The 128,379-nt window shown below is 44.5% G+C and overlaps 1 protein-coding gene, 1 long non-coding RNA gene, 1 other non-coding gene and 3 pseudogenes across 9 annotated transcripts; 2 read left to right on the top strand and 4 right to left on the bottom strand.

The window, feature by feature from the left end:
* Positions 1-49,466: 49,466 nt before the first annotated feature.
* Positions 49,467-54,283, bottom strand: LOC100977055 (patr class I histocompatibility antigen, alpha chain E). Of its 5 annotated transcripts, XM_008959489.6 has the most exons (8): positions 54,072-54,283; positions 53,672-53,941; positions 53,152-53,427; positions 52,255-52,530; positions 52,014-52,130; positions 51,227-51,259; positions 51,078-51,122; positions 49,467-50,912 (listed from the first exon to the last, which is right to left on the bottom strand). In XM_008959489.6, the coding sequence occupies exons 1-7, from the start codon at positions 54,133-54,135 to the stop codon at positions 51,106-51,108; spliced, it is 1,053 nt and encodes a 350-aa protein (XP_008957737.2). In that variant the 5' UTR covers positions 54,136-54,283; the 3' UTR covers positions 49,467-50,912; positions 51,078-51,105. The 5 variants fall into 5 exon arrangements, with proteins under 5 accessions (XP_008957737.2, XP_063460844.1, XP_054969319.1 ...); XM_063604774.1 differs by having other exon boundaries at positions 49,467-51,122; positions 54,072-54,225; XM_055113344.3 differs by lacking the exon at positions 51,227-51,259 and having other exon boundaries at positions 54,072-54,225.
* Positions 54,284-56,785: 2,502 nt separating this feature from the next.
* LOC100977389 (GTP-binding nuclear protein Ran-like) lies at positions 56,786-57,730 on the bottom strand (annotated as a pseudogene).
* A 3,540-nt stretch (positions 57,731-61,270) lies between these two features.
* LOC129397940 (uncharacterized) lies at positions 61,271-83,457 on the top strand. 3 transcript variants are annotated; one of them, XR_010112416.1, is made up of 4 exons: positions 61,271-62,485; positions 77,837-80,982; positions 81,747-81,857; positions 83,040-83,457. It is a non-coding gene; the product is annotated as an uncharacterized LOC129397940 (transcript). The 3 variants fall into 3 exon arrangements; XR_008625588.2 differs by lacking the exon at positions 77,837-80,982 and having other exon boundaries at positions 61,281-62,485; XR_008625587.2 differs by lacking the exon at positions 61,271-62,485 and having other exon boundaries at positions 76,771-80,982.
* Positions 73,713-76,687, bottom strand: LOC100981689 (succinate--CoA ligase [ADP-forming] subunit beta, mitochondrial-like; annotated as a pseudogene).
* Positions 83,458-87,083: 3,626 nt separating the features above from the next.
* On the top strand, positions 87,084-93,118 carry LOC134730543 (uncharacterized). Its single transcript, XR_010112331.1, has 3 exons — positions 87,084-90,625; positions 90,735-91,411; positions 91,986-93,118. It is a non-coding gene; the product is annotated as an uncharacterized LOC134730543 (long non-coding RNA).
* A 31,722-nt stretch (positions 93,119-124,840) lies between these two features.
* Positions 124,841-128,379, bottom strand: part of LOC100982342 (MHC class I polypeptide-related sequence B-like) — a 4,641-nt pseudogene continuing 1,102 nt past the window's right edge.

Below are 128,379 nucleotides of genomic sequence, written 5' to 3'. Positions count from 1 at the left end.
TGGCCACATATTCCTTTAGGTTCATCTCCATTGGTCTCAGTGTGGACATAACCCCTGGAATTCACTCCAGTGCAAAGTTTAAATACCAGCATGAGAATGTACTTGAAGGTTTCCCAAAATGTGCTAGACAAGAGAAAAGGTCCCAGCTGAGAGAAAAATCCACCTGCCTCCCATCTGGGGCTCTTTGGCCTCACTGATAGAAAAGGAAAAGGGGCCCAAGCTAAGCTTACTTTGAGGGTTCATGATGTTCAGAGATGCTCAGGGGACTTCTCCGCTGCAGGAGGTGGGGTGAGGACATTGGATTCATTTCCTCAAAATGTGGAGAGAAAGGAGAAAAATCAGAATTCTATTTGTACCTCTGCTTCCTGTGCTGTTTATCTTTGCTTGTCTTTATCTTTTTCCACCTCAGGGGTTTCATCAGGGGTATTTGGGAGAGTCTAGGGGTGGGGATGAAGAATTGACTGGGAGCTGAGGAGGGGGGATTTTTATGCTGAAGACCTGGCAGGAGGCAACTCCTGACACCCCCACAGGGTTAGACTGTAAAACCTCTTCCATGACTTGCTGACTCTATAGGATAATAGCAACAGGAAAAGAACTGAGGGACGTGCAGATGAGGATGAATAGGGCCCCAACACCAGTGCCTGAGGCTGAGGTTAGAACTGACTACAAAGACACAGGAAACCAAGGGCCCAGTCTCCCCTCCACGCTGAAATACGCACCCTCTTGTCTGGGTCATGTCTACTATGTGAATACTTGACCATGGAGGTCTGGGGCTCTGGTGGCTTCCATAGCTGGCTAGTGTCTTGATGGAGAGAAATCAGGGCTTCTCTCATCCATGCTGGAATTTCATTTAGATGTCAACTTCCAAGCTTCCCTTTTTCCAGATGGGATTCTAGTCCTGCTTCTGGAACAGGGTAGCTGTGTGTGGTCCAGGATAGTTCAGTTATCTGGCCCTTTGTTCACTTCTTACAATCATTGATACAGTCAACAAAAATTGGTTAAAAACAATATATGCCAGACATATGTCCCTGAGTTCTGGGACAATAACCAAAATTGAATAAGGCAATATCCTACTCTCAAGCAATAGAGGGTAGGAATAGAATAATAATAATATAATACAATAGCTCTATAGCAGTATGTAAACTATAAAAGCATTATTTTACATGTTTCTATTGAACTATCATAACTAAATAAGATGGTTAGTACTATAATTATCCCAAGGATTCATTCACTCATAGAACATTTGTTGAGCAATTACTACCTGCCAGTCACTTCCAAGTGGTAAGTGAGATAGAAATGGTTCTTTGTGGCGCTCACAATTTATTGGAGAATGGAAACACAATTACAAAAAAAAGATGTGATAAGTTCTGGGAGAAGGGTGGTACAGGATCCTGTGGGGTAGTGGTGGCTCCATATAGGAGGGATATTGGGATACTGATGAGGAAGGAGTGGGGGACAGGGCTAGAAGCTGCATTAGTATAAAGTTATGTCAGACTGCCAAAACAAAACAAACACAAAAAATCAGTAGTCCGTGGTAAAGAATTGCTATAGGAACAGCCAGTAGGGGCAGTTAAGCTGGTCTTGGTGAATCAGGGGAAGCGTCCTAGAGGTACAGATGTCCATGCTGAGGCCAAATGCTGGACAGGAGTTAGCCAGACAGGGAAATTGCATTCTGGGCAGAGGAGACAGCAAAGGTCAAGAAACATGACAACTTTGGAAGACTAACTTGTTCAGAGGCAGAGGGTGCAAAGGAGAAATGAGGAAAGGTGAAGCTGGAGAGGTGGGCTTGGTCCAGCTCTTGCTGGGCCTTTTCAGCCGTGTTAAAGATTTAGACTGTATCCAGAGGGACGTTGAACTTTAAGCCTAAGACTGAAAAGGTGAGAATTGTGCCTTAGATCACTATGGTTGCAGTGTGGAGACTGGTTTGGAAAGGGGAGAAATCAGAGGCTTTTACAGCCATCCCAGGGAGAGAGAATGAACACCAGAATTAGGGTAATGGAAGATGGAAAGAAGAGAAATCGTTTTATGGGTTGCTCAGGAGATAGAATTGACATGTCTTGGGATTGTTTTGCCGTGTAGGGGAGAGAGACAAGTCAAGAGTATACATCCTGTTTCTGACTTGGCAACTGGGTGGGTCATGGGTCTGTTTCCTGAGACAGTTGTCTACAGCCATACCACCGTAAGCGCCCTAAATCTCATCAGAGACAGTTTATGCAAATGGAGCTTGGGGAAAGAGAGGTCGTGGCTGGAGACAGAGATTTGGGCATCATCAACATATAGGTGTGGGGAGCAGAGAAGGCTGAGGAAGAAAGCAGGAAACATAAAAAGGAGAGCAGGGGAAGGAACCAGTGAGACAGGAAAAACCTAGTAACGTGGTGTGATGAAGCTAGGGGAGGAAGGAAGGAAGGAAGGGCGGCGTGGAACGCTGCTGATGGGTGGTGGTGGGGAAAATGAACGAGTATCCACCAGCAACGAGAGGGGCCTCCATGGTCTTGGTGGGAGCATTTCTTTGGAGAGGTGGAATCAGAAGCCCCAGATGTCAGAGGGTTAAGGAATAATTTGGAGGAAAAGCGTAAAGGCAGTGGAGGTGAGGAGAGAATTTTCAAAATGTTTGGCAGTGATTGCAATGAAAGAAAAAAATGGAGGGAGCAGAGTATATGCAGTTGAGGAACTTTTTTAGTTTGGAGTGTGTTAACACGATGTTAGGAAGAAGGATCAAGTGAAGGAGAAAGGTGAAAATGCTGGAAGGTGGGGCTTAGTGATGAAACAAACCTTGGGGACAGGTGGGCGTGGTACTGAGAGTCCCAGTGAGGGAAGTGCCCTCAGGCAGGCGCCGGTGGCTTCTGTCACAGGAGGGAACAGCGCTGACATTCAGCTGGTTCGCACTGATACGGCTCAACCAGTTTGTTAAAACATGTCTGTTCCAGTGTCAGTAATATACTAGTAACTGCAATATGCAGTAAAAATTATAAATTCTAATACAAACTCAGTTCAAGCTAATTAAGAGATCGCAACAGCCGTTGGTAAATGGACTTCCCGCTGCATTTGAGAAGCTTTGCAGCGCCATCTGCCGGTGTCGTAGCATCACTGCAGGCTGAGAGGCTGCTTTGCGCCTTCGTCTTGAAGCACTCTGAAATTGCTTGTTTAAATTACCTTGGAATCATGGAGTTGCTACTGCTTCTGAATAGTTTAGCTTCTACTTTGATTTTATTGTTAGTGCATTGTCGTTCTTGTGTCAGTAGCAAGTTTCAGTGTTTTAATATTTACAAATACAAAAATTTTTAATAAAATATTAAAGCCAAACTTGAATGAAGAGACAACAAAGTTTGGATATGTTTCTTTATGTGCCTTTTGACATATCATAAATGAGAATCTTTTGATTCCTCAGGAGAACAAAGAAGAAATATTAATGAGCTGCAGCCAGGAATGTTTTCTGTTACTGTGTAAAAATCAGAATAATATGGAAATCATTTGCAACTTTTTATTTTGAAAAATTTCTAACATAGAAAAAGAACAATAAACACCCAAATACTGAAAGATTCAACAAATTCTACATTTTGCCATATTTGCTTTACTAGTTTTTGCCAGCTTCTGTATTAATCGATTTTTCTGTCTACTTATCCATTTTTTTTGTTGTCATTACCTTTTATTTTTAAAAATTTTAACCTTTAATTGTAAATTGGCAAATTATAGTTGTATATATTTATGGGGTACAAAGTGATGTTATGATTCATGAATACACTGTGGGATGATTAAATCAAGCAAATTAACATCTATCACTTTTTTTTTTTTTTGAGATGGAGTTTCACTCTTGTTGCCCAGGCTGGAGTGCAGTGGTGCAATCTCGGCTCACTGCAACTTCCGCCTCCTGGGTTCAAGTGATTCTTCTGCCTCAGCCTCTTGAGTAGCTGGCATTACAGGCGTCCGCCACCATGCCCGGCTAATTTTTTGTATTTTTAGTAGAGACGGGGTTTCACCATGTTGGCCAGGCTGGTCTCGAACTCCTGACCTCAGGTGATCCACCCACTTCCACCTCCCAAAGTGCTGGGATTACAGACGTGAGCCACTGCGCCCGGCCCAACATCTATCACTTTTAAATACTTACTTTTTTTGTGGTGAGAATGTTTGAAATTTACTCTCTACATTCAGAGGAGGGAACATGTTAAAAATGTAAAAAAGATATTTACCCTCAACACTTATGAAATGTACAAGAATTATTTACTATATTCACTTTGCTGTGCAGTATATCTCAAAGAAAAAGAAAAGCTTATTTTTCCAGTCCAATGAAGCTTTGTAACCTTTAACCATCATATCCCCATTTCCCCCAGACCCCCAGCCTCTGGTAACTACTATTCTGCTCTCTCCTCCTTTAAGTTCAATTGTTTTAGATTCCACTTATAAGTGAGAACATAAAGTATTTGTCTTTCTGTGCCTGGCTTACTTCACTTAGCATAATGTTCTCCAATTCCATTAACGCTGTCTCAAATGACAAAATTTCTTTTTAAAGGCTGAATAGCATTCCACGGTATATATACCATATTTTCTTTCTTTCTTTCTTTCTTTCTTTTTTTTTTTGAGACGGAGTCTCGCTCTGTCACCCAGGTTGGAGTGCACTGGTGCAATCTCAGCTCACTGCAAACTCCGCCTCCCAGGTTGAAGTGATTCTCCTGCCTCAGCCTCCAGAGTAGCTGGGACTACAGGCGCCTGCCACCATGCCCAGCTAATTCTTTTGTACTTTTAGTAGAGATGGGGTTTCACCGTGTTAGCCAGGATGCTCTCGATATCCTGACCTCGTGATCCGCCTGCCTCGACCTCCCAAAGTGCTGGGATTACAGGCATGAGCCACTGCGCCCGGCCTATATACTATATTTTCTTTATCCATTCATCTGCTGATGAACACTCGGTTTGACTATGTAACTTCACTGTGGTTAATAGTGCTGCAGCGAACATGAGAGTGCAGGTATCTCCTCGACATACTGATTTCAAATCTCTTTAGTAAATACCCAGATGCAAGATTGCTGGATCATATGGTAATTCTTTTTTTTTTTTTTTTTATTGAGATGGAGTTTCACTCTTGTTGCCCAGGCTGGAGTGCGATGGCACGGTCTCAGCTCACTGCAACCTCCGCCTCCCGGGTTCAAGCGGTTCTCCTGCCTCAGCCTCTCAAGTAGCTGGGATTACAGGCGCCCACCACCACGCCCAACTAATTTTTGTATTTTTAGTAGAAATGGGGTTTCACCATATTGGCCAGGCTGGTCTCGAACTCCCGACCTCAGGTGATCCGCTCACCTCGGCCTCCCAAAATGATGGGATTAGAGGTGTGAGCCACTGTGCCCAGCCCCATATGGTAATTCTATTTTTAGTTTTTTGAGGAACCTCCATACAGTTTTCCATAATAGCTGTACTAATTTACATTCCTACCAACAGTATACAAGTGTTGTCTTTTCTCAACCATTTGAACTTTTTTTTTTCTTTTTGAGATGGAGTTTTGCTCTGTCACCCAGGTTGGAGTGCAGTGGTGCAATCTTGGTTCACTGCAACCTCTGCCTCCCGGGTTCAAGTGATTCTCTTGCCTCAGCCTCCCCATTAGCTGGGACTACAGGTGTGCACCACCATGCCTGGCTAATTTTTGTATTTTTAGTGGAGACGAGATTACACCACGTTGGCCAAGGTGGCCTCAAACTCCTGACCTCAGGTGATCCGCCTGCTTCGGCCTCCCAAAGTGCTGGGATTGCACTGCACCCGGCCCTGAACCATTTGAAAGTTGGAGACATCAGCTGGGCATGGTGGCTTATACCTGTAATCCCAGTACTTTGGGAGGCCGAGGTAGGCGGATCACCTGAGGCCAGGAGTTGGAGACCAGCCTGGCCAACATGGTGAAACCCCATCTCTACTGAAAATACAAAAAATTAGCCGGGCATGGTGGTACATGCCTATGATCCCAGCTACTCAGGACGCTGAGGTGGGAAAATTGCTCAAACCTGGGAGGCGGAGGTTGCAGTGAGCCAAGATAGTGCCACTGCACTCTAGCCTGGGTGACAGAGCAAAACTCCATCTCAAAAAAAAAGAAACTGCAGACATCATGACCATTCACCCCTAAATACTTCATATACATCTCTTACACAATCATAATAGAATCATCATGTTTAATGAGTTAATAATTTTTAATGTCATCTAGCATTAAACTTCTCCAATTTGAATGCCTTTTATAGCATTTAATTTTTCCTAAGTATAATTACCAAATAAAAATTGTATAGATTTATGGTGTATAGCATGATGTTTTAATATATAGCTTTTAAAAAACTCCCAGAACAGGAACCAATCAAGTTTCAACATTGCATTTTTTTATGTCCTTTTCTCACCCCTTTCTTTTTAATCTACAATCATCCAGTTTTTTTCTTCTTGGAATTGGATCTTTGAGGATACTAGGGCAGTTGTCTTTTAGACTGTTCAACATTCTAGATTTGTCTTACTGTTTCTTTGATGTCACTTAATGTGTTCATCTGTCTCCCTGAGTTTTGAGGGGTTTTCCCCCAATTTCTTGGTTAGATTCAGGTTACCCAGTCTTGGGACTAATTCCTCAAACTTGCTATATATGTCACATTGCCTCACATCAGAAGGCATATGATATGAAGCCATCCCACAAGCAGTGATGCTAAGTATGATTGCTTGGTTAGGATGGACACGGTCAGATCTTTTCTGTAAAGGTTATGTTTCCCTCTTGGCAATTAGCAGGTCATCTGCATGGTTCTTTGACACTGTGTGTATATGCTGAAAAACTTTCTCTTATCGCCATCTACAGTGATTCTTGCTTGAATTGGTTATTTCATCAGAAATTACAAAAGGTGCTTTTCTAATTCTCCCACTTCTACATTTATAAGGGCATAATTACCTAGGAAGGAGCTTTCTTTCACCAACTGGAAAAAGTAGGGTCCTTCTCAAACTCCTGACCTCAAGTGATCCACCTGCCTCAGCCTCCCAAAGTGCTGGGATTACAGACATGAGCCACAGCGCCCGGCCAAAGTAGGGTCCTTCTAAAAGGCAAGGTAAATGCTTATTTCCCTTTACCAGTTTTCAGAATAAGGTATTGGTATGATATTAATCTCCAAAGGTAGAAAATTTATTTTTTTTTCTTTTTTTAAACTATAGATTTAGGGTTTTTATCCATTCAGTATTTCTTTTATTTTTTGAGACAGCATCACGGTCTGTTGCCCAGGCTGGAGTGCAGTGGCGCAATTACCACTCACTGCAGCCTCAACCTGCCAGGCTCAAGTGATCCTCCTACCTCAGCCTCCTGAGTAGCTGGGACCACAGGTGCATGCCACCACACCCAGATGATTTTTGTATTTTTTGTAGAGATGGGGTTTTGCCATGTTGCCTGAGATCAAGCGATCCACCTGCCTTGGCCTCCCAAAGTACTGGGACTACACCATGCCAGGTATCCATTTAATATTTCACAATTGGTTACAGTCATTATTTTTTTGTGCTCGAACTGTACCTTATGTGTCCAGTGGGAGCCTTTTTTTTTTTTTAATTTGAGATGGAGTCTCACTCTGTCACCAGGCTGGAGTGCAGTGGCACGATCTCGGCTCACTGCAACCTCCGCCTCCTGGGTTCAAGCAATTCTCCTGCCTCAGCCTCCCGAGTAGCTGGGATGACAGGTGCATGCCACCATGCCCAGCTAATTTTTGTATTTTTAGTACAGACGGGGTTTCATCTTATTGGCCAGAATGATCTAGATTGGGAGAGGGCCCCAGTGGGAGCCCTTTTAAGCTAACTCCTACATCCATTCTGACACACCCCAAAAGTTCTGTGAGCACTTGCTTGCTTTTGACACAACTAGATGTCCCAGGCACAATTTTTACTTTCCCAGCTCCAGATGTGGAATCAGCCATTTTTCTTTTTCTTTTTTCTTTCTTTCTTTCCTTTTTTTTCTTGAGACAGAGTCTCACTCTGTCACCCAGGCTGAAGTGTAGTGGCATGATCTCAGCTCACTGCAACCTCTGCCTCCGGAGTTCAAGTGATCCTCCCACCTCAGCCTCCTGAGTAACTGGGATTATAGGCATTGCCACTACGCCTGGCTAATTTTTGTATTTTTAGTAGAGATGGGGTTTCATTATGTTGGCCAGGCTGGTCTCAAACTCTTGGCCTCAAGTGATCTGCATCTGCCTGCCTTTAGCCTCCCAAATTGCTGGGATTACAGGCATGAGCCTCTGCACTTGGCCAAAATCAGCCATCTTTTTTTTTTTTTTTTTTTTTTTGAGGCCGAGTCTTGCTCTGTCGCCCAGGCTGGAATGCAGTGGCATGATCTCAGTGCACTGCAAGCTCTGTCCCCAGGTTCATGCCATTCTCCTGCCTCAGCCTCCCAAGTAGCTGGGACTACAGGTGCCCACCACCATGCCTGTCTACTTTTTTTGTATTTTTAGTAGAGACAGGGTTTCACTGTGTTCGCCAGGATGGTCTCGATCTCCTGACCTTGTGATCTGCCCGCCTCGGCCTCCCAAAGTGCTGGGATTACAGGCGTGAGCCACTGCACCCGGCCAAAATCAGCCATCTTTCTAAGGAACATTGATTCGTTTTAGTGAGGAATGGTCTTTAGTAACTACTCTTTAGTGCTGGGAGAGCTCGTTGCTACAGAGGTGTCATCGCTTTAAGTCACATTTAGGGTTTAAAAAAAATCATGAATTCATATTGGTATTTCCAATTCAAATTGTACATTATAGGTTTTTCCCTCTTCTTTGACTTTGTATTTATATATCTTTTATCAGGGCAATCGAAAGCCTTGGCTCTTAATACTCTTAATATATTTACCTATTTTTCTCTCCTACAATATACATAAAATCATCTTAAAATTGCATTGGGCCAGGCACGGTGGCTCATGCCTGTAATCCCAGCATTTTGGGAGGCTGAGGCGGGCGTTATCACTTGAGGTCAGTAGTTCGAGACCAGCCTGTCCAACATGGCAAAACCCCGTCCCTACTCAAAATACAAAAATTAGCTGGGTGTGGTGGTGGGCATCTGTAATCCCAGCTACTAGGGAGGCTGAGGCAGGAGAATAGCTTGAACTTGGGAAGTGGAGGTTGCAGTGAGCCAAGATTATGCCACTGCACTCCACTCGGGGTGACAGAGCAAGACTCCATCTCAAACAAACAAAAAAAATCGGCTGGGCATGATGCATTCATCTGTAGTCCCAGCTACTCAGGAGGCTGAGGTGGGTGGATCGCTTGAGCCCGAGAGATTGAGGCTGCTGTGAGCTATGATCGTGCCACTGCACTCTAGCCTGGGCAACAGAGCAAGATCTTGTCAAAAAAAAAAAAAAAATTGGGAAACAAAAACTTTTAGGGCTTCTGAAGTCACCCCATGAGTAACTGAGTGTGATGAGTGTAGGACTCCTGGTCCCAGCACCTGGTCTTATTTCTGTTTCTCAAACATGTCCTTTCCACCCCAAGACTTTTATCCCTTTTTGTTCCCTGGTCTGGAATACTCTGTCCCACCTACCCGCCACCTGTAGTCTTGCCACATCCAGTCTCTGCTGACATATTCCTCAGAGGGGAATATGTGCCTGATTCCCCTCCTTTCAACCTAGGCAAGGTGAGTTTCTCCTGCATGAGTTCCTCTATGGCCAATGAGCCTCACACAATTGAGTGTCTACCATCCACCCGCCAGCAAGGCCCCAAGACAGCACGTTTTCTTCCCTGTTGATCACTCTATTCTCAGTACCTATAACAGCACTGTATTAGTCAGGGTGTTCCAGAGAGTTAGAACCAATCGGATGAAAGAACTGTTTCATGCTATCATTGGGGTCGGCAAATCCAAAATCTGCAGAGCAGGCAGGCCAGCAGCAAAGAGTTGACGTTACAGCTCAGGTCCAAAGGCGGTGTGGAGGCAGAATTCCCTCTTCCTCAGGGACCTCAGTCTTTTTGTCTTAGGCCTTTGAATGATTGGATGAGGCCCACTCACATTGTGGAGGGCAGTCTGCTTTATTCAAAATGCACCAATTTGAAACATCCAAAATACCCTCACAAAACCATCCACAATGTTTGACCAAATATCTGAATACCATGGCTTAGCCAAGTTGACAAATAAAATTAACCATCACAAGTACCTAGCACAAATGCATAATTTTATGTCTATATGTATATATATTTTCTTATACATACATATGCATGCATACACATATTTATGATTATAAAAAGTATATATATCTATATATATAGAGAGAGAAATAAAGGAATGATCCATGTACCTTACAAATACACTAGAAACATAAATTCATAGATAGCAGCAGATCTCATTACGATGTTTAATTTTATGTGTCAACTTGTCTGGGCCATGGTGTCCAGATATTTAGTCAAACATTATTCTGGATGTTTCTGTGAAGGTGTTTTTGGATGAGATTTACATTTAAATTGATGAACTTTAAATATAATGAGGGTGGGCTTCATCCAATCAGTTGAAGACCTGGTTAGAACAAAAGGCTGTCCTCTCTCTTTTGTTCTGGTCAGAATTTTCCAGCACACCACCTTTGGACTTGAACTGCAACTCTTTCCTGTGTCTCCAGCCTGCTGGGCTCTCCTATCAGACTTTGGACTCACCAAGCCTCCACAATTTTGTGAACTAATTCCTTAAAATAAGTCACACTCTCTCTTTCTCTCTCTGCAAGTATGTATGTATGTATGTATGTATGTATGTATATTCTATTTCTCTGGAGAACCCTGACTAACTCAGAAAGCAAAAATGCCCTCTATGGCAGGGTGCACTGGCTCATGCCCGTAATCGTAGCACTTTGGGAGGCCGAGGCGGGCAGATCACCTGAGGTCAGGAGTTCAAGACCAGCCTGGCCAACATAGTGAAACTCCGTCTCTACTGAAAAAAAAACACACACACAAAAATTAGCCGGGCATGGTGGCAGGTGCCTATAATCCCAGCTACTCAGGAGGCTGAGGCAGGAGAATCGCTTGAACCTGGGGGGCGGAGGTTGCAGGGAGCCAAAAACGTGCCACTTCACTCCAGCCTGGGTGAGAGAGCGAAACTCCGTCTCAAAAAGAAAACCAAAACCAAAAATGCCGCCAATCACGTCTATGAGATAACCATTGTTAACTGTTTGTTCGGTGTTCCTGTATTCTCTCCCCCCACTTTTTCCTGTTTATATATCAGCAAAGATGGATGGAGGGGAAGATTGAAAAAAATGTTTCTTCCAGTTTATATTGTTCTGCAACTTTTATTATTTATTTATGATATGCTCATTTTCCCATGTCAATACATATAGATCTTTACAAAATGATACTGTGATATTCATTGTATATACACAGCCTACTTTAACTATTCTGGTACTCCCCCCACGGCCCCCCCCCCATTATTCACTAGTAGACATAATGCCTCAAAAAAAATTCTTGGGTGGGTGCCGTGGCTCACACCTCTAATCCCAGCACTTTGGGAGGCTGAGGCGGGCAGATTGCTTGAACCCAGATATTGGAAACCAGCCTGGGCAACATGGTGAAACCCTATCTCTACAAAAAATACAAAAATTAGGCTGGGCGCGGTGGCTCACACCTGTAATCCCAGCACTTTGGGAGGCTGAGGCAAGTGGATCACGAGGTCAGGAGTTCGAGACCAGCCTGGCCAACATGGTGAAACCCTGTCTCTTCTAAAAGTATGAAAATTAGCTGGGTGTGGTGGCATGCGCCTGTAGTCCCAGCTACTCAGGAGGCTGAGGCAGGAGAACTGCTTGAATCCAGGAGGCGGAGGTTGCCATGAGCTGAGATTGTGCCATTGCACTCCAGCCTGGGTGACAGAGCGAGACTCCATCTCAAAAAAAAAAAAAAAAATTAGCTGGGTGTGGTGGTGTATGCCTATAGTCCTAACTATTCGGGAAGCTGAGCGGGGAGGATTGCTTGAGCCTGGGAAGTTGAGGCTTCAATGAGCTGTGATTATGCTACTGTACCATGCCTGGGTGACAGCGAGACCCTGTCTCAGAAAACAAAACAAAACAAAACAAAACAAAAAACAAAAAAACCCCAAAAATTCTTGTACTTACTTTTTTGCACACTAGAGGGAGTGTTTCTATAAATTCCTAGTTGCTATGAATGGAATGTTTGTAGTCCCCTCAAACTGTATGTTGAAGCTCTCTAATTCCCAATGTGATAGTCTTTGGAGGTGGGGCCTGGGCTATAATGAGGTTTGGATAAAGTCATGGGGGCATAATGGGATTGGTGCCCTTATAAAGAGATGAAGAGAGGCTATTGCTCTCCCTGCCACAGCAAGGTGGTGGGATGGGCCGGGTGTGGTGGCTCACGTCTGTAATCCCAGCATCTGGGAGGCCGAGGTGGGAGGACTGCTTCAGCCCAGGAGTTCAAGACCAGCCTGGGCAACATAATGAGACCTCGTCTCTACAAAATTACAAAAATTTAGCTGGGTCTGGTGGCATGCACCTGTAGTCCCAGCTACTTGGGCGGCTGAGGTGGAAAGATCAGTTGAGCCCAGGAGGTTGAGGCTGCAGTGAGCCAAGCTTACACCATTGCACTCCAGCCACTTGGGTGACAGAGAAAACCCTCATCTGTTAAAAAAAAAAAAAAAAAAAGAAGAAAGAAGGAAGAAAGACAGAGAGAAAGAAAGAAAGAGAAAGAGAAAAAGAAAGAAAGAAAAAGAAGGAAAAGAAAGAAAATGAAGGTGGGACATCTGTGAACTGGGAACAGAAAAAGGACCTTCACCAAGCACCTTAACTGCCAGTGCCTTGATACCTGAACTTCCCAGCCCCATGAACTGTGAAAAATAAACCTCTGTTGTCTATAAGCCATCCAGGCTGTGGTGTTGTTATAGCAGCCCAAACTAACTAAGGCACTAATTTAAGTGGAAATGCTAAATCAAAGGTTATGAAAATGTTTAATATTAATAGGTACTAAATTACTTCCCCCAAAGGTGATAAGTTTACACTCTTATCAACAAGAGGTTAAAACATTGTTTTAAGCTGGGTGCAGTGGCTCATGCCTGTAATCCCAGCATTTTGGGAGGCCAAGGTTGATGGATCACTTGAGGTCAGGAGTTCGAGACCAGCCTGGCCAACATGGTGGAACCTCGTCTCTACTAAAAATACAAAAATTAGCCGGGCATGGTGGCGGGCGCCTGTAATCCCAGCTACTCAGGAGGCTGAGGCAGCAGAATCGCTTGAACCCAGGAGGCAGAGGTTTCGGTGGGCTGAGATCGCGCCACTGCACTCCACCCTGGGCGACAGAGTGAGACTCTGTCTAAAAAAAAAAAAAATGCTTTAATTTACTTTTACTATATGACTGGAGGGGTTGAAAATAATTTCATATTTATTGTTCAATTGAATTTATTCTTCTGTAAATTACTTATATCACTTATATGCTTTTAACAATATATCTTTTAAAATTAATTTGCAGTTGGTATATGATGGATATTACAATTCTACTGTATATGCTGATACTGTTGTAACCACCCAATCGGTTCATTTTGCCTGCTGCTCAGATAGAGCCAATTTATGAAGACAGGGGAATTGCAATAGAGAAAGAGTTTTATATACATAGAGCCAGTTAAACAGGAGACTGAAGTCTTATTATTACTTATATCAGTCTCCTCCCAAATTTGAAGGCTTTTTCAAGATAGTTTGGGTTGGGCATGGCAGCTTACAGCTGTAATCCCAGCAATTTTCGAGCCTGAGGTAGGAGGATTGCTTGAGTCCTTGAGTTTGAGATCAGCCTGGACAACACAGCAAGACACCATCTCTACAAAAAATTTAAAAATTAGCCAGGTGTGGTGGTGTACACCTGTAGTCCCAGTGACTTGGGAGGCTGGGCCAGGGAGGTTGAAGCTGCAGTGAGCCATGATTGCACCACTGCACTACAGCCTGGGCGACAGAGTGAAATACTGTCTCAAGAAAAAAAGAAAAAAAAAGATAGTTTGCTGGGCAGGTGGCTAGGGAATGGGTGCTGCTGATTGATTGGGATGCAATCATAGGGATGTGGAAAATGGTCCTCGTGCACTGAGTCCACTTCTGAGTGGGGCCACAGGACCGGTCTTGGATCTGGGTGGAGTCATCTGGTTTTCCAAAATGGAAAAGCCTGAGCTGGGCACAGTGGCTCATGCCTGTAACCCCAGCAGTTTGGGAGGCTGAGGCAGGAGGATCGCTTGAGTCCAGGAGTTTGAGACCAGCCTGAACAACAGAGCCAGACATCATGTCTACTAAAAATACAAAAACAAAACAAACAAACAAGCAAAAAACACCCCAGAACCAAAAAACAACAAAACTGGCCAGGCATGGTGGCATGCACCTGCAGTCCCAGCTACTTGGAAGGCTGAGGTGGAAGGTTCACTTGAGCCCAGGAGATAGAGACTGCAGTGAGCTATGATCACTGCACTCCAGCCTTGGTGACAGAGCAAGACCTTGTCTCAAAGCAAACAAAACAAAAAATAACTGCAAAGACATCTCAAAAGGCCACAGTGATATCATTTTACAGGACTAATTGGGGAAGTTACAAATCTTGTGACCTCTGAAACAATGGCGGGTAATTGTTTATCTAAGCCGGCATTCAGGCCCCTCTCATCCTCCCTAACCTGGTGGCCTTTCATCATTTTTACAGACAGGTTAGTTTTGGGAAGGGCTATTATCATTTAAACTATAAACGAAATTTCTCCCAAAGTTAGCTTGGCCTTTGCTCAGGAATGACTAAGTGCAATTTGGAGGCTAAAGGCAAGAAGGAGTTGGGTTAGATTGGATATCTTTCAATGTCATTATTTTCTCACTGTTACAATTTTTGCAAGGGTGGTTTCGGTGTTTTCATTTTTTTTTCCTTTGTTAAAGCTATATTGACACCTTCCTTCCATCTCCTCCTTGCATTCCCACAGCACATCCTCCAACAGAAGCCACAGACAACAGAAGAGAGCAGCTTCCCTGTGTGTCCCATACCCACCTCTCCACTTCTGCCACTGGGCATGGACTCCTTTTGATGAACAAGTTCCTCTCACCATGAACTCACTCTCTTCACACCTAGCTCTAGACCCATGGAAAAAGTCCTGCTGAGTCAAGTCAAGAAGTTCTTCTTTTTTTTTTTCTTTTTTTGAGACGGAGTTTCACTCTTGTTGCCCAGGCTGGAGTGCACTGGCGCAATCTCGGCTCACTGCAACCTCCGCGGCCTGAGTTCAGGTGATTCTCCTGCCTCAAGCTCCTGAGTAGCTGGGATTACAGGTGCCTGCCACCACGCCCGGCTAATTTTTTGTATTTTTAGTAGAGACGTTGTTTCACCATGTTGGCCAGGCTGGTCTCAAACTCCTGACCTCAGGTGATCCAACCGCCTCGGTCTCCGAAGTGCTTGGATTACGGGCGTGAGCCACCGCGCTGGGCCAAGTTCTTCCTGAGGACCCAAACCCTAGACACTCAAACCAGTGGTCTCTCTGTCTCTTCTGCACCCACTCCCACCATCGTGCCCTGGACCTCAACAGGGGTTATGCTGGGTGAGAGGCTGCTAGATGTTTAGAGACACTGAAATCCAGGGCATGACTGTGGCCAGGAAGAAAACAAGGGCAAGAGAAAGATGCTAGAGATCAACTTTCTTTTTCTTTATTCTTCCTAAGGATGAGTCCAGCAGCCAGGTCCTGGGTGACTTTGTCCATTTAGGCACATAAAAAATGGACCAACATGGAAATGTTCACACACTCCCTTATTAGATCAGTTAGGTTCACACAGAAAAAAACAAAAAAAGTTTCCTAAAAATTGTCACCACTATGATGACGCACTTGTTCTGTGTTTTTGTTTTCTTGTTTTATTTTGATTCTTTTCTTTTTTTGTAAGAGACAGGATCTCACTATGTTGCCCAGACTGGTCCCACACTTCTGGGCTGAAGTGATCCTGCCTGTTTCCCAAAGTTCTGAGATTACAGGTGTGAGCCACCAACCATGCCTGGCTTAATTTTTTTTTTTTTTTTTTGAGACGGAGTCTTGCTCTGTCGCCCAGGCTGGAGTGCAGTGGCACAATCTAGGCTCACTGCAAGCTCCGCCTCCTGGGTTCACGCCATTCTCCTGCCTTAGCCTCCTGAGTAGCTGGGACTACAGGCATCCACCACCACGCCAGGCTAATTTTTCATATTTTTAGTAGAGACGGGGTTTCACTGTGTTAGCCAGGATGGTCTCGATCTCCTGACCTCGTGATCCGTCCGCCTCGGCCTCCCAAAGTGCTGGGATTACAGGCGTGAGCCACCGCGCCCAGCCATCTTAATTCTTTTAGGGACAGTGTGAAGTAGACATTTTAACTCCATGGTAGAGGTGAGAAAACTGAGGCTTAGTAGCAATGCTTTAATTGGAAACATTTATTCACAAATAGATAAGACTCCAAAAAGAAAAAAAAAAGTGATTCATGCGATTAGTCCCCACTTCTCAGGGAAAACCCTACAAAACACCCGAGCTGCTGGCTACAAATGTCATGGGTTTATTTAATTTTCCACGTGGTTGTTTCTCCCTGGCCAGTGAACATTTCATTTAGCAGGGAGGCTGGATCTGGCCTGCCATCTGGCTTTCGTGGTGCACTTTAGACTCTGGAGTTTGACAACAGCTGTTGCACAACCATGCCAGGAGGCCACCAGTCTTGGGACAATGGTTTCTCATTAGTTTGCATAAGGTAGAACAGAAATATAGTAGCTGAGGGAAAACAAAAACTTTAAATAATTTAGGGATGGGATTTTCCTGGATGAGTCACATTTTAATGAGTATATCAATGATTCATTATGTATGAATGTTATGATGTGTGCAGAAGTTATTTCTTTTTTTTTTTCTTTTTTTTTTTTTTGAGACGGGGTTTCGCTCTGTTGCCCAGGCTGTAGTGCAGTGGCGCGATCTCGGCTCACTGCAAGGTTCACACCATTCTCCTGCCTCAGCCTCCCAAGTAGCTGGAACTACAGGCACCTGCCACCGCACCTGGCTAATTTTTTTTGTGTTTTTAATAGAGACGGGGCTTCACCGTGTTAGCCAGGATGGTCTCCATCTCCTGATCTCGTGATCCGCCCGCCCCAGACTCCCAAAGTGCTGGTATTACAGGCGTGAGCCACCGCGCCTGGTCTATGCACAAGTTATTTTTATCAGCTCTAACTGTCCTTAAGACCAAGTATCAACATGAACTCAACATAGAACCAGACCATCAAATGTCTGCATTACAAATTGTTAAAGCATCATTTTCAAAAATAATTAAGCATAATTAGTCATATTGCTCTCACTTGAAAGTATATAATTAATAATGTGATAAGGGCAAAATATTCTTTTTTCTTTTTCTTTTCTTTTTTTTTTTTTTCTTTTTTGAGACAGAGTCTCACTCTGTCGCCTAGGCTGGAGTGCAGTGGTGCGATCTCGGCTCACTGCAACCTCCGCCTCCCGGGTTCAAGCGATTCTTGTGCCTTAGTCTCCCGAGTAGCTGGGATTACAGGCACCCGCCACTACGCCCAGCTAATTTTTTGTATTTTTAGTAGAGACAGGGTTTCACCCTGTTGGCCAGGCTGGTCTTGAACTCCTGACCTCGTGATCTGCCCGCCTCGGCCTGCCAAAGTGCTAGGATTACAGGCGTCAGCCACCGCGCCCAGTCCTATTATTTGTATTTTGAATAAAAATTGTTATTTAAATTATTTTTCTTTATCATATCTTCTAAAATTTCTAATTAAAACACTTTATAATGTGCATAATGTATTGCTACAAAGCAACATACAGTTTAAAAAGTAGGGAAGATTTTTTTATTTTTTATTTTATTATACTTTAAGATCTAGGGTACATGTGCACAACATGCATGTTTGTTACATAGGTATACCTGTGCCATGGTGGTTTGCTGCACCCAACAACTTGTGATTGACATTAGGTAGTTCTCCTAATGCTATCCCTTCCCTAACCCCCAACCCCCTCCACAGGCCTCGGTGTGTGATGTTCCCTGCCCTGTGTCTGTGTATTCTCATTGTTCAACTCCCACTTATGAGTGAGAACATGTAGTGTTTGGTTTTCTGTCCTTGTGATAGTTTGCTGAGAATGATGGTTTCCAGCTTCATCCATGTCCCTGCAAAGGACATGAACTCATCCTTTTTTATGGCTGCATGGTATTCCACAGTGTATATGTGCCACATTTTCTTAATCCAGTCTATCATTGATGGACCTCTGGGTTGGTTCCAAGTCTTTGCTACTGTGACTAGTGCCGCAATAAACATACATGTGCATGTGTCCTTATCATGATTTATAATCCTTTGGATATATACCCAGTAATGGGATGGCTGGGTCAAATGGTATTTCTAGTTCTAGATCCTTGAGGAATCGCTGCATTGTCTTCCACAATGGTTGAACTGATTTACACTCCCACCAACAGTGTAAAAGTGTTCTTATTTCTCCACATCCTCTCCAGCATCTGTTGTTTCCTGACTTTTTAATGATCACCATTCTAACTGGCGTGAGATGGCATCTCATTGTGGTTTTGATTTGCATTTCTTTGGTGACCAGTGATGATGAGCATTTTTTCATATGTCTTTTGGCTGCATAAATGTCTTCTTTTGAGAAGTGTCTGTTCATATCCTTCGCCCACTTGTTGATGGGGTTGTTTGATTTTTTTGTTGTAAATTTGTTTAAGTTCTTTGTAGCTTCTGGATATTAGCCCTTTGCCAGATGGGTAGATTGCAAAATTTTTCCCCATTCTGTAGGTTGCCTGTTCACTCTGATGATAGTTTCTTTTGCTGTGCAGAAGCTCTTTAGTTTAATTAGATCCCATTTGTCTATTTTGGCTTTTGTTGCCATTGCTTTTGGTGTTTTAGTCATGAAGCATTTATCCATGCCTATGTCCTGAATGGTATTGCCTAGGTTTTCTTCTAGGGTTTTTATGGTTTTAGGTCTTACGTTTAAGCCTTTAATACATCTTGAGTTAATTTTTGTATAAGGTGTAAGGAAGGGATCCAGTTTCAGCTTTCTACATATGGCTAGCCAGTTTTCCCAGCACCATTTATTAAACAGGAAATCCTTTCCCCATGCTTGTTTTTGTCACGTTTGTCAAAGATCAGATGGTTGTAGATGTGTGGTGTTATTTCTGCGGCCTCTGTTCTGTTCCATTTGTCTATATATCTGTTTTGGTACCACTACCATGCTGTTTTGGTTACTGTAGTCTTATAGTATAGTTTGAAGTCAGGTTGCGTGCTGCCTCCAGCTTTGTTCTTTTTGCTTAGGATTGTCTTGGCAATGTGGGCTCTTTTTTTGTTCCATATGAACTTTAAAGTAGTTTTTTCCAATTCTGTGAAGAAAGTTATTGGTAGCTTGATGGGGATGGCATTGAATCTATAAATTACCTTGGGCAGTATGGCCATTTTCACGATATTGATTCTTCCTATCCATGAGCATAGAATGTTCTTCCGTTTGTTTGTCCTCTTTTATTTTGTTGAGCAGTGGTTTGTAGTTCTCCTTGAAGAGGTCTTTCACATCCCTTGTAAGTTGGATTCCTAGGTATTTTATTTTCTTTGTAGTAATTGTGAATGGGAGTCCATTCATGATTTGGCTCTCTGTTTGTCTGTTATTGGTATATAGGAATACTTGTGATTTTTGTGCAATGATTTTGTGTCCTGAGACTTTGCTGAAGTTGCTTATCAGCTTAAGGAGATTTTGGGCTGAGATGATGGGGTTTTCTAAATATACAGTCATGTCATCTGCAAACAGAGACAATTTGACTTCCTCTTTTCCTAATTGAATACCCTTTATTTCTTTCTCTTGCTTGATTGCCCTGGCCAGAACTTCCACCACTATGTTGACTAGGAGTGGTGAGAGAGGGCATCCTTGTCTTGTGCCAATTTTCAAAGGGAATGCTTCCAGTTTTTGCCCATTTAGTATGATATTGACTGTGGGTTTGTCATAAATAGCTCTTATTATTTTGAAATACGTCATCAATACATAGTTTATTGAGAGTTTTTAGCATGAAGGGCTGTTGAATTTTTGTCGAAGGCCTTTTCTACATCTATTGAGATAATCATGTGGTTTTTGTCATTGGTTCTGTTTATGTGATGGATTACATTTATTGATTTGCATATGTTGAACCAGCCTTGAATCCCAGGGATGAAGCCAGCTTGATCATGGTGGATAAGCTTTTTGATGTGTTGCTGGATTTCGTTTGCCAGTATTTTATTGAGGATTTTTGCATTGATGTTCATCAGGGATATTGGCTTAAATTTTCTTTTATTGTTGTGTCTCTGCCAGGCTTTGGTATCAGGATGATGCTGGTCTCATGAAATGAGTTAGGGAGGATTCTCTCTTTTTCTATTGATTGGAATAGTTTCCGAAGGAATGGTACCAACTCCTCTTTGTACCTCCAGTAGAATTTGGCTGTGAATCCGTCTGGTCCTGTACTTTTTTTGGTTGGTAGGCTATTAATTATTGCCTCAATTTCAGAGCCTGTTATTGGTCTATTCAGGGATTCAACTTCTTCCTGGTTTAGTCTTGGGAGGGTGTATGTGTCCAGGAATTTATTCATTTCTTCTAGATTTTCTAGTTTATTCGTGTAGAGGTGTTTATAGTATTCCTGATGGTAGTTTGTATTTCTGAGGGATTGGTGGTGATGTCCCCTTTATCATTTTTTATTGTGTCTATTTGATTCTTCTCTCTTTTCTTCTTTATTAGTCTTGCTAGCAGTCTATCAATTTTGTTGATCTTTTCAAAAAACCAGCTCCTAGATTCACTGATTTTTTGGAAGGGTTTTTTGTGTCTCTATCTCCATCAGTTCTGCTCTGATCTTAGTAGTTTCTTGCCTTCTGCTAGCTTTTGAATGTGTTTGCTCTTGCTTCTCTAGTTCTTTTAATTGTGATGTTAGGGTGTTGATTTTAGATCTTTCCTGCTTTCTCTTGTGGGCATTTAGTGCTCTAAATTTCCCTCTACACACTGCTTTAAATGTGTCCCAGAGATTCTGGTATGTTGTGTCTTTGTTCTCATTGGTTTCAAACAACATCTTTATTTCTGCCTTCATTTCATTATTTACCCAGTAGTCATTCAGGAGCAGGTAGTTCAATTTCCATGTAGTTGTGCAGTTTTGAGTGAATCTTAATCCTGGGTTCTAATTTGATTGCACTGTGGTCTGACACACAGTTTGTTGTGATTTCTGTTCTTTTATATTTGCTGAGGAGTGTTTTACTTCCAATTATGTGGTCAATTTTAGAATAAGTGTGATGTGGTGCTGAGAAGAATGTATATTCTGTTGATTTGGGGTGGAGAGTTCTGTAGATGTCTATTCGGTCCCCTTGGTCCAGAGCTGAGTTCAAGTCCCGGATATGCTTGTTAACCTTCTGTCTCATTGATCTGTCTAATATTGACAGTGGGGTATTAAAGTCTCCCATTATTACTGTGTGGGAGTCTAAATCTCTTTGTAGGTCTCTAAGGACTTGCTTTATGAATCTGGGTGCTCCTGTTTTGGGTGCATATGTATTTAGGATAGTTAGTTCTTCTTATTGAATTGATCCCTTTACCATTACGTAATGCCCTTCTTTCTCTCTTTTGATCTTTGTTGGTTTGAAATCTTTTTTTTTTTTTAGTCAGAAACGAGGATTGCAACCCCTGATTTTTTTTTGCTTTCCATTTGCTCGGTAGATCTTCCTCCATCCCTTTATTTTGAGCCTATTTGTATCTTTGCACATGAAATGGGTCTCCTGAATACAGTACAACGATGGGTCTTGACTTTTTATCCAATTTGTCAGTCTGTTTTTCAGTTGGGGCATTTAGCCTATTTACATTTAAGATTAATATTGTTATGTGTGAATTTGATCCTGTCACTATGATGTTAGCTGGTTATTTTGCCCATTAATTGATGCAGTTTCTTCATAGTGTCGATGGTCTTTACACTTTGGCATGTTTTTGCAGTGGCAGTGGCTGATACCAGTTGTTCCTTTCCATGGTTAGTGCTTCCTTCAGGAGCTCTTGTAAAGCAGGCCTGGTGGTGACAAAATCTCTCAACATTTGCTTGTCTGTAAAGGATTATATTTCTCCTTCACTTATGAAGCTTAGTTTGGCTGGATATGAAATTCTGGTTTGAAAATTCTTTTCTTAAAAATGTTGAATATTGGCCCCCACTCTCTTCTGGCTTGTAAGGTTTCTGCTGAGAGATCCGCTGTTAGTCTGATGGGCTCCCCTTTGTGGGTGACCCGAGCTTTCTCTCTGGCTGCCCTTAACATTTTTTCCTTCATTTCATCCTTGGTGAATCTGACAATTGTGTGTCTTGGGGTTGCTCTTCTTAAGGAGTATCTTTGTGGTGTTCTTTGTATTTCCTAAATTTGAATGTTTGCCTGCCTTGCTAGGTTAGGGAAGTTCTCCTGGATAACATCCTGAAGAATATTTTGTAACTTGGTTCCATTCTCCCCGTCACTTTCAGGTACACCAGTCAAATGTAGATTTGGTCTTTTCACATAGTCCCATATTTCTTGGAGGCTTTGTTCATTTCTTTTCATTCTTTTTTCTCTAATCTTGTCTTCTTGCTCTATTTCATTGAGTTGATCTTCAATCACTGATACCCTTTCTTCCACTTGACTGAATCGGCTACTGAAGCTTGTGCATGAGTCACGTAGTTCTCGTGCCATGGGTTTCAGCTCCATCAGGTCATTTAAGGTCTTCTCTATACCGTTTATTCTAGTTAGCCATTTGTCTAACCTTTTTTCAAGGTTTTCAGCTTCCTTGCGATGGGTTTGAACATCCTCCTTTAGCTCGGAGAAGTTTGTTATTACCAACCATCTGAAGCCTACTTCTGTCAACTTGTCAAACTCATTCTCCATCCAGTTTTGTTCCCTTGCTGGTGAGGAGCTGTGATCCTTTAGAGGAGAAGAGGCAATCTGGTTTTTGGAATTTTCAGCTTTTCTGCTCTGGTTTCTCCCCATCTTTGTGGTTTTTTCTACCTTTGGTCTTTGATGTTGGTGACCTACAGATGGGGTTTTGGTGTGGATGTCCTTTTTGTTGGTGTTGATGCTATTCCTTTCTGTTTGTTAGTTTTCCTTCTAACAGTCAGGACCCTCAGCTGCAGGTCTGTTGGAATTTGCTGGAGGTCCACTCCAGACCCTGTTTGCCTGGATATCACTAGCGGAGGCTGCAGAACAGCAAATATTGCTGCCTGATCCTTCCTCTGGAAGCTTTGTTCCAGAGGGGCACCTGCCCGTGTGAGGTGTCTGTTGGCCCCTACTGGGAGGTGTCTCCCAGTCAGGGTATACGGGGGTCAAGGACCGACTTGAGGAGGCAGTCTGTCCATTTTCGGAGCTCAAATGCCATGCTGGGAGAACCACTGCTCTCTTCAGAACTGTCAGACAGGGACGTTTAGGTCTGCCAAAGCTGTCTGCTGCCTTTTGTTCTGACATGCCCTGCCCACAGAGGTGGAATCTAGAGAGGCAGTAGGCCTTGCTGAGCTGCAGTGGGCTCCACCCAGTTCAAGCTTCCCGGCCTGTTTACACTGTGAGCATAAAACTGCCTACTCAAGCCTCAGGAATGGCGGACGCCCCCCCACCCCCCCAACAAGCTGCAGCATGGCAGGCCAATCTTAAGACTGCTGCACTGGCAGTAAGCAAGGATCCATGGGCATGAGCCCCACCGAGCCAGGCACGGGAGGGAATCTCCTGGTCTGTCAGTTGTGAAGACCATGGGAAAAGCCCAGTATTTGGGCAGAAGTGTACTGTTCCTCCAGGTACAGTCTGTCACGACTTCCCTTGGCTAGGAAAGGGAAATCCCCTAACCCCTTGCACTTCCCAGGTGAGGCGATGCCCTGCCCTGCTTTGGCTCGCCCTCCATGGGCTGCACCCACTGTCCAACTAGTCCCAGTGAGATGAACCAGGTACCTCAGCTGGAAACGCAGAAATCACCCATCTTCTGTGTTGGTCTTGCTGAGAGCTGCAGACCGGAGCTGTTCCTATTCCAGCAAGATGCTTTTAAAACCTTAGAGATGATGGATCCCAGACACCAAGCTTCTGGCTGTGGCTTGGCCTTTCTAAGTATTCAACAAGTCTGTCTTTTCTAAGTGTCTTTAAAGACCAGAAATACCTGTTTTTAACACACAGGATTGCAAAATTCAGAGGAGATTGGCGAGCATCCCTCTTGTCTGCCCCACATGTGTTTCTTTGCCAGAGGCCACCGTGGCAAGCAGGGGCCTGTGACTGCCCCAACCAAAATTTTGGAAAGTCATTCTGGCGCTACCAGATGCCCCGAGGTTCCCAGGTTGGAGTCTTTCTCTCCCACTGGGTTTCTCCTGCAACTCTTCCCAGCCCACTGGCCCCACTGCCAGAGCACACAGGAGTCTGGACACACACTGAGGGACAGCCTGACTCGCTACTGCTCTCTGCACGTGCTATATGAAAGGGTTCTTTTGAGAACAGAAACTGCAGTGACTGAGCAGGAAAGGGTGAAGGAGGAAAACCAGAGGTCGCATGCAGCCAACCAGGCATTACAAAAATGCCTTCTGGAAAAGTGCACTTGGAGTTGGTTTCCAGAGAAAATGAAAAGTCCCTCCAGAGAAATGTAAAGGCCAGAGAAACGAAGACTCAGAGAATGAAAAGGCCAACCCTGCTCATCCAGTAGCCCAGGGCTAGCCCAGACAGACCCATTCTCTTGTTGGGCTTATGACTCTGGGTGAGTCTCTCACCCTCACAGTCTTGGTTTCTTTCTCACCCCAAAGCCAATGTTAAACCTACAAATGAAAAAGAACACTTAAAAGGATGATCTGGGCCAGGTTCAGTGGCTCACACCTGTTATCCCAGCACTTTGGGAGGCTAAAGCGGGTGGATCTCTGGAGGTCAGGAGTTTGAGACCAGCCCGGCCAACCTGACAAAACTCTGTCTCTACTAAAAACACAAAAGTTAGCCAGGAGTGGTGTCGGGTACCTGTAATCCCAGCTACTTGGGAGGCTGAGGCTGGAGAATCACTTGAACCCAGCAGGCAGAGGTTGTAGTGAGCTGAGATCTGCCACTGCACTCCAGCCTGGGCAACAAGGGTGAAACTCTGTCTCGAAAAAAAAAAAAAGGATGATCAGCAACTTGGCAAATCGTAGCCATGTTTGTTAAGTGGAGGAAAAGTATTAAACATATTATGAAAACAGAAATGATAGTCATGTCAAACAAACAAACAAACATTACGTATGTAGGGAAAAAGATTGGCAACAAGTACACAAAAAATAAAGTTCTGTTTTGATATTCTGAATTTGAGTGGTTCCCCACACCCTCCACAATTTCCAAGTTTTATGAAACGTATTGTCTCCTTTAATTAAGGCTGCAGTAACCTCTACGCACATGATCCCCACTGCACTCTAAAACTTCCAATTAGGCCGGGCGTGGTGGCTCATTCCTGTAATCCCAGCACTGTGGGAGGCCTAGGTGGAGAGGATCGCTTGAGTCCAGGAGTTGGAGACCAGCCTGGGCAACATGCTGAAACCGTCTCTACAGTAAATACAAAAATTAGTGGGGCATGGTGGCACACACCTGTAGTTCCAGCTACTTGGGAGACTGAGACAAGAGGACTGCTTGATTCTGGGAGATCCAGGTTGTAGTGAACCAAGATCATGCTGTGTCCGGACTCGTTGGGTTCTTAGTCTCGCTGACTTCAAGAATGAAGCCGCGTACCCTCGCGGTGAGTGTTACAGTTCTTAAAGATGGTGTGTCCAGAGTTTGTTCCTTCAGATGTTCAGATGTGTCCAGAGTTTCTTCCTTCTGGTGGGTTCATGGTCTCACTGACTTCAGGAGTGAAGCTGCAGACTTCCGCGGTGAGTGTTATAGCTCTTAAAGGTGGCATATCTGGAGTTGTTCGTTCCTTCTGGTGGGTTCGTGGTCTTGCTGGCCTCAGGAGTGAAGCTGCAGACCTTCGCGGTGAGTGCTACAGTTCATAAAGGTGGTGCACCCTGAGTTGTTTGTTCCTCCCGTCTGGAGTTGTTTATCCCTCCCAGTGGGTTTGTGGTCTCGCTGGCTTAAGGAATGAAGCTGCAGACCTTCACAGTGAGTGTTAACAGTTCATAAAAGCAGCGTGGACGCAAAGAGTGAGGAGCAGTAAGATTTACTGCAAAAAGCAAAAGAACAAAGCAGCTTTTACAGTGTGGAAGAGGACCGGAGCACATTGCCACAGCTGGCTTGGGTGGCCTGCTTTTATTCCCCCATCCGGCCCCACCCACATCCTGCTGATTGTTGTATTTTACAGAGAGCTGATTGGTCCATTTTACGGAGAGCTGATTGGTTCATTTTACAGAGAGCTGATTGGTCCGTTTTGACAGAGTGCTTATTGGTGTGTTTACAATCCTTTAGCTAGACACAGAGTGCTGATTGGTGAGTTTACAATCCTTTAGCTAGACACAAAAGTTCTCTAAATCCCCACCAGATTAGCTAGACACAAGAGTGGTGATTGGTGCATTTACAAACTTTTAGCTAGACACAGAGTGCTGATTGGTGCGTTTACAATCCTTTACCTAGACACAGAGTGCTGATTGGTGCGTTTACAATCCTTTAGCTAGACACAGAGTGCTGATTGGTGCGTTTACAATCCTTTAGCTAGACACAGAGTGCTGATTGGTGCATTTACAATCCTTTAGCTAGACACAAAAGTTCTCCAAGTCCCCACCCGACCCAGAAGCCCAGCTGGCTTCACCTCTCAATGGCACTCCCGGGACTTTGCTGCGCCTAGCTGGGGCACTCCGGCAGCCCAAAGGGTGCTCCTCCCCCACCCCCCCCATCAAGCCCAGCAGGCGACGCCAACCTTGCCCCCAGTGCAGGGCCTGCCTAGCCCGCACCCACCCGGAACACCACTGGCCCGGGAGCACCACACGCAGCCCCTGTTCCCACTGGCGTCTCTCCCTCCACACCTCCCCCCAAGCAGAGGGAGCCAGCTCCGGCCTCAGCCAGCCCCAGAGAGGGGCCCCCACAGCACAGCGGTGGGCTGAAGGGCTCCTTGAGCCCGGCCAGAGCAGACACCGAGGCCAAGGAGGCGCCAAGAGCAAGCAAGGGCTGCTAGCAGGTTGTCACCTCTCAATGCCACTGCACTCTAGCCTGAGTAACAGAGCAGATCTGGTGTCAAAAAATAAAATAAAAAATAAAGAAAGAGACCAGGCACGGTGGCTCACGCCTGTAATCCCAGCACTTTGGGAGGCTGAGGTGGGCAGATCACGAGCTCAGGAGTTTGAGACCACCCTGGCCAACATGGCAAAACCTTGTCTCTACTAAAAGTACAAAAATTAGCTGGGCATGGTGGTGGGTGCTTGTATTGCCAGCTACTCAGGAGGCTGAGGCAGGAGAATCACTTGCATCTGGGAGGCAGAGGTTGCAGTGAACCCAGATCGCGCCACTGCACTGTAGCCTGGGCAACAAGAGTGCAACTTCGTCTCAAAAAAATAAATAAAGAAAAATAAAATGAAACCTCCAATTAAAAGGAGAAATTCAACCAGGTGCAGTGGCTCACGCCTGTATCCCAACACTTTGGGAGGCCAAGGTGGGTGGATCGCTTGAGGTCAGGAGTTCGAGACCAGCCTGACCAACATGGTGAAACCCCATCTCTACTAAAAATACAAAAAATTAGCTGGATGTGGTGGTGCACACCTGTAGTCCCAGCTACTTGGGAGGCTGAGGCAGGAGAATTGCTTAAACTTGGGGCGTGGAGGTAGCAGTGAGCCGAGATCACGCCATTGCATTCCAGCTTGGGTGACAGAGCGAGACTCAGTCACAAATAAATAAATAAATAGGCCAGGTGTGGTGGCTCACGCCTGTAATTCCAGCACTTTGGGAGGCCGAGGTGGGCGGATCACCTGAGGTCAGGAGTTCGAGACCAGCCTGACCAACATGGTGAAACCCCATGTCTACTAAAAATACACACACAGACACAAAATAGCCAAAATTAGCCAAAAAATTATAAATAAATAAAATAAAAAGATAAGTTCCACACTCGGGAGGCTGAGGCAGAAGACTCGCTTGAACCCAGGAGGTGGAGGCTGCAGTGAGCCGAGACCACGCCATTGCACTCCAGTCTGGGCGACAAAGCAAGACTCTGTCTCAAAAAAAAAAAAAAAAGACAAATTCAGCAGAAGCATTGCTTGAGTAACACGGAAACTCAGAACCAGGAAACTGAAGGCGGTTACTCCACATACATCTGGGGCAATAAGTGAGCTGTTCCAGCGCGGCTTACGCTGTGGGCGGAGGCGGGCAGGAAATTCACTTACAAGTCTGTGCCAGGAAACAGGAAGAAGGTGCCTCCTGTGATACAAGATACAGACGTAGTCTCCTATCCAGGAAACAGGGACAGAGCCGCAGACCAGATAAACATACGACCAACATTTTTCATTAAATATTCTCAACGGATTATTTACATTTTTTCTAGAAAAGTAAAATTTAAACCTGAATACATTTGATAACTATGGAATGTGAGCATTCACGTATGCTTGTGACCTGGTTCCTCTACGCTTCAGGGGTCGCCCTGGTCCCAAAGCGCTTCCTGCCGCTCCCACTTCCTCTGTTTTCACCGGAGGGGCAGCCACAGTTCTCGGCTGAGAGAAACTCGGTCGTTCTGTTTACCTCGTGAATGATTGGCTACAGATCCCAGAGAGGAAATAGGGACCCACCCCTCAGTTGTTATGCAATCTGGGGCGGAGTCCGGGGTCCATAGCCTTTCTGAGGGTAACCTGAGCGGGAGAAGTTGTTGCGCCTGATCTCAAACAGCCTTTCGCACGGAAAAGGATTCCTAAAAGTGGGGTTACTCCTCCACAGCAATAGCGTCCTTAAAATAGGGGCTCCCGGCTGGGCGCGGTGGCTCACGCCTGTAATCCCAGCACTTGGGAGGCCAAGACGGGCGGATCACCTGAGGTTGGGAGTTCGAGACCAGCCTGAACAACATGGAGAAACCCCCCTCTCTACTAAAAATACAAAACTAGCTGGGTGTGGTGGCGCATGCCTGTAATACAAGCTACTCGGGAGGCTGAGGCAGGAGAATCGCTTGAACCTGGGAGGCAGAAGTTGCGGTGAGCCGAGATGGCGCCATTGCACTATAGCCTGGGCAGCGGCAAGAGCGAAACTGCGTCTCAAAAACAAACAAACAAACAAACAAAAACTATATCTATATCTATCTATCTATCATCTATCTATCTATCTATCTATCTATCTATCTATCTATCTATCTAGGCTGCCGGTGAGGACGTGAGGCACGCGCCACTGAGCCACTGAGAATTTACCCCCCTGGGCAAGTCTGTGAGGCCAGGGCCCCTAGGGAAAAAAGCCTTTCCCAGATTTTAGGGCTCATATGCCTGCAGTGGGTTGGTAGGGATCGGGGAAGATGATGAGGTTGGGATAAGGAAGTGGTACCAATAGAAAGACTAAGCAAACCAAACCAAATCAAACTTTCCCCTTTCCATCCCTGTCCTCCTCTTTGCAATCCCATCTGGGTGGCTGAAGGCAGACCCCGACCAGAGCCATCCTTGCCGGCTTCTTTTGTCTTGCTCTGTGGGGAAACGAGTGAAGAAAAAAGCAGAAGGAAAGGCAAGTGAAATGGAGCCCTCTGTGAAGAACCACGACTAGGGTCACACAGGGCAAAATTCCTAGCCTTCCTTTGAGGAGTAGCCGTATTTCCATTTAAAAAGGACCCACTTTATGCAAGATTCAGGGCTGGGAATTGGTCCTTCCTGCCTCAAGAATTTCAAAGACTTCTAGAGGAGAGTGTCCAAAGACAGACAAGAAAGTGGCCAGTGCCCTGAAGAAAGTCGGGGGGTCCAGGGGAGTGTGAACCCTGAATATCTGAGACAGGTCTCAGTTAATTTAGAAAGTTTATGTTGTCAAGGTTGAGGATGTGTGTCGGTGACACAGCCTTAGGAAGTCCTAATGACATGTGCCCAAGTTGGTCAGGGCGCAGCTTGGTTTTATACATTTTAGGGAGACATGAGACATCAATCAACATATGTAAGATTAACATTGGTTTGGTCTGGAAAGGCGGGACAACTTGAAGCAATGGTGGGACAACTCCAAGTGGTGAGGGGGCTTCCAGGTCATAGGTAGATAAGAGACAAATGGTTACTTTCTTTTGAGTTTCTTTTTTTTTTTGAGATGGAGGCTCGCTCCTGTTGCACAGGCTGGAGTGCAGTGGTGCGATCTTGGCTCGTTGCAACCTCCACCTCCCAGGTTCAAGCGATTCTCATTCCTCAGCCTCCCGAATAGCTGGGATTACAGGCATGTGCCACCACGCTGAGCTAATTTTTGTATTTTTAGTAGAGATGGGGTTTCACCATGTTGGCCAGGCTGGTCTCGAACTCCTGGCCTCAGGTGATCCACCCGCCTCGGCCTCCCAAAGTGCTAGGATTACAGGTGTGAGCCACTGTGCCCGGCCTCTTTTGAGTTTCTGATTAGCCTCTCCAAAGGAGGCAATCAGATAGCATTTATCTCAGTGAGCAGAGGAATGACCGAATAGAATGAGACGTAGGTTTGCTCTCAGCAGTTCCCAACTTGACTTTTCCCTTTAGCTTAGTGATTTTTGGGCCCCAAGATTTATTTTCCTTTCACAGGTATCCCCTGTTCAGTTCAGACTGAACCTGAGGGGGTGTAGGGATGTACTCCAGGCTGGAGTGAAGTGGCATTATCTCGGCTCACTGCAACGTCTGCTTTCTAGGCTCAAGAGATCCTCCCAACTCAGCCTCCTGAGTAACTGGGATTTCAGGTGAGCACAACCATGCCCAGCTAATTTTTGTATTTTTAGTAGAGACGGGGTTTTGCCCTGTTTCCCAGGCTGGTCTGGAACTCCTGAACTCAGGTGATCCACCCACCTCGGCCTCCCAAAGTGCTGGGAATACAGGCGTCAGCCACTGTGCCCAGCCAAATTCTACGTCTTTTAAAAAATTAAGAGAAGAAATGAGTAAAATACACTTAAAGTTTTTCGTATGAAACTTATTTAGTGTTTCTGATGATTTGTTCTTGTGGATTGGACTTACAATCTGATGTGGTTCCTTTGTTTCAATGTAACTCTATCTTTTCCCTATCCTTTGTACCATTATTGTCATATGTGTGTGAGTGCATATATACACACACATTATCTTTAGATGTTACAAACCCAACACTGTAATTTTATAATTGTTGTTTTATGTAATTTCTTTTAAAACAGTTAAGAAATGAAAAGGAGCCAGGCATGGCAGTGTGCATCTGTAGTCCCAGCTACTCAGGAGGAGGCTGAGGTGAGAGGATCACTTGAGTCCAGGATTTGAGGCTGCAGTGAGCGATGGTCAAACCACTGCACTCCATCCTGGGTGAGAGAGTGAGACCTTGTCTCTCAAAAAAGAAAAAGAAAAAGAAGAGATTTGTAGTTTTTAGTTTTTAGTTTTTAAAAAATAATTACCAACATATTATTTTTTCTGATGCTGTTTGTTTCTTTTACAAATTTTACTTTTTTTAAATGTAATATTTTTGAGATGGAGTCTTGCTCTGTTGCCCGGGCTGGACTACAGTGGTGTGATCTTGGCTCACTGCAGACTCCACCTGCTGGGTTCAAGTGATTCTTGTGCCTCAGCCTCCCAAGTAGCTGGGATTACAGGTGTGCGCCACTGTGCCTAGCTACAAGTTTTATCTTTAATTGACATACAATAATTGTTTTTCATTGGATTGGGATTATTATCTGGTGTCATTTCTTCTCAGTCTGAAGAACTTAGTATTACATTAGTGTTTCTTGTAAGACATATCTGCAAGAGATAAATCTCCCTAGTCTTTGTTTATCTAAGAATATGTTCATGTTGGCTTCTCTTTTTGTTTTCTTTAGAATCAATTTTGGTTTTGGAGACAGAGTCTCGCTCTGTTGCCAGGCCGGAGTGTAGTGGCATGATCATGTCTCATTGCAACCTCAATCTCTCGGGCCTAAGAGAGCCTCCTGCCTCAGCCTCCTGAGTAGCTAGGACTACAGGTGTGCACTACCACACATGGCTAAATTTTTTTTTTTTTTTTTTTTTTTTTTTTTTGCAGAGACAGGGTCTTACTTTGTTGCCCAGGCTGGTCTTGAACTCCTGGGTTCAAGCGATCCTCCCACCTTGGCCTCCCAAAGTGCTGGGATTATGGGTGCAAACCACTGTCCCTGTACCGGTCTTCAGTTTTGAAGGATAATTTTTCTTGATGTAAAATTCTTGATTGCTAGCTACTCCCCACTAACCCCCAAATTTGCATATGTTACTGTCTTCTTTAATTTTTTTTTTTTTGAGACAGAGTCTTGCTCTGTTGCCCAGGCTGGAGTGCAGTGGCACAATCTTGGCTCACTGCAACCTCCGCCTCCCGGGTTCAAGCAATTCTCCTGCCTCAGCCTCCCGAGTAGCTGGGATTACAGGCATGTACCACCACACCCAGCTAATTTTTATATTCTTAGTAGAGATGGGGTTTCACCATGTTGGCCAGGCTGGTCTTGAACTCTTGACTTCGTGATCTGCCTGCCTCGGCCTCCCAAAGTGCTGGGATTATAGGCATGAGCCACGGCACCCAGCCCATGTTACAGCCTTCTAACCTCCATTGTTACTGATGAGAAGTTAGCTATTAAGATTATTGTGTCTGTGTGTATGAGTGTATTTGTATGAGATGAGTTTTTTCTCATTGCTTTTAAGATGTTATTTCTATTTTTGGCTGGTAATAGTTTCAGTATAATATATTAATATTTAGGTGCGAATCAATTTTTTTTTTTTTTTGAGACAGAGTCTCACTCCATTTCCAGGGCTGGAGTATAGTGGCACGATATTAGCTCATTGCAACCTCTGACTCCCTGGTTCAAGCAATTCTCCTGCCTCAGCCTCCCGAGTAGCTGGGATTACAGGTGTGCATCACCATGCCCAGCTAATTTTTGTATTTTTATTGAGACAGATTTCACCATGTTGGCCAGGCTGGTCTCGAACTCCTGACCTCAAATGATCCACACACCTCAGCCTCCCAAAGTGCAGGGATTACAGGCATGAGCCACCGTGCCTGGCCGACAATTTCTATTGACTGTTTCTCCCTGCAAATGGATTGCATTTTCCTATTGCTTTGCCCTTTTGTAACTTTTTTGGAAAACTGAAAATTTTAGACAATATATGCTAGCTCTGGATTCCAATTTCTTTCTCTTGGGGGTGAAGGTGGTTGTTGTTTTGTTTGTTTTTATAGTGACTCGCCTGTACTAATTCTGTGGAGTCCCTTTCCCTTGCAGTATGAGGGTTCAGATATTTTTATAGTGACTTGCCTGTACTAATTCAGTGGAGTCCTTTTCCCTTGCAGTATGCAGTATGAGGCTTCAGATATTTCTGCTCAGATATTTCTGCTCAGGTTCCTTTTTGTTTTTGAGACAGAGCTTCACTCTTGTTGCCCAGGCTAGAGTGCAACGGCGTGATCTCGGCTCACTGCAACCTCTGCCTCCTGGGTTCAAGCGATTCTCCTGCCTCAGCCCGTCCTTTTTTAATTCTTATTTTTATTTTTAAGCCTGAATTCTTAGGGGTTGCCCCTGGATCAGCATAGCTTAATGGTCAGCCAGTGATCTGTTAGAGTTTGTGCTTAAATGCCTTAAGCCAGTAAGGCTTCTAACCTTGCTGTTGGAGCTGTGTGTGATTTGGAGGGTACTTTCAAAGTTCAGAGAGTTTACAAGTGAGCCATGGCTTTCTCTTTATTTCTGAGACCTCATATTTAGTTGCAGGGAGGAGTAGCTTCCTATAGCCTTCTCGAGTCTCTCTTCTAAGCAGTTATAACCCTGTGTGCTGCACATAGCTTTTTAAACTACCAAAGTTAAATGGTATTTTACCAAGGCATTCTTTGTCTGTTTTGTTCCTTTGATTTCCCTTTTAAATTTCTGGCTAGTCTGCTATTTTGCTGCTTCTCCCAACCATTGTCATGACGCAGGCTAGCCACACCGTTAGGCTTTGCTAATGAATTCTTCTGTGAAAAAGGACTGCCACATCTTCCCATTTATTTATTTAATAATTTCTTTTATCAATATGGGCTAATGGATACTTATTTTATTCTATGGGTTATAATCCAATTCCATTATTACTTATTTTGTTGCTCAAATTGTTTCCACTTTAACTATTGGAATTCTTTCCAGTTGGCTCCTGTGTCCCTTTGATATGGTTCTCACCTTTTAATTGAGCACGTAAATACTTTCTGACATCATAGGATGCCCCAGTCCTACAATCGACCATTTCTCCAAGGAGCCAGAATGTTGTTTTGTTTTCAATTTAAATTTTTTTTGTGTAGAGATAGTGTCTCACTATGTTGCCCAGGCTAGCCTTGAAATCCTGGCCTCAAGCGATCCTCCTGCCTCAGCCTCCCAAAGTGCTAGTATTACAGGCGTGAACCACCATATCTGGCCTGTCAGATTCTTTTAATTTTTGGTTTTTAACTTTTTATTATTGAAAACTTAAAATTTATAAAAAATTAGAAAGAATAGCAAAGTGTTTCCATCACTCAGCTTCAACAATCATCCCTCCCTTAGAGAATCCTAGTAATCTGAACAGGAATGTGGATCAGCAAGGCCTGTTTAGGTGACTAAAGCAGTGAAAATTATCTCCATCAATTGTGTGGGATGAATTTTCAACAGCAACACCTATAGCAGAGAAAAGCAACAGCTTCTTTTCTGTTCTTAGCACTGAAGGGGACTACGAGTGTACCCTTTGGCTGTGGGGTGCTTAGACATTTCACAGGAAGCCTCAAGAGGTATTAGAATGGATCACTGGAAAAATAAAGTTGTGAATATATTTGTATCTTGGGTTTTTAGTGGAAGCTCACATTAGTTACAATTATGACAAAACCTATTCTCTGTACACCCAAGGGTCTTTTTTGGTCACAAGAGAATATTTTCAAGGGGAATTTAAAAACATAAGAAACCACATTTACGCTGGGCACAGTGGCTCATGCCTGTAATCCCACCACTTTGGGAATCTGAGGCGGGCAGACCACTTGAGCCCAGGAGTTTGAGACCAGCCTGGCCAACATGGTGAAACCTCGTCTCTACCAAAAATACAAATAATAATAATAATAATAAAAATAAAGCAGGGCATGGTGGCGTGCACCTGTAGTCCCAGCTACTAGGGAGGCTGAGGTGGGTGGGAGAATTGCTTTAACTGGGGAGGCAGAGGTTGCAGTGAGCTGAGATTGTGCCACTGCACTCCAGCCTGGGTGACAGAGTGAGAGCCTGTCTAAAAAACAAACAAACAAAAAACCACGTTTAGTCTGAGGAACAGTACCTCGTGGTACATTGCCATAATTAGTTCCCAAGAGAAGATTTAGTGTCAGGCCCTGGAGAGGCCTGGAGCACTAATCAGGGAACAAAGGCTGGGGAGGGTGGGGGAAGGCCCAGCTAGATCTTTCGTTCCTGATCTTCTTTCTCACGATCCAAAGAGATGTACTTATTAATTTTTGTCATTATGTCTGTTAAGTATTTTTAAATTCACTGGTTCTCTCTCATTTTTTTTTTTTTAGCTTTAACTTCTGCTACAGTTTACCACAACTTCCTGGTTCCTCCCCTTTGTGGTCACAAAAACATTTCCTAGTTGAGATACATTTTCTTGACTTGAGTCTCCTTTCTCTGGTTCATTTGGTGGCTTTATCAACTCTATGCATAGTGAGGTTTTAAGTCTTTATAAAGATCATTGGCACATGAGGGGGTCTGCAGCCTACTGTCCTATTTACTCAGTTTGGTGTTATTCTACTATATTTGTGATGTCAGGAGCCACACTGTCTGGAAATGATGCTGGGAGGTCATTCTGGGTTGCCTGAAAAACAAACTCATTAGAACCTGGGGCTCCCTCTTCTTCCAGTGAGTGGGGTTTCCAAAAGTTAGAATCCAGTGGAACCAGGGGTGTTTTTCTCACTCCTGGCAGAGGGACGTGTGACTAGCCATGGGCCCCTAGATCTCCAGTTCCTGGGTAGCTTGTATTTTTGAACATCTCCTGTGTATTATCATTACAGCATAAAAATTGTCCTAAAATAAGTGGCTTAAAACAACACACCCTTATTATCTCACAATATTTGAAGGACAGCAATTCAATACAGCATAGCTGGATCCTCTCTTCAGGGCCCCTCAAGGCTGCAATCATAGTTGGGGTCTTCCCTGAAGACTCAACTAGGAAAGGATGAGCTTCCAAGCTCACTAACTTAGTTGTTGGTAGGAAGCACGAAGGCTGGTAGGACTGAAGGTTTGGTTCCTCTTGAATGTTGAGTTGAGAGCACTCTCAGTTCCTCACCACATGGACCTCCTTAACATAGCAGCTTGATTACTTGAGTCAGTAAATGAGTCTGCTAGCAAGATAAAAGCCACAAACTCTTATTGCCTACTCATGGATATGATAGACTTTCACCTTTGTCATATTCCATTGGTTAGAATTAAGTGACAAGGTCCATACCAAACTCAAGGTGGGAAGGATTCCACAAAGACTTGAATACTAGGATGGGGGATCATTGGAGACCATCTTAGAAGTCAGGTTAGCACAACCTGTCAATAACTGACACTCTAATCAAGAGTGCTAGGTGCCTACGCTGTTTGTGTGCCTCTTCATTGATAAGGCTGCTCTCATGCTTGACTCATAATGGAGAGCAATAACACACTGCCACATCCCTCCCCTCCACCTGCATGTCCAGTAATGTGCCTGGTTTGCTCTTCTATGGAAAAATAAAAGGAATCGGACTCATGCTTTCTCTTTACTTGCTGACACTGAATTGAAAATTCCCTCAAAAGCCTATTTCTTAACCCATAGCATGCGATAGTCTGGCTTTTATCCTGAGCCCTGGTGAACAACAGGTGGTGACCCCAAGGGACCTGCTTTGCATGACAGCCTCACACCTGGTTTTCCTCTCAGTCCTCTCCCAGTCTCTCCTCTTTGCTTCATAAGTTTAGTTACACCCCGAACACTGTCTTTTGGCTATTTTATGGCTCCTGTTTGCAGCTTGAGGCACAGGTTATTCCTGCCCTTTGCCCACCGTCTGCTCCTGGGACCCCAGCCTGAGTGGAAGAGGTCTTGGAGTGTGGCTTGGACATTATTAATCAGGTTTTCTCCACACCAGCACACATACACACCCATGTGCACACAAACACACAGGCATGCCCCCCCACACACATGCATGTGCGTGCACACACACATGCATGTCAACACACACACACACACACACTTTGTTGTGGAATCTGGTGCCTGTGGTCTTATGTATTTTCGCAGGAATTTGTGCTTAATGGATATCCCGAGCAGTCTTCATTGGTTACCCACGCCCACTGTTATGCTTTATGAACAAACTCATGCATTCTTTCCTAAATAGACTGCATATTTCCTTTGCTTTTTCTTTTCTTTTCTTTCTTTCTTTCTTTCTTTTTTTTTTTTTTTTGAGACGGAGTCTTGCTCTGTTGCCCAGGCTGGAGTGCAATGGGGGGATCTTGGCTCACTACAACCTCCGCCTCCTGGCTTCAAGCGATTCTCCTGCCTCATCCTCCCAAGTACTTGGAATTACTGACGCCCTCTACCACGCCCGGCAAGTTTTGTATTTTTAGTAGAGACAGGGTTTCACTATGTTGGCCAGGCTGGTCTCAAACTCCTGACCTCAAGTGATCCACCTGCCTCGGCCTCCCAAAGTGCTGGGATTACACGCATAAGCCACGGCGCCTGGCCATTTTTTTTTTTTGTAAGAGACAGGGTCTCATCTCACTCTGTCACCCAGGCTAGAGTACAGTGGCATGATCACAGCTCTACTCTACTAAAAATACAAAAATTACGCCGGGCGCAGTGGCTCACACCTGTAATCCCAGCACTTTGGGAGGCCGAGGTGGGTGGATCACCTGAGATCGGGAGTTCAAGACCGGACTGACCAACATGGAGAAACCCTGCCTTGGCCGGGCACGGTGGCTCACGCCTGTAATCCCAGCCCTTTGGGAGGCCAAGGTGGGCTGATCACCTGAGGTCAGGAGTTTGAGACCAGCCTGGCCAACATGGTGAAACCCCGTCTCTATCAAAAATATAAAAATTAGCCAGGCACAGTGGCAGACGCCTGTAATCTCAGCTACTTGGGAGGCTGAGGCAGAAGAATCCCTTGAACCCGGGTGATGGAGTTTGCAGTGAGCCATCCTCACGAGATCGTGCCACTGCACTCCAGCCTGGGCAACAGAGCCAGACTCCATCCCAAAAAAAAAAAAAGAAAAAAAAGAAAACCCGTCTCTACTAAAAATACAAAATTAGCGAGGTGTGGTGGCACATCCCTATAATCCCAGCTACTTAGGAGGCTGAGGCAGGAATTGCTTGAACCTCGGAGGTGGAGGTTGCGGTGAACCAAGATTGCGCTATTGCACTCCAGCCTGGGCAACAAGAATGAAACTCCATCTCAAAACAAAAATAAAAATAAAAATACAAAAATTAGCCAGGCGTGGTGGCAGATGCCTGTAATCCCTGCTACTCAAGAGGCTGAGGTGGGAGGATTGCTTGAACTTGGGAGGCGGAGGTTGCAGTGAGCCGATATCCCGCCATTGCACTCCAGCCTGGGTGACAGCGTAAGACTCTGTCTCCAAAAAGAAAAGGGAATCCTACTTCCTGAGGGCCTCTGTTACTGTAATTTCTAAAAGTGCCCCACCTGACCCTTGAACCTAATCAACTCAATGTTAAAAGTCATAGCATAGTAGCTAATGCTCATATAGCCCTTTATGGCATTGTCTTACACACTGGCATCCAGCCAGTGTGCACTAGTACAGCCAATACTGATTGTTACAGAAAATAGAATGGTAATCGTGATAGGTGGTAAAATTAATAAGTACTAGAAATTCTAATATCTCATTAACTATTTGTCTTAGTCTATCACAGTGATCATCAATGGATGGGTCTCCTGCACTGCAGCATCTGAGAATCATTTATGGCACCACCGGCTGGTTCAGCCATGTCACCATTGTACATTCATTGTTTTGTGGTTTAGGAAAATCATCAGTTAATTATTATCCTCACACTGCTGTAACTTATAAATAGTATATTTGTTTGGCTTTTCCTTGTTTCTATTGTTATTGTGTTATTATTCATCTGGAAATAATAATTGTGCAGTGTTTTGATATCTATAAATTCAAGAACTTAGAATAGTAAACAGTAAGAGTGAAGTGACAAAGTTTAAATACATTTTATTTATTTATCTATTTACTTATTTTCTGAGATAGAGTCTTACTTTGTTGTCCAGGCTGGAGTGCAGTGGTGTGATCTCGGCTCACTGCAACTTCTGCCTCCCAGCTTCAAGCGATCTTCCTGCCTCAGTCTCCTGAGTAGCTGGGACTACAGGTGTGTGCCACCACACCCACCAAATTTTTATATTTTTATTTTTTATTTATTTTTTTTGAGACAGAAGGGTTTTTTCTTTTTTTTTTTTTGAGACAGAGTTTCACTTTTGTTGCCCAGGCTGGAGTGCAATGGCGAAATCTCAGCTCACTGCAACCTCTGCCTCCTGGGTTCAAGCAATTCTTCTGCCTCAGCCTCCCAAGTAGCTGGGACTACAGGCATGTACCACCACGCCTGGCTAGTTTTTTGTATTTTAGTGGAGACGGAGTTTCACGATGTTGGTCAGGCTGGTCTTGAACTCCTGACTTCAGGTGAGCCACCTGCCTTGGCCTCCCAAAGTGCTGGGATTACAGACATGAGCCACCGCGCCCAGCTGATTTTTGTATTTTTAGTAGAGATGGGGTTTCGTCATGTTGGCCAAGCTGGTTTCAAACTCCTGACCTCAGGTGATCCATCAGCTTCAGCCTCCCAAAGTGCTGGGATTACAGGCATAAGCCACAGCGCCAGGCCTACATACATTTTAAACACTGCTTTTAGATACTGTAAACATGACTCTTCTGAATCTGAGACAAATCATGAAACCAATGGTATTAATATTGAATCACAGCCTGGAACAACTGATATGCAAAAATTATGGCAGGTGGGAATGCTTTCAGTATTGCATAAGATTCAGTTCAAAGGAAACAGTAATTCACATTTCTAAAATTTAATTAAAAACCTGATAATTGGCCAGGTGTAGTGGCTCATGCCTGTAATCCCAGCACCTCGGGAGCTCAAGGTGAGTGAATCACCTGAGGTCGGGAGTTCGAGACCAGCCTGACCAACATGGAGAAACCCTGTCTCTACTAAAAATACAAAATTAGCCAGGCGTGGTGGTGCATGCCTGTAATCCTAGCTACTGGGGAGGCTGAGGCAGGAGAATCATTTGAACCCAGGAGGTGGAGGTTGCAGTGAGCTGAGATGGCGCCATTGCGCTCCAGCCTGGGCAACAAGAGCAAAACTCCATGTCAAAAAACAAACAAACAAAAAACCTCTGATAATTTTGACAAAACTCACAGGTAGCTGATTATTGCTTGAAATGTAAATATTAAATGAAAACGATATGCAAAGCACACATCTTGTGGATGTGTGAAAAGGTGAATGTTCTAGCATATTGTCGGTGCTCAGAATTCAGGGAAAAACTAGTAATAAGAAGAATTTGAAGAATATTATGAATGAGCTTCACATAATGAAGTCTTTGAAATAATAAATCCCCTGAAATACTTTGTATCATAAAAAGAACAAAACATTGAAAAAGTACCATTAGAATGCTAATATTACCTACTGTGTAATTAGTCTACTGCTAAATAGAGTCTTAAAAAAGGTTGTAAATAGTGCATATCATTGCAGTCTACATTAATGGTTACAATGGTCACAAAACGTATATCTACCATGATGAGACAACTTTTTAGTAAATTTATAAATCCAGGCAATCAATCATTACCAAGAAAGCTTCAATTATGTAACAAAAAAAATTTTTTTTTTTTTTTGAGACGGAGTCTCACTCTGTCACCTAGGCTGGAGTGCAGTGGCGCAATCTCAGCTCACTGCAAGCTCCACCTCCCAGGTTCACACCATTCTCCTGCCTCAGCCTCCCGAGTAGCTGGGACTACAGGCGCTTGCCACCATGCCCGGCTAATTGTTTGTATTTTTAGTAGAGACGGGGTTTCACTGTGTTAGCCAGGATGGTCTTGATCTCCTGACCTCGTGATCCGCACACCTTGGCCTCTCAAAGTGCTGGGATTACAGGTGTGAGCCACCACGCCCGGCCACAAAAATGTGTTTTTATTAGTGACTTAAATACTAAATTTCAGACTTATAAAATTGATGATTTTTGCTCATCTGAGGAACTGAAATGATGTATCAAGCTTACTTACTCATCAGTGCTCAAGAAAAGTGGTTTTGATGTGAAATGGTTACACAATGCTACAGATGGTTCTAGTATATGTCACAGAGAAAGTTCAGAGAAGCCAAAGTTTTAGAGAAGTCTCTATATGGCCAGGCACAATGGCTCATGCCTGTAATCCCAGCACTTTGGGAGGCCGAGGCAGGTGGATCATTTGAGGTCAGGAGTTTGAGACCAGCTTGGCCTACGTGGTGAAACCCCCTCTTTACTAAAAATACAAAAATTAGCTGGGCGTGGTGGCATGTGCCTGCAATCCCAGCTACTCGGGAGGCTGAGGCAGGAGAATTGCTTGAACCCGGGAGGTGGAGGTTGCAGTGAGCCAAGATCACGCCACTGCACTCCAGCCTGGGCGACAGAGCAAGACTCTGTCTCAAAAAAAGAAAAAAAAAAAGAAAGAAAAAGAATTTCAGACAGCAGTTTAAGGGCTAAAAAATCTTTAACATAGCTGCTAAAGTGAGAGAGGATTTGGCACCATGAACAATATAGTTGATTACATACGTCATAATATACTAACAATTTAATGGGGAAATTATCAGAAGCTTATACAAGGCTCTTTTGTCAAATCATGGCTAACATAGGCATATATCACTTAACCAATAATTACCACCTAAGAAATGCAAAAAATGTTTAAAAATCAATAAATAATTTGGAAATTGTTATAACTATTTAAGAAATTATTTGTGTTTCAACTGTGTCACTTGGTAAGTAGTTTTATAATCATTTAGTTAGGAAAGAAAAAAGGCATAGTTGGGAAAATTTTATTTATATATTAATTTCCATTACCATACCAGCTGTCAACTATTTTGAATAGTACTCTTGATCTCACATATAGTTTGCTTGTAGTAAGTATTGATTGAATGGTGTTTGATATAAATGAATGAAGATGACAGTCAGGACACCCAGGACAAGTGAAAGCAGGGCTGAAGGAGTGTAAGGGTTGCAGTATTTATTGTCTTTTAGCTGAAATATTTAGAAACAGAAAGGATAAGCGCACAGAGGAATAGCATAGCAGAAATCATGTGACTTTCTTATGTTAACCCTTCCCCTTGTCCAGACCCTATTTGTCCATATGGGCATCTCCATATAGAGACAAGACTCAGAAGGTTGGATAGCTATACTTCTTTGCCTCTGTTTTCAGGAAGCCAAGTCCTCTGTTCGCTTTGGTTGCCACCACTAACTTGGTGGCTGGGCTGCCCATGTGTAGGCGGATGTCTTGAAAATATCAAGTTCCCTAAGCAGCTTGAACTGCAGGGAGGCTCAGAGAGGGTAGACTTCCTGAGCTGCTGACTTACTGCGGGACTGACGCAGTAAGATTCCAGGCACTAGACAGAGCTAGTTAGGAAAGGAAACGTTTCCTGTTTGCCTCTGCGGGGAAAAAGAAACTACTCTTTGGACAGAGTCACCTGGCTCTAACACCAGAAAGGAAAGCGAGGCGGTGCATCCTCCAGAACAGCAGTAGGCAGGGCCACGGAGCATCCCACAGCCACCAGTGGGGCTGTCCTGCTGTTCTTGCAGTAGTGCCCTGTCTCCCAGAATCTCCCCTTGGTGCTATCTCCACCCTGCCTGAAAGTAGTGAGGAGGATGATGGGGAGAGAGTCAGACAGGCTGGGGTTGGGAAGAGTGAGTGCCCTTGATTTTTCTCTTATCCAAATTCAACTTTCATTTTAGTTTTCCCTCCAATTCCTCAAAGCAAGCATCGCTACTCTTAATTTCTCATATGGAACTACTTAGGGGTGGCAAAAGCCTCATGGGACTGGTGGGGCTTCCTGTGCTTTTAATTGAAATGGTTTCTTTGTGGGTTCCCAAAGCTAAACTGTCCTTGGTCACACTGGAAGGAAATAAAGAAAAATAAGTATGATTATTGTACCAAGTAGTGGGATTACAGGTGAGGTTTTTCTTGTTTATTAGAAAATTCTTGGCCAGGCGCGGTGGCTCATGACTGTAATCCCAGCACTTTGGGAGCCCGAGGCGGGCAGATCACGAGGACAGGAGATTGAGACCATCCTGGCTAACACGGTGAAACCTCGTCTCTACTAAAAATACAAAAAATTTTCTGGGCGTGGTGGCATGCACCTGTAATCCCAGCTACTCAGGAGGCTGAGGCAGGAGAATGGCATGAACCCAGGAGGCAGAGTTTGCAGTGAGCAGAGGTTGTGCCATTGCACTCCAGCCTGGGCGACAGTGCGAGACTGTGTCTCAAAAAAAAGAAAAGAAAGAAAATTCTTTTCTTGTTGTTTTTATAGATGTGCAATAAAAACAATTGGGAGAAGAAAGAAGAGTTGACCTGGATTTTCATAATGCAAAGAAAATGGCACCCAAATTCCCACCACAAGGATTTACATGTATTATCCAATTCAATTCATTCAGAATTCGGTGCAGTCAGTCAGATAATTGTTATCCCAGCTTAACTGACAGATGTTAGGAATGAGACTTGAAAGTGCTCAGCCAGGCTGGGTGCGTTGGCTCACGCCTGTAATCCCAGCACTTTGGGAGGCCAAGGTGTGTGGATCACCTGAGGTCAGGAGTTCGAGACCAGCCTGACCAACATGGAGAAACCCCGTCTTTACTAAAGGTACAAAATCAGCCGGGGCGTGATGGCACATGCCTGTAATCCCAGCTACTCGGTAGGCTGAGGCAGGAGAATCACTTGAATCCAGGAGGTGGAGGTTGCAGTGAGCCAAGATCATGCCACTGCACTCCAGCCTGGGAAACAAGAGCGAAACTCTGTCTCAAAAAAAAAAAAAAAAAGAAAAAAAAAAGTGCTCAGCCAGGATCTCATACCAAGTCTGTGGTGGAGTGCCAAGAGCCAAGATGTCCTCTGCAGAAAGAATCACGTGTTTTTTTTTTGTTTTTTTTTTTATTTTTTATTTTTTGGTGGAGACGGGGTTTTGCCGTGTTGGCCGGGCTGGTCTCCAGCTCCTGACCGCGAGTGATCTGCCCGCCTCGGCCTCCCGAGATGCCGGGATTGCAGACGGAGTCTCGCTCACTCAGTGCTCAATCTTGCCCAGGCTGGAGTGCAGTGGCGTGATCTCGGCTGGCTACAGCCTCCACCTCCCAGCCGCCTGCCTTGGCCTCCCAAAGTGCCGAGATTGCAGCCTCTGCCCGGCCGCCACCCCGTCTGGGAAGTGAGGAGCATCTCTGCCTGGCCGCCATCGTCTGGGATGTGAGGTGCCCCTCTGCCCGGCCGCCACCCCGTCTGGGAAGTGAGGAGCATCTCTGCCTGGCCGCCCATCGTCTGGAATGTGAGGTGCCCCTCTGCCCGGCCGCCCAGTCTGGGAAGTGAGGGGCGCCTCTTCCCGGCCGTCATCCCGTCTAGAAAGTGAGGAGCGTCTCTGCCCGGCCGCCCATCGTCTGAGATGTGGGGAGCGCCTCTGCCTCGCCGCCCCATCTGGGAAGTGAGGAGCGTCTCTGCCTGGCCGCCATCATCTGGGATGCGAGGAGCCCCTCTGCCCGGCCGCCCAGTCTGGGAAGTGAGGAGTGCCTCTTCCCGGCCGACATCCCGTCTAGGAAGTGAGGAGCGTCTCTGCCCGGCCGCCCATCGTCTGAGATGTGGGGAGCGCCTCTGCCCCGCCGCCCCGTCTGGGATGTGAGGAGCGCCTCTGTCCAGCCGCGACCCTGTCTGGGAACTGAGGAGTGTCTCTGCCCGACCGCCACCCCGTCTGGGAGGTGAGGGGTGTCTCTGCCCGTCCGCCCCGTCTGAGAAGTGAGGAGCCCCTCCGCCCGGCAGCCACCCCGTCCAGGAGGTGGGGGGCAGCCCCCGCCCGGCCAGCCGCCCCGTCTGGGAAGTGAGGAGCCCCTCTGCCCGGCCGCCACCCCATCTGGGAGGTGTACCCAACAGCTCATTGAGAACGGGCCATGATGACGATGGCGGTTTTGTCGAATAGAAAAGGGGGAAGTGTGGGGAAAAGAAAGAGAGATCAGATTGTTACCGTGTCTGTGTGGAAAGAGGTGGACATGGGAGACTCCATTTTGTTCTGTACTGGGAGAGGTTCTTCTGCCTTGGGATGCTGTTGATCTATAGCCTTACCCCCAACCCCGTGCTCTCTGAAACATGTGCTGTGTCCACTCAGGGTTAAATGGATTAAGGGCGGTGCAAGATGTGCTTTGTTGAACAGATGCTTGAAGGCAGCATGCTCGTTAAGAGTCATCACCACCCCCTAATCTCAAGTACCCAGGGACACAAACACTGCTGAAGGCCGCAGGGTCCTCTGCCTAGGAAAACCAGAGACCCTTGTTCACATGTGTATCTGCTGACCTTCCCTCCACTATTGTCCTATGACCCTGCCAAATCCCCCTCTCCGAGAAACACCCAAGAATGATCAATAAATACCATAAAAAAAAAAAAAAAAGAATCACGTGTACTGGTTGAAACAGCACCAATAAACAATTTAGGCTCTGAGTTGGACACAGTTTGGTAAATACATGTTCCACAATGTTCCATAGTCTTTCAGTGTCCCATGGGATATTTGTTCCCCCATAGAAAGCATAGGTAGAGGTCCTTTACATACCCTGCAGGGACGCTGATTTGCATGGGGAGGGCTGGCACACAGCCTCTGCTGGGTATGAATAGTACAAACCTCTGGAGGCTGTGCTCTGTTCAGAACTTGGAGCTGGTTGGGGACCTCCAATGCCCTGTGCTGACGGCTGGCCTGGGGGCTTCTCCTCACTGGGGTCTTCTTTCAGTCTCTCAAGGTGGGCACAGTCTCTCCTGGACACACAGGCAATGGGCTGGACAAGCATCTCTTTCCTCTAAGGCCCAGTCACCAAGTATTCCCTCCAGGGGACCGGGTTTGGAAATTTTCACTACATATAACAGCCCTTCTGTTGCCTCATATTTTCTAACTCTGGCGTGGTGGTTCCCAGTCTCTTTACCACTGAGGAAGCATAGGTGATTTCTTCCCACCCTATGTTTCAAAATGGTTTTAACTACCAAACAAAATCCTCTAAGTGATCATTTGCCTTTCTTTCTTTCTTCCTTTCTTCCTTTCTTTCCTTCTTTCCTTCCTTCCTTCTTTCCTTTCTTTCTTTCTCTCTCTCTTTCTTTCTTCTTTCTTTCTCTCTCTCTCTCTCCTTCCTTCCTTCCTCCCTCCCTCCCTCTCTCTCTTTCTTTTCGAAGTGCAGTTTCGCTCTTGTTGCCCAGGCTGGAGTGCGACGGTGTGATCTTGGCTCACTGCGCAACCTCAGCCTCCTGGGTTCAAGCGATTCTCCTGCCTCAGCCTCCTGAGTAGCTAGGATTACAGGGATGTGCCACCACGCCCAGCTAATTTTTTATTTTTAGTAGAGACAGGGTTTCTGCATGTTGGTCAGGCTGGTCTTGAACTCCCAACCTCAGGTGATCAACCCGCCTCAGCCTCCCAAAGTGCTGGGATTACAGGCGTGAGCCACCGCACCCAGGCTTCATTTGCTTTCTTATACTGTTCATCAAGATATATTTAAGGTCAGCATGAAGACAAGGTTACATCATTTACAATATATGGAAGTAAGTCCCAGCACCCGTTAAGATCCTAGTCTGGGCTAGCTGGCTGAGAGGGGCTGTTAAAACTCTAGTAATAGGAATAGCTGTCTCCCTGTCATTCTGCTGCTATGGCAGATGCTTTTTTCCTCTAGGACCACTGACTTCTGGAGATCTACGATTCATAACCTTGTGGCTAGAAATGAGATGTCAAAAGAGGACAAGATCACTTGGGTTCCTCCTTCCCTTGGGTTCCCTCTCCTGGGCCAATTAAGAACAGGCACATGGAGAAAAGAACCCAGAATTATCCCATAATCACACAAAGATCTGTTCACATACGATGGCCCAAGGAGGCAGGGCCTGCCCATGAGTCACCATTATCTACATAATGCAGCCTAACTATCCTGTTTTGCTTTTAGCTATTCAAGACTTTTCCGACCATGGAGAAGTCCCGTGGCATGGGCTGTTTTCCCAACAGTATCTTGACTGAATCACTGAGTGTCATGCCAGAGGAGTGGGACCTGGTTGACCCCTCTTCCCTGGTGTCCAGGTGCCCAGGAACCCCTATGTGGTAGTGGGATCCAGATCTAAGAAAGCACAGCTCTTGTGTGGCCTCATGGGGAGTACGTGCCTCACTGGGCTGGTTCTAAATTGTTCCAGGGTCAAGCCAGGAGGCATAAAGAACCTGCTCTTTCATCTTCCAACATTTTTTTTCGGTAATAACCCAATTCCCTGATTAAAACATCTACAGTGGTGTCTTACATTTTTCAAAGCATAACTCAAACATTTTTTCCTTTAGAAAAACCTAAGTCTCCTAAAACAGGGGTTCCCAACCCCTGGGCCATGGACTGGTACCGGTCCATGGCCTGTTAGGAACTGGGCTGCACAGCAGGAGGTGAGTGGCAGGCGACCAAGCATTAGCGCCTGAGCTCTGCCTCCTGTCAGATCAGCAGTGGCGTTAGATTCTCATAGGAGTGTGAACCTTATTGTGAACTGTGCATGCGAGGGATCTAGGTTGCTCGCTCCTATGAGAATCTAATGCATGATGACCTGTCAGTGTCTCCCATCACCCTCAGATGGGACTGTCTAGTTGCAGGAAAACAAGCTCAGGGCTCCTACTGACTCTACATTATGGTGAGTTGTATAATTATTTCATTATGTATTATAATGTAATAATAGAAATAAAGTCCACAATACATGTAACGCGCTTGAATCATCCCGAAACCACCCCTCCGAAAAATTGTCTTCCATGAAACCGGTCCCTGATGCCAAAAATGTTGGGAACCACTGTCCTAGAAAACATAGTTTCCTCCTTGACTTTTGGCATTTTGTACGTTTCTTTCAGCACTAACCGCAATAGTTATCTTCAAGTCTGTTTATTCATTGTTACTAAATCTTAGATTCCTTCAGCGCAGGAACTTTTCTCGCCCCCTAGTCCCACCCTGGACCTCACAACATTCTTTGAACACAGGAAGGGTTCAATAAATATTTGTTAAAGATCCCTTGGAGTTTGGCTTAAAAAGATTTAAGATCTAAAACTGAGGAAGGCAGATCTTTGAGGTGAGGCAAACATAGCCTGCCGATATGGCAGGAAGTAGAAATGGGCAGACCAAGTAGAGAAGGAAAATAGTTCATCTTTCTGGGACACTAATAAGGAGTAGTATATAGGAGTGGGATAAAAAGTAGGATATAGGCGTCCAAATTTCCATCAAATCTATAGATGGATTTTCTTTGCATTAATTAAGACTTCTGGTGGAGCGTGGTGGCTCATGCCTATAATCCCAGCACTTTGGGAGGCCAAGGTGGGTGGATCACCTGAGATCAGGAGTTCGAGACCAGCTGGCCAACATGATGAAACTCTGTCTCTACTAAAAATACAAAAATTAGCTGGGAGTGGTAGCAGGTGCCTGTAATCCCAGCTACTTGGGAGGCTGAAGCAGGAGAATCACTTAAACCTGGGAGGCCAAGTTTGCAGTGAGCCAAGGTCATGCCATTGCACTCTAGCCTGGGTGACAAGAGTGAAATTCAGTCTCAAAAAAAAAAAAAAAAGAAGACTTCTTTGTTGTTGCTAAAATGCAAAGATTCTGGGCTTACGAAGAAACTAATACTCTAGTAGGAATGCTTGAAATAAAAATATCTACCACTAACTGAAACCTAAGTATCAGGTTGCCCATTTTGTGTTGCTGTAATAGAATACACAGACTGAGTAATTTATAAAGCAAAGCAGCCTATTTCATGGTTCTGAAGGATAAGAAGTCTAATATCAAGACCCCAGCATTTGTTGAGTCTTTTTGCTGTATCATCTCTTGGTAAAGGCAAGTGGGTGAGGGCAAGAGGTTGAACTTGCCTCAACCTCAAGCCCTTTTATAATCAGTATTAATCCATTCATAAAGTGGGAACCTCCATGGCCAGCCAGCCATTAGGCTTCACTTCCCGATATGGTTGCATTGTGGATTCAGTTTCCAACACATGCTTTTTGGAGGACACATTCAAACCACAGTACAGGTACTTTATATTAGCTTTATAATGACTCTCCCAAGAAAACAGTGCCACGTACAAGATGAGGAACTGGAGCCCAGACAGGTGAAGCCCCACCGCGTGTCACACAGGAAGAAATGGCAAAGTAAAAATTCACACCCAGGACTCCCTGGGCTTTCTCACCGCACATGTTGCCTTCTCACTGGATATCACCTGACAGAATGAGACTCAGGTGATTACAGGGATTCACCAGGAAAACGGGAAAGTTGGCATGACCAGAACTAGAACACGGGCCAGTGAATGCAGTTCTGGGTGGACCATGGCATTGGAAGCCAAAGGATAGCTTGAATGTGGTTAAAAAATTAAAAGAACAAGGCACAAAATGCACAAATCAAATACAATGATGCTCAAACACAGCTTTTATTTTACTTCAAAGTTTACCTCAGATCAGCCTGGGAAGGTGAGGGGAATGAAGCAGATGCTGTTAAAGGGTCATGGGAGAGAAAAGGTATCTGTGGGAAGAGAATAATCTCTTTTGACTTCATGTGCTGCCTCACAGACACACTGGAGCAGGGATTGGGCCCCCAAGGCCTCAGGTAGCCCCGTGCCTGCGGCTTTGCTGGGTGCAGCCTACGTGGCTGCTCGAATGGGTTGCAGGCTGGTGCCTAAAGCTTTCCCAAGGGGGCGCTGCATGCTGCCACTGACTCCACAGTTCTGGGGTCCTGATGGTGGTCAGGTCCTGCTCCCAGCGCTCCACAAGGCACTCTCTCCTGTGGCCTGGATCCACTAGACACTAGAGATTTCCCTGGTGGGGGCCCTCTGTGGCAGCTGCACCTCACATTTCCACTTGGCATCACTCTAGTGGAGGCTCTATGTGGGCTGGGCATGCTAGCTCAGTTCTCTTTTCCTCTTCTTATAAAGCCACCAGTCCCATTCCTGTGATAACCCATTAATCCATTAACCCATGAATGAAGGCACAGCCTTACGATCCAATTACATCTCAAAGGCCCCACCTTTCAGTATTGCCACATTAGGGATTAAGTCTCAACATGAGTGTTGGAGGGAACATTCAAACCACAGCAGTATGAAAACAATATTCAACTCCAAGGTATATGGTCAAGATTACAGGTGGTAAGGAATAGGCTAGAGAATAGGAATAGGCTAAATTTGCTAGAGATGTGCTGTGGAATTATCTGTATTTCTAGCTATGATCTTAGCTTCCTCAATTCCATTTCATTGCAAGAATATGAAAAATTAAATTGAGATCCAGGTTCTTTTTTTATTTTTTAACTTTTATTTTTTGAGATGGAGTTTCGCCTTGTCACCCAGGCTGGAGTGCAGTCGCACAATCCTGGCTCACTGCAACCTCCGCCTCCCGGGTTGACGCCATTCTCCTGCCTCCGCCTCCTGAGTAGCTGGGACTACAGGCCCCTGCCTCTGCGCCCAGCTAATTTTTTGTATTTTTTAGTAGAGACGGGGTTTCACCGTGTTAGCCAGGATGGTTTCGATCTCCTGACCTCGTGATCTGCCCTCCTCGGCCTCCCTAAGTGCTGGGATTACAGGCATGAGCTGCCCCACTCTGCCCAGGTTCTTATTTTTAATAGAAAAGAGAACAGGGAAGGAACACAGGTCAGTGTGAGGAAGGGGGTCATGGTAGACACAGAGGTGGACTGTTTCTCTACCTCCTCACATTGTGCTAACAGGGACACAGACAGATTCAGAGGCCCTTGCAAAAAGAGAAGCCAGAGTCCCCTAAGACACAAAGGGGAGGCGTGAGGAAATCCTGCATCTCAGTCACACACAAGGCAGCTGTGTATCTCAGTCGCACACAAGGCAGCTGTCTCAGGCTACAGAAGAAAATAGTCATGAACAAATTCAGGTCAGTCACGGTAAGTGATGACACTCTGAACAGCCCACCACACACTCAAAAATTCTGAATCAAAAAATCCCCACAACCCAGTCCTGTCCCCTCTGCCCCACCCTCCACCCACTTCAGACCCCCAGAATCTCACCTTTACAAGCTGTGAGAGACTCAGACCTCTAGGCACTGTCGCTCCCTGGGGTAGAACAAAAACAAGACCTGGTCAGAGCCCACAGGAGATGTGGTACAGGAGGAATTATAGGGTGGGTGAGCTCCTTCACGCTCCCACCCCGCACTTACACTCAGCCTTAGAGTAGCTCCGTCCTTTTCCACCTGTTGGAAGAAAATGTCCTGTGAGGGGCCAGGGAGGAGGCAGGGCCATAAGGTCCTAGAGGAACCTCCTAGTTTTGGATCCCAGAGAAGTTTCCAGAACTGTGACTACAGACCCAGGGCAGGATCAGGAAACGTGAAGAAAGCAGGTGTGGGTCCTGGACCAACTGCCCTTCTGAGGTCTGTCTTCAGCAGGGACCTTCCCCTGTGACCTGTGACTGCTGGGATCAGGTCCCCATCACCACAATCGTCAAGGTGATAAATCTGTCCTTCATTGTCACAGGTGCTTTACAAAAGAGTAGGTGCGGCTGGGTGCGGTGGCTCACGACTGTAATCCCAGCACTTTGGGAGGCTGAGGCAGGCAGATCACAAAGTCAGGAGTTCGAGACCAGCCTGGCCAACATAGTGAAACCCCCGTCTCCACTAAAAATACAAAAAAAAAAAAAATTAGCCGGGTGTGGTGGCACGCATGTGTAGTCCCAGCTACTAGAGAGGCTGAGGCAGGAGAATTGCTTGAACCTGGGAGGCGGAGGTTGCAGTGAGCTGAAACCACGCCATTGCACTCCAGCCTGGGTGACAGAGCCAAGACTCCGTCTCAAAAAAAAAGAGTAGGTGCTGGCACACAGGGCCCCAGGCTGGGTAGGCCCATGTGTGTGGATGGTGCTTCCCAGTAACGAGGCAGGACACACTTCTACCTAGGGCTTGAAACACCCAGTGGGACAAGAAAACTCAGACCCCACCCTTCTCCCTTCCCCACCTGAGCTCTTCTTCCTCCACATCACAGCAGCAACCACAGCTCCAGAGACCACAGATCCAAGGAGAACCAGGCCAGCAATGATGCCCACGATGGGGATGGTGGGCTGGGAAGCCGGCTCTGGGAAAAGAGGGGAACGTAAGGGGCCCTGACCCCCAGGCCTCAGCCCTGACCCTGCGGAAGGGCTCCAGAAGGGCTCCCGCTTTCCCTGAGAAGAGACATGACCTCCCATCCCCCTCCTTACTCCATCTCAGGGTGAGGGGCTCGGGTAGCCCCTCATGCTGCACATGGCACGTGTATCTCTGCTCCTCTCCAGAAGGCACCACCACAGCTGCCCACTTCTGGAAGGTTCCATCCCCTGCAGGCCTGGTGTCCACAAGCTCCGTGTCCTGGGTATGGCCCTCTCCATCCTGCTGCCAGGTCAGTGTGATCTCCGCAGGGTAGAAGCCCAGGGCCCAGCACCTCAGGGTGGCCTCATGGTCAGAGATGGGGTGGTGGGTCACGTGTGTCTTTGGGGGCTCTGAGGGGAAGAGTCAGAAAATTCAGGCACTTTGTATCTCTCATGGGACACTCCAGCAGCACCCATGTGACCATCCTGAGAAGGAAGAGGACAATTATAGTAGGAGAAGAGGACAAAACCTTGACACCAGCCTGGACTTAGGGATCTGGGATAGCCTCTTATTCGTTGGAAAGTTCTAGAATCGGGATGAGATAGCCCAGGGTAGAAGGTGAAAATGGATTTCTGGTCCTGGCCTGTGTGGATGCTGAGTGACTGAGAAAAACTGGAGTCAGACCTCCAAAAACTCTTGGTGTGGGGCTGAGAATCAGGCACGAGAGAAACTCCCCCGTGATTCCTAATACTGGGAGTCAAAGAGAACTGCTCATCAGTTCATTTGAAGGATGGAATCTCCAGCGAGACTAGATTCCTTAATTGCCCCTGAGAGAGGGCTGGCCCTTTAAGAGAGTCACTCTGTGGTATAGGATCTCCTGTACCTCAGGTGACAGCTCCCTCTCCTGATCCAAGGGAGGAGTGGTATTCTGGCCTCCATCCCTGTTTCTTCTACTGTTTGAGGTCTGTCAGCTGTGCGCACAGTCCTAGCCCAAGAAGGAGATGGGAGAGTAGCCCTGTGGACCCTCTTACCCAGGTGAAGCAGCGTCTCCTTCCCCTTCTCCAGGTATTTGTGGAGCCACTCCACGCATGTGTCTTCCAGGTAGGCTCTCTGGTGCTCCGCCTCACAGGCATCATTTGACTTTCGCTCGGAGATCTGAGCCGCCGTGTCCACCGCGGTCCAGGAGCGCAGGTCCTCATTCAGGGTGAGATAATCCTTGCCGTCGTAGGCGAACTGTTCATACCCGCGGAGGAAGCGCCCGTCGGGCCCCAGGTCGCAGCCATGCATCCACTGCAGGGTGTGAGACCCTGGCCCCGCCCCTTAGTCAGTCCCGCCCACCAAGCCCCGCCCCCGTCGCCACCACCCTGTGGGCATTTTGGCCTAAACTGAAAAAGAACCGGGTAAAGGCGCCTGAGACTCTCCTGGGTCGAGGGTCTGGGCGGGTTCCGCAGCCTTGGGGTGAATCTGGGACCCGAAGATTCGAGGGGACCCGCGCCGTCCGTGGGGGATGGGGAGGGGTCGTGACCTGCTCCCCTGGCCGGGGTCACTCACCGGCCTCGCTCTGATTGTAGTACCCGCGCAGGGTCCGCAGGTTCACTCGGAAAATCTGTGCGGTGTCCCTGGCGCTCCGTGTCTCCCGGTCCCAATACTCTGACCCCTCCTGCTCCATCCACGGCGCCCGCGGCACCATCCTCGGACTCGCGGCGTCGTTGTCGAAGCGCACGAACTGGGTGTCGTCCACGTAGCCCACAGAGATGAAGCGGGGCTCCCCGCGGCCGGGCCGGGACACGGAAGTGTGGAAATACTTCAAGGAGTGGGAGCCTGGGGGCGAGGAGGGGCTGAGATCGGCCCGACCCTCCACCCGGCGCGGCTCCCCGAGTCCTTCGCCCCCGCCGGGCCGGCCCCTCTCTACTCCCGGTAGAGGCCGTTTCCATCCCGACCCCGCACTCACCCGCCCAGGTCTGGGTAAGGGCCAGGGCCTCCGAGAGGAGTAGAAGGAGGGTTCCATCTACCATGATCCCAGCCTCTGAGTCCTGAAACCCTCTTGAGTCCGGATGTGGACTTTATAGTCGGGAGTTGTGGCGACGCTGATTGGCTTCTCTAGAAACCCGACACCCATTGGGAATGAGAACTGAGTCTGCGTCATGAGTATCCAGGAAGAAGGACACATGACCAGGTTACGAGAGGAACGGGAAACTGCAGAGTTTCCCAGCAATCAGCAGTTCTTAACCTTTTAGGTTTCGGTATCTCTGCACACTCTTAGAAATTAGTCCTGGCTGGGCGCGGTGGCTCACGCCTGTAATCTCAGCACTTTAGGAGGCCAAGGCGGGCTGATCACCTGAGGTTGGGAGTTCGAGACCAGCCTGACCAATATGGAGAAACCCTGTCTCTACTAAAAATCCAAAAAATTAGCCGGCGTGGTGGTGCATGGCTGTAATCCTGGCTACTTGGGAGGCTGAGGCAGGAGAATCACTTGAACCCAGGAGGAGGAGGTTGCGGTGAGCAAGATCGTGCCATTGCCCTCCAGCCTGGGCAACAAGAAAAAAGAAATTAGTGAGGACCCAAATAAATTTTGTTTCTGTGGATTGTATCAATTTTTATCATATATAAATTAAAAGATATTAAAACAAAATATTAAAAATATTAATTCATCTAAGAGAATATTAATAACCCATTACATGTTAATGGAAACAACTTTTTTTTTTTTTTGAGTCAGAGTCTTGCTCTGTCCCCAGCCTGGATTGCAGTGGCATGATCTCGGCTCACTGCAACCTCCTTCTCCTGGGTTCAAGCGATTCTCCTGCCTCAGCCTCCCGAGTAACTGGGACTACAGGTGTGTGCCACCACACCCAGCTAATTTTTGTGTTTTTAGTAGAGACGGGGTTTCACCATGTTGGCCAGGATGGTCTTGATCTCTTGACCGGAAATAACATATCTTTAATGAAAAAAACCTAATTTTTAATTTTTCCAAAATAAACAATGTATAGGCCGGGAACGGTGGCTCACGCCTGTAATCGCAGCATTTTGGTAGGCCGAGGCAGGCAGATCACGAGGTCAGGAGTTCAAGACTAACCTGGCCAACATGAGGAAACCCTGTCTCTACTAACAATACAAAAATTAGCCGGATGTGGTGGTGCGCGCCTGTAATTCCAGCTACTCTGGAGGCTGAGACAGGAGAATTGCTTGAACCCAAGAGGTGGTGGTTGCAGTGAGCCGAGATCACACCACTGCACTCCAGCCTGGGCGACAGAGTGCGATGTCTCGGGGAAAAAAACAAGAAACAAAAAACAAAAACAAAAGCAAAAAAACAGGATCTGCTTCAAGAAGTTGCCTTTGTAGTCAAACCAGCTGAGACTCGTTACAAGCAAGAGAGCCGGCCAAATGACTTCAAAAAGACCTCATGCTTCATTGTAATCCCGTTTCCAGGCTAAATTGCGCTCCCATCCATGCCATGACAGTTGACAATCTCCATGACAATGAGTAGAAGTCCTAAAAGGACCGAAAGGAAAGCGGTATTACCGGTTTGGAGAAGTTCACTGCCTGTTCCCATAAAACATATGAATATTCCTCCCCCTCACTTTTAATGCCCAACCCCTTCATTAGAGCAATCCTACATTTTAGCCCCCTCACCCCTCACTAGCCGCCTCACTAGTGGAGAAGTTGACTTGGCAGAGCTGCTCTCCTCTTTACAAGTCCTGTGCAGGAAATAAAGCTTGCTCTGCTTAAGGCTCACTTTTGGTTTCATGTATTGGCTCTGCGACTCCCAGTGAGGAAAGATCCCACCTTCTGCAGCTACCAAGATTTTTGGTAACAAGAAGAGTGATTATTTTTCATTTTCATAAGTGTTGTTCTTGCAAAATTTTGCAAGCATCATTCTTGGCTCATAGCATACATTCTCTTATGTATTTATTTTTAAATTTTTAACTTTTATTTTAGATACGGGGGTGGCCAGGCGCGGTGGCTCACGCCTGTAATCCCAGTCAGGAGTTCGAGACCAGCCGTATCAATATGGAGAAACCCCATCGCTACTAAAAATACAAAATTAGCTGGGGGTGGTGGCGCATGCCTGTAATCCCATCTACTCAGGAGGCTGAGGCAGGAGAATCGCTTGAACCCGGGAGGCGGAGGTCGCGATGAGCCGAGATCACGCCATTGCGCTCCAGCCTGAGCAACAAGAGTGAAATTGTCTCAAAAAAAAAAAAAAAAGAAAAAAATAGATACAGGGGGTACATGTGCCGGTTTGTTACACGGGTATGTTGTCTGATGCTGAGGTTTGGGGTATGGATCCTGTCACTCAGGTAGTGAACATAGTACCCACAGGTAGTTTTTCAACCCACGTCCCCACCCTCTCCACTCTAGTCGTCTACAGTGTCTGTTATACACATGTTTATGTCCATGTGTGCTCAGTGTTTAGCTCCCAATTATAAGTGAGAAGATGCAGTATTTGGTTTTCTTTTCCTGCATTAATTCACTTTGGATTATGGCCTCCAGCTGCATCCCAGCCATTCTCTTACTTTAATTGAAGTGTATATGTTAAAAAATCTAGCCTTACACAAATATTGAGTTGAAAAAGGAAGGATTTTGTTTTTTTTTTAGATATTTGAAATACAACTTTATTCTGATTCTAAATGAAAAGGAATGGGAATGACAGCAACAAACAAGATTTCACCACTGAATATTGTGATGTGACTGTAGCAGTCTATATTTGAAACTCAAGGAATCAACTGTGTTCCAAAACAGCTAAATATGCAGGTCCAAACAATGAAGGTATTTTTTGAACTGCCACATTCACTGCGAAGCCCACTCATCTCCTTCAGCATCCCACAGATGAAGCACATGTTCCGCTTAGCTAGATAATAATGAGGTGGCACACACGCTGCACCGCTGACATCACAGGACAGCTGCCTATAAAACTAGACTTCTGACGCTGGGCTCCAGCTTCATTCTCACAGGTCATCATCCTCGTCCGGGAGAGCAGTTGTCTGAGCAACCTCTAAGTCGTGCTCATACCGTGCTGCCAAAGCTGGGTTCATGACAACTTCTGGTGGGGCGAGAGCAGGCATGGCAACAAATTCCAAGTTAGGGTCTCCAATGAGCTTCCTAGCAAGCCAGAGGAAGGGCTTTTCAAAGTTATAGTTACTTTTGGCAGAAATGTCGTAGTACTGAAGATTCTTCTTTCGGTGGAAGACAATGGATTTCGCCTTCACTTTTGTCCTTAATATCCACTTTGTTGCCACTCAACACAGTGGGGGTGTTTTCACACACTCATACCAGATCTCTATGCCAGTTAGGCACATTCTTGTAAGTAACTCTCGATGTTACATCAAACACTATGATGGTACTCTGGGCTTGGATATAATAGCCATCTCTCAGTCCATCGAATTTCTCCAGGCCGGCTGTGTCCCATACATTGAACTTAATAGGTCCCCTGTTGGTATGGAACACTAGGGGATGAACCTCAACACCCAAGGTGGCTACATACTTCTTCTCAAATTCACCAGTCAAATGACGTTTCACGAAAGTCGTTTTTCCAGTACCACCATCACCAACCAATACAAGTTTGAATTGGACCTGGGGCTCTCCCTGCGCAGCCATCGCGGCATTCCTTCCAGAAGCGTCTCCATGCCCGTCTGACTCAGGAAGGAAGGATTATTATTGCTGTTGTTTAGAGACAGGGTCTCGCTCTGTCACCCAGGCTGGAGTGCAGTGGCACCATAATAGCTCACTGCAGCCTAGAACTCCTGGGCTCAAGGGATTCTCTCACCTCAGCCTTCCCAGTAGCTGGAACAACATGTGTGAGCTACCATGCCCGGACTGGGAGGATTATTTTTAACAGCTTTTCATGTAATTGTGGATATTCATATTTCACATTACATAAAAACTGTGCAAGTGGTGATTTCTTTTTTTTGAAAGCAAATAATCCATTTTTAATCCTTTTAAATTTTATTTATTTAAAACATTTTCAAATTTCAATAGTTTTTGGGGAAGAGGTGGTGTTTGTTTACATGGATAAGTTCTTTAGTGGTGATTTCCGAGATTTTGGCACATCCAGCACCTGATTAGTGTACACTGTACATAATGTGTAGTCTTGTATCCCTCAGCTCCCTCCCACCCTTCCCCCGCCAGTTCCCAAAGTCCATTGTATCATTCTTAAGCCTTTGTGTTCTCATAGCTTAGCTCCCACTTACAAGTGAGAACATACAATGCTTGGTTTTCCATTCTGGAGTTAATTCACTTAGAATAATGGTCTCCAACTCCATCCAGGTTGCTTTGAATGCCATTATTTCCTTTCTTTTTATGACTGTGTAGTATTCCATTATATATATCTATATCTATATATAGATATAGATATATATAGATATATATAAAATTACATTTTCTTTATCCATTCATTGATTGATGGGCATTTGGGCTGGTTCCATATTTTTGCAATCACCAGTTGTGCTGCTATCAATATGCTTGTTCAAGTATCTTCTTCTTTTTTCTTTTCTTTTCTTTTCTTTTTTTTTTTTTGAGACGGAGTCTCACTCTGTCGCCCAAGCTGGAGTGCAGTGGCATGATCTCGGCTCACTGCCACCTCCACCTCCTGGTTGACGCCATTCTCCTGCCTCAGCCTCCTGAGTAGCTGGGACCACAGGCACCTGCCACCACGCCCGGCTAATTTTTTGTATTTTTAGTAAAGACGGGGTTTCATCGTGTTAGCCAGGATGGTCTCGATCTCCTGACCTCGTGATCTGCCTGCCTCAGCCTCCCAAAGTGCTGGGATTACAGGCGTGAGCTACGGTGCCCGGCCATTAAGGGGATAAGTTTTAACAGTCCAGGTTCAAGGGTAGTGGAAGCTGAGGAATTGGAGGGAAAGGTAATTCAGCCAAAGGTGGATACAGAAGAACAGAGGAAAGAGAACAGGAAATCTCTCCTCTGGAGAGGAAAGAATCTGGGGCCCTAAAGCCTTGTTGTCCTTCCTTAACTGTTTGCTGGTCTCAGTTAATTTTGTGATAGAATCTTAGAGGGAGGCAATGTTTGAATCCCGAATGCACTATGAAACTTTGAAGTACCAAGTAAACTAAGCCTCCCATTCACATTGTTTAATTTTAGGACCATGGTCTTCTAGTTTTGTTTTAAGGAAGACAAGTTTGGGGAACTGAAAAGGCCCCAAGGACGGCCATTGAAGATCCAAATTAACTTTGGCGTACTCTACCCGTTGATTTCAAAACGTACACAGGAGAGGACCTTAATTTTTTTTCTTTCCTTATTTATTTTAATTTTTAAAAATAGAGATGAGCTCTTGCTATGTTGCCCAGGATGGTTTCAAACTCATGAGCTCAAGCGATCCTTCCACCTTGGTCTCCCAAGGTGCTGGGATTACAGGCATGAGCCACCGACCATAAATTTTGACCATATAGTTTACAGGAGTCCCAGAAGAGGGCCTATATTGGATGCTTTGGAATTTTGGCATCCTGTTCTGCCTCTTATTAATTTCTCGACAGCAAAAGAAAAATTCCATAATCCCTGTGAGGAAATGGTAGAGGTTGGAGCGATTTGTTTTTTAATAGTGTGCCTAGTATAGGATTTTTGTTTTTACTTAGTGGGCAGCCTGTGATCTAATTGTCCATCCTGTGACCATTTTCTCCAGATTTTTCTTGAGACTGGTGCGACCCCTAATGGCAATTTTGTTTATTCATGTACCAGTTTATCCTGACAACAGATAATTTCTCTTTGGGGAGACTGAAGTCTCTCATTGAATGGCGACAATAGCCCAAACAGCTTTTAAAGGGTCGACACATACCCATCTTTCTAGAAAGTAAATTTTGCTCTCAAAAGATGTTCAGAAACAGAGGCAAGAAATCAAGCAATGAACTCAGCATAAGTCTCTTCCAAAGGTAATCTTTCTTCAGGATCACTTCTGATACCAGATTTTTCAACCTAAAAAAAAAAAAAAGACATCAAAGAAATGTCCAAATATGTTGAGTTTATTTGGGAATGAGAATGAGGATTGTAACCTAGGGTGCACTGATGGATTGCCATTCTGGAAATATTAGCTTAGCCAGATGTAGTGGGTTGAATGGTGGTCCCCACAAAGATATGTTTCTGTCCTAGTCCCCAGAAGCTGTGAATGTCAAGTTGTTTGGAAAAAGGGTCTTTGCAGATGTAATTAAGCTGAGGATATTGAAATGAGGAGATCCTCCTGGATGACCTAGGTGGGCCCTAAATCCAATGACAAGTGTCTTCCTAACAGGTACACAGAAGAGAGAGTCAGAAGAGGAGAAGGCAATGTGAAGAAGGAGGCAGAGACTGGAGCAATGGGGCCACAAGCCAAAGAACGCTGACCAATGCCCTGCAGCTGCCAGAGCTGGAGGACTCAGGGAATGGATTTGCTCTTAGAGCCTTCAGAGGGAGTGAGGCCCTGCATATTGATTTTGCAGTTTGGGCCTCCAGAACTGTGAAAGAATAATTTTCTGTTGTTGTAAATTGCCAACTTTGAGGGCATTTGTTGTGGCAGCTACAGGAAGTTAAAATATGGATGGTCAACTTCAACATCAACAGTGGTACATCAAATGGATATAATCTTGATAATGTGTTTGGAGAACAGCACTTCACCTTATCTAAACATCCATAACCATAGTCTAACCATGATCTACACCCCAACTAAATTCAGTTTGAGGGACATTTTACAATATATCTGGTCAGTACTTCCCAATATTGTGAAAGGCATCAAAAATTAGGAAAATCTCAGGAATTGTCACAGACCAGAGGATGCCGTGGAGGCACGACAGAGACTAAATGTAGTGTGATATTCTCCATGGAATCCTGAAACACAGAAAGGACATTAGGGGAACGCTAATGAACTCCAAATAAAGTCTGCAGTTTAGTAATAATAAGGTATGAAAATGGCTTCATTAGCTGTGACAAATGGACCATAGTAATGAGAGATGTTAACATCAGGGGAAACTGACTGTGGAGCGGATGGCAACTCTGTACTACCATTGCAACTTTTATGTAAATTTAAAACTCTTCTAAAATAAAATTATCTAAAAGTAGCAGTCAGGAAAGGATTAAGGAGTGGAAGAAAAAAATGATCAACTTTCCATTTTCCTGGAGTGTTGCCATGAAAAGGCTGGAGGGAGGGTTTGCAAGGAGGGGTTGGAAACCTCAGAGACAGGCAGCTCCAGAGCCCTCCTCTGTTCCTAAGAGCCGGATCCCCGCGCAGTCCAGGGCTTCTCAGAAGGCCTTTCCACCCCCTGGACAACCCCAGCCCCACCTCATTGATACATCCTTTCTGGATCAACAATCTGTGTCTTACTCAGACCACCGCCCCGTCCTCTCCAGAGCGGCTCATCAGAACCCGAGCGCAGAGCGGCAGCGGCCCCGTGTGGCCGAAGGACTGAGGAGAGACACCCAGCTCTCCCGTCCCTTCCCCATCTGGGACCTCCCCATGTTCCCCTTCGGATCTCGGCAGAACAGGGCTCTGTGCACATGCGGGCGACCCCGTCCCGCGACAGGTGTTTCCTCCCAGTTAGTGGCAGTGGACTCTGACCTCAAGGCAGAGGGAGGTCTGCAGGCCCTAAGACCTGGTTCCCAGGTCTGGGTGGACCCCACAGACATACTGTGCTCCCAGTACGCAGCCTCTCAGTGTTTTTGGAATGAGGCCCTGGACTCCTGAGTCCCTGAAATTTGTTCTGCTGCTTCCAGAGAGGAAGATCCCTCCTCCCGGGAATCCCCTAGATGAGTCTCCAGCCCCAGCACGGAGGGACCTGGGAAGGACATGGCATCGGAGCTGGAGACTATATTGGGTTACAAGGATTTCTGGAATCAGACTGGGCTGAGCATTTGCCCCCAATCCATCGGGAACCCGAGGGCGGTTCCTCCGCCACTCCCCGGACCTCCAGGACCCAGGCATCTGAACCTATACCCTATTGGATCCTGGAGGGCGGCCCCTCCCCAGCCTTGAGAGTCCAGGATTCTGGCCCCACCCGAACCCTGAGAGTCCAGGACCCTGGCATCCGGCCTCTTCTTCCCATTTGCAACCTAAGCAGACAGGACCTGCTGTCTATATCCCTTAATCCTGGCCCCCTGCCATCTCCAATCCCTGATTAAAGGTCCTTGATTCTGGACTCAAATCTAATTTCTGGTCTTGTCGATTGTCCATGACGGTCGCCCACCAGGAGAGGCTCCCCAGCGCGAAACGTGCTGCAGCTGAGCGACAGCGGCGGATTTTGGCGTTTTGGCCCAGACTCCCTGCCTGAAGCGCCCCGGGACTCCGCCCTGGAGACTGCGCCCTGGAGGCTCCGTAGGGGTCTGTCTTCCTCTGCGGCAGGAGGGGGCGCACGGGGATTTCTGCCACTGAGGCTGCACTCACCACCCTGGGTAAGCCTCTCCCCACCGCTCCCCTGCGGACCTCAAAAATCATATATTGGGAAAATACCGACCTGTCAGCCCCAGACTCAACTTTAAGAGGTTCTGGTCTCTAGATTTATTCAGCCCCTAACTGTTGGTTGAGCATCTACTTTTCGTCAGGCGCTATTCTAGGCGCTTGGGTCAAATCCAAACAGGCACAAATCATGGCTCTCAAGGAATTTACCTTCGGTTGAAAGACATGGCCAATAAAAAGTCACTGAAGTCAACTACAGGGGTGTCCGAAAATAAAGGATGATTAAGAGAAAAGCAAGGCACGGAAGATGAAAGGAGCCAGGTGCAATTTGAAGTTATTATCATGAGAGTGAGATTTCCCGAGAGGCGCCATGCGAGCTGAGTCCTGAAGCAGATGAAGGAGGGAGCCCTGGGTTATTGGGAAGAAGGGTGTTCTAGAATCACCCTCTGCAGACGTGTGGCTCCGCCGGGGAAAGCACCCAGGCTGCGGCAGGAATGGGGCTGGGTAGGTTTCAGAAGGACTTCCTGAGGCTGGTTGCGGAGATCAGGGTTTGTGTTATCTCCTGACCACTTCCCACCAGTGCCTGGCACTTCATGAAACCCCGAGCTTGCCGGCAGGGTGAGGGGCCTGGTGTGTGGAGGAAGGCTGGGAGAGGAGGAGGCTAAGGTGGGTGCCAGCCTCGACTGTGTCTCTGTACTCTTTGTTTTCGGGACCCAGAGTTGGAAATGTAAGTGGTACTGATGTCTTCTGCAAATCCTAGAATCCCCGGAACTGGAAGAAATCTTGACATGGCAGGATGTAAAATTAAGGAATTTCTAAGCCCTGGAGGCTCTAAGGAATAATTTCAAGAAAGACTAAGTATGAGAAAAAAATGTTAAATATGCCAATAATCTTTTATACTGATTCCATGCTAAAATTATATTCTGGATGTATTGGGTTAAATAAAACATTGTTAAAAATAATTTCATTGATTACTTTTTACTTTTTAAAATGTGGCTACTAGAAAATTAAAGATTACCGATGTGGCTCACATTTGTGACTCATATTATAGCCTAATGGGTAGCACTGTTTTAGAAGGCTGGCAACTTTAGCTCTTATGTTTATATCTATTATTTGTATCAAATGAGTTTTTGGATATGGTGTTCCTCTTATTTCTTGTCATTTTTTTTCCAGCACCATTTGTTGAAAACACTATCCTTTCCCCTTAAAGCATTTTTCAGAGACATATATGTGTGGTTTTATTCATCTACTCTTTATTCTATTCCACCGATTCATGGCTATCCTTATGCCAATAACACAACCTTGATTCCTGGAGCTTTATAGTAAGTCTTGTAATCAGGTAGTGTGTATTTTCCAAGTTTCTTCTTTTTAAAAATTATTGTGGATATTCAAAGTCCTTCAGATTTCCATATAAATTGACAAATCAGCTTGGTAATTTCTTTTTTAAAAAAACCTGCCAGGATTTATTTTTATTTTTTTAAACTTTTAGGTTCAGCCCTGCCATGATTTTGATTGGAATTGCATTTAATCTACAGGTCATTTGTGGGAGACTTGGTACCTCAACAATACTGAATATTTCAATCTTTGAACATAGTATTTCTCTGCCCTTATTTATGTCTTCTTTATTTCTTTTTTTGGGGGTGGGGTTGTTTTGTTTTTTAATTTTTTTTATTTCAATAGGTTTTTGGGAGAACAGGTGGTGTTTGGTTACATGAATAAGTTCTTCAGTGTTGATTTCTGAGATTTTGGTGCACCCATCACTTGAGCAGCATACAATGTACCCAATGTGTAGTCTTTTATCTCTCACCTCCCTACCCCTCTTCCCCTGAGTCCTCAAAGTCCATTTTATCATTCTTATGCCTTTGCATCCTCATAGCTTAGCTACCATTTATGAGTGAGGACATACCATGTTTGATTTTCCATTCCTGAGTTACTTCACTTAGAATAATGGTCTCCATTTCCATCCAGGTTGCTGCGAATGCCATTATTTCATTCCTTTTTATGGCTCAGTAGTATTCCACGGTATACATATGCATCATTTTCTTTATCCTCTCGATGATTTATGGGCATTTGGGCTGGTTCCATATTTTTGCAATTGCAAATTGTGCTGTTATTAACATGTATATGCAGGCATCTTCTTTGTATAATGACTTCTTTTCCTCTGGGTAGATATCCAATGGTGGGATTGATGGATCAAACAGTAGATCTACTTTTAGTTATTTAAGGATTCTCCATACTGTTTTCCATAATTGTTGTACTAGTTTACATTCCCACCAGCAGTATAAAATTGTTCCCTTTTCGTCACATCCATGCCAACATCTATTTTTTTTTTGATATTTTGATTATGGTCATTCTTGCAGTAGTAAGGTGTTATTGCATTGTGGTTTTGATTTGCCTTTCCCTGATCATTAGTGATGTTGGGCATTTTTTTCATATGTTTGTTGGCTATTTGTATATTTCTTTTGAGAATTTTCTATTCATGTCCTTAGGGCATTTTTTGATGGGATTGTTTGTTTTGTTCTTTCTGATTTGTTTGAATTCTTCGTAGATTTTGGATATTAGTCCTTTGTCGGATGTGTAGACCGAAGATTTTCTTTCACTCTGTGTGTTGTCTGTTTACTCTGCTGATTGTTTCTTTGCTGTGCAGAGGCTTTTAGTCTAATTAAATCCCATCTATTTATCTTTGTTTTTGTTGCATTTGCTTTTGGGTTCCTGGTCATGAAGTCTTTGCCTAAGGCAATGTCTAGGAGGTTATTTTTTTATGTTGTCTTTTAAAATTTTTATGGTTTCATATCTTAGATTTAAGTCTTTGATCCACCTTGAGTTGATTTTTGTATAGGATGAGAGAAGAGAATCCGGTTTCATTCTTCTATATATGGCCTGCCAATTAACCCAGGACCATTTGTTGAATACGGTGTCCTTTCCCCAGTTTATGTTTTTGTTTGCTTTGTTGAAGTTCGGTTGACTATAAGTAATTGGTTTTATTTCTGGGTTCTCTATTCTGTTCCATTGGTCTATAGGCCTATTTTTATACCAGTACCATGCTGTTTTGGTGACTGCAGCCTTATAGTGTAGTTTGAAGTTGGTTAATGTAATGCCTCCAGATTTGTTCTTTTTGGTTAGTCTTACTTTGGCTATGCAGGGTCTTTTTTTGTTCCATATGAATTTTAGGATTATTTTTTCTAGTTCTGTGAAGAATGATGATGGTATTTTGATGAAAATTGCATTGAATTTGTAGATTTTTTTTGGCAGTATGGTCATTTTCACAATATTGATTCAACCCATCCATGAGCATGGGATGTGTTTCCATTTGTCTGTGTCATCTGTGATTACTTTCAGCAGCGTTTTGTAGTTTTCCTTGTAGAGATCTTTCACCTCCTTGGTTAAGTATATTCCTAAGTACTTTATTTTTGTCACAGCTAAAGTAAAAGGGGTTGAGTTCTTGATTTGATTCTCAGCTTGGTGGCTGTTGGTGTATAGCAGAGCTACTGATTTTTGTACAATAATTTTGTATCGTGAAACTGCTGAATTTGTTCACCCATTCTGGGAGACTTTTGGATGAGTCCTTAGGGTTTTCTAGGTATACAATCATGTCATCAACAAACAACGACAGTTTGACTTCCTTATGACCAATTTAGATGTGCTTTATTTCTTTCTCTTGTCTGATTGCTCTGGTTAGGACTTCCAGTACTATGTTGAATAGAAGTGGTGAAAGTGGGAATCCTTGACTTGTCCCAGTTCTCAGAGGGAATGGTTTCAACTTTCCCCCGTTCAGTATAATGTTGGCTCTGGGTTTGTCATAGATGCCTTTTATTTCCTTAAGGTATGTCCTTTCTATGCTGATTTTGCTGAGGGTTTTTTTTTTTTTTTTTTTGAGATGGAGTCTCGCTCTGTCGCCCAGGCTGGATGCAGTGGCACGATCTCGGCTCACCCGCCTCCTGGGTTCACGCCATTCTCCTGCCTTAGCCTCCCAAGTAGCTGGGACTAGAGGCGCCCACCACCATGCCCGGCTAATTTTTTGTATTTTTTTTGTAGAGACAGGGTTTCACTGCGTTAGCCAGTATGGTCTTGATCTCCTGACCTCATGATCCACCCCCCTCAGTCTTCCAAAGTGCTGGGATTAAAGGCGTTAGCCACCGTGCCCAACCCTGCTGAGGGTTTTAATCATAAAGCGATGCTGGATTTTGTGAAATGATTTTTCTGCATCTATTGAGATGATCATGTGATTTTTGTTTTTAATTCTGTTTATGTGGTGTATTACATTTATTGACTTTCATATGTTAAACCATCCTTGCATCTCTGGTAGGAAACCCACTTGATCATGGTGGATTATTGTTTTGATATGCTGTTGGATTCTGTTAGCTAGCATTTTTTTTTTTCTTCCAGATGGAGTTTTGCTCTTGTTGCCTAGGCTGGAATGCAATGGCAAGATCTCGGCTCACCCCAACCTCCGCCTCTTGGGCTCAAGCGATTCTCCTGCCTCAGCCTCCCAAGTAGCTGGGACTATAGGCATGCACCACCACGCCCAACTAATTTTGTATTTTTAGTAGAGATGGGGTTTCTCCATGTTGATCAGGCTGGTCTTGAACTCCTGGCCTCAAGTGATCAGCCCACCTTGGCCTCCCAAAGTGCTGGGATTATAGGTGTGAGCCACCGCGCCCGGCCACTAGTATGTTTTGAGGATTTTTGCATCTATGCTCATTAGGTATATTGGCCTGTAGTTTTGTTTTTTTTTGTTATGTCCTCTCCTGGTTTTGGTATTAGGGTGATACTGGTTTCATAGAATGATTTAGAGGGGATTCCCTCTTTCTCTACCTTTTGGAATAGTGTCAGTGGTATTGGTACCATTTTTTGAATGTCTGATAGAATTCCGCTGTGCATCCATCTGGTTCTGGGCTTTTTTGTTGTTGTTGTTGGTACCTTTTTTTTTTTTTTTTCTTTGAGGTGGAGTTTCACTCTTGTCGCCCAGGCTGGAGTGCAACAGCACGATCTCTGCTCACTACAACCTCCACTTCCTGGGTTCAAGTGATTCTCCTGCCTCAGCCTCCGGAGTAGCTGGGATTCCAGGCATGTACCACCCCCCCCGCCCGGCTAATATTTTTGTATTTTTAGAAGAGATGGATTTTCTCCATGTTGGTCAGGCTGGTCTCAAACTCCCGACCTCAGGTGATCTGCCCGCCTAGGCCTCCCAAAGTGCTGGGACTACAGGCGTGAACCACTGCGCCCGGCCGGTAACTTTTTAAATTACCATTTCAATCTCACTGCTTGTTATTGGCTTGTTCAGGGTTTCCATTTCTTCCTGGTTTAATCTAGGAGGGTTGTATATTTTCAGGAATTTATCCATGTCCTCTAGGTTTTCTAGTTTATATGCATAAAGGTGTTCATAGTAGCCTTGAATGATCTTTTGTATTTCTGTGGTATTGGTTGTAATATCTTCTGTTTTGTTTCTAATTGAGCTTATTTGAAACTTCTTCCTTCTTTTCTTGGTTAATCCTACTAATTGTCTATCAATTTGATTTATCTTTTCAAACAACTAGCTTTTTGTTTCATTTATCTTTTGTAATTTTTTGTTTCAATTTCATTTAGTTTTGCTCCGATCTAGGTTATTTTTTTTTATTCTGCTCGTTTGGGTTTGGTTTGTTCTTGTTTCTCTAGTTCCTGGAGGTGCGACCCTAGATTGTCTATTTGTGCTCTTTCAGACTTTTTGATGTAGGCATTTAATGCTATGAACTTTCCTCTTAGCACTGCTTTTTCTGTATCCCAGAGGTTTTGATAGGTTCGGTCACTATTATCTTTCAGTTCAAGGAATTTTTTTTTTTTTTTTTTTGAGACAGAGTCTTGCTCTGTCACCCAGGCTAGAGTGCAGTGGCACCATCTCGCCTCACTGCAATCTCCACCTCCCGGGTTCAAGCAAAGCAATTCTCCTGTCTCAGCCTCCTGAGTAGCTGGGATTACAGGTACCCACCACCACGCCAAGCTAATTTTTGTATTTTTAGTATAGACAAGGTTTCACCATATCGGTCAGGCTGCTCTCAAATCCCTGACCTCAGGTGATCCACCCACCTTGGCCTCCCAAAGTGTGGGGATTACAGGATTGAGCCACCACACAGGCCAGTTCAAAGAATTTTTGTATTTCCATCTTGATTGTATTGTTGATCCATTGATCATTCAGGAGCAGGTTACTTAATTTCCACGTATGTGCATGGTTTTGAGGGCTCCTTTTGGTGTTGATTTCCAATTTTATTCCACTGTGGTCTGAGAGAGTACCTGACATAATTTCAATTTTCTCAGATTTGTTAAGACTTGTTTTGTGGCCTATCATATAATTTATCTTGGAGAATGTTCCATGTACTAATGAATAGAATGTACATTCTGCAGTTGTTGGGTGGAGTGTTCTATAAATATCTGTTAAATCCATTTGTTCTAAGGTAGAGTTTAAGTCCATTGTTTCTTTGTTGACTTTCTATCTTGATGACCTGTCTAGTGCTGTCAGTAGAGTATTAACGTCCCCCACTATTGTTGTGTTGCCATCTATCTCATTTCTTAAGTCTAATAGTAATTGTTTTATAAATTTGGGAGCTCCAGTATTAGGTGCACATATATTTAGGATTGTGATATTTTCCTGTCGGACTAGTCCTTTTGTCATTATATAATGTCCCTCTTTGTCTTTTTAAACTGCTGTTGCTTTAAAGTCTATTTTTTCTGATAGAAGAATAGCTACTCCTGTTTGCTTTTGGTGCCCATTTGCATGGAACATCTTTTTCCATCACTTTATCTTCAGTTTATATGTGTCCTTATGTGTTAGGTGAGTCTCTTGAAGACAGCAAATACTTAGTTGGGGAATTCTTATCCATTTTGCAATTCTGTATCTTTCAAGTGGACCATTTAGGCCATTTCCGTTCAGTGTTAGTATTGAGATGTGGGGTACTATTCTATTCATTATGCTAGTTGTTGCCTAAATACCTTTTTTTTTTTTTGTAGTGTGATTGTTTTATAGGCCCTGTGAGATTTATGCTTTAAGCAGGTCACATTTTGGTATATTTCAAGATTTTGGTTCAAGATTTAGAACATCTTTTAGTAGTTCTTATAGTGCTGGCTTGTTAGGGGCAAATTCTCTCAGCATTTGTTTGTATGAAAAATACTTTATCTTTCCGCTGGGCACAGTGGCTCACGCCTGTAATCCCAGCACTTTGGGAGGCCAAGGCAGGCGGATTATGAGGTCAGGAGATGGAGAGCATCCTGGCTAACATGGTGAAACCCCATCTCTACTAAAAATACAAAAAATTAGCTGGGCGTGGTGGTGGGCGCCTGCAGTCCCAGCTACTTGGGAGGCTGAGGCAGGAGAATGGCATGAACCCAGGAGGTGGAGCTTGCAGTGAGCCGAGATTGTGCCACTGCACCCCAGCCTGGGTGACAGCAAGACTCCGTCTCAAAAAAAAAAAAAAAAGAAAAATACTTTATCTTTTCCTTCATCACTTTTACTGGATACAAAATTCTGGGTTGATAATTATTTTGTTTAAGTGTCTAAAGATTGGACCCCAATCCCTTCTAGCTTGTAGGGTTTCTGCTGATAAATCTGCTGTTAATCCGATAGGTTTTCCTTTACAGGTTACTTGATGCTTTTGCCTCACAACTCTTAAGATTCTTTCCTTCATCTTGACCCTAGATAACCTGATGACTATGTGTCTAGGTGATGATCTTTTTGAGATGAATTTCCCAGGTGTTCTTTGAGCTTCTTGTATTTGAATGTCCAGATCTGTAGCAAGGCCAGGGAAGTTTTCCTCAATTATTCCCTCAAATAAAATTTTCAAACTTTCAGATTTCTCTTCTTCCTCAGGAACACCAATTATTCTTAAGTTTGGTCATTTAACATGATCCCAAACTTCTTGGAGGCTTTGTTCATTTGATTCTTTTTTCTTTGTTTTTGTCAGAGTTAATTTGAAAGCCTTGTCTTAGAGCTCTGAAGTTCTTTCTTCTAGTTGTTTGATTCTATTGTTGAAACCTGCCATAGTATTTTGCACTTCTCTAAGGGTGTCCTTCATTTCCAGAAGTTGTGATTGTTTTTTATTTATGATATTTATTCTCTGAAGATTTTTCATCTATATTCTGTATTATTAAAAACTTTCTTTAGTTAGTTTTCACCTTTCTGTGGTGCTTCCTTAAGCAGCTTAATAATTCACCTTCTGAATTCTTTTTCTGGCAATTCAGAGATATCTTCTTGGTTTGGGTCCATTGCTGGTGAACTAGTGTGATCTTTTTGGGGTGTTGAAGAACTTTGCTTTGTCATATTACCAGAATTGTTTTTCTGGTTCCTTCTCATTTGGGAAGACGATGTCAGAGGAAAGATCTGGGACTCAAAGGCTCCTGTTCAGATTCTTTTGTCCCATGGGGTGATCCGTTGATGTGGTGCTCTCCCCTTCCCCTCGGGATGGGGCTTCCTGAGAGTTGGGCTGCAATTATTGTTATTGTTCTTCTGAGTCTAAACCACCGGCGAAGCTACTGGTCTCCAGGCTGATAATGGGGAGTGTCTGCAGAGTCCTGTGATGTGATCCATCATCAGGTCTCTTAGCCATGGATACCAGCACGTGCTCTGGTGGAGGTAGCAGGGAAGTGAAGTGGAGTCTCTGAGAATCCTTGGTTTTAGTTTTGTTTAATATGCTGATTTTCTCAAATGCTGGTCATGGTCAGACTCTCCTTGGGTGGGGCTTGCTGTGGTCACTGTGTGGGATGGGAGGCTGGTTCTCAGGCCAATGGAGTTATGGAGTGAGATTATGGCTGCCTCTGCTGCTTCGTACAGGTCACCAGGGAAGTGGGTGAAAGCCTGCAGTGACAGGCCTCACCCAGCTCCCATCTTGCTCCAGGCTATAAGCCTCCCTACTGAGAAAGCAGGCAGGGCTTTCAGGTCTCACCCCTCCCTGCCTGCCATGGCTTCTGTGCTCATATCTGCCTTTATCATTCACCCCTTCCACCCTTGATATTGCCCAGGAAAATTCACGCTTGGTCAAAATTATTACAAAGTTTTACTGGAAGCCTCCTTCTCCTTGTGGCCCTTCCCCAATTCCACTGTCTGCCCTCCCAAGGGACCGCTGTGAGATATAGTCAGTAATGGCTTCCCTGGGCTTCCCTAGGCCCAGGAGTGCCTACAGGGCTCTTCCCACTGCTTCTTCTACTTTCGTATTTCACTTGACTCTCTAAATTTGTTTCAGCTCTAGGTAAGGTTAAATACTTCTCCCGTGATTCAGATTTTCGGTTCCCCAGTGAGGATGTGTGTTTGGAGGCAGACTTTCCCTCTCTCACACTTTGGGAACTCACAGTTTTTCAGATGTCTCACAGAGTTTGCAGCGGCAAGTCACTTCTTTCAAAGGGTCTGTGAATTCTGTTGGTTTTCCTGATATGATCCTGCGGTGGTTCTTGAATTAAAAGTTCACGATGTGAGTCACCACATGCTGTTCTGTCTGCCCCAGGAAGGGCTGCAGTTAGTCCTGCCTCTTATCTTCCATTTTTCTCCAGATCTGTTTGTTTACTTTTTACTATTAGTGAAAATCTAGGGGAGCAAACATCATTGAAGTAATATGGTAAGCAGAAGAATGGGCCCCCAAAATGTCCATATCCTAAGCCTTGGAGCCTATGAAAATGTTCCCTAATGTGGCACACAGGACTTTGCCACTCACTCTGCAGGGCCAGACCTACAAGACCTTCTGGTCTCAATTGCAAAGTCGGTGAAAATGTCTTCAGAATATCTAAAAGCTGAATATCAGAATAGGGCTAATTCAAATCAAAATTGTGTGCTGTTCTAAATATATATCTTTAGCTTCCTTTTTTAAAAGTGTTTTTTCATTTCGGATGATATTGAAGACTAGTTTACATTTTTAATGTGCTTTATGGTCAGTGACTGGAAAGTTGAAACTGAAATGAGTCAGTTTAAAATTTTCATGTTTTACTCAATTCTATTCAAATTTCAATCACTTACTAGTTTATGTAACCGAATTATTCATGAGGTAAATTGCAGCTTAAAAAAATCAATCAGAAAGATAACCATTTCAAGAGTACACAAAATCATAATGCCCACTTCATATTCACAGTTTACAACTCTAAGTATACAACTTTAATTATGATTATTGTTATTATTATCATTATCATTATTTGAGACAGGGTCTCACTCTATCACCCAGGCTGGAGTACAGCGGCTGTGGCATGGTCCTGGCTCACTGCAGCCTTGACCTCTTGGGCTTAGGTGATCCTCTCATCTCAGCCTCCTGAGTAGCTGGGACTACAGGCATGTGCCACCAAGCCTGGCTAATTTTCTTGTATTTTGGTAGAGAAGGGGTTCTGTCAGGTATTCAGGCTGGTCTGGAACTGCTGGGCTCAAGGGATCTGCCCACCTCAGCCTCTCAAAGTGCTGGGATTACAAGCGTGAGCCACCGCTACCAGCCATCTGTAAGTATTAACCGCAGCTAGGCCGGGCGCGGTGGCTCATGCCTGTAATCCCAGCACTTTGGGAAGCCGAGGCAGGCGAATCATGAGGTCAGGGGATCGAGACCATCCTGGCTAACATGGTGAAACCCCATCTCTACTAAAAATACAAAAAATTAGCCAGGTGTGGTGGCGGGCACATGTAGTCCCAGCTACTCAGGAGGCTGAGGCAGGAGAATGGTGTGAACCCGGGAGGCTGAGCTTGCAGTGAGCCGAGATAGCACCACTGCACTCCAGCCTGGGTGATAGAGCGAGACTCCATCTCAAAAAACAAACAAACAAACATAAAAAAGCCCAGAGTATTAACACTTGCTTATGATGCAATTTGAGAGCAAACACTTTTTGTACTTTTAAATGAAATTGTGCTGGGAAATATAAGGCAAAAAAACTGGGAAAATTTGTTTTTGTTAACAGAAGATGATGCAATAAGGAATCCAGATGAAACATAAGACCAGTGTTTACAATTTCTCATAAAAAGTGTAATTGTCAGCTGTAGCGTCATAGCTAGCTAACAGCTTTTAAAAACATGTACAGCCAGCCAACAGTTCTCTAAAGCATGTTTATGCTGCACTAAAAGATCCCTGCTAAACATCAACTGTACTTAAATGGGTTTTACTGAAGTAGGACTTTCATGATACTTTTAAAAGCCAGTCGTTTAAAAAGTGAATATGATAGGGCTACAATAATAACATTACTATATTTTTCCCTTGGTTAATATGCCTTTATTTGAAACAAACCTACAGGTGCTTCTTAATACCATGGAATCATGAATACTTGCAGTTATCAGCGTTTCCTAATGATTAAAACAATGTTCACATAATTACAAAGTTACTTCATCAAAATACTTAGAAGTATTTTGATTTTCTGAGGAGTGTTTGAAAGCTCTGTTTATAAATAGTGATTGTTACATTTATTATGTATTTAGTGCTGAAGATAAACAGTTTTTACATAAAACAGTGTTTTAATATACTGGTCTACTAATGAGGCTAGTTATTAGATACACTGTATTTTAACACTGAAGAATAAAGCTTTATCTTCATATTAATTTTATTTGCAGGACTCTTATCAATGAAGAACTTTGTATCCAACAATAATAAACTGTCATATTGCAAGTTGCATTTTGTAGGAGAAGCAAAAAAGACTGGCTGTGACAAAATAAAGAAGATATTTGCATTACACATGCTTCTTACAAACAGTCCATTCTGAATGGTAGAATTAAATGCAAACCAAATGCTTTTAAATGTTTGTGTGCCTAGATGGCAACTACAATCTCCACACACTTAAAAGAGCAATAACACAGAATACAGTATCCTTAATGATTGTAGCACATTTAACACCTTCAGCCATCACTGGGTTTTCAGATCATATTGGCAATTGAAATTTCACATCCGCATGCGCTTGCTTCGCTTCACTATTTCAGAGAGCTTTACAAGCACTCTAGCAGCTTCCACCAAATCATCACAAGCAAGTATTTTAAGTCCACTGTCTGCTTTTAGTGCCTTAACATCATCAACTTGTGTACCTTGTAACTGTACCACAACAGGTATCTTAATTTCCAAACCTTTTACTGCCATGACTATACCCTTTGCTGTAATATCACAGTGCATGATTCCTCCACAAATGTTGACTAGAATAGCCAGTACCTTTTTAGCTGAAGTGATAGGCTTAAATGCTTCTGTTACTTGATGGACTGTAGCACCACCACCAACATCAAGGAAGTTAGCTGGAGTCTCTCCATGAAGTTTTATTATATCCATTGTGGCCATAGCCAAACCAGCACCATTTACTAGGCAGCCTATACTTCCATCGAGGCCAGTGTAGTTGAGATCTGCCTTAGCAGCATCTTTGTTCCTTTCATCTTCCTGGGTCCAGTCCTGTAGATCAAAGATTTTCTTTTGGCGATAGGCTGAATTAGAGTCAAAATTGATCTTTGCATCCATACACAATACAGCTCCATCTGAATCTTCCACCATTGAATTTATTTCTATCACGGTTGCATCGTATTTCAGAAAAAGGCTGTAAAGCTTGATCATGTTTTCTGCTGCTGAAGCCACAATATTAGATGGAAATCCCATCTTCTGTGCAAGCTGGAGAGCTTATTCCTCTTTGATACCTTCTACAATATCAATAGGTACTTTAATTATTGCTTCAGGAGTCTCAGCAGCAACATCTTCAATGTTGGCCCCACTATGTAAACTTCCTATTAATACAAGACCTTGAAATGACCTTTCCATTGTTTTTGCAAAGTAGCACTCTCTCTTGGGATATTTTCACTCACAGACCAATACCTGATTGCATATTCTGCCCTTTTCTCTCATTTGCTTGGTAAACAACTGTTTCCTAATCATTTGTGAAGGAACAGCTTTTGCTTCTTCTGGAGGGAAAACCATCTTCACCCCTCCTTTGAGGCCACTTTCAAATGTTCCTTTTCCTCTACCACCAGCTAAAACCTGTGCCTTCATCACAACATCTTTTGAACCCAATTTTTTGGCAATTGCATAAGCTTCATCTGGTCACTTTGCCACATATCCTTTGGGAACAGAGACACCAGTTTCTTGCAATAATTCCATACTCATGTATTCATGTAGTGAGAGATTCCTTTGCTGTTGCTGCTGTACTTGGAGTCCATGGTTATTAAACAATCCAGAACTTCCCAGAACCTGAGCAGCAGCCTGCAGTGTGGTCCAAAGGGTGGCGGCCACCAACAGCGGGCAGAAGAACATGGAGGCCACCATTTCTGAGTCTAACACTACTATTAATAAAAGTTACAGAAGAGATTATTGCTGTAGTTTTCCTCATAAACACCATCAAATTTCATTGCAGTTACAAAAAGTACAACCATGTTACTTTTTCTCTTACCAAATTTCATTGTCTTCCATGTCCGTAAAGTTTTTATTCAGTAGAAGATAATTCTTCCACTCTTTTCTGTAAGAATTCAAAGTATTTAAATGTGTAACTTCATACTATATTACCATGTTTTTCCCTTCTTGTTTCCACTATATATATATGTATATATATATATATGTATATATATATAAATATTTTTTTTTTTTTCAAAAAGGAAACCAGATGTCCACATTTTAAAGAAACCCTGCATGGGTTTGGACGATGAGAAGAAAAAATTTTAAAAAGCCTACAAAAAAGTTTCAGAGCTATAAAAGATTTTCATATGGCATGAAGTGATCTCCTGCTAGTCCAGAGTTCAAAAACACTCTAATGAAGTTCATTTATATATATTTTGTTTGCTTTTCATGGAATACTACATTTATTGAGGTGAAATCACCTGTTTTTTTTTTTAGCTATTTAAGTCAACAAGTGTACACAAGTGTTTTTCAATACAGTTATTAAAAATAGGAGACCAACTTGAATGTGCCAGATGGATTCCATTCAGTTGGGTTTCTAGAGTCATCAGGAAGAACATTAGAGAAAAGATTTCCTTAGTTGGTTTCTATAGCTTGATAGACCAAAAAACAAACAAACAAAACCTACTACAACAACAAACAGCAAAATTTTTGTCCATACGGAAATGGCTCATTCTTTTTTTGTCTTTTCTGATTTGACATCTGCCAAGGGAACACACTTAGGAACATATTTAGATGAAAAAGATTCTGCCATCCTGAACTCAGTGAGTTCTAATGGCCTGCCTGTAGCCCCTTTGACTGGTCTGCAGCAATTCTTGTTGGTGTAGATGCTTCATAGGGCAACATTTCCTTAAGAATATCCCTTTCTACTCTTCTTTATTCTGTTCCCCCCCCCCCACCCCAGTGGTCTCTTTGGAGTTTGGGGTATGTTTGAAAATTTACTGAGTTGCAGAATAGGAGCTGCATGCTTGAAATTTCCGGTCATCCTACTGACAACGAAGGTTTTGTGTCCTGAAGCCATTAGAGTTTCAGCTGTGGGAGCACCCTCTGAAATTACTGCACTGTCTATTGGAAAATGTTCTGGTTTCCACCCTCTTCCTTGGCCTTCTCCTCCGGTCTCTGGTAGACTCCCTACTCCAGGCCTGCAGAGCTCCGCCTTCTGAAGCTCCACTTGTGCGTTCAGCCTCAGTTATTCCAGCGTGAGAATAGCTCTGACTATCTCAAGTCTTCTTTTCTTCAGTGTTACTGGAGTCTTTGCTCTGCCCTTTAGTGGTTCTGTCTTCTCAAGCTTGATCTTTACACTTTAGTCTTCTTCGTTGTCACAGTATCTATTAGAACCTTTATTTCAATTCTGCCTTCCATTTTCTGCTGAAGATTAAATTGTTAATCCGCCGAGATGGGCGGATCCCTTGAGCTCAGGAGTTGGAGACCAGCCTGGACAACACGGGGAAACCTCGCCCCTACCAAAAATACGAAAAAAAAAAAAAAAAATGTAGCCAGGCGAGGTGGCGCATGCCTGTGGTTCTAGACACTCAGGAGGCTGAGGCACGAGAATCTCTTGAACCCGGGAGGCGGAGGCCGCAGTGAGCCGAGATCGCGCCACTGCACGCCAGCCTGGGCGACAGATGGTCCTCGTTCCTTCGGTTTCAAGGTTTTTTTCTCACATCGCTTCCTGGTTGTTCTCCAGTAGGACTAGGTTTCTCTTCATACCTCGCAAGCGGTTCCACGAGATCTTCATTAGTGAGCGCGGTTACCTCGAGATCAGCTTTATCTTTTGGTCTGAGTTGAACTGTTTTCTTCGTGGCTTTCCTGCTGCGGGTGGCCTGGCTCTGGAGCCAGCTGGGGGAGGCGGGGCCCTCGCTGTCGGCGCCGCGGCGGGGTAGAGGTAGCGGCGGGGTAGAGGTAGCGCCGAGTGCTGCAGGCGGAGCTGCGCGTCCTGGTCTCTGCGCAGCTCCGGGCCGGGAGCCTCACTTTAATGGCGACCAACTCACTCATCAACTTGTCTTTCGTCAGGACCCAGGAGTCTTCCAGGAACGCTGGCATATCCAGTAGCTGCGAGTCCCGCTCCCGGCAGCCTTCGCAGCCTCCGGTCCCGCCCGAGCTCGCCCGGGCCTCGCGGCTCCCGCCCCGGAGGAGCGCCGCGGAGCAGGGCAAAAACTCGCGGACACGAAGCCAGGCCAGACCCGACACAAAAGCCCCGGGGCTGAACGATGCAGACACCCGCGGCGAAGCCGGAAGCCCGCACCAACCCCAGCCCACACACTACAGGCCACTTATTTTATTTTATTCTTTTTAAAATGTGGGTTTCTGGTCTATGCAATTCACCTCGGTGTGACTCAGGAAGGACACTGGAAGTCCACTGATCCGCCCAGGACAGAACCACGTGTGTGTTTAGGAAAAGTGGCCTTCTGTTCTCCATCCCTAGGGGCTCACGGGATACCCTTAGAACAGACTGGCCACAGGAATTCCCAGTTAAGGCAGAAGGTTGACATGAGATCAGTGTTTCAGGATTAAGTTCTCACGAAGGGCAGAAAACTGGGAAGCCCATACTTTTCCACGTTAATCAATTGGTTCCATAAACATCATTCCATTTATGTTTTTGTGTTTTTTATTAATAATTCCTTTGAGCTTCACTGGGAGAGATAAGTATGACTGTGGAGCTCAGTTTTGTAAAGCATGGGGTGGCTAAGAAAGCGAAGTAACTGGCCCCAGAATCCCACAGTCACCCAGTGACCTTCAGCCCAAGAATCTGATGGCCACTGCTGCACTCCAAGGGAAAGGAGGCCATCTGGAGAGAAGAGAATTACAAGAATAAGAGTGCAGAGAGTGTCCCACAGTCTGAGATTCTTACAGAAGTACAGGAGGAAGCAAGTGTCCAAGTATCCAGAGTCCTGTGAAGTAGGGATTTCAGTCCTCAAAGCTACCCTCTCCCATCTGCCAAGTCTTCTGTGGACGTGCGTGGCTGTGCTTCCCTTCCCATTCCCTTTGGGCAGTGTGCTGTAGGTTTCCATGTGAGGGCCAGTACTCCTTGCCTCTCATCTCCCTCTCCATTTTGCCGCAAATGCAAGGGACCCCATACCCGCCTTTGCCCCAACCCTTGCCTCTCCTGGGGACATTCTTCCTGCTCAGTAGTGGGCCTTGTGAGGACCTGCAGGACAGCCTGAGTGGGAGCTACCCCAAGGGCCCAAGGAGTTCCAGGAACCCCATCTGCACTCACTCACCTCCCCACCAAGCGCCCCTGCATTCTTCCTGCACTGCACTCCAGGTGTTGACAGCTCCTGGGCAGGGTAGCAGCTTCCAGGGAGCCCAGGCTGAATGGAGCTTGAGAGCTGAGGTCCTCTGCTGGGGATTCACTGTTCCAAGAGGACAGGATTCTGCCTTTATGGGGGAAGGGCTGGATAGGAACCAGGAGACCAGTTACAGGCCCGTTGCTATCAATCCTGGGACCAGTTAATTGATCTGTGTTCAGTACAGGATAGCAAAAATGGACTTGACCTTTTCTCTGTGTAACTTTTTTCAGAAACCATCATGTCCAGCCTTCCTTCCCTGGGCACAGAGGAGACCTGCCTCAGGCGAAGTTCCTCTGTGGAATTAAAAAGTCTCTTGGGCTCAGCTCTCCCCAGGGGCCTTCAGAACTCACCAAGGATAGAGCTGCAGACCTCTGGTGGTCAAATAGGCACTAAAACCGATTACACCTACAAGTCAATTGCAAATCAATCTTTTTTCCTGTTGCACCTGTGCCCCTCACTTAGTCACCTGTCTTAGATGGAAGCTTCGGGCCCCTCCTGGGCCCCAACCCTGCGGTCCCCAGGTTCCCGGTTTTTCACGTCTAATCTCAATTGACCCCTTCCCCACACACCATGTTTGACCACCCAGTTCACAGAACGCCCCGGGCTTCCTAGTGGGCCAGGTCCTCCTTAGAGAGGCAAGAAAGTGGAGAGGGAGCGTGGTCGCCGAGCGCCTGCTGGGCAAACCCGAATCTGGGGCCTGACCTAGCCGGTAGCCGGTGACGGGGCCGGTGGTGGCTTGGAGACTCCTCTCTGGTCCTCTGCTCTTGGCCCCAGCCCCGCGCTCACAGCCATCTCCTGAAGACGCCAGTGCTGCGCCGTCTTGGCCACGCAGGGGAAGAGCGGACTGGACGGAAGCAGCGGACTCTGGGCGCTGTCAAGGTCACTGTTGTGAAAAGCCGGGAGACCAGATGTGGACACAGGGAGGCCTGGACCCGAGGCGCGGCTGGCCAGAGGCCTCGTGTCTGCCCCTCTTCACAGCTTCCTCCTCCCAGGGAAGCTCCCCGCGTATCCTCAAAGCAGAGAGTGGTTTCCAAACGGACTCCCACAGCGCCCAATTGGGCCATCCCGCCCCAGGCTGGAGGGTGGGTGCTCATGGGGTCGCCAGTCACCAAGGGCCCCACCTGAGCGCACCCGGTCTCTCCTCCAGGCTCGCCTGGGCCTCGAGGGCGGCGAGCAGCTCGGCTTTGAAGAAGGCTCCGGCCGGCGCTGCCCAACTCGGGCAGCCTTCCTGGCCCACCCAGGAGTTGAGTTTCAAGGCTTCCCGGAGAGGCCAGCCCAGATTCGCAGCGGAGAGTTTCTCAGGCTTCGGAGAGAAGCAGCCCTGGTTCCCTGCGCCCTGGGCCACCGCTGGGCGGGGCAGGAAGCCTCCCGGTCGCTTCCTCGCGGGAGCGACTACGAGCCGCGGAAACCAGTGGCCGCTCCACACTATTTAAGCTGAGGTTCCTCTGCCATGGCTGCGGTTTGCGGTTTCAGCTTCGTGTACCACTTAGTACTAATATTATTACTTAGTGAACTTAGTGCACTTAGTGCTCTAAGTTTACCAAGTTTACCACTTAGTGTACCTAGTCTACTTAATACAACACTTACTTAGTGTTTCAGCTTAGTGTAGAGAGGCTTCTTTCTTCCTTTTCTGGAGGAGTCAGTGGTTAGACGATTTCCGTGGTTAGAGCGTACCTGGTCTTTAGAAGACGACTTTGGTGTCCATTGCCAACCCCATCAGAGATCGCAGGCCTTTCCCCCTCAGTCCCAGCTCATCAGCAAAGGTCTGGGTGGCTGTCTCCAGAGGAGACTGAACGAGGTTGTCAAAGCGGCTGGATCAAAAGTGTTGCCATGTCGGATGGAGTGGTGTCCACGATGAACCTGAGCATGGTACGAGCATCTGGGGGTGTGGAATTGGGAGGGAAAGCTGGGGCCCCACAGTGTGAGGAAGGAGGCGCATGGTCAAACCAGATTGGGCAGAGTCCTCGGTATTTAGGAATCTCTAAATACTAAATACTAAATCTCTAAATACTAAATACTGAGCTGGGATGGAATTTCTGTGCTGGAGGCTAGTGGTGCAAACTCTTTTTCCGCATGAGTTTCAGTAAGGTTAGGCGGCGGTTTCTCATCTGCAGGCACAGGTGACTGACTGCCTTCAGCATGGGCCCATCTGTCCATCTCTCCTCCTAACCCTGATCTCATTACAGGAGAGGGAACTGGGTGCTAGAGGGTGGGGAATCCAGGATGTCAGAGGTGTCACACCTGGATAAAGCGTTTTGAAAACACAAGTCCCAGGGCTGATTATTGATTTTACCACATGCAGCCTGTTTTTATTTATGAAGTTTATTTTCTTTTCCCTTAACTTCCAATGATACACTATAATGTACATCAATGTCCTTAAAACGTATGTAGTCCTCTTCACCTAGTAACTATACTGATCCTCAAGTATCCATTCTCTAGTCAAGGGTTATACCTGTTTCTCCTACCCCACGGCAGTGCTGGGTCTGGTGTACCCCTCCCTCAGTATCACCTCCCCCTAAATAAGCACGTTTCCCTATAATTTCTTCCTTTTTCTCTATGCCTTCCCATCATGTTTGCACTCACTGTGAAGTAAGGAAACGCTTCCTAATTCTGTTATTCCTTCCTACTCTTAGGAGATTTCTTCCTCTGCGCTGAGGATCTCACTGTGCACCTCCAGCCCTGGGTCGTGGTGGGCTCTGGTGGCCACTGGAGTCTTTGGAGCTGCCTCCCTCTGGCTCTGCTGGGTGAGTGCTCTTCTGTCTTCTGTTTCTCCACTGATAAAAACAAATCAGAGAACATGTTCAGAATAACACTTCCAGAAAGGATGGTGTTGAGGGGGATCGGGAGTAGGGGAAGGAACTCCACTCCCTTGGATGAATTTAGAGACAATTTGTTACATTAATCTCTGGACAGGAGCCAAGACAGAGTCTAGAGTAAGCCAGGCTGCTCAGGTCAAATGTCCGAAGGCCTCCTCTTCTCCCGCCTCACATTTCAGTAGACTCAGTGCCAAGGGCTTGTCCTGGGGGCAGGTGGCCTCAGCCACAGTAAGTCCCTGAGATCCTGGACCACTGCGTGGAACCCTGTTCTCTGCATGAGGCAGGCTCCAGGTGCTACCTGCTTCCCTTTCATTTCCCCTGTTCCAAAACATGGTCTCCCCTCTACTCCCTCTCAATCCTTCCTAGCCACCAGCTTCCTGGCAAACAACCACATAGAAGCCTTTTACTTCGTATTTTGTTCTTTATCTTTATGTCTCTTGATAATATACATTTATGCCACTTCAAATGTTTCCATTTTAGATATTATGTATTGACTTTTCAATATCCCTTCAGTCCACAGTACCTTCCCCAGCACACACATTTTCATCCTCCTCGTGTAGGCAGGTGGAGATTTTGAGTGCATTGAGAGCCAGACTTAAAATTACTGACTTACGTGACTGCTACTCAGACCTGAGCCACATGTTAAACTCTCTTAGTTTTTCTTTCCGTACATGCTGAAGTTTTCAAGATTTGATAATTGCCTGGTATTTTCATTTTCTTACTTTCCATGAACCTTAAATGAATTCACCAACTGTTCCTTAGTTGAGTAAATGTCTTCTCAATACCTTTAAACTGATGTTGGCTGTTGTCAAGGTCATCTTCTTGGAGATGGCTTCCCCTCTGCTGTCCACCCACCCAGGTGACCCTCTTCCTTTCTGGTCCTGTTGCCCTTTCACCTTTTCATGGGTTGATGCCTGATTTCATACATCCCATATCTTGGTTTTTTTTTGTTCTTGTTGTTGGTTGATGTTGTTGTTGTTGTTATTTTTTGTATATTCCTTCCTCCTCTTTTTGGTATGTTCCCTCCTTCAGTTTTGTTATCCTTCAACTTTGCTATCAGGAGAAAATTTTTCATGCCTTGCAATATCTGAATTTCACCCTATTTTACAGGGTTGGATTCGGGCATCGAGGTCACCCCCAGCAGGAACAACTGGGGCCACTGGAGGATCCCCAAGGACACAGGTTGCCCTTTTCATGCAGGAAGAATCTGAATCGTTTCCATCCAATTTCCCTGGCATGCAGCAGAATACAACACAAGGGGCTGCGGTCTTCTCTGACTCTTAGGGCCCTTGGAAGATCCTGTTCTGCCCAAATCAGGGTGATTTGGGCCAGCATCCTTAGGGCTCTGGACTTTAGTTTCTATCCCTGGTTGATTGATTGACCATATAGGTGTCCTAACTCACATAGTTGAAAATCAGATGTAGTGAAAGTGCATTGAGACCAGAAACAATGTTATTGTCCTGAAATGCATGCCCAGAGAGCACTGAATAAATTTTTAAAACACCTGACCACAGCTGGCATTTCTGTTCTTTTCTAAACTATGGGACTGATCAAAAGAGAGAGGTGAGGTGGGGTGAGTGTGGGTCTTGGCCAGGAGAATGAAGGAGGGAGGGAGGGAGGGAAAGGCTGTGAGAAGTGGAAAGAGGGGTACAAAGGATGCAGGATGGTGTCACTTCAGGGAAGGGCCTGGGATTCCTAGTAAGTATGGAGGAGAGGTGGCACCTGAGATTATCTTTGGAAGCCCAGATGTAGCTGATCCCACAACTTGCTTCTCCTCCTGCCTGGACGTCTACACCAATGTGACTAGACACACAGTAGAAAAGAACTGGCACCTGATTCTCAGACTGGTACCATCTTCTACCCTCGAGTGTTTGTTTCATTCCTTTCCTCCCTGTTTCCCCACCCCAACCACCAAACTTATTGCTCCATTCTTCCAATATAATTCTATATCAGGGCACCACTGAGTTCAACGCAATGTGTCACAATTGCTGTGTTCTCCCTCTCCCAAGTGCATGATTCTCCGCACTGCAGGGCTGCTGCTGGAGGATGGGGCCGGGGCGGCATTGGCAATTCGGGACAATATCCTACTCTTTTCAGTGTTTCTTTCAGTTATATGAAGTTAAAAACCAGGTTTTGTGAGTGCTCACATAACATTTGTTTCTAGTGAAGGTGATTTTGTCTTTTTTTAAAATGTAGATAGTTGTTAGATTGGTATCTTTGTTGCATGGGGACGGTTAGTGAAGTCTTCTATCTAGCCATCTTGCTCCACCCCTCTCCCTAAAAAATTTTTAAATTTCTTTCCTAATGTCTTCATTGACCCACCAGGCATTCAGGAGCATATTGTTTAATTTCTATGTGTTTGTATAGTTTCCAAAATTCCTCTTGTTATTAATTTCCAGTTTTATTCCATTGTTGTCAGAGAAGATGCTTGATATTATTTCAATTTTTTGAATGTTCTAAGACTTGTTTTGTGACCAAATATTTGGCCTGTCTTTGAGAATGATCCATGTCCTGAGAAGAAATATGTGTATTCTGCAGCTCTTGGATGAAATATGCTGTAAATATCTATTAGATCCATTTAATGTACAGTGCAGATCAAGTCCAATGTTTCTTTGTTGCTTTTCTGTCTAAACGATCTGTCCTATGCTGAAACGGGGGCTGCTGAAGTCTCTGGCTATGATTGTACTGAGATCTATCTCTCTCTTTAGCTCTAATAATAATTGCTTTATACAGCTGGGTGCTCCAGTGTTGGGGTATGTATATTTATAGTTGTTATAGCATCTTACTGAATTGACCCCTTTATCATTATATAGTGACCTTCTTTGTCTCTTCTTATAGTTTTTATCTTAAAATCTATTTTGTCTGATATAGGTATAGCTACTCCTGCTCTTTTCTGGTTTCCATTGGCATGGCAGATCTTTTTCCATCCCTTTATTTTCAGTCTATGTGTGTCTTTATAGGTGAGTGTGTTTCTTGTAGGCAACAGATCATTGGGTCCCTTGGTTTTTTTTTTTTTTTTTTTTTTTTTTTTTTTTTTTTTTAATTCATTCCACCAATCCATATCTTTTGATTGGAGAGTTTAGACCATTTACGTTCAGTGTTATTATTGATAAAGAAGGAAATTTTCTTATTTGTTTTCTCGTTGTTTTGCATGTTTTCTCTTCCTTCTTTCCTTCCTTTATGTCTTCCTTTTAGTGAAGGTGATTCTCTGGTGATATGATTTAATTTCCTGTTGTTTATTTTTTGTATAGCTGTTGTATTTTTTATGATTTGAGATCACCAGGCTGCTTGCAGATATCTTATAACCATTATTTTAACCTGATAAAAACTTAACACTGCTTGTATAAACAAAAACTGAAAGATACGTAATAAAAATTCACACTTTAACTCCATCCTCTTTCTTTTTAACTTTTTGTTGTTTCTATTTATATCTTCTTATACTGTCTATGTCTTTTTATAGATGAGGATCTCACTCTGTCAGCCAGCCTGGAGTGCAGTGTCACAATCTCAGCTCACTGCAACCTCTGCCTCCGAAGCACAAGCAATCCTTTCACCTCAGCCTCCTAAGTAGGTGGTACCACAGACATGTGCCACCATAACCAGCTAATTTTTTCCATTTTTTTTAAAGAGACTGGGTTTTGCCATGTTGCCCAGGCTAGTCTGAAACTCCTGAGTTCAAATGATCTGTTCACTTCAGCCTCTCAAAGTCCTGGGATTACAGGCATGAGCCACTGCAGCTGGCCTTGTACTGTCTATGTGTTGAAAAGTCTTGTAGTTATTATTTTTTATTGGTTCACCTTTTATGCTTTCTACTTAAGACACGAGTAGTTTACACACCACAAATACAGCATTATAATATTCTGTGTTTTTCTGTGGCACCTGGTTCTTGACTGAAGAAATTACAAAGTGCCAATCTGGGTCTAAATGTAATCCATTTTCTGAAGTTAAGTGTCCCAAATATTTCTTCTGAGTTTTCACTAGCTGCAATTTTTCGTCAGAGACTTCATGATCTTTAGCAGTCAGTTGCTTTAACAGATGTACACCATTTTTTTCATAGGCTATCTGTGAAGCAGAGCAAAGAAGGCGGCCATCTATATATTGTAGTAAGGTGGAACCTTAAGGAGAAACTATCTCCTCCAAGTGTTCCTTTAATATTTGAAAAACACAGGAAGGGTTTTCAGTAAAAGCAGGAGGCATTACTGTCCAGGTGAATTGTTGGCCTTCCAAGGTAAAGGCCTGATCCACTGGATTACTGAAGAATGCACTTCATAGATCAATGACAGTGAAAAACCTCCTATCAATAGGTTGTGAGTTTAATGAGATATAGGGATTTGAAACCACTGATGTCTTGGAATCACTATGTAGTTTATTGCTCAGAATTCCTGAGCAAACCTTTAACCCCAGTTGTTTGGTTTTTAATAGGTAAAATTAGGGTGTTAGAAGGATGAGTACATGGAATAATGAGGCCTTGTTTTTTATGTCCTTCTGTAATAGGTTTAATGACTTATAACACCATCTGGTTTAAGTGGATATTGTTTGATATTAGGCAGGGGTTTTGATGGATCAAGCTGGATTTTTATAGGAGGTATACTATAAAGTTTGCCAATATCAACAGTTTTGCCTATACAGAGACAGGTATTAGATTCAGCAGTGAAAGGGTGTGATATAGTTTGTATATTTGTCCCCACCCCAATTTCATGTTGAATTGTAATCCCCAATGTTGGAGGTGGGTCTTGGTGGGAGGTGATTGGATCATGGGGGCACATTTCTCAGGAATGGTTTAGCACCGTCCCCTTGGTGCTGTCTTTGAAATAGTGAGAGCTGGTTGTTTAAAAGTGTGTGGCATCCTTCCCCTCCCACTCTCTCTTGTTCCTGCTTTTGCTATGTGACATGCCTGCTCCCCTATTGCCTTCTGCCATGATGGTAAGCTTCCTGTGACCTCATCAGAAGCTGATCAGATGCCCAGCACCGTGCTTCCCATAAAGCCTGCAGAACTGTGAGCCAATTAAACTCATTTTTCTTTATAAATTACCCAGTCTCATGTATTCTTTATAGCAATGCAAGAACAGCCTAACACAAGATAGCATTATTTTTGTTTTGTCAGTGGGAATGACATAACAAGTGGGGACATTCGGAGAGGCAGGGATTCCTGAGGTCAGGAATTCAAGATCAGCCTGGCCAACATGGTGAAGCCTCGTCTCTACTAAAAATACAAAAAATTAGCTGGGCATGGTGGTGGGCACCTGTAATCCCAGCTACTCGGGAGGCTGAGGCAGGATAATTGCTTGAACCCAGGAGGTGGAGGTTTCAGTGAGTCGAGACTGCACCACTGCACTCCAGCCTGGTGACAGAGTGAGACTTCATCTCAAAAAGAAAAAATTAAAAAAAAGTTTTTAAGCAGTTTTCTTAGTAGGGTCCTCAAGGCGACAGGCAGGTGATTTGTCAAATGGACAAGATCAGAAGTGCACATAGTTTCCCTAAATTGCTGGCTCTTTTACCAAGTTCAGCATGTTTTGAAGAAAAGCTATTCACAAACTTGGAATTAAAGTCTACTCAAGTAGATTTAACATCCATAGGTAATGCAGAAATTTCTTTCTTTTTTCTTTTCTTTTTTTTTTTTTAAGATGGAGTCTCACTCTGTCGGCAGGCTGTAGTGCAGTGGCTGGATCTGGGCTCACTGCAAGCTCCGCCTCCCGGATTCACACCATTCTCCTGCCTCAGCTTCCCAGAGTAGCTGGGACTACAGGCACCTGCCACCATGCTCAGCTAATTTTTTGTGTTTTTAGTAGAGATGAGGTTTCACCGTGCAAGCCAGGATGGTCTCAATCTCCTGACCTCGTGATCTGCCCGCCTCGACTTCCCAAAGTGCTGGGATTACCGGCGTGAGCCACCGCGTCCGGCCTAGTTTAGTTTTAAGAAAGACAAGTTTGGGGAACTCAAAAGACCCCAAGGATGGCCATTGAAGATCCAAATTAACTTTGCTATACTCTATCCATTGATTTTAAAAAGTACACAAGAGACGACCTTAATTTTTTTCTTTTCTTATTTATTTTTATTTTTTTTTTGACATGAAGTTTCCCTCTTTTCTCCCATGCTGGAGTGCAATGGCATGATCTCGGCTCACTGCAACCTCTGCCTCCCGAGTTCAAGCTGTACTCCTGCCGCAGCCTCCCGAGTAGCTGGGATTACAGGTATGCGCAACCACATCTGGCTGAATTTGTATTTTTATTAGACACGGGGTTTCTCCATGTTGGTCAGGTTGGCTTCCAACTCCCAAATTCAGGCGATCCGCTTGCCTGGGCCTCCCAAAATGCTGGGATTACAGGCGTGAGTCACCACGACCGGCCTTAATTTTTTAAAATATAGATGAACTCTTGCTATGTTGCCCAGGATGGTTTCAAACTCATGAGCTTAAGCGATCTTTCCACCTCGGCCTCCCAAGGTGCTGGGATTACAGGCATGAGCCACTGACCATAATTTTTGAACATATAGCTGACAGGAGTCCCAGAAGAGGGCCTATATTGGATGCTTTGGAGTTTTGGCATCCTGTTCTGCCTCTTATTAATTTCTCAACAGCAAAAGAAAAATTCTATAATCCCTGGGAGGAAATGGTAGGGGTTGGAGCGATTTGTTTTTTAATAGTGTGCCTAGCATAGGATTTTTGTTTTTACTTGATGTGCAGGCAGCCTGTGATCTAATTGTCTATCCTGTCACCATTTTCTCCAGAATTTTCCTGAGACTGGCACGCTGCCTAATGGCAATCTTGTTTATTCATGTACCACTTTATCCTGACAACAAAAAATTTCTCTTTGGGGAGACTGAAGTCTCACATAGAATGGTGACAACAGCCCAAACAGCTTTTAAGGAGTTGACTCATCCTCACCATTTTAGAAAGTAAATTTTGCTCTCAAAAGATGTTCAGAAGCAGAGGAAAAATCAAGCAACAAACTCAGTATAAGTCTCTTCCAAAGATAATCTTTCTTCAGCATCGTTTCTGACACTAGATTATTCAACCTAAAAAACATGACATTAGAAATGTCCAAATATGTTGAGTTTATTTGGGAATGAGAATGAGGATTGTAACCTAGGGTGCACTGATGGATTGCCATTCTGGAAATATTAGCTTAGCCAGATGTAGTGGGTTGAATGGTGGTCCCCACAAAGATATGTTTCTGTCCTAGTCCCCAGAAGCTGTGAATGTCAAGTTGTTTGGAAAAAGGGTCTTTGCAGATGTAATTAAGCTGAGGATATTGAAATGAGGAGATCCTCCTGGATGACCTAGGTGGGCCCTAAATCCAATGACAAGTGTCTTCCTAACAGGTACACAGAAGAGAGAGTCAGAAGAGGAGAAGGCAATGTGAAGAAGGAGGCAGAGACTGGAGCAATGGGGCCACAAGCCAAAGAACGCTGACCAATGCCCTGCAGCTGCCAGAGCTGGAGGACTCAAGGAATGGATTTGCTCTTAGAGCCTTCAGAGGGAGTGAGGCCCTGCATATTGATTTTGCAGTTTGGGCCTCCAGAACTGTGAAAGAATAATTTTCTGTTGTTGTAAATTGCCAACTTTGAGGGCATTTGTTGTGGCAGCTACAGGAAGCTAATATACGAGGTGATCAACTTCAACATCAACAGTGGTACATGAAATTGATATTCTATAACCTTGATAAGGTGTTTGGAGAATTGCACTTCACCTCATCTAAACAACCATAACCATAGTCTAACCATGATCTACATCCCAACTAAATTCAGTTTGAGGGACATTTTACAATATATCTGGTCAGTACTTCCAAATATTGTGAAGGGCATCAAAAATTAGGAAAATCTCAGGAATTGTCACAGACCAGAGGATGCCGCGGAGGCACGACGGAGACTAAATGTAGTGTGATATTCTCCATGGAATCCTGAAACACAGAAAGGACATTAGGGGAACGCTAATGAACTCCAAATAAAGTCTGCAGTTTAGTAATAATAAGGTATGAAAATGGCTTCATTAGCTGTGACAAATGGACCATAGTAATGAGAGATGTTACCACCAGGGGAAACTGACTGTGGAGCGGATGGCAACTCTGTACTACCATTGCAACTTTTATGTAAATATAAAACTCTTCTAAAATAAAATTATTTAAAAGTAGCAGTCAGGAAAGGATTAAGGAGTGGAAGAAAAAAATGATCAACTTTCCATTTTCCTGGAGTGTTGCCATGAAAAGGCTGGAGGGAGGGTTTGCAAGGAGGAGTTGGAAACCTCAGAGACAGGCAGCTCCAGAGCCCTCCTCTGTTCCGCAGAGCCAGAACCCCGCGCAGTCCAGGGCTTCTCAGAAGGCCTTTCCACCCCCTGGACAACCCCAGCCCCACCTCATTGATACATCCTTTCTGGATCAACAATCTGTGTCTTACTCAGACCACCGCCCCGTCCTCTCCAGAGCGGCTCATCAGAACCCGAGCGCAGAGCGGCAGCGCCCCGGTGTGGCCCAAGGACTGAGGACAGACACTCAGCTCCCCTTTCGCTTCCCCACCCGCGACTTCCACAGGGTCCCGTTCGGTTTCCAGCTGCAGAACAGGGCTCTGTGCACACGGGGGCGCCCTGCTCCCGTGTCGGTGTCTCCAAATCCTGGAGTACAGATGTTTCCTCCCAGTTACTGGCGGTGGAGTCTGATCTCAAGGCAGAGGGAGGTCTGCAGGCCCTAAGATCTGGTTCCCAGGTCTGCGTAACCCCACAGACATACTGTGCGCCCAGTACCCAATCTCTCAGTGTTTTTGGAATGAGGCCTTGGACTCCCGAGTCCCTGAAATTTGTTCTGCTGCTTCCAGGGAGGAAGATACCTCCTCGCCGGAATCCACTAGTTGATCCTCCAACCCTACTTTGGAGGGACCCAGGAAGGACATGGCGTTGGAGCTGGACCCAGGAAGAACATGGCGTCGGAGCTGTAACTATATTGGGTTACAAGGATGTCTGGGATCAGACTGGGCCGAGCATTTGCCCCCAATCCCTCGGTTACCGGAGGGAGGTCCCTCCGCGACTCCCCGGACCTCCAGGACCCAGGCATCTGAACCCACACCCTCCTGGAGCGGACCCTTCCCAGCCCCAGTCCAGGACCCCGAATCCCGCCCCTTCTTCCCCTTTGCGACCTAAGCAGACAGGACCTGCTGTCTACATCTCTTAGGCCTCGTCCCCTGCCATCTCCATTCCCTGATTAAAGGTTCTTGATCCCGGAACCAAATCTAATTTCTGGTCTCGTCTATTGTCCGCGACGATCACCGACCAGGAGAGGCTCCCCAGCCCCAAACAGGCTGCGGCTGAGCGACAGCGGCGGATTTTGGCGCTTTGGCCCTGACTCTCTCGCCGAAGCACCCCGCGACCCCTGCCTGGAGGCTGCGCAGGCAGCTGGGGGTCGGGCTTCGTCTGGGGCCTCGCAGGAGGAGCGGGGTCTGCAGCAGGAGGGGGCCCGCTGGGATTTCTGCCACTGAGGCTGCACTCGCCGCCCTGGGTAAGGCTCCCCCCAGCCCTCCCCTGTGGACCTCGCTGTGGTTCCTTTCCTATTCCCTTTGGGCAGTGTGCTGTAGGTTTCCATGTGAGGGCCAGTACTCCTTGCCTGTCATCTCACTCTCCAGTTTGCTGCAAAGTGCAAGCGACCCCATACCCGCCTTTGCCCCACCCCTTGCCTCTCCTGGGGACATTCGGCCTGCTCAGTAGTGGGCCTTGTAAGGACCTGCAGGACAGCCTGAGAGGGAGCTACCCCAAAGGCCCAAGGAGTTCCCGGAAACCCTCTGCACTCACTCACCTCCCCACCAAGCGCCCCTGCATTCTTCCTGCACTGCACTCCAGGTGTTGACAGCTCCTGGGCAGGGTAGCAGGTTCCAGGCAGCCCAGGCTGAGGTCCTCTGCTGGGGATTCACTGTTCCAAGAAGACAGGACTCTGACTTTATGGGGGAAGGGCTGGATAGGAACCAGGAGACCAGTTATAGGCCTGTTGCTATCAATCCTGGGACCAGTTAATTGATCTGTGTTCAGTACAGGATAGCAAAAATGGACTTGACCTTTTCTTATGTGAATATTTTCAGATACCCTCACTCCCAGCCTTCCTTCCCTGGGCACAGAGGAGACCTGCCTCAGGCGAAGTACCTCCGTGGAATTAAAAAGTATCTTGGGCTCAGCTCTCCTCAGGGGCCTTCAGAACTCACCAAGGATAAATGTGCAGACTTCTGGCGGTCACACAGGGACTAAAACCGATAAAATCCACAAGTCAATTGCGACTCAATCTTCCTTCCTCTTGCCGCAGTGTTCCTCACTTAGTCTTGGATGGAAGCTTCGGTCCTCTCCTGGGCCCCAACCTGCGGTCCCCAGGTTCCCCGTTTTTCACGTCTAATCTCAATTGACTCCCTCCTCCACACACCATTTTTGACCACCCAGTCCACAGAACGCCCCGGGCTTCCTAATGGGCCAGGTCCTCCTTAAGAGAGGCAGGGAGGTGGAGAGCGAGCATGGACGCCGAGCGCCTGCTGGGCAAACCCGAATCTGGGGCCTGACCTCGCCGCCGCCGGCAGCCGGTGAATATGTCGCAGGACCGGTGGTGGCTTGGCAGTCTTCTCCTGTCCTCTGCTCTTGGCCCCAGACCCGCGCTCACAGCCACCTCCTGAAGCCACCAGCTCTGCACCCTCTCGGCCACGCAGGGGAAGAGGGGACTGGACGGAAGCCGCGGACTCTCGGCGCTGTCAAGGTCACTGTTGTGAAAAGCCGGGAGACCTGATGTGGACACAGGGAGGCCTGGACCGGAGGCGCGGCTGACCAGAGGCTTCGCGTCTGCCCCTCTTCCTTCAGAGCCTCCTGCTCCCAGGGAAGCTCCGCGGGTGTTCTCAAAGCAGAGAGTGGTTTCCAAACGGACCCCCCAGCATCCGATTGGGCTATCCCGCCCCAGGCTGGAGGGTGGGGGCTCATGGGGTCGTCAGTCACCAAGGGCCCCACCTGAGAGGACCCGGTCTCTCCTCCAGGCTGCGCTGGGCCTCGAGGGAGGCGAGCAGCTCGGCTCTGAGGGGGGCCCCGGCCGGCGCTGCCCAACTCGGACAACCTTCCTGGCCCACCCGGGAGTTGAGTTTCAAGGCTTCCCGGAGAGGCCAGCCCGCATTCGCAGCGGAAGGTTTCTCAGGCCTCGAGCCTCGGAGAGAAGCAGCGCTGGTTCCCTGAGCCCGGGGCCACCGCTGGGCGGGAGCGCGCTTGGATCTTGCAGCAGCTAAAGCCTCGTGGGCTCCTCCTCGACTACAAGCCGCGGAAAACAAGTTGCAGCTCAGCACTATTTAAGTTGAGGTTTTTCTGTTATGCCTGCGGTTTGCTGTTTCAGCGCTTTGCTGTTTCAGCTTAGTGAAAGCTGAATGTACTTAGTACTTCAGCTTAGTTTTTCAGCTTAGTGTACTTAGAGAAGAGGCTTCTTCCTCTTTTGGTGGAATCAGTGGGTAGAGAGGAATTCCGTGGTTAGAGCCTACTTGGTCTTTAAGAGTCGACTATAATTTTGATTTTGATCCTCAACCACATTCGAGATCACAGTTCCCCGGTCAGTCTCAGCTCATCAGCAAAGGGTTTGGCGGCTCTCTCCAGAGGAGACTGAACGAGGATGTCAAAGCGGCTGGATCAAAAGTGTTCCCCTGTCGGATGGAGCGGTGTCCAGGATGAACCTGAGCATGGTACCAGCATTTGGGGGTGTGGAGTTGGGAGGGAAAGCCAAGGCCCCACAGTGTGAGGAAGGAGACTGGACAGAGCCCTCAGTGTTTAGGAATCTCTAAATACTAAATACTACATCTCTAAATACTAAATACTGAGCTGGGATGGAATCTCTGTGCTGGAGGCTAGTGGTGCAAACTGCAGTTTCTCATCTGCAGGCACAGATGACTGACTGCCTTCAGCATGGGCTCATCTGTCCATCTCTCCTCCTGACCCCGGTCTCATTACAGGAGAGGGAACTGGGTGCTAGAGGGTGGGGAATCCAGGACGTCAGCGGTGTCGCACCTGTATAAAGCATTTTGCAAACACAAGTCCCAGGGCTGACTATTGATTTTACCACATGCAGCCTGTTTTTATTTATGAATTTCCTTTCTTTTCCCTTAAATTCCAATGACAAAGTATAACGTAAATCAACGTCCTTAAAACGTATGTAATCCTCTTCATTTAGTAACTATTCTGACCTCAAGTATCCATTCTCTAGTCAAGGATTATACCTGTTTCTCCTAGCCCCCACCAGTGCTGGGTCTGTTGTACCCCTCCCGCAGTATCGCCTCCCCCTAAATAAGCACGTTTCCCTATAATTTCTTCCTTTTTCTCTATGCCTTCCCATCATGTTTGCACTTGCTGTGAAGTAAGGAAATGCTCCCCAATTCTGTTATTCCTTCCTACCCTTAGGAGATTTCTCCCTCTGTGCTGAGGATCTCACTATGCACCTCCAGCCCTGGGTCCTGGTGGGCTCTGGTGGCCACTGGAGTCCTTGGAGCTGCCTCCCTCTGGCTCTGCTGGGTGAGTGCTCTTCTATCCTGTCTTTCTCCACTGATAAAAACAAATCCGAGAACATGTTCAGAATAACACTTCCAGAAAGGATGGTGTTGAGGGGGATTGGGAGTAGGGGAAGGAACTCCACTCCCTTGGATTAATTTGGAGACAGTTTGTTACATTAATCTCTGGACAGGAAACAAGACAGAGCCTAGAGTAAGCCAGGCTGCTCAGGTAAAAGGTCCGAAGGCCTCCTCTTCTCCCTGCCCACATTTCAGTAGACTTAGTGCCAAGGGCTTGTCCTGGGGGCAGGTGGCCTCAGCCACAGTAAGTCCCTGAGATCCTGGACCACTGCGTGGAACCCTGTTCTCTGCATGAGGCAGGCTCCAGGTGCTACCTGCTTCCCTTTCATTTCCCCTGTTCTAAAACATGGTCTCCCCTCTACTCCCTCTCAATCCTTCCTAGCCACCAGCTTCCTGGCAAACAACCACATAGAAGCCTTTTACTTCATATGTTGTTCTTTATCTTTATGTCTCTTGATAATATACATTTATGCCACTTCAAATATTTCCATTTTAGATATTAAGTATTGACTTTTCAAAATCCCTTCAGTCCATAGTACCTTCCCCAGCACACACATTTTCATCCTCCTCGTGTAGGCAGGTGGAAATTTTGAGTGCATTGAGAGCCAGAGTTAAAATTACTGACTTATGTGACTGCTACTCAGACCTGAGCCACATGTTAAACTCTCTTAGTTTTTCTTTCCATACATGTTGATGTTTTCAGAGAATTGATAATTGCCCAGCATTTTCATTTTCTTACTTTCCATGAACCTTAACAAATGAATTCACCAACTGTCCCTTAGTTGAGTAAATGTCTTCTCCATACCTTTAAACTTATGGTGGCTCTTGTCAAGGTCATCTTCTTGGAGATGGCTTCCCCTCTGCTGTGCTGTCCACCCACCAAGGCGACCCTCTTCTTTTCTGGTCCTGTTGCCTTTTCGCCTTTTCACCTTTTCATGGGTTGATGCCTGATTCTATACATCCCACGTCTTGGTCTGTTTATTTTTGTTTTGTATTCTTTTTAATATATATTCCTTCCTTCTCTTCTTGGTATGTTCCCTCCTCTCCGAGTACATCCTTCAACTTTGCTATTGGGAGAAAATTTTTCATGCCTTGCAATGTCTGAATTTCTTCTTATTTTACAGGGTTGGATTCGGGAGTTGAGGTCATCCCCAGCAGGAGCAACTAGGGCCACTGGAGGATCCCCAAGGACACAGGTCACCATTTTCATGCAGGAAGAATCTGAATGGTTCCCACCCAGTTTCCTGGGCAGGCAGGAGAATCCAACACAAGGGGCTGCGGTCTTCTCTGACTCTTAGGGCCCTTGCAAGATCCTGTTCTGGGTGATTTAGCTGAAGGGCAGGGTGATTTGGGCAAGCATCCTCAGGGCTCTGGGCCTCAGTTTCCTTCACTTGGTGATGGGTTGATCAGATAGATGGCCTTCCCCACATAGCTGAAAATCAGATGTGGGGAAAGTGCATTGAGACCAGAAACAATGTTATTGTTCTCAAATACATGCCCAGAGAGCACGAAATAAATTTTTATTCAGCTGGCATTTCTGTTCCTTTCTGAACTATGGGACTGATCAAAAGAGAGAGGTTAGGTGAGGTGAGTGTGCGTCCTGGCCAGGAGAATGGAGGAGGGAGGGAAAGGCTGTGAGAAGAAGTGGAAAGAGAGGTACAAAGAATGCAGGATGGTGTCACTTCAGGGAAGGGCCTGGGATTCCTAGTAAGTATGGAGGAGAGGTGGCACCTGGGATTACCTTTGGAAGCCCACATGTAGCTGATCCCACCGTTTGCTCCTCCTCCTGCCTGGAAGTCTATGCCAACATGACTAGATGTACAGTAGAATGGAACTGGTGCTTGATTCTCAGACTGGCACCATCATCTACCCTCAAGAGTTTTTTTCATTCCCTTCCTCCCTGTTTCCCCACCCCAACTGCCAAACCCATTGCTCCATTCTTCCCATATAACTCTACCAGGTACCCACCTCTTGGGTTCTAGTCATGTCTGAAGAAGTCTTTTATTAATTTATTTCTTGTAGAGATAGGGTTTTGCATTGTTGTCCAGGCTGGTCTTGAACTCCCGGCCTCATCTCAGCCTACCATATTGCTAATATTATAGGTGTGAGCCACTGCTCCCAGTCTGTGTCTGACAATGTCTTGAGTGACTAAAAGGCATTTTCTTTCACTTTGTAGTCTTGGGCTTCCTTCAGTCTGCCTCTCTCCTCTTTTCCTTTGACCCCAGGCAGGCTTTGTCATTCCCTTCCTCCTCTGGGGTGCCCTCTGTGCTTCAGAGCAGCCCTGGTGAGAATCTGCAGGGCAACCTGCACACTAGCTGGCTGGGCTTCTGAGCCCCTCCACACTCACTCATATGCCTCTCCCACCTTCCTCCAGTGGTGAGATCGGGAATACAACTCACTGAGTCTCCAAGTCCAATGGATTTTCTATCCCAGGGATGAGCATCTCCTAGTCATCGTCTGTGAAGTAGAGGGAGGCTTCTGTTCCCTTCTGGGCTTCAATTCTGCACTTCCAGAGTTCCCCATTCTTCACGTTTAGTCACTCTACCTCCCTACACATATTTTTGGAATCAACCAACCAGGCTAGATGGACCAGCCATTCCCCAAAGTGAGAGCTGGCAGGGAAGTTCTTAAATAACGGTTTAGTTTTCCTATAGTGTGACAAAACTGGCTCCAAATGCCAAATGAAACCCCTTTAGTGCATGCCCCATGTGCTCAGAAATTTGCCTTATACTCCTTCACTCACACAGAAAAGCAAAGACAAAAATAAAATAACAAAATTCAATTTCCACAACTAAATTTCCCGTGTATTATTTTTCCCAACAGAGTTAATCAACAAGCCTGTGATACCTTAGGATCTACTGTGTTCTGTAAATCTAAAACACCACCTTACATTTGTAAGGCTAACATTTACAGAGCACTTGGTATGTCCAAGGCTCTAGTCTAATATCCAAGTGAATATTATCTGATTTGTTCCTTGTGATGATTTGATTTCTCAACATGACTGGGTCACGAAGGGGCCCAGATATTTGGCCAAACATTATTCTAGGTATTCCCATGAGTGTGTTCGAAAAATGATTTACATTTAAATCAGTGGAATTGACTAATGTGCATTGCCCTCCATAATGTGAGTGGGCCTCATCAGATCAATTGGAGATATATGTCTCCTATTCATTCTGCTTCTGTGGAGAGCCCTGATCAATACACTGTTCATAAGACCAGTGTTTTGGGGATTTATTAATTAATGGAGGCACACTGTGGTTACTTGCCTAGTAAGCTAGAAGAACACTAAACAGGAAGTGTAAGAGCCGAAATTGCTTTTTAGTAGAACTCAGTTTGAAGTTTCCTTGCAGTGGTGAGTGTGGAGATGGGTTCAGCAGGGTGGTCTGCAGTGGGTTTGCCAAGGGTCTCTGGGATTCCACTGGAATTTCTCTCCACTGAAGGGAGAGGCTTAGCGGGTGCCTCCAGTGCTCTCCAGAGGAAATTGGGTCAGTTTCATTAAGAGTTCCTCTCTGAAGAAGGGAACTATGATCCTGACCCTGGAACAGGCCCTGGAGTCTGAGGCATGAGGGAGAAGCCTAGATCTTGGAGAGGTGGACGAAGGACGAGGGGAATCATAAAGATGGGGCTTTGCCTTCAGCCAGAAGCATTCTGCAATCTCAGGGATGAATCTAAAGATGGAAGAGGGGGTTTCTGGGAATAGGAACCTTTGTTCAGTACCTATTTTGGGGGGTGAGGTGGGGTCCCACATGTTGAATCACAAGAAACAGATTCTATTTTATGACAGTATGATCTACCCATGGTCTTGTTCTTAAACTCTTGCAGATGCTGAGTCTCAATAGAGATGAGGAAACTGAGGGTCACATAGCTAGTGCTTGGATGGATTTACAAATGTAGGAAGCAGGTTTGACTGATCTTGGTGTGACACCTCCTTCTTTCATTGTTTTTCTGGGAGGAGTCTGATCTCTTTTCTTTTTTTGTGAGATATAAAATATATGCAGAAAAGTTACTTACAAATGTACACAATATTTAACTAGCGACTATGACCACACAAGCACCACCTAGGTCAAGAAGCACAGTTGTCCAGTGCCCCACAAATGCCTTGCTTGCCCCCTCCCATCACACTTCTTCCCTTTCCTAGCTCCATGAGTGACTGCCTTTCTGACCTCTGTGCTAACATTCTTTCCTGGCTATGTGTTTGCAAACACTGTGATTAAAAGATTGCTTCTCAATTTTGGTCTTGTTTTCCTTCTTCAGGTTGTGTCTCCCTTGAGCAGAAACTGTCGCTGCCCAAGGTGGGCTGCCGGTCTTGGTGGCTTCTAGTTCTTTTGGGAGTCTTCAGAACTGATTCTGTCTGGTTGTGACAGTGGGGTTTTTGTTTTTTGTTTTTTTTTTTTCCTGCTCAGGTCTCTGCTCTGCTACAAACCTTTATATGCTGTATGCTGATTTCTGTGTGAACTTAAGTGTTCATTTCTCTGGGATAAATGCCCTAGAGTGCAATGGCATGTTTAGTTTTTTGTTTTTTTTTTTTTTTTGCCATACTCTAGTTTCTAGAGTGGCTGTACCATTTTACATTCCCACCAGCAATGAGTGATTCAGCCATTTTCTCCACATCCAGCATGTGGTGTTATTTCTATTTCTTATTTTATTCATTCTGATAGGGGTGTAGTAATATCTCATAATGGTTTTAATTACATTTCCCCAATGATGAATCATATGGACCACTTTTTTTTTTTTTTTTGAGATGGAGTCTCGCTCTGTGGCCCCGGCTGGAGTGCAGTGGCGCGATCTCGGCTCACTGCAAGCTCCGCATATGGACCACATTTTTGTGTCCTCACTTCCCATCTACATATCCTTTTAAAGGAAATATTTGTCATGTGTTTTGTCCACTTTCCTATTTTATTGATTTTTTTAAACTGTTGAATTTTCAGTGTCTTTATATATTAAAAATGAAGTTTTTTTTTGTTTTTTTTGTTTTTTTAGGATACGTGGGAAGGTAGTTTGAAACTTTTAAGGTCACCCAAATCTGCTTTTCTTTCTCTTTTTTGGGGACAGATTCTGGATTCAAGATCCCCTCCAACAGTGAAAGCCATTTTCGTGGGCCCTGGGCCCAGGATACCCCAACCTGGTCGCATACCCCTTGGGATTTCCCAGCAGCGGGCTGCAGAATATAACGTCTAGGAGTGGGGTGTCCTCTCTCTCCGGGCTCTTGGAAGACGCTGCTCCGCCTTTGATCACCTGGATTTTTAACTATTCGAATCTAGCTGAAGATCTGTGTAGCCTGGGCAAGCCTCTGCAGAACCCTGGGCTTCAGTTTCCTTCTCTGGGCACTGGGGTGATCACAGGGTCTCCCTGACCAAACCTACAAATGGAAAGTTCTCCCGGAAAGCTCTTTGTAACCACAGATGGTGATGCAATGTAAACCCTTAGAATGACCTCCTAGGATCTAGCCGTAAACCCTGTTCAAATGCCACACTTCATCCTTAGTTCTGTCCCTTCTGGAATTCTTAAGCGAAAGAAGCCTGAGTAGGGATCAGTGGAGCAGGAGGAGGAAGGGAGGGGCTGGGAAGAAGAGAGCCAGGCGGGGAGCAGAGCGCGGCGGGGGTGGCCCGTGACTCACGCGGGGCAGGGCTCACCAGCGCCTCCAGGCTGCGCGCCTGCGGCCGGGTCTCCTCCCAGGTTCCCAGCCTGTTCCTTCACCCCATCTCTCTCTCTCTCTGTCTCTCTCCCTGCCTCCTTCCCTCCCTCCCTCTCTCTCTCTGAAATAATCGTTTCAATAAAATGCAAAAAAAGTATTCGATAAAATCCAGCATCCCTTTATGATTAAAAGCCTCAGCAAAATCAGCATAGAAGGGACATACCTTAAAGTAGTAAAAGCCCTCTATGACACACCCACAGCCAACCTTATACTGCACAGAGAAAAGATGAAAGCATTCCCCCTGAGAACTGGAACAAGACGAGGACGCCCACTTTCACCACTTCTATTCAACATAGTACTGGAAGTCCTAGCAAGTGGTAATTTCTTAAAGGTTAGATACAACCTGAAACCCTATCATTGACTATTTGTATTCTGTTATGTTAAAATAGATTGGTTTATCTTGCCCATTGAATGGATTTGTACTAATAATGAAAACAAACAAACAAAAACAAAGGCTACACTATGTATGCCCAGTAGTTACCATATTTAACAGTGCATATCTAGAGTGCTCATAGTTTTCAATCTCCCCCAAAATATATGGTGGGACTCTCAGATTGAATATATATTAAATTATCTTCATTGAGAAGTCACGGATTTGTCCACATGGGCCTTAGACACGTCCTTAAAACACAGCAAGCCCACGAAAGTCTAATTAATATGTATATGTATAAGTGGAGGGTACAGACATTAACCGAAACATGATTTATCGCCTCAACATTTTAAGTGTTCAAAAATGCCCATTGCCAGGGCTAATCATTGTCTATATTGCACTGGGATTCTGTTGTTATTGTTTGCTTTAACCAGGTGAATACAAGGAGAAGATAAGTACCCATTTTTCTCAAGACAAACTATTGGATATGACATATGTCGAGTATCCTGAAGGCTCTGTAGACATATTTTTTAAATTATAAAACAAGAGATTTAAACCTTAGAATTCTTTACCTGCTGCCCCTCCTCCCCTTGTATTCCAACAATTTTGTTTTCTTCACCCCTGGACTCCTCTTTCCTCATTGTCACAACCTAGGTGGAACTATACATGAAGTGTCTACAATTGGGCAGTGAAGAAGGATTCTGTAAGCATGACCTAAAAACAAACACCATAAAGAAGTATGAGGGTAGTTTTAAGTACTTATAAATTAAAAAACTTCTCTTTGGTAACCACAAACATAGATATATACAGACAGTTTCTCATAATCAACCTCAAAGACACATAAAACATTTATAGACAAAATAATAATGAGTCCGCAGCTTTCTTCCAAAGTCCACTAGGAACATATCCTAGTGGGTGAAGAAGTTGGGTTTATTACTGGTTGCTGAGTGCAAGAATAGGTGCTGTGAGCCATGTGGTGTTTTGGTAAGAGGGTGTTAGAAAGAAACTCTTAAAGGATTTGGGCTTTGGTTGGGTGATCCTGGGGAGGGTGAGGAAGTGGGCTTCACTCTAGATTGGGTACTCGTCAGGAAGCAGGGGCAATTCTGTAATTGAATGTCTCAACAAATCTTAGCTCTAGTGAGGGTGGACTAGAGCAGAATAAAGCTGTAATTGGTAGACAAGCATCAGCCCCTGGTATTAGTGGAGAGAGTGCTTAGACAAAATTATGAAGTGTTCTTGTTTTTCCTCACTTTATCATCATCTCAGAGTGAACTTTCTAATGTTGGTGTTTTGTGGTGATTGTGGTCCAATAGGAGAATAACATGGCTTAACAATGAACATTGGGCCAGCTTCATATAACAAGGAGTCCCAGCCATAACTGTCAGATCAGTTCCTAGATATCAGAAGCTTCTTGTTTTCTTTCTTAAATTCAACATTTAAAAATATCTACATCCCATTTGGAAAAGGATTAATGTATATTAGAGCATAATTTGGAATAGAAAATGCAAGTGTCAAATATAATAGTAATAAGTAAATGTCAACAAAATTAAAATGTGGATTAGGAAATGGGAGGGAAGTTTAATATATCTTAGCTTGGCAAAGATGAAAGTCAATGATAATAATATTGAGTGGAGAATAGGGGAAATTTACTGTCATAAAAGTTGATGGGATTAAATACTGGCATACAATTTCTAAAGAGTCAGGCATGTTGGCTTAATGCCTGTAATCCCAGCACTTTGGGAAGCCGAGGTGGGCAGATTGCTTGAGTCCAGGAGTTCCAGACCAGCCAGAGCAACATGGCGAAACCCCATCTCTACAAAAAATACAAAAAAAATTAGGCATGGTGGCACCCTCCTGTAGTCCCACGAGGATCGCCTGAGCCGGGGAGGTCAAGGCTACAGTGAGCTGTGATCACACCACTGCACTCCAGCCTGAGCAACAGAGTGAGACCCCGTCTCAAAGAAAAAACACCCCAATGTCTAAAGAGCATTTTTGGAAAATGTCTCAAGAAGATCATGTTGATGCAAAAAACTTATCTTCTAAAAATGTAGCCTAAGAAGAAAATCACACGTTTTAAAAAATATATAACAAGAATATTCCTTGAATTATTGTTTATAAAACAAAAGAATGAAAGCAACGTAAATAGTATAATCAATATGATGTTAGCTATGAATAGTGGACACTTAATATGTCTCAGTCAGTAATAATGTGTATAATACATAGACAATATATAATTTAATCATCAGAGAAAACCCATCAGGAATCTACTATTGGACTCAGAGAGGTTGAGGGGGTGGTGAAGCTGGATTGAAGCCAGGAGATCTTCTCTCAGACACCTAATTGACTCATCTTTTGTTGATGCTCTGCCAATAAGGTAGGTGAGTGTGACTCTGCACCCCACGCAAGTGAACCATTTCAATGTCCGTGAACATTCTATGACAGGCAGCTGCTAGGCTCAGAGCTCGGGAGGACAAAAGGGCACGTGTGACTTCACTGCCCACACCACACTAAAGTCTATCATCCGGTGTATATTTCAAGGTGAATCAAGATATTAGCTAGACATTGATGATAGAAGAAGAGCTAAAGTAAGATCTTGATGATATGGAGCTTGCACTGTCATGAGAGAGACGGACATTTAGCAAAAATTACCAAGATAAATGTGAAACCACTACATTTATGAATTCTGAGAGAAAATTTCATAATATCATGAAAGAAGATAACAAGGAGACCCAACAAGTCCCCTGCTACTATTATCAATAATATATAAAGGATGTAAGAAAATAAGTGGCATTTATGAAATAGGAACTCATTTATGTAAAATTATACACAAGAACGAGCTCTGGAAATTAAAAATGTGATTACAGAATCATAGAAATGAACAATTCATTAGATAATTTGGAAGACAAAAGTCATAATAAAATGGAAAAATGTTTGCAAAAAAGAAAGAAAAAGTGTAAGAACATTATACTATCAGGCCAAGTGTGGTGGCTCAAGCCTATAATCCTAGTGCTTTGGAGGCTAAGGAAAGAGAATTGCTTGAGCCCAGGAGTTCAAGACCAGCCAGGGCAACACAAGGAGACCCCGTATCAAACAAACAAACAAACAAACAAACAACAAAAAATGCAATGTTTCAAAAGACTACATGAAGAATAGACTCAGAGATTGTCCTATGAAGACTGCCATAGTATAGGGCAGTAGTTGCAGGGAGACATGGGATCAGAGATCAAGTGATAAATTTCGATGGGAAGATTTTGTTTTGATTTGTTTAGTCCAGTTTTGTTTGTTTTTTTGGGGGGAGATATTACAGCACGTCTGCCTGTAGAAATGATGGGCCAGTAGAGAGTGGAAATTGATGATATAGGGGAAGGAAGGATTGATCTTATGCTTGAGTGCAGGGGTGGTCTTAGGAGCGGGGATCATCCATCATCACTGGTGGGAAGGCTGAGGATACAAGTGCAGATTTGGGGATAGTAATGGGATGGTGATGCAGTTCTCACCTGGGTCCTCCTTTTTTTCCTGCGTGAAAGAGAAATAAATGTATAACCTAAAAATAGGGAGTGTGGAAGGAGTGGAGGGATGTGAGGGCAGAGAACAAAGTGAGAAACAGCCCCCTGAGGAATGGTAAGAGTGAACTGACCTGGGAGATGGCATTTGGAGAGTGCAGGGCTGTGGGCCACTGAGGTCTGTGGTCATAACTTTGGTGGTGGGAGAGAGAGAGAGAGAGAGAGAGAGAGAGAATGGCACACATCCAGTAATTGGGCAGCAGCAGGAAAATATATAACTGACTAGAAGGAAATGAAACCACAAATCTCTGCTGTAAGGATCATGGGATACTTTAAATTTGTAATTGATCATTTGAAATATTTAGTAATTTTTCTGCAGTGAATATATATTACATTATAATGAGAAAAAGTTATATTTACAAATTAAAAAGGGAATGTTGATGGGGAAAGTGTAGATAATTTAGAAATATCAAAGAGGATAGAACATACTGAAGGGAATAAAAATAATTGCCTCTTTCCCCAACCCAACTCGGATCCCCATACCAACTACTCACATGCTCTGTTTTTAGAGGGACTCAAAAGCCTGTTTTATCCCAAATGCTTTTTCATAGGGTGACATGGAACTTTAGGGTAAGACTTGGCCTCTAGAATTCACCATTCCCTAGAGAACATGGTGCCCTACAGAAGAAAATCATCATCACTAACGTTGTCATTAGCACCACAAATTGCAGTACCAGCAATTGTGTCAAATGTGTTACAAGCCCTATTGCTATTTAATTTAATTTTCACACAAAAGAAAGTATTTACAGACAAAGAACTGAGCTCTATGAAGCCTTAAATAGCTTTCTGTATGTCATGCTGATCAGAGCAGTCCCAGGATATCCAGGTCTGTCTGACTCGAAGACCCAGGTCCTTTAAGTAAATACATACTATTTTGGCTTTACAAGGAATGGGCAGTTTTTTGCACATGTGCCATATTCCGCTTCCTGTGCTGGTGTTTTGCATTCATTATTTCATATCATCCTTATCTAGCCCACACTATGCTCCACTAGGCTGGATGGACTTACAGCATCAGTGGATTCCCATTTTGGACCATGCAGATGATGTGAATTTCAGCTGCAGATCTTTGTGAAAAGGACCGGTTTTCTTATTCATCCCTACCCAGATAAGCTGTGTGTGTGTCTGTGTGTGTAGCTTAATGTAGATCTCCAATTAAAGTCAGTAGAGAGTGGAATAATCACTGGCTGATCAAGAATATACTCACAGTCCACAGCATGATTTACCTATCTCTGTACTGTTTTGCTCCCACTAACTGTAGCAAGTGCTGGATGCTCCTCACATGGCCAACAAGGTGTTCTTCTTCCCTAAGTCTGCAGCCCTCTTTCCTTGTCTACCCCAACCCCAAAATTCCAACTTTGTTCTGCCACTGCACCAAGTGCTTGCTTAAGGGCAGCAATTACCATTTTCCTAGCTCTTCATATCTTTAGAGTAGGCATCTTAAAGACAAAATATCCTCTCATGAGCAGATGCAAAGTGACACAGCACAGCACAGCACCAATTGATTATTGTGTAGAAACTCTCATCCAGTGAGTGAGAGGAGGGATGAAAAGGGTGAAAAGGGCAACCCCATCCTGCTATGTCCCATTGTTATTAATTGGGGATATTACTCCCAGTTTATATATTAAGAAACCAATGCTCAGTAATGAGGGTAATTTGTCCATAGTAATAAAAAAATGATAAAGGCCATGTTCAAATTCAGACCAATTTTATTTCAGGGCCCATGTTTCCTCCATACATCATCCCTTGCGGCCAAAGTCATTGGCAGCAGCCATTGAAGAGGCCTCAGGTGTAGGAATGTCCAGGGTTTCCCTTTTTTCTGAGACAGGGTCTTGCTCTGTCGCCCAGTCTGGAGTGCAGTGGTATGAACACAGCTCACCGCTGCTTTGACTTCTTGGGCTCAAGTGGTCCTCCTGCCTCAGCTTCCTGAGCAGCTGGGACCACAGGTATGCACTATCACGCCTTATTAATTTTTCTTTTTTAAGAGACAGGGTCTGCCATATTTCCCAGGCTGGAGTGCAGTGGCATGACTACAACTTACTGCAGTCTCAACCTACAACCTCAGCCTGCCAAGTAGTTGGGACCACAGGCACGTGTCACCACACTCAGCTAATTACAATTTTTTTTTTTTTTTTTGGTAAAGATGCAGTCTCCCTAAGTTGCCTAGGCTGGTCTTAAACTTCCAGGCTCAAGTGATACACCCTCCTCTATCTCCCAAAGTGCTGAGATTATAGGCATGAGACACTGTACCTGGCTACTACTGATTTTTGTATGTTGATTTTGTATTATGCAAATTTACTGAATTTGTTTAGCAGTTCTAATAGTTCTTTGGTGGAGTCTTGTAGATTTTTCCAAATATAAGATTATATCATCTGCAAACAAGGATAATTTGACTTCTATTTCTTTCTCTTGTCTGATTGCACTAGCTAGGGTTTCCAGTACTATGGTCAATAATGGTGGTGAAAGCAGGCAACCTTGTTGTGTTACTGATCTTAGAGGAAAGGCCTTCAATTTTTCCCCATTCATTTAGTATGATACTAGCTGTGGGTTTGTTGTACATAATGGCTTTTATTATGTTAAGGTATGTTCCTTCTATACTCAGTTTTTTGACAGTCTTTATCATGAAGGAATGTTGAATTTTATTGACTGTTTTTACAGCATCAATTGAAATGATTATATGGTTTTTGTCTTTCATTCTGTTGAATATGATGTATCACATTGATTGACTTGCATATTTTGAACCATCCTTGCATCCCTAGGATAAATCCCACTTGGTCATGAGGAATGATCTTTTTAATGTGTTGTCGATTTTTATTTGCTAGTATTTTGTTGAGGATTTTTGCAACAATATTTGTCAGTAATATTGGCCTATAGCTTCCTTTTTTTTGATGTGTCTCTGTCCGGTTTTGGTATCAGGGTAATACTGCCCTTGTAGGATGATTTTGGAAGTATTCCTTCCTGTATTTTTTGGAACAGTTTGAACAGGATTGGTATTAGTTTTTCTTTAAATGTTTGGTAGAATTCAGCAGTGAAGCCATCAGGGCTTTTCTTTGCTGGGAGACTTTTTGTTATGACTTTTATCTGATTACTTGCTATTGGTCTGTTCAGGTTTTGGATTTTGTTCACCAATCTTGGTAGGTTATATGTATCTAGGAATCTACCCATTTCTTCTAGGTTTTCCAATTTATTGGCATGTAGTTGCCCATAGTAGCCACTGATGATCCTTTGAATTTCTGCAGTATCAGTTGTAATGTCTCTTTTTTCATGTTTGATTTTATTTATTTGGGTCTTCTGTCTTTTTCTGTTAGTCTGGCTAATGATTTGTCAGTTTTGTTTAACTTTTCAAAAAACTTACTTTTTGTTTCATTGATCTTTGGTATTGTTTTCTTCATTTCAAACTCATTTACTTTTGTTCTGATCTTCATATTTCTTTTCTTCTACTAATTTTGGGTTTGGTTTTCCCTTGCTTTTCTAGCTATTTAAGATGCATTGTTGTATTGTTTATTTGAAGTTTTTCTTTTTTTTTTTGATGTAGCTACTTATAGCTATAAACTTCCCTCTTAGTATTACTTTCACTGTATCCCTTAGGTTTTGGTATGTTGCATTTCCATTATCATTTATTTTCAGAATTTTTTCAATTTCTCTTTCTATAAATAAATGAATACATATATATTCTACATATATATTTTTTCCTTTTTAATTTTATTTATTTTTATTATACTTTAAGTTCTAGAGTACAAGTGCACAATGTGCAGGTTTGTTACATAGGTATACATGTTGGTTTGCTGCACCCATTAACTCGTCATTTACATTAGGTATTTCTCCTAATGCTATCCCTCTCCCAGCCCCCTCTCCATGACTGTCCCCAGTGTGTGATGTTTGCCGCCCTGTGTCCAAGTGTTCTCATTGTTCAGTTTCCACCTATGAGTGAGAACATGCAGTGTTTGGTTTTCTGTCCTTGTGATAGTTTCCTCAGAATGATGGTTTCCAACTTCATCCATGTCCCTGCAAAGGACATGAACTCATCCTTTTTTATGGCTGCTTAGTATTCCATGGTGTATATGTGCCACATTTTCTTAATCCAGTCTATCATTGATGGACATTTGGGTTGGTGTCAAGTCTTTGCTATTGTGAATAGTGCCACAATAAACATATGTGTGCATGTGTCTTTATAGTAGCCTGATTTATAATCCTTTGGGTATATACCCAGTAATGGGATCACTGGGTCAAATGGTATTTCTAGTTCTAGATCCTTGAGGAATTGCCACACTGACTTGTACAATGGTTGAACTAGTTTACACTCCCACTGACAGTGTAAAAGTGATCCTATTTCTCCACACCCTCTCCAGTATCTGTTGTTTCCTGACTTTTTAATATCACCATTCTAACTGGCATGAATGCTATCTCATTGTGGTTTTGATTTGCATTTCTCTGATGACCAGTGATGATGAGCATTTTTTCATGTGTCTATTGGCTGCATAAATGTCTTCTTTTGAGAAGTGTCTGTTTATATCCTTGGCCCACTTTTTGATGGGGTTGTTTGTTTTTTTCTTGTAAATTTGTTTAAGTTCTTTGTAGATTCTGGATATTAGCCCTTTGTCAGATGGGTAGATTGCAAAATTTTTCTCCCATTCTATAGGTTGCTTGTTCACTCTGATGTTAGTTTCTTTTACTGTGCAGAAGCTCTTTAGTTTAATTAGATCCCATTTGTCTATTTTGGCTTTTGTTGCCGTTGCTTTCGGTGTTTTAGTCATGAAGTCCTTGCCCATGCCTATGTCCTGAACGGTATTGCCTAGGTTTTCTTCTAGGGTTTTTATGGTTTTAGGTCTAACATTTAATTCTTTAATCCATCTTGAATTAATTTTTGTATAAGGTGTAAGGAAGGGATCCTGTTTCAGCTTTCTACATATGGCTAGCCAGTTTTCCCAGCACCATTTATTAAATACAGAATCATTTCCCCATTTCTTGTTTTTGTCAGGTTTGTCAAAGATCAGATGGCTGTAGATGTGTGGTGTCATTTCTGAGGCCTCTGTTCTGTTCCATTGGTCTATATCTCTGTTTTGGTACCAGTACCATGCTGTTGTGGTTACTGTAGCCTTGTAGTATAGTTTGAAGTCAGGTAGCGTGATGCCTCCAGCTTTGTTCTTTTGGCTTAGGATTGTATTGGCAATGCAGGCTTTTTTTTTGGATCCATATGAACTTTAAAGTAGCTTTTTCCAATTCTGTGAAGAAAGTCATTGGTAGCTTGATGGGGATGGCATTGAAAGTGTAAATTACCTTGGGCAGTATGGCCATTTTCACGATATTGATTTTTCCTATCCATGAGCATGGAATGTTCTTCCATTTGTTTGTGTCCTCTTTTATTTTGTTGAGCAGTGGTTTGTAGTTCTCCTTGAAGAGGTCCTTCATATCCTTTGTAAGTTGGATTCCTAGGTATTTTATTCTCTTTGCAGCAATCGTGAATGGGAGTTCACTCATGATTTGGCTCTCTGTCTGTTATTGCTGTACAGAAATGCTTGTGATTCTTGCACATTGATTTTATATCCTGAGACTTTGCTGAAGTTGCTTATCAGCTTAAGGAGATTTTGGGCTGAGATGATGGGGTTTTCTAGATATACAATCATGTCATCTGCAAACAGGGACAATTTGACTTCCTCTTTTCCTAACTGAATACCCTTTATTTCTTTCTCTTGCCTGATTGCCCTGGCCAGAACTTCCAACATTATGTTGAATAGGAGTGGCGAGAGACGGCATCCCTGTCTTGGGCCAGTTTTTAAAGGGAATACTTCCAGTTTTTGCCCATTCAGTATGATATTGACTGTGGGTTTGTCATAAATAGCTCTTATTATTTTGAGATACGTTTCATCAATATCTAGTGTATTGAGAGTTTTTAGCATGAAGGGCTGTTGAATTTTGTTGAAGGCCTTTTCTGCATCTATTGAGATAATCATGTGGTTTTTGTCATTGGTTCAGTTTATGTGATGGATTATGTTTATTGATTTGCATATGTTGAACCAGCCTTGCATCCCAGGGACAAAGCCAACTTGATTGCAATGGATAAACTTTTTGATGTGCTGCTGGATTCAGTTTGCCAGTATTTTATTGAGGATTTTCGCATTGATGTTCATCAGGGATATTGGTCTAAAATTCTTTTTTTTGTTGTTGTGTCTCTGCCAGGCTTTGGTATCAGAATGATGCTGGCCTCATAAAATGAGTTAGGGAGGATTCCCTTTATTCTATTGATTGGAATCGTTTCAGAAGGAATGGTACCAGCTCCTCCTTGTACCTCTGGTAGAATTTGGCTGTGAATCCGTCTGGTCCTGGACTTTTTTTGGTTGGTAAGCTATTAATTATTGACTCAATTTCAGAGCCTGTTATTGGTCTATTCAGAGATTCAACTTCTTCCTGGTTTAGTCTCAGGAGGGTGTATGTGTTGAGGAATTTATCCATTTCTTCTAGATTTTCTAGTTTATTTGCGTAGAGGTGTTTATAGTATTCTCTGATGGTAGTCTGTATATCTGTGGGATCGGTGGTGATATCCCCTTTATCATTTTTTATTGTGTCTATTTGATTCTTCTCTCTTTTCTTCTTTATTAGTCTTGCTAGCGGTCTATCAATTTTGTTGATCTTTTCAAAAAACCACCTCCTGGATTCATTGATTTTTTGAAGGGTTTTTTATGTCTCTATCTCCTTAAGTTCTGCTCTGATCTTACTTATTTCTTGCCTTCTGCTATCTTTTGAATGTAAAGTTTGCTCTTGCTTCTCTAGTTCTTTTAATCGTGATGTTAGGGTGTCAATTTTAGATCTTTCCTGCTTTCTCTTGTGGGCATTTAGTGCTATAAATTTCCCTCTACACATTGCTTTAAATGTGTCCCAGAGATTCTGGTATGCTGTGTCTTTGTTCTCATTGGTTTCAAAGAACATCTTTATTTGTGCCTTCATTTCATTATGTACCCAGTAGTCATTCAGGAGCAGGTTGTTCAGTTTCCATGTAGTTGAGCGGTTTTGAGTGAGTTTGTTAATCCTGAGTTCTAGTTTGGTTGCACTGTGGTCTGAGCAACAGTTTATTATAATTTCTGTTCTTTTACATTTGCTGAGAAGTGCTTTACTTCCAACTATGTGGTCAATTTTGGAATAAGTGCGGTGTGGTGCTGAGAAGAATGTACATTCTGTTGATTTGGGGTGGAGAGTTCTGTAGATGTCTATTAGGTCCGCTTGGTGCAGAACTGAGTTCAATTCCTGGATATCCTTGCTAACTTTCTGTCTCGTTGATCTGTCTAATGTTGACAGTGGGGTGTTAAAGTCTCCCATTATTATTGTGTGGGAGTCTAAGTCTCTTTGTAGGTCACTCAGGACTTGCTTTATGAATCTGGGTGCTCCTGTATTGGGTGCATATCTATTTAGGATAGTTAGCTCTTCTTGTTGAATTGATCCCTTTACCATTATGTAATGGCCTTCTTTGTCTCTTTTGATCTTTGTTGGTTTAAAGTCTGTTTTATCAGAGACTAGGATTGCAACCCCTGCCTTTTTTTGTTTTCCATTTGCTTGGTAAATCTTCCTCCATCCCTTTATTTTGAGCCTATGTGTGTCTCTGCACATGAGATGGGTTTCCTGAATACAGCACACTGATGGGTCTTGTCTCTTTATCCAATTTGCCAGTCTGTGTCTTTTAATTGGAGCATTTAGCCCATTTACATTTAAGGTTAATATTGTTATGTATGAATTTGATCCTGTCATTATGATGTTAGCTGGTTATTTTGCTTGTTAGTTGATGCAGTTTCTTCCTAGCATTGATGGTCTTTACAATTTGGCATGTTTTTGCAGTGGCTGGTACCAGTTGTTCCTTTCCATGTTTAGTGCTTCCTTCAGGAGCTCTTGTAGGGCAGGCCTGGAGGTGACAAAATTTCTGAGCATTTGCTTGTCTGTAAAGTATTTTATTTCTCCTTCACTTATGAAGCTTAGTTTGGCTGGATATGAAATTCTGGGTTGAAAATTCTTTTCTTTAAGAATGTTGAATATTGGCCCCCACTCTCTTCTGGCTTGTAGAGTTTCTGCTGGGAGATCCGCTGTTAGTCTGATGGGCTTCCCTTTGTGGGTAACCCAACCTTTCTCTCTGGCTGCCCTTAACATTTTTTCCTTCATTTCAACTTTGGTGAATCTGACAATTAATGTGTCTTGGAGTTGCTCTTCTCACGGAGTATCTTTGTGGCATTCTCTGCATTTCCTGAATTTGAATGTTGGTCTGCCTTGCTAGGTTGGGGAAGTTCTCCTGGATAATATCCGGCAGAGTGTTTTCCAACTTGGTTCCATTCTCCCTGTCACTTTCAGGTACACCAAGCCAACGTAGATTTGGTCTTTTCACATAGTCCCATATTTCTTGGAGGCTTTGTTCATTTCTTTTTATTCTTTTTTCTCTAAACTTCTCTTCTTGCTTCATTTCATTCATTTGATCTTCAATCTCTGTTACCCTCTCTTCCAGTTGATTGAATCGGCTACTGAAGCTTGTGCATGCATCACGTAGTTCTCCTGCCATGGTTTTCAGCTCCATCAGGTCCTTTAAGGACTTCTCTGCATTGGTTATTCTAGTTAGCCATTCGTCTAATCTTGTTTCAAGGTTTTTAACTTCTTTGCAATGGGTTTGAACTTCCTCCTTTAGCTTGGAGAAGTTTGATCATCCGAAGCCTTCTTCTCTCAACTCATCAAAGTCATTCTCCGTCTAGCTTTGTTCCGTTGCTGGTGAGGAGCTGCGTTCCTTTGGAGGAAGAGAGGCACTCTGAGTTTTAGAATTTTCAATTTTTCTGCTCTGTTTTTTCCCCATCTTTGTGGTTTTATCTACCTTTGGTCTTTGATGATGGTGACGTACAGATGGGGTTTTGGTGTGGATGTCCTTTCTGTTTGTTAGTTTTCCTTCTAACAGTCAGGACCCTCAGCTGCAGGTCTGTTGGAGTTTGCTGGAGGTCCACTCCAGACCCTGTTTGCCTGGGTATCAGCAGCAGAGGCTGCAGAACAGTGAATATTGCTGAACAGCAAATGTTGCTGCCTGATCGTTCCTCTGGAAGTTTTGTCTCAGAGGGGTACCTGCCCATGTGAGGTGTCAGTCTGCCCCTACAGGGAGATGCCTCCCAGTTAGGCTTCTCAGGGGTCAGGGACCCACTTGAGGAGGCAGTCTGTCCATTCTCAGATCTCAAACTCCATGCTGGAAGAACCACTACCCTCTTCAAAGCTGTCAGACAGGCACATTTAAGTCTGCAGAGGTTTCTACTGCCTTTTGTTCGGCTATGCCCTGCCTCCAGCAGTGGAGTCTACAGAGGCAGGCAGGCCTCCTTGAGCTGCAGTTGGTTCCACCCAGTTCAAGCTTCCTGGTCGCTTTGTTTACCTACTCAAGCCTCAGCAATGGTGGGCGCCCCTCCCCCAGCCTTGCTGCCACCTTGCAGTTTGATCTTAGACTGCTGTGCTAGCAATGAGGGAGGCTCCATGGGCTTGGGACCCTCTGAGCCAGGTGCGGGATATAATCTCCTGGTGTGCCATTTGCTCAGACCATTGGAGAAGTGCAGTATTAGGGTGGGAGCTACCCGATTTTCCAGGTGCTGTCTGTCACAGCTTTGCTTGGCTAGGAAAGGGAATTTCCTGACCCCTTGTGCTTCTCGGGTGAGGCGATGCCTTGCCCTGCTTCAGCTCATGCTCGGTGCACTGCACCCACTGTTCTGCACCCACTGTCCGACAAGCCCCAGTGAGATGACCCTGGTACCTCAGTTGGATATGCAGAAATCACCCATCTTCTGCGTGGCTCACGCTGGGAGCTATAGACTGGAGCTGTTCCTATTTGGCCATCTTGGAACTGCTCCCCAGTGTTGTGTAGGTTTTTGTAAAGAGATTGTTCATTTCCTTGCTTAAATTTATTCCTGTTTTTCTGGGGGGTTTTTGTCGCTATCATAAATGGGACTGCTTTTAAATTTCTTTCTTAGCTACTTCATTACTAATGTGTAGACATTATATTGATTTTTGCATGTTGATTTTGCATCTTGCCACTTTACTGAATATATTTATTGGGTCTAATTGTTTTTCGGTGGCATCTTTAGATTTTTTTAGACATAGGATTATACCATTGGCAGGAAGGCAAGAGAGGCTGAAGGTTAAGCTGATGGCCATGATGTAATGAATCATGCCTAAGAAATATGGCTTCCATCAAAACCCAAAAGGGAAGAGTCAGAGAGCTTCTGTATGGCTGAACACAGGGAGGCTTATAGGAAGGTGAATAATAACTCAGACATGTGCCAGGGAGGGTAGCACTTCCCAAACACATGGGGCAGAAGCTCCTGCACTCAAGACCCTTTCAGACCTCACCCTATGTATCTCTTCATGTGGCTCTTTATCCTTTAAAATATCCTTTTAAATAAACTGGTTAATGTATGTAAGTGTTTCCTGGCATGTTATGAGCCATTCTAGCAAATCAATCAAACCTGAGGGTGGGTTTTGGGAACCCTGATTTATAGTCAGTGGGTTAGCAACACAGGCAAAATAATCTGGGGCTTGAGATTGTCATCAGAAGTGAGAGGGTGACAGTCGTGAGGACTGAGCCATCAACTTGCGGGATCTAAAATTATCTCCAGGGAGATAGTGTCAGAATTGAGTTAGAGGATACCCAGCTGGCATCCATAACAGAACCGATTGCTTGCTTGTTTTTGGGGAGAAATCCCCTACGTTTCATCACAGAAGCCTTCTGTGTTGATAGTTGTTGGGGTGTAAGAACAGTAGAAAAAAGACTTTGAATTTTCCCACAAAATTTTGCCACAAAAATGTGGTTAAAAGATTTTTTAAAAACTGGCACATTTGTCTAGAGCACTTACCATGAATGGAGCTTACAGGACTGGAAATTGCTCTGGGTGTCAGTGAGTGGCGAGTGAATGTGAAGTCTAGGGCATTACTGTACACTACTTAGACTTTATAAACACTGTACATTTAGGCTACACTAAATTAATTTTAAAAATCATTTTCTTTCTTTAATAATAAATTAACCTTAGCTTACTGTAACTTTTTAATCTTTTTTTCTCCACCCTTTTTTTAAGTTCAGGGGTACATGTACAGAATGTGCAGGTTTGTTACGTAGGTAAATGTGTGCCATGGTGGTTTGCTGCAGAGATCGTCCCATCACCTAGGTATTAAGGCCAACATCCATTGGCTATTCTTCCTGATGCTTCCCTCCCCCAGCCCCATGTCCTCTAACAGACCCCAGTGTGTGTTGTTCTCCCCGATGTATCCATGTGTTGTCATCATTCAGCTCCCACTTATAAATGAGAACACATGGTGTTTTGTTTTCTGTTCCTGGGTCAGTTTGCTGAGGATAATGGCTTCCCACTCCATTCATGTCCCTGCAAAGGACATGGTCTTATTCCTTTATGTGGCTGCATCGTATTCCATGGTTATATGTACCACATTTTCTTTATCCAGTCTATCATTGATGGGCATTTATGTTGATTCCATGTCTTTGCTATTGTGAATAGTGCTGCAATGAACATATACGTGTATATATCTTTATAATAGAATGATTTATATTCCTTTGGGTATGTATCCAGTAATGAGATTGCTAGGTCAATTTCTGCCTCTAGGTTTTTGAGGAATCACCACACTGTCTTCCACAATGGTTGAACGAATTTACATTTCCACCAACAGTGTGAAAGCATTGCTTTTTCTCTGTGACTTCACCAGCATCTGTTGTTTTTTGACTTATTAATAGCCACTCTGGTATCTCATTGTGGTTTTTATTTGCATTTCTCTAATTATCAGTGATGTTCAACTTTTCTCATATGTTTGTTGGCTGCATGTATGTCTTTTTTTGAGAGGTGTCTGCTCATGTCCTTTGCCTACTTTTTAATGGGGTTGTTTGTTTTTTTCTTGTAAATTTGCTGAAGCTCCTTGTAAACTCTGGATACTAGACCTTTGTCAGATGTATAGATTGCAAAAATCTTCTCATATTTTGCAGGTTGTCTATTCACTCTGCTGATAGTTTCCTTTGCTGTGCAGAAGCTCTTTAGTTTAATTAATTCCATTAGTCAATTTTTGCTTTTGTTGCAATTGCTTTTGGAGTCTTCATCATGAAATCTTTGCCCATGCCTATGTTCTGAAGAGTATTGCATAGATTTTCTTCTAGGGTTTTTATAGTTTTGGGTTTTACATTTAAGTCTTTAATCCATCTTGAATTAATTTTTGTATATAGTTTAAGGAACAGGCCTAGTTTCAATTTTCTGCATATGGCAAGCCAGTTCTCCCAGCACCATTTATTAAATAGGGAATTCTTTCCCCATTACTTGTTTTGGTCAGACTTGTCAAAGATCAGATGGTTGTAGGTGTGTGATCTTATTTCACAGTTCTTTATTCTGTTCCATTGGTCTATGTATCTGTTTTTGTATCAGTACCATGCTGTTTTAGTATTGTAACCTTGTAGTATAGTTTGAAGTCAGGTAATGTGATGCCTCCAGCTTTGTTCTTTTTGCTTAGAATTGTCTTGGCTATTCAGGCTCTTTTTTTGGTTCCATATGAATTTAAAAATAGTTTTGTTTTTTTTTTCAGGCTAGGCGCAGTGGCCCACGCCTATAATCCCAGCACTTTGGGAGGCTGAGGTGGACAGATCATGAGGTCAGGAGTTCAAGACCAGCCTGGCCAACATTGTGAAACCCCATCTCTACTAAAAATACAAAAATTAACTGGGCGTGGTGGCGCGCATTTGCAATCCCAGCTACTTGGGAGGTTGAGGCAGGAGAATCGCTTGAACCCAGGGACGCGGAAGTTGCAGTGAGCCGAGATCACGCCACTGCACTCCAGCCTGGGTGACAGAGCAAGACTCTATCTTAAAAAAAAATAGTGTTTTTTTTCTTCTAATTCTGTGAAGAATGTCTATGATAGTTTAATGGGAATAGCATCAAATCTACAAATTACTTTGGGCAGTATGGCCATTTTCATGATATGGATTCTTCCTATCCATGAACATGGAATGTTATCCTATTTGTTTGTATCCTCTCTGTCTTTTCTTTGAGCAGTGGTTTGTAGTTCTCCTTGAAGAGGTCCTTCACTTCCCTTGTTAGCTGTATTCCTAGGTATTTCATTCTTTCTGTAGGAATTGTGAATGGGAGTTCATGATTTGGCTCTCTGCTTGCCTGTTGTTGGTATATAGGAATGCTAGCGATTTTTGCACATTCTGTATCCTGAGACGTTGCTGAAGTTCCTTATCAGCTTAAGAAACTGCTGTTCTCATGATGGTGAAACTAATATAAGTGGTGAGAGGCTTGTCTGGTGCTGGTTTTCAAGGGGAATGTTTCCAGCTTTTGCCCATTCAGTATGATATTGGCTGTGGGTTTGTCATATATTGCCCTTATTATTTTGAGATCTCTTCCTTCAACACCTAGTTTATTAAGAGTTTTTAACATGAAAGTATATTGAATTTTATCAAGTGCCTTTTCTGCATCTATTGAGATAATCATGTGGTTTTTTTCTTTAGTTCTGTTTATGTTATGAATCGCATTTATTGATTTGTGTATGTTGAACCAATCTTGCATCCTGGGGATGAAGCCAACTTGATTGTGATGAATAAGCTTTTTGATGTGCTGCTGGATTCGGTTTGCCAGAATTTTATTGAGGATTGTTGCATTGATGTTCATCATGCATGGCCCGAAGTTGTCTTTTTTTGTTGTATCTCTGCCAAGTTTTGGTATCAGGATGATGCTGGCCTTTTAAAATGAGTTAGGGAAGAGTCCCCCCTTTTCAATTGTTTGGAATAGTTTTAGTGAAAATGGTACCAGCTCTCCTTTGTACTTTTGATAGAATTCAGCTATCTGTCTGGTCCTCGGCTTTTTTTGGTTGGTAGGCTATTTATTGCCTCAACTTCAGAACTCATTACTGGCCTGCTAAGAGATTCAAATTTCTTCCTGGTTCAGTCTTGGGAGGGTGTATGTGTGCAGGAATTTATCAACTTCTTCTAGATTTTCTAGTTTATTTGCATAGAGGTGTTCGTAGTATTCTCTGATTGTTGTTTGTATTTCTGTGGGGCCAGTGGTAATATCACCCTTGTTATTTCTGATTTGTTTATTTGATTCTTCTCTCTCTTCTTCTCTATTAGTCTAGATAGTGGTCTATTTTATTAATTCTTTCAAAAAAACAGCTCCTAGATTCATTAACGTTTTGAAGGGTTTTGTGTGTCTCTCTCTCCTTCAGTTCAGCTCTGATCTTGGTTATTTCTTGTCTTCTGCTAGCATTGGGGTTTGTTTTTGTTTCTCTAATTCTTATAGTTGTGATACTAGATTGTTAACTTGAGATTTTTCTGGTGTTTTGATATAGGCATTTAGTGCTATAAATTTCCCTCTTTACACTGCTGTAGCTGTGTCCCAAAGATTCTGATACATTGTCTCTTCATTCTCATTAGCTTCAAATAACTTCTTGATTTCTGCCTTAATTTAATAATTTACCCAACAGTCATTCAGGAGCAGGTTGTTCAATTTCCATGTAGTTGTATGGTTTTGAGCAAATTTCTTACTTTTGGTTTCTAATTTGATTGTGCTGTGGTCTGAGAGACTGTTTATTATGATTTCAGTTCTTTTTGCATTTGCTGAGGAGTGTTTTACTTTTGATTATGTGACCAATTTTAGAGTAGGTGCTGTGTAGCAATGAGAAGAATGTATATTCTGTTGTTTTTGGGTGGAAAGCTCTGTAGATGTCTATCAGATCCACTTGATCCAAAGCTGAGTTCAAGTCTTGAACTTTTTTATATTTATAAACCTTAATTTTTTTAAAAATTCAACTATTTTGTAATAGCACTTAGCTTAAAAACACCAGCACATTATTCAGCTATACAAAAATATTTTTCCTTATATTCTCATTCTAGAAACTATTTCTACTTAATTTTTTAACCTTTTAATCTTTTTTGGTAAAAACAAAGACATACATTAGCCTAGGCTGACACAGGGTCAGGATCAACAATATCACCAACTTCAGCCTTCACATCTTGTCCCACTGGAAGTTTTCACAGGTAATAACAAGCATGGAACTGTCATCTCCTGTGATAACAATGCCTTCTTCTGGAATACCTCCTAAAGGACCTGCCTGATGCTGTTTTAATTTAACTTAAAAAATAATTAGAGCACACTCTAAAATCACCATAAAAAGTATAGTAAATACATAAACCAGTAACATATTTATTATCATCAAGTATTACATGCTGTTTTTAACTGTATGGGGTAGACTTTTATAGGATTGGCAGTGCAGTACGTTTATTTACATCAGCATCACCACAAGCACATGATTAATGCATTGTGTTATGACATTACAATGGCTACAATGTCACTAGGTGATAGGAATTTTTCAGCTCCGTTTAATAGGATGACAGTTGTATACGTGATCGATCATTGACAGAAACATCATTAAGCAGTGCATGACTGTATAACACAGTGGTGTGTGTGTGTGTGTATTTTGTGTGTATAAGGTTGTTAAAGATGAAATTGAGGTTTCAACTGGGCACTAAGATATAACATATTAACTTTGCCTGTGAATTGTCAAATTACCCTATTCAGATTTTCAAATGCAATGACTATTGTAGGATTAGAGGTCTTCTGACTTGAACTGTGATAGACTAGCTCATTGAAAACTCATCCTCCCACTGTAAACAAGTATAAAAGCCAGACAAAACATACAATGCAGTTGTGCAGCTGCAAAACAGCAGCCAGAGCAGGACTATCACCCTCCAGAGAATGGAGTCCCTGAAAGAGAGACTCACATCCTCATCAGCTTTCTTTCTAAGAGGATTTTTTTCAAAATTCAATGAAGGGAAATGGAACCCAAGCAGAGAGAATCAATCTCAGCAGCAAAGGAATCAGAGATCAGAGCTCAGGCTTGGCACTTTGACTGGGATTTAAGGGTAGGGTGCTGAAGGAGGGAGCTACAGAGAAGAAACTCCCAAAATCTGCACTCCAAAGCTGCATATGCTCCAGGTGATACTGTAAGAAGCCCACCAGAGAACAGCTGCTTGGGGATTGCATGCTATGTAGAAATGCCAAAGGCTTCATAGTGTGAGGAGATATTGGAATTTTAGCCCAGCCAAACCCGGGTTGAGACATGAGGATGGTGAAGCACTATGAGTGAGGGCCGTGGCCTTGGAGTAAGTACCACACTGAAATAGCAAAGTAGCAAAGTCTAAAATCAAGCCTTGGGAAAGGATTCCCTATTTAATAAATGGTGCTGGGAAAACTGGCTAGCCATATGTAGAAAGCTGAAACTGGATCCTTTCCTTACACCTTATACAAAAATCAATTCAAGATGGATTAAAGACTTAAACGTTAGACCTAAAACCATAAAAACCCTAGAAGAAAACCTAGGCATTACATTCAGGACATAGGCATGGGCAAGGACTTCATGTCTAAAACACCAAAAGCAATGGCAACAAAAGCCAAAATTGACAAATGGGATCTAATTAAACTAAAGAGCTTCTGCACAGCAAAAGAAACTACCATCAGAGTGAGCAGGCAACCTACAACATGGGAGAAAATTTTCGCAACCTACTCATCTGACAAAGGGCTAATATCCAGAATCTACAATGAACTCAAACAAATTTACAAGAAAAAAAAAAACCACCCCATCAAAAAGTGGGCGAAGGACATGAACAGACATTTCTCAAAAGAAGACATTTATGCAGCCAAAAAACACATGAAAAAATGCTCACCATCACTGGCCATCAGAGAAATGCAAATCAAAACCACTATGAGATATCATCTCACACCAGTTAGAATGGCAATCATTAAAAAGTCAGGAAACAACAGGTGCTGGAGAGGATGTGGAGAAATAGGAACACTTTTATGCTGTTGGTGGGACTGTAAACTAGTTCAACCGTTGTGGAAGTCAGTGTGGCGATTCCTCAGGGATCTAGAACTAGAAATACCATTTGACCCAGCCATCCCATTACTGGGTATATACCCAAAGGGCTATAAATCATGCTGCTATATAGACACATGCACACGTGTGTTTATTGCAGCACTATTCACAATAGCAAAGACTTGGAACCAACCCAAAAGTCCAACAATGATAGACTGGATTAAGAAAATGTGGCACATATACACCATGGAATACTATGCAGCCATAAAAAGTGATGAGTTCATGTCCTTTGTAGGGACATGGATGAAATTGGAAATCATCATTCTCAGTAAACTAACGCAAGAACAAAAAACCAAACACCGCATATTCTCACTCATAGGTGGGAATTGAACAATGAGAACACATGGACACAGGAAGGGGAACATCACACTCTGGGGATTGTTGTGGGGTGGGGGGAGGGGGGAGGGATAGCATTGGGAGATATACCTAATGCTAGATGACGAGTTAGTGGGTGCAGCACACCAGCATGGCACATGTATACCTATGTAACTAACCTGCACATTGTGCACATGTACCCTAAAACTTAAAGTATAATTAAAAATAAAATAAAATAAAATAAAATAAAATCAAGCCTAAGCAGAATCAAAGTGGGTCCGATTTTTACCAAAGGTAATTCTTTTATAATTAATGAACTATCAAATTGTTAGCAGTCTGTGGAGGAAGATGGCAAAATCCAGAGCCTCTATAACACATCATCCAGAATATGTGGCATGCCAAGCAGCAGAGAAAATGCAACAAGTAGAGATAAAATCAGACTAAGTATTCCACGGTGTATATGTGCCACATTTTCTTAATCCAGTCTATCATACTATGCAGCCATAAAAAATGATGAGTTCATGTCCTTTGTAGGGACATGGATGAAACTGGAAACCATCATTCTCAGCAAACTATCGCAAGGAGAAAAAACCAAACACCTCGTGTTCTCACTCATAGGTGGGAATTGAACAATGAGAACACGTGGACACAGGAAGGGGAACATCACACACCGGGGACTGTTGTGGGGTGGGGGAAGTGGGGAGGGATAGCATTAGGAGATATACCTAATGTTAAATGATGAGTTAATGGGTGCAGCACACCAACATGGCACATGCATACATATGTAACTAACCTGCACGTTGTGCACATGTACGCTAAAACTTAAAGTATAATAAAAAAAATCAGGCTAAGAGTTGATGTGGATATTGAAGCAGGCAAGCAAGAACATTCTCAAAGTATTTATGATTAATATGTTAAGGAAAACAGAGGGAAAGATGGGCAAACTATTTCAAAATCCCCAGAAAGATCAATCATAAAAAGAGAGAAAACAGAAATGAACACTATAAAGAACAACATAAAACCGTATATTTTATTAAAACGAAAATAAGAGAATATTAGACACAACTTCCTGACAATACCTTTTAAAATTTATGTGCAATGAAATGAGTTCTTGAAAACGACAATTGAACAAGCCAACAGAAAACTGAATAGAAAATATAAGTAGTCCTATATCCATTAAGAAATGGGATTCTAATTAAATTCTTTCCCACCAAAAACACTCTTTGCCCACGTTTTTTCCCCTGTCAATTCTTCCAAAACTTTTTTTTAAAAAGTCAGTCTTATTCAGTCATCTCTTGGTATCTTTTTGGGATGGGTTCTAGGGCCCCCTGTGGATACCAAAATCTATGAATGCTCAGGTCCCATGTATAAAATGGTCTAGTATTTGCTTATTACCTATGCACATCCTCCCATATACTTTAAAGCACCTATAGATTACTAATACCTAATTCAATGTAAATTATTCGCAAATAGTTGTTATACTATATTGTTTAGGAAATAATAATAAGAAAAAGTCTATATATCTTCAGTACAGATGTAACCGCTGTAGGTAGGCCTAACTACATAGTATACATCAGCAGCAACAACAGTTTCGATCCTCAGGTAGTTAAATTCACAGATGTGAAACACACAGACGTGGAGGGCAGACTATCATATATTCTTTTAGATAATAAAAAAAGAGTAAACACCTTCCAACTAATTTTATGAGGCAACATAGCCCAGAGAAGAACTTAAACATGACAATGACATTACAAAAAAGATATCCACCATCTAAATGAACTGATGAACACAGCCACCAAAATTCCATCTAAAATATTAGAAAATAGAAGCAAGTAATATATGGAGAGGATAATGTACAATGGGACCGAATGGGATTTATAAGAGAAATGTGACTTTAAAAAATCAGAGTAATTTACCACATGAATAGAAAAAGGTAGAAAAACATGCAGTTATGTCAACAGATGCATGAAAATCATTTGATAAAATTCAACAACTATTCATTATAAAAACTCAATAAACCAGAAATAAAAGAGAACTTCCTTAAGCTAATAAAGTTATTTATAAAAAAGAAATACCCTCTATCTAAAGTCAAAATTAATGAGAAAAATATTGAAAACTACTCCTCTGTGTTGGGGACAAAATAAGGATATCCAATATCGTTCCTTTTTTTTTTTTTTTTTTTTTTTTGAGATGGAGACTTGCTTTGTCACCCAGGCTGGACTGCAGTGGTGTGATCTCGGCTCACTGAAAACTCCGCCTCCCAGGTTCAGGCGATTCTCCTGCCTCAGCCTCCTGAGTAGCTGGGACTACAGACATGTGCCACCATGCCCAGCTAATTTTTGTCGTTTTAGTAGAGATGGGGTTTCACCATGTTGATCAGGCTGGTCTTGAACTCCTGACCTCGTGATCTGCCCGCCTTGGCCTCCCGAAGTGCTGGGATTACAGGCGTGAGCCACCGTGCCCGGCCACTTTTTTAAAACATTATTTTTTATTTCAAGGTTTTTAGGGGTGGGTGGTGTTTGGTTACCTGAATTAATTCTTTAGTGGTGATTTCTGAGATTTTGGTGCACCTAGCAGTCAGGAAGGATTGAGCAACAGGGTGGGGAATATCCATCTCCCCACCTCCCTACCCCGATCAGCCTGAACTGATGGCAGAAACTGACTGCTGATGCTTGCTTTACTCACCCACATTTCCCATTCACTTATTCTTCATCAATTTGGTTCACATGTTCCCAGCAGTCGCTTCACCCCAGAAGCAGTCTGACCCCTATTCTTCAATACCAGGGAAACTCAAAGCCCTCTCTGCCCCCATCTCTGATATTACACTTCAGCTCAACATCATCACATGAAGGATCCAACTCTTCAGGGCAGATGTTCCCCCAGAGTCAGCCCCTGAATTTTGGCCCCAGATGTGCACCCCCACCCCCAACCTTTCCTTTTCTGTTTTGCTGTGAATCTGTCAATCACTGGGAACTGGCAGGAAGAGGTAGGAAGAGGGAAAGATTTCTTCATGCTGTGTCAAGGCATTGAGACAGACCTCTCCTTTTCCCCTGAACCTTGTATTCTACTCTTCCCAGATGCATGAAATAAAGCACAGGCCAGAAATGTCTATTTAAAGAATAAAAATCCACAGTATAAAATTATGCAGACATAGTAGACATGGGGTAATTTATAACAGTGTGAGAAGGGTGAGGGGACCTCAAGGTGCCAAAAAGGCTGGTCCCAGGCTTGCCAGGAGGAGCCGTCACCAGGACACACACTCATAAAGCTTTTATGCACATACAATGTGTTTAAAGGCACATATGTGCTTTTGTGCATGTAATTACTGCACATACAATACATTAAAAGATAATAAAAGTTAATAAGATAATAACAAAACAACAAAAATAATAATACCAAATATTATGGCACAGCTGCAAACACCTCATAGCAACTAACAGTTTTCAATCCCTGACCACAAGAAATAAGTGCTGTTAGTTTCCCCCATTTAATATATGAGGAAACTGAGCCATCAAGAGGGAAAGTGCTGGTGAGACCTGGGTAGGGAGTTGAATCCAGTGGAGCCAGCAGACCCAGGAGCTGGCACCAGAGACTGAAATCCCAGCTGTATGGTGCCCTGGTGGTCTCCTGTCCCAACCAGGTGTTGATCCGGGATTTGTAGGCTCATGTGCTCTGGAGAAAAGAGAGAAACAGTAAATGCTCCACTGGGTGCAGAGTGCTGCTTTTCATTCCCTGAGGATTTCTCCCTCCTCAGTCACTCCGAAATCAGATTCACCCTTTCTCTGAGGGAAGAACTGATGCTCCCACTTTTTCCTCCCTCCCATCCTAGTTTCTCCAGCCTCCACCAGTCTCCTCCTGTGATTCCCTCAACAATGATACCTGCCCTGTGCCCACCATCCACCATGTGGGGAATGAAAGGGCCTCATGACTAAAGGACAAGAATCAGATCCAGGAGGGAACCTGGGGCCCTCCCCTCCTCCCAAGCCCCACCAGCCTAGACACAGTGGGAAACCTCCCCAAAGAGAGGACTGGTCCTAGCTCCGTGTCCTACCAGGCCTGGGCTGGGTCACACACGCGGTCCTTCTCCCTCTCAGTCCCCAGGCCCTCCTCACCTACAGAGGCACTTGCACAACAGGGAAGACCCTGCACACTGGGCTCCCCGCTCCACCTGCAGCTCAGCGTTCCACCCTCCGAGCCCTGAGCAGCCAGCCCCTAACTGCAGAGCCCATCAAGAAGCCCGGGGGCTCGGCACAAAAACACGTGGCTGCCACCGGGTCTGCACCTGACTGGATCCTGGGACCCTCCACGCTTGAGGACACCCAACCTTTCCAGACCCTCAGCACACACCCAGGTCCGTGACCTGCACTTGGGCCATCCTTGCTCCTGCCTGGTCCACTCACCCCTGGAAATGCACCTCCACCCCAGGGCTGCTGCTTGCTGAGGCTGCAAGACCTTCCTGCCCTGTTCCTAGCAGGGCTTCCACCCAGGCCACTGCCCTCACAGCCCACAGGGAATCTTCTTCTTCTCCCTGTGGAGCAGGGGGTTTCTGGAGACCCCTCAGCCTGAGGCTGCCTCCACCCACCCTCTGCACTCCAGGATTGCCACTGCCACAACCACCATCTCCAACATGGACCCTCCTGGAGAGGAAGCTCCAAGTTTGACTTCTCATTTGATTGTACATGCTTTACAACATCAATATTAGAGGAAATCCTATTAAGATTATCCAGCGCAAATTGTGAACATCTTTATTGGACATCAACATTTAAAGGAGAATTTTTGAGAAATTAGCACATGACTTTCACACCCTTTCCCTGGCCAATGCCCCGTGACCTACAAGGCAAACTTTCCTGCCCACGGGTACCCAGAAGTGACAACCCCTCTATAGGAGACAGTGCAGGTGAAAGCAGGAGCGACCACAAACCTGCACTGCCCCTGCTGTGGGTGCCTCCTGGACGGGGCCCTCTTGCTGCAGGGCAGGGGATGAACCTTCCCATCTGCCCAGGACTGAGGGGCCAACAGACAGTGCAATTAGGTTCAAGGATGAAAAACCCCCACCCCCACCACCAGGTGCAAAGAAGTGGGGAAATGGCAGAAAGACTCCAGTTTCCTGGACACCCAGCCTCTCACTGTCCCCTGCACTGCCTCTGTCTTTGCAGAAACACAAGACTTCCTGTTTTCTCTTTTACTCTCCCCTCAAACAACTGACTGTGGGGGAAATCATCCTGACCATCCTTTACTCCAAATTTACAGGAAAGTGACCACCTTGAGAAAGGCTCAGGGAGGGCAAGGTGAGGCCACAGAGCACAGAACAAAGCCCAAAAAACATGGTCCCTGAGCACTGTGTCCCTGAGGGACTGTGTCCTTCAGGGCCTGGACAAGGAAACACCTAGAAGTAGGATGAAAACAGGGATGACAGCTGCCCTGACAAGGGGCTGGTCCCCACTCCCCAAATGGCCCAGAGACATCTGCATATCTACTCATCCATATTATCTGCAAGGGAACTCAGGGATGCAGGGCCATGTGGTGGGAACCTGGAAAGAGCACGGCCTTGAGTGATCCAGGAGACACGACACCCCCGAGACAGCTCCTGGAGGAGGCGCGTGGGGAGCTACAAAGTGGACAAAGATGGCTGTGTGCACTCAGGACCCTCCCTGTTACAAGGGGGTCTCCAAGCGGCTGCTCAGGCAGGCCCCCCAGTCTGGGCCTCATAGGTCTTTTTCTTGGTGTCCTCCTGATGGCTGGAGAAACAGGGGAGGGGGATGCAGAGAGGAAGGGACTAGAGGCACCACCTCTCCTCGTATTCCTCTCCAGTTTCTAGCCCTCCCCAGATCACAGCCGTCTTTACTATTTGCCCCCTCTGAAGCCATCATCATCCAGGCCCTCAGCAATCAGCACATGATTCCCAGTTCACCCCACCCTGATGCACGCTGGTGAGCCTGAGAGACAGAGGGATGGGGATGAGGACAGAGCAGGTGCCATGGCCCTCCTTGCTGCCCACTCCTCACCTGCAGCAAGAAGAGGCCACAGATGGACATTCGAGGGCCTTGGCCCGGCCCTGGCTTGGGCAGGACTTAGGGGTCTAGATGAAATTGTAGCTCCTATTCCCCTCCCAAATACCCCAACTTCCAAACCCTGTTCCAAAGCCTTGTCACCTACATGCCTGTCTGTGCAGGAGCTATGAGGGGACCCTACTGCCCAGACAGGGTCCCTCCCATCTCCAGCCACTGCCCCCTTTATTCACCTGGGTCCTCTGCAGCTGATATTTTCTTCTTGCACCAAAGGACACAGAGAATAATAATAATGATAACAAAAACAGCAGCAGCCGCAACATACGGAATGGTTGCCATAGACTCTGAAGCATCAGGGCTTTCCCTGAAAAAAAGGGCCTTGTTGCACACTGGGCACTCAGAGTTCCAGTTATCTCTGCTGTGCCCACCTTGGCCTGACCCTTTCTAGGTCAGAACACTTGAGGGTCGCCCCAGGCTCACCAGAGGACACCAGGGTAAGTGCTGTGATTCCTGCTGTGTCCCACATAGCAGGTAGCCCTCTGCTCCTCTTCTTGGGGAATCTTAGTGGCCACCCAGGTCTGGTAGGTCCCATTCCCATTGGGCAGGACACCCACAGACCGCTGGGCATCCTGGCTCAGAAAATGCCCCAACCTGACACCAGGCCAGAGAGATATTCTGGGGATAGAAGCCGGAAGCCCAGCATGTGGGGGTGACTTTGTTCTCTGAGGCCTGGCATTCACCATGGTGAGCACTGGATAGGAAAGGGCAGAGCCAGTGAGGCACATGGCCAAGCCCCGCTCCCTCTAAGGGAGACTCAGGGAACAGGGCTGCTCCTCTCCAGTGTTCTCACTCTGGCTGAAGCCCTCATGGACCCCGGACCTTTTGCAAGTCTGTCCTTACCCTGGGGCCCAATTCCTTTGGGCTGGCAGGAGGATGGGCCTCAGACTATGGCCTCAGGCTCTGAGAGCCCCACATTGATGCTGAAGGGGAGGGATGTCAGGGTTGGACTCCTGGGTCATGAGGCCAGGAGGGAACTCTCTGG

This window comes from Pan paniscus, chromosome 5 (assembly GCF_029289425.2).
Source record: "Pan paniscus chromosome 5, NHGRI_mPanPan1-v2.0_pri, whole genome shotgun sequence".
NCBI lineage: Eukaryota > Metazoa > Chordata > Mammalia > Primates > Hominidae > Pan > Pan paniscus.
Note: the sequence above shows the minus strand (reverse complement) of the source record. Positions and strands in the feature narration are given on the sequence as shown.

Excerpts from the sequence above, each read along its gene's own strand:
- LOC100977055 (XM_014345288.6), bottom strand. The coding sequence starts at position 54,128 with ATGGAACCCTCCTTCTACTCCTCTCGGAGGCCCTGGCCCTTACCCAGA. Across the intron at positions 52,131-52,254 it reads GCCCCTCACCCTGAGATGGA|AGCCGGCTTCCCAGCCCACC; the intron begins GTAAGGAGGGGG and ends CTCTTTTCCCAG. Across the intron at positions 51,260-52,013 it reads GTGGAGGAAGAAGAGCTCAG|GTGGAAAAGGACGGAGCTAC; the intron begins GTGGGGAAGGGA and ends TTCTTCCAACAG.